The sequence below is a fragment of the Acipenser ruthenus genome, chromosome 2 (assembly GCF_902713425.1).
Source record: "Acipenser ruthenus chromosome 2, fAciRut3.2 maternal haplotype, whole genome shotgun sequence".
Classification (NCBI taxonomy): domain Eukaryota; kingdom Metazoa; phylum Chordata; class Actinopteri; order Acipenseriformes; family Acipenseridae; genus Acipenser; species Acipenser ruthenus.
The window spans coordinates 55118565-55257475 of record NC_081190.1 but is presented as its reverse complement, the minus strand read 5'-3'; the positions used below and the strand labels follow the sequence as shown (position 1 = coordinate 55257475).

The 138911-nt window shown below is 39.5% G+C and overlaps 1 protein-coding gene and 1 long non-coding RNA gene across 2 annotated transcripts; one reads left to right on the top strand and one right to left on the bottom strand.

Annotated features, from left to right (window-relative positions):
- Window positions 1–21631: 21631 nt before the first annotated feature.
- Window positions 21632–134524, bottom strand: LOC117409044 (tyrosine-protein kinase JAK2-like). Its single transcript, XM_034014573.3, has 24 exons — window positions 134015–134524; window positions 84793–85036; window positions 76664–76787; window positions 75736–75853; window positions 72226–72371; window positions 66155–66473; window positions 64717–64836; window positions 63093–63250; window positions 50672–50783; window positions 50017–50203; window positions 44392–44516; window positions 43020–43154; window positions 42153–42240; window positions 40597–40724; window positions 39069–39207; window positions 38303–38454; window positions 38043–38193; window positions 37617–37750; window positions 29500–29689; window positions 28682–28806; window positions 28385–28557; window positions 26981–27098; window positions 25745–25858; window positions 21632–22293 (listed from the first exon to the last, which is right to left on the bottom strand). The coding sequence occupies exons 2-24, from the start codon at window positions 85010–85012 to the stop codon at window positions 22189–22191; spliced, it is 3381 nt and encodes a 1126-aa protein (XP_033870464.3). The 5' UTR covers window positions 85013–85036; window positions 134015–134524; the 3' UTR covers window positions 21632–22188.
- Window positions 123369–126892, top strand: LOC131699681 (uncharacterized). Its single transcript, XR_009308258.1, has 3 exons — window positions 123369–123428; window positions 123565–123702; window positions 124790–126892. It is a non-coding gene; the product is annotated as an uncharacterized LOC131699681 (long non-coding RNA).
- Window positions 134525–138911: the final 4387 nt, after the last annotated feature.

Below are 138911 nucleotides of genomic sequence, written 5' to 3'. Positions count from 1 at the left end.
AGCGAAACTGCTGCTGGTGGCAATAACAAATCCCTGGGCGGTGACAAACAGGCATCCCCGGGCGATGATGAACAGGCACTACATGGCAACTTATTGGTCATGTTATGCTTGTCTTCCAATGCTAAGGCCAAACATCGCAGCACCTGGTCATGGCGCCAAGTAAACCATCCTTGGCTAAGATCCACCTTACATCCTGTCAAAATGTGCCTTAATGTTGCAGGTGATGAACACAAAGGACATGAGGGATCCTACCCAGAGGTTTAGGTTCTGTGGTGATGGGAGAACATCATATGTTGACCTGATGAGGAAACTGATCCTGCTCTGTTCCACTGTCCATAAGTCATGCAAGCCGATCTTGCGTTGTTCCACACTCTCCCATCTCATCCATTCTCCCTGCTTGGCCTGGGAAATGCACCTTTATGCACCTCATCCTCTCCTCCTGCTTTTGCACCTTGTTGACTATCAGCTTCCTCCGTTAAGCTGGGGCTGCCTTGTGCCATGTAGGAGGAGCTGAACTGAGACCAAGACCCCCTCTTCCATGCTGAACTTGCCCCATGATATCACCAATTCGAAGGGCAGACTTTGCATCTTCCACGGCTTTCTTTGCCACCCACTTTCTTCCAGTTTTCAACACAGGTGCTGCCTCCCTTACGCATTTGTCGTGTGACTCTACTAATGTCAGTTCCAGTTGGACCTTGGTGCACTTAAATTCCTCAGTTAGAGTGGAGACTGGTAGCTGCAGTATTACTTTACCATAAAGTCCCACTTTGCTGAGGCAGCGTGGAACTCCTAACCATTTCCTGACATCAGCTTCTCTACTGTTGTCAAAGAAATCTTGTACACAGTCAGTGGTCACAGCACCCTTGGCAGTAGACCAAACTGAAAGCACCAGAGTTTTAGTTTGCCCAGTAAAGCACTGCTGTCTATGATCTTCAACCACTGCTTCTTGTCTAACTTCTCCCACACAAACTGTGTCCTTTAGATCCCCGGTGTACCATCTCCCAAGACTTTTCAGTGGCTTCTCAGACACTGTTGATATTGTGTCACCATTAATGTAGAACCTTTTATCTACGACTTTACCTTTAATTATAGAGATGCTCCTTGATTTAGTGGGCTTGAATTGCATTCGTGCCCATTCAATGTTATTGGTGTGAACCGGCTGCACTCTCCCTGGTTCGTTGCCCCTTTAAAAGCAGACCCAACACACAGGAATGGAGGTTTTAAAAGCACTGCCGTGCTATTTTTAATAAACAAACACCTAGCTCTACTCGAGCAATAACTAAAACACAGGAACCTAAACTATCTTGCAGGACGACTAAGCTGTTTACCTGCCAAATAAACAAAACACACAAACAAAACAAACCACACAGATCAGAAAGGTTTAACACTACCTTTTTCTTTTTACGCTTGAACACACTATTAAGCGGGCTTCTATACACATCAGCAGCCCAGAACAGACTGGCTGCTTTCTTTAAATACCCTGCACCTGGCTCTAATTTACAATGATCACCAGGTGCAGGGGATAATTACTAATAAAACAATTAACCAATATAATTAGATAATTAAACTGAATGTGCATACACACATGTTTCATGCAGGGAGGATATTAACCCCCTGCCTGCTGTGTTACATTGGTTAATTTGCCCAATAACCGGTTAGTGCAGGCTACTGTTGTAGTCATAGTTGTAATGCCATCCATGTATGGTGGTAGCTGCATTCCAGGTGGTAGTCGCTTGGCAGTCGGTGGTAGTCAAATTCCAGAAGCCAAGCACTCTCCTCCCACTACCCATTTTGATGCCCTAATAATGACTTCCATTGCCATGGTAAAAGGCAGTGGAGAAATGGTGCATCCTGCCATTATTCCAACTTCTAGGCATTGCCATGTAGTGCTAAATTCTGAAGTTGAAAAACTAAATTGCAATTCTCCAAAGTAGGCTTTCACTAAATTTGTTATTGTCATCTGTACACTGAAAAAATCAAATGCTGACCAAAGAAGTTCATGTGGCACTGAACCATATGCATTAGCCAAATCCAGGAATGTCACATGGAGCTCCTTCCTCTCCTTTTTAGCTGATTGAATTTGTTGCCAGATCACACTGATGTGTTCTAAGCATCCTGGGAAACCTGGAATGCCCGCTTTTTGTACTGGTGTCAATGAAGCAGTTCTTTAATAGGTAAATTCACAATCTCTGAGCAATAATGCTGAAGAAAATCTTGCCTTCTACGTTTAATAGGAAAATAGGGCGAAACTGACTGATGCTTGTAGAATTTTTTTCTTTTGGTATAAAGACTCCACCTGCTCGACGCCATGCTCTTGGTACAACCTGTTTTTCCCATGTCACAATTTCCACAGGATTCGTAGAACTCCTGAAGCACTCTTGTACACTCTGTACGGAACTCCATTAGGCCCTGGAGATGATGAAGCCCTTGCTTTTTTCACAGCTTGCTCTACTTCTTTTCACTTAGGTGCACAGTCCATTTGGTATTCTGGTGGATTGATAGGTGGGATGTCTGAAGGAATTGACATAGGCTCCTGCCTTTTTGAATCTGTATGTGTTTCCTCCAAATATCTCTCCAGCTCAAACTTAGATGCTTTTAGTGTGCCATTTTTCACATTGGTGAACAACTAGTTTACAAATTTGAATGGGTCTTTATAAAAGTTAGTTCTTCCACGTTCCTTCTTTTTGTAGCATTTCTGTAGGTGCTCAGCTCTGCGCAATGTTGCAAGCTTATCTTTTATGACCCTTTGTAAGAGATTGAGTCTCTCCTTCTGACTTTGTTCTGCTCTTCTCCATTGCTTCCTCAGCTGTCTCCTTTCTCTAACTAAGTGTTTAATCTCCTGCTGCAGTCTAGACTTTCCAGGAATAGTTTGTACTTTTCCCTTCCTATTTTCAACTCCAAAACCTCTCGCTTCCATATGCGTAGATGATGTTCCCAAATTTATCCAGCTTCTTTTCAACTGTTCCACTTAACCTTTTCAACGCAAAACAGAGATTACTGTGTCCCATGCAGTTTTCTCACAAGCTCTTGGCCTTTTAACTCCAGGCTTGTGCCCATTGAGGTTCTTTTCTCTCTTATGCTGGTTTGTCTGACAGGGTTCACAAGGATCATTAGGTTCCTCATTAGCTGTATCCATGCAAGTCCTCCTCATTTCATTCGACTGACTTGACTGACTTCGTAAGAAGTACTGATCAATGTCCCTTCTCCCTCAAGCATTTCATTCTCCCATGATGAATCTTCAAACCCCTGACCGTTGTCGCCTTGCTCCAGCCGCAGACACAAACCAGTGTTCCATGTCTTTGCTAACTGCAGATCTTGAACTAGTCTTTTGTGAAGTGCTCTCCATTCTCATATCCGTTTCCGTTCCTATGTCATTAACCATGTTGTCCAACGTTGAGTCATCTTCCGCCCCCGCTCTCGCAGACTCTAGGGGTATTTTTCTCTTTAATTTCTTAGAAGCTTTGGGCGGGTGTCTCCAGAATCTTGTAAACATAGGCTCTCCAAGCTGTAACAAGGTCTTTCCCTTGTTGCCAGCTGCACTAATCACAGCCGTCACTGGACGTATCCAGATCTTTATGATTTCCATTACATGAGAGCAGATGTTAAAACTTCATGCTGATTTGAACTTGGCTTTCGCTAAGATAAGCACCAACTAAGACGTAGCTTTACAGTAAACTAATGTGATCCACCCTTGGTGTTTCGTCGACTAGCCCACAACCCCTCAAGAGGGCTCGACAATGATTCTGGCATCCCAGCATCATGCTCCTCCATCCCCCACTCAACTCAACCCAGCTTACTTATTTAAGCTGTATTTAAGTAACATTATAAAGGTGGTGTTGTTTTAATTTACTGTTTGTGATTAGTACCATGTGAGTGTGGTTAAATTGAATAGAGGTTGATTTGCAATTTGATTAGTTTCCACACAGATTTTATCCATCTAGTTAGTATAATAGGCAGCTAGCCTATTTGTGCGCGGGCACGAAGCGCCAGCCAACCGAAGAGCCTCTCTACCAAAGAGCCGGGAGTCTAGTTGTGGGAGTCAACTGAAGAGCCTCTCTACCAAAGAGCAGGGAGTCTAGCTGTCCAACGAGGAGAGACCTGCGAGGAGATGCTGTTGGAGAAATTCTGTACCTAGCCTCGCTCTGGAAGACGCCAACTACTAGACAGGTATGTACCCTCCCCCCACCGCTCCTGCCCCCACTACTACTGTACCTATCTGTCTCATCTGTCCTGCTCTCACATCCCTGTTATTCTGACCTCTCACTCCTGTCCTTTGTCCTCTCTCCGCCACTGCTCCCCTAACTTAATCTCTCTGCTTTTCCCCCCCTCCTACTCTCTCCTCTCCCGCACTCTCTCTGGTGCCCTCTCGAACTGTCACTGATTTCATCTCTGCCTTTGCCTCCCAACTCTCTGTCTCAATTTCCTTGCTCTCACTGAAACCTGGCTCTCTCCTGATAACATTGTAACTCCTGCTGCCCTGTCCACTCTCTATGTCCTGTCCAATACTCTGCGTCTCACTGGACAGGGAGGTGGGACTGGTCTTCTCCTCTCTCCCTCCTTACTCTTTTCTTTCCCCTCTGACCTCTCCTCACTCTCTGTTAACACCTTTGAATTTCACGCTGTCCAACTAACCTTTCCCTGTCAACACCTGCTAATTGTACTGTACCGTCTCCCTGGACCTCTAACTCACTTTCTCAATGAACTCGACTATCTCCTCTCTTCCCTCCCCTCTCTGTCTACCCCAATTGTCCTGTTAGGTGATTTCAATATCCATCTCTCCAACCCCACCCACTCTGCCGGATTTCTTCCTCTCCTTCAACTTCTCTCTTTCTCCATCCCCTCCTACCCACAAAGCTGGCAGTCAACTGGACCTCACCATCTCCAGGGCCTGCTGCCCTTCCACCCTCTCTGGCACCCCTCTGGACCTCTCTGATCACTATTTCATCTCTTTTTCTCTGTCTTTCCCCTCTCCCTACTCCACCTACCCCCACTGTCACCCCCCGCCATAACCTCTTCTCTCTCCCCATATGTCCTTGCTCATCTTCCCCCTCCTCTGATCTCTCTATCTCCATTCCTCTGGAATCTACCACTCTCTATCCCTCCTCCTCAGCCAAGAACCTTGGAGTAAGGAGGCTGTGTGGTCCAGTGGTTAAAGAAAAGGGCTTGTAACCAGGAGGTACCCGGTTCAAATCCCAGCTCACTCACTGACTCATTGTTTGACTTTGAGCAAGTCACTTAACCTCCTTGTGCTCCGTCTTTCGGGTGAGACGTAATTGTAAGTGACTCTGCAGCTGATGCATAGTTCACACACCCTAGTCTCTGTAAGTCGCCTTGGATAAAGGCGTCTGCTAAATAAACAAATAATAATAATAGTAACCCTGGACCACTGCCTCTCCTACTGCCAGCACATCCCCACTCTAGCATGCACCTGCCGATTCTTCCTGAGCAACATACGAAGAATCTGACCCTTCCTCACCAACTACTCCACGCAACTCCTTGTCCAGGCCTTGGTACTCTCCCAATTAGACCATTGCAACTCCCTCCTGGCCGGCCTCCCTGCGTCTGCCGCCCGTCCACTCCAGCTCATCCAGAACTCCGCTGCTCACCTGGTGTTCTCTCTGCCTCACTTCTCCGACACTACTCCACTTACGCCACTGGCTCCCAATCACCACTAGCATCCAATTCAAGACTCTTGTACTCGCCTACCGATGCCTTGACCAGACTACACCCAGCTACCTCCAGACCCTCATCTCTTATGTAATGTCATATTATTAGGAAGCCTATCAGGAACATCATGAAAAAAATCTTTGGTTAGTAGCCTCTTCGTCGTGGTGGTTTTTGCTCAGTTTCCTGAAAAAAAGTTACTTAGCCTCTCTGGGTATTGCAGAAGCAAAGCAGCCCCATACAAATCTGATGTTATTACCTGTCTCAGTGCGGACATCGTTGAAAATACTGTTGGGTAAGTAGGCCCACGTTTCCTGTTATTAATACTGTGCAAAGCAAAGACCGATTGAAGACATGTCTGATGAGAGAAGTTTGTAGCTGAATGAACGGTTTTGATCTCCAAATTGATTCTGAATGTTTTTTTATAGGTACTTTACTGTGTTAATATACCTGCATTTAACTAATACAGTGAGTGTGTTGTATTTGTGTAGTTGAACTTTGACTTAAAATTTAAGGTAGTAGTATATTAGGTTAGGTCTGCATCAGTTTTCCAACAGCAGTAAAACAGTTTATGTAACCATAGAGACGTGTAGTGTGATTTTTATGACAGCTTAGTTTATTAGTGTTTTGTACATTCTCAAGTCAGAGCCCTTCATCGGTTTTACTCCAAAAATGGTGCAATGATTGTTTCAAAATACAGCAGCTTAGATGTAGTTACCTAATTAAATAGTGAAACTCTTATTGGAATTAATGCTAGTAGCTCCATCATTATTGACCAATCAATACACTACTTAATGGCAGTAGGAGCAGCGGAAAGTTTTTGTACGAAAGGCTTTTCAAATTGGAAAAAGACACCTGAAATATGTAATGATCACCAAAAAAGCAGGTCCATGTTTTAGTAATGGTGAATGTGTTGTGCCCCCACACATCTTGAACCCAAATCCTGCCTATGATTAACAGAATAGCAGTATCTATAGAGATGACATATAGAAATAGATTGGCATTTACAAATACTACATCAAGTACAGCAACGTTTTTATACCAAAATGAATTTGCAGCATTTTTTGTGAAAAGAAAAACTGTTAAAATAAAATGTTACAAGATAAATAACAAACAACTTAGGCACACTTTGGTTCCTTAAATGAACCTGGTTCCAGGCTGCTGTTTTCTTTACATTCACAAAAAGGTGCATATCATGTGTAAGTCATTTGAAGAATCTCACAAATAATATAACACTTTAAAACACCCCTTGTTTGAATGAGGAAAAGGTCCACAGTCAAATCCTAACCTATAAATCATGGATTACACGCCATTTTAGAATAGCTGAAAAGTTAATTGACAAAGGAAAAATGTAACCCTACACGAATTTTTTTTCCAATCAAATAAATAAGTGATGAAACTTTAATATCTTCTTTACATCACACAGCATTTCCATTACCTGGAAGCAAAACTTTATTGTCACAATGGTAACGACTTATCTACAACTTTCTCTTTCTCTCACATAAGAAATAACAGATCCATGATTTACATGTCACGGTTTTGAAGTTTTATAAATGTTTAGGGTTTTAGGTATATACTACTACATATCTGTAAGTGTGATATCTTCACTGACAATTTCCATCTTACAAATTTCTTTATTGTAAGAAGGTTTTTTAAATGAGTAAAAGTGTTTAACTCCTATTAATCCTTCAGAGCCTGTGCAGTTCACAAAGTGCATTTCCTCCTCACCCTTGATTTCATGGTTTAATGATAATCCCTTTGTGTGGTGCTCTACTAAATTACTTGTAATTAGTAAGCCATGCATTGAGGCAAAAAAACCACAACCCCACACTGAAACTCAGTAGTGATAAGCAGTGTATGTAATATTGTTTGATATTATTATCCTTAAATGGATCTCAGCGGTATATCGAGGTTCCAATTATTATTATAATAATAACATTTATTATATAAACCATTTCTCGATATTGCTTTCAGAAAAAGCCACCAGATTTACACATTTTAATACTACTCTTATAACTACTTAATCTAAAGTTCATAGATCGTCTTTGTTACATAGAGTGAATAATTTACTAGGAATTTTCAAATTATTCAAAACAATGAAGTTTATTAAGGATGAAATCACACAACAATACATTCAGAAAATCAAATAAAACAATTACTTTGGCAATATTACACTTAAACAAGATTATGATAAAACCAAGGCATTAGGCAATAATGTATCCTCAATAAAATGTTTGTTAATTCAGCTTTAGTATATACTGACACTATAACAAAACATGCACAAATAACACCAAGCCCACAATAATCTAGCTATCCCATAATTATATTTGGTAGTTTGATCTCGAGACAGTCAGAGGTCTTGATTAACAGTGTTGTTTCCTTCAGTGCCAAAGCAATCTTAGAAGATTAACCCTGGGCAAATGTGACTTGTGGAATCATGGTTTTATACTGTTTTAACCCAAGATAATGCATTAGTTTCCCATAGCACATCCTTATTTGTTATAACAGCTAAGGAAAAACTTTTAAAAGTACATAACTCCTGCTAACTGTTTTACAGTTTATTCTCAGACGAAATTGCCTTTCTTTAGATACTAAGCATGTCAGGGTACGTTCTTGGTTGGGGTTGTATATATTTTGTCGAGGATATGAGAGTAAACTAACTCATATCTTGTGCTTGTAGTGATTTTGAATTGAGATGATGTGAAATCTTTTGCCTTAGCAAGGATGGTGGTGGTGTGATTGATTCATACTCGATGTGGTTCTTAAGCAAATGTCTAATTTCTTAAAACTTTGTCTACATCTACAAAAGAGAGGGGAGGGTATCCTCTGGACCTTCTATAAGAGGTGTGGATATCTGTCAAAAGGGTGTAGGACGTCCTGATTCAGGTCCCTTGATCACCCTATATAGATTAGAGCCCGACCCTGCTCACAAGCATAGGCATTGAGGATGCAGAAGAATTTGAAACGCAAGATAAACCTCTGTATAGTGTGTGACACTGGAGGATGGTAGTGAAAATGTTGGTGAAATCCTGTGATAGTTTCTATATTATATGGGACATCCCAAGCTGCAGTGAGTCATCCTGACCTCCGGACCCTGGTGCTGCTGCTCTGTGAACCAGACAACCAGACTCATATCAAACCATTGTTTAAAAGCTAGTTGAACCACTTTAAATCATAGAGAGTTAAAGTTTGCAAAGCGTATGTTGATATGTACCAATGATTTGGAACCAATGATCTCTAAACCCTGCTGAATATACAGTGTCAATTCTGTTTAATAAAGTCTCTGTCAATCAAAGTCATGTGAATCTTGATGTTATGTTTAGGAGAATAAATATTGTAGGAGTAAGACATAATTAATAAACTTAGTAAATTAAACCCTAATCCTTACACCAGTTTAATTATTTCAGACCGAGGATGGTTGGTACTGCCTGATCTGAGTAATGTGAACCCATCTGATCAGATCAGGCAGTACCATCTTTTGGTTTTGATTCCATACGCTACAGGGTGAGCTTCATACTGATTGCATAGGGTCTGGCCTAGCTCAGCAGGAATTTCTTTGCTTTATGTTGGTTAGAAGCTTTCCTGTTGTAGTAGATCTTGGTTTCCAGGTTTCTCTGGGCAAAGACAAAGACTTATTGTAGGTGGGACTTTAGGTTAGACACATATTCCTCAGGTGTGATCGCAGGTGGAAGGGAAGGTCTTGGTATTGTATACAGCAAGTGTAGTGGTAGCACCATTTGCCTGCCAGTTATCTTTTCAAAAGGTGTCACAACAGTGGAACTAGCTGACATGGCTTGTATGGGGAAGCTGTAAATGTCCCAGTGTCTCAAGGTGTTCTTCCCAGGTGTCACTCCATATCAAGATGTCATCTAAACAGATGGAAATCTTCCTTGTTGCTGCATCTGGAAATACTTTGAAAGATGTTGAATTTTGATCATGAATTGGAGCAGTCAAATGGGCACCTATTCCATGTGAACTAGCAATTGAAGAACAATTTGTACTGGTTTCTTGGATCCACTTTCAGAGTACATAAGCCATTAGATACATTGAGGGCTGTGAAATACTTGTTTAACCTTGGCAAGGGTTTCATCGAAATAGGTCATGGGCCATCTAGATAATCAAATGTGTTTGTTTAGCTGCCTGTAATAAATGGTTATCCTCAACTTTCCTGTAATTTAAGGGGCCCCGTCTGTTGAGTGAGTGGGAGCTAGTGGTGCTACAGTGAGTCGCTAGGACCTGCTGTATTAACAGTGCCTGATTTCCCCCTGAACTACCTAATGTTAGGGCTATTTTTATTGGGAGTGGGATACGGAGAGCCAATGGGGTGTCTTTTAAATATATATATTTGTATAAATAAACAGCCAGTTTGCCAAATGTACCTAAATCTTGTCTGGTGTATTTGTAAGCATTGAGGGGATTGCTCTGCTGCCAAATTAAGAGTACCTGAGTGTGGGGAACCTCAAATAACTTAATGTTTATCTTTTTTTTCAGGAGTAGCTTTCCCGGTGGCATAGTCAACTTCAATATTCCCACCAGGTGTATTTGAGCAGTCGCACCTGTGCCCTAGTTACACTCCTCCACTTTGATTACGGTGGGGGGGGGAGGGGCAAATTATATATTAGACCCCTCCACTTTTTTTGCTTAGTGTATACACACTATTATTCTATGTTTCATTATGGTTTTGGATTGAAACAGTTTAAAATGAAATAGAAAAATGGAAAGCCATTCAGAGAATGCCAGAAGGTCCACATCGATAAAAACAACCCCACAATAATTGCACCCGACAAGAACACTGGTTTGATCTATGGGCCGCAGTGTATCAGACCTTTATTTTTTTTTTAAATAAGCACATTAATGCGCCTGCAGGGCCATGAACAGGCTTCAGTTTAACATCAACCCTAAATAAAATGTTGTTACTGTTATTAAGTGGTAGTAATAATACTGAAGAAGTGTTATTTCAAAATAACAGAAGCCTGTTTTTACTTTAGTGAAGTAGGCTACAATTTTCTTTCATTAGAAATGCGTCGTTGTTCTTTATTGAAATGAATGTGCAGCTTTCATAATGAAGTTTGTTGTGCACAGCTCATTCAATCAAACCAAGTACAGTGTAGGAATTTGTTTTGTAGCATGTAAGATCTTTTTTCAAGTCAAATAAGCTTTTTTTGTGTATAAAAAACAAGACGAAAGTCGCAATCCTTTTGCAGCCAGTGTCATCTTATTTTAAAGTCACATATCTGAAATCGTAAGGTAATTTAAATATACTGTGACAGGGAGGACCCTGTTGCTGGTTCTTGAGTGCATGTGTGCCTTTATGGAAGCAGTTGGGATGCCCAACAGGAGACCTGTTGTTAAGCAACTAATTAAGCAGGTAGACTCGCCCAGTGAGTTGATTGGGATGTCCTGATTGGCTGGGGGCCGTGCCCGGGGAGCCTACGTCCAGCTCAAAAAGTGTCTGCGCCACAGCTCGAGGCGACTGCTACTCCATAGCTACACAGGCGCTGAGTGAAAGCTTGCTGTGTTGACATCGAGGAGGAGAGCATCTGCTCCATGGAGAGCACTACTACACAAAACCCTTCCACTCCAAGACGGTGCTCTGAAAGCATTGCCCAGCCGCGGCCGTTTGAAGAGGCCGGAGTCGCCGTGAGGATGTCGGGACTCCGGGAGCCCAGCAGTAGTTCAGTTTAGGGGATGTTGGTCCCAAACAGTATAGAGAGGGTTTGTGTAGTGTAGTAGGTTCCTGGACTAGTGCTCGCCACTTTTATTTTGTAGCTTTGTTTTGTTTTATTTTCTTCATTAAATGTGACGCTAGGATTACCCTTGTTGGTACCCAAGCGTCGAGGCCTGTGTTGATATTAAATCTGCGCGCCTGTGCAGCGTGTCAACAACTACTGCTCTGTGTCTCCCTCAGTATTATTCAGTGATGACCCACGTATGTAACATCGCCCTGTTACACTTACATTACCCTCCCTATCGTTCAGCCCTTGTTAAAGTGTGGCAATGTGCCCCACCCCTGTGTGCATTTCTGTGTTATATGTTGCTTGTGGTGTGCAAATGTTGGTGTATTGTAGTTGGTACACAGGATATAATGTGGGTAATGAGTATGAGTGTTTAAAATGTATAATTGTATTTAGGCAGAGGGATTGCACTTCACTTAACATGCATTTAAAGTATTTAATATGTGAGCATGTGGTTGCACAGAATTAGTTCACGTGCTGGGATTCAAGTGAATAATTAATTAGTAATTGAATCCCGGCACAACAGTATATATAGATGCACAAAGCACTCACTCGGGGTTGTGTGTTCGTGAGTGGAGAACGGGTGTGGAGAGGAAGTAAAATACTATTTAAATCTAAAGAAAATAATTGCTACAATGTGCTGGAAGCACCAGCACTGTACTTGTTTGTCTGTTCAACCACTGTTTGTTTAGTGTTAGTCTGTTTTTGTTTGTCTGTTTATTTTGGCTAAAGTGCCATGTCCTGTGTTTTGTTCAAACCTTTTTATTTATAATAAACCGGCGCAAGCAAGCACCTTCATCATTTCATTTCACCATCCTGTTTCCTTTCCTGGTTCTGACATCACCACTCAGCCAGACTGTCACATAAAGGTATAAAATAATGTACCTGATCCGATCCAAGTGCAAAACCTGCCAGTGGTGGAGGAATAGTCGATGCACTGAGACCCAGGCACTCTGAGGGGCCCTAAAGGGGTACGAAAGTTTTGGGGAAAATAAAAAAAGTATAATTATGTAATTAATTTATTTGCAGGGCCCTCCATCTACCAAGTTATATTTTGTTTTCCAAACTTTCTGCTTGTGTTCCATCTTGTGTTTCCCTTCTGCAGTTCTGCGGGTCTCACAGCAGGCTTGAGACTAAAATTATTAAAAAATGTCATAAGTAAGTGACTGCGTGAGCCAAATGGTAGGAATCCTTTTTGCCATTTCCTGTCCTTGGAAGATACATCGGGTTTAGCTTGTAAGCTTGTAATTAAAAATAGTGTAGTGTGTTGGATAAACATAAAAGTGGCGCACAAAACGTAAGCAGAAGAAGGACAAATTGTTGTTGGCTGTAAAGCTTCCTAAAATCAGTGGCTTCTTTCAAAGTGTAAGAGAGCCTGACAAAACAAGTCATGGATCAACCCCTAATAATTTCACAGAGCAAGATAGTGGACCTAGTACAAGCACTGCCAAGATTGCCGGTACTGAAATCAATTTTGCTGATAAACCTGAATCACACCTAGAACTTGAAACAGACAGAAACGTGGCACTCAAGTGCGGACATAGTGTGGGGCCAACACAACGATCCCTCACTAGTGCACACTTGGGGACAGGTCCAGTCTATTGAAGGTAAAGATGTTGAAGGCGCTGGGGCACTAGTATTTCCACACTTCATTATCAAGGGGCAATTACTGTATAGGTTAAACCTTGCCACGGGCACAGGACAGCCTGTAACACAATTATTAGTTCCCCCATCTTGTCGGCCTGAGGTCATGAGGCTGGCGCATGATATCCCTTTTGCGGTGCACCTCGGAGCTGACATAACAAGGGAATTAATATTGGCTCCATTTTATTGGGTAGGACTTCATACTGATGTGTCGAAATATGTAGCCACATGCCCAGACTGCCAGCTATTAGCACCGGGTTGAGTGCGGCCTGTCTCTTTGGTCCCACTGCCAATTATTTCCACACCCTTTGAATGCATTGCAATGGACATACTGGGCCCTTTGCTACCTTCTGATTCCGGGTATATGCATATATTAGTGGTGGTAGATTATGCAACGCGATACCCGGAAGCAGTTCCATTGAGGTCCATTAGTGCAGCTGCGATAGTCAAATATTTATTGCAGATTATGGCTAGAGTAGGGATCCCCAAGGAAATCCTGACGGATCACAGAACTAACTTTCTGTCTAACACGTTACAGCAAGTTTATAAAACACTAAAAATACATCCCATCAGGACATCTGTTTATCATCCACAGACAGATGGTTTAGTGGAACGTTTCAATCAGACCAATCAGATCTTTGTGAACCAAGAGCAAAAACATTGGGCATCGCTTCTTCCCTACCTCCTTTTTGCAGTGAGAGAGGTGCAGCAGTTTGACAGGATTCTCCCCCATCAAGCTCTTGTACGGCCGACAGCCTCGCGGCTTCCTCGATCTGCTGAGAGAGGGGTGGGAGGAGCACAAAGGCTCGGCCAAAAATGTAGTGCAGCATGTGCTCCTACTCAGAGATCGCCTAGATTTGGTCAGTCGTTTGGCCCATCTCAAATCGGCTCAGCACCTGCAACAACAGCATTACAACAAAAATGCACAAATTCAAACCTTTCGACCAGGAGACAAAGTAATGCTGCTGCTTCCCTCCTCAGAATAGAAACTATGTGCTAAATAGCAGGGGCCATTATTATTATTATTATTTGTTTATTTAGCAGACACCTTTATCCAAAGCGACTTACAGAGACTAGGGTGTTTGAACTATACATCAGCTGCAGAGTCACTTACAATTACTTCTCACCCGAAAGACGGAGCACAAGAAGGTTAAGTGACTTGCTCAGGGTCACACAATGAGTCAGTGGCTGAGGTGGGATTTGAACCGGGGACCTCCTAGTTACAAGCCCTTTTCTTTAACCACTGGACCACACAGCCTCCCATATTTAGTGATTTGGGCTATAGGAAAGGTGAATTATGAAATTAGACAGCCCGATTGCCGTAATGAAAGAGAAATTTATCATGTAAATTTATTAATGCCCTGGCAGAAAAGGGAGGCCTTATTTAGAGCCCCAGGCAAAATAGAGGATGATTTAGTCTCCTGTCCAGAGACCCCTAGCACTAAAGACATTTCGATGGGGCAACAGTTACTTCCGGATCAGCAACGACAGCTGCATAAGCTTATTGAGGAGTTCAGGGATGTTTTTTTCTGACCTGTCCGGTAGAACTAACCTTGCTGAATATGACATTATCTCTCCCTCAGGTGTCACAGTGCGGGAGAGACCTTCCAGGAGTGAGTGGTCTGATTGTGATAGTGATCAAAAAGTACGGCACCAACCGCTTCTGCATTGATTTCCGTAAGGTAAACGCTATTGCCAAGTTCGATGCCTACCCCATGCCTTGGGTCGATGACCTTCTAGATAGACCGGGAACGGCAAAGTTTATTTCCACTCTGGACCTGACAAAGGGATACTGGCAGATCCCCTTAACCCACAGTTCCAGAGAGAAAACCGCATTTTCAACCCCTGAAGGGCTGTTTCATTTTAAAACCGTTTGGGCTACATGGTGCGCCCGCTGTTTTCAAAGACATGGGCCAGGTCTTACACCCACATCATGAATATGCGGCAGCGTATATTGACGATGTGGTTATTTACAGCTCCACCTGGTGAGAGCATTTGGCTAGGGTTACGGCCGTCCTTCAGTCTCTAAATGTGCGTTTGCCAAAACAGAAACACAATATTTGGGATTTTTAATGGGGAATGGAAGGGTGAAACCTGTTGTCACCAAAATCCAGGCTTTGGTAGACGAAGCAATCCCCAATACCAAGGTTACTACTGGGGTTAGCCGGTTATTACCGAAGATTTATCCCCGAGTATCCAAGGTGACTTACAGAGACCAGGGTGTGTGAACTATGCATCAGCTGCAGAGTCACTTACAATTACATCTCACCCGAAAGACGGAGCACAAGGAGGTTAAGTGACTTGCTCAGGGTCACACAATGAGTCAGTGGCTGAGGTGGGATTTGAACCAGGGACCTTCTAGTTACAAGCCCTTTTCTTTAACCACTGGACCACACAGCCTCCTGTACAAATGTATTGTGATTTGTTCTTTTTTTTGCTATGTACTGTACAGTGCTTTGCGATACTTTTGTATAGAAAGCGCTATATAAAGAGAATATATATATATATATATATATATATATATATATATATATATATATATATATATATATATATATATATATATATATATATACTTAAGCAAAATTAGAAGTACAGATAGGACTACCAAAAGCAATCATATTGATGCATCCTGATGTTTTTAGAGACTTTAAACATTGTATCAAAACTGCTTCAGTCTAAGGACATGGACCTTTTTCTAGCTGCTAGAATGTTAAATAGTGCAACCGAGACCTTTACAAGCTTTAGGAAGCAGTTTGGAGTGTCCTCGGAAAGCTAGATTGCAAGTAGCCAAGGTCAGAGTAACGTCAGTAATTCTTATTAAAATGTGTGTCCAGCAGCTCACCTGCTCTCGGTATTCAGCTTCTAATTGCAGCCTCAGGTCCATGGTCTCGTCATTTCTCCATGCGCCGTAAATAACACAGGCAGCTAAATCTGACTGCGTCATTTCATGTTCTGTAATTTCTCGTGAAATGCCTTGCCAATCTTTTATTCCAGCTGCCCATGCTTGTTGGCGAGAAGCGTGTTTTCGATCTCCAAACAGCCAACATGGTTCACAATACGTACTATAAAGAATAACACAACCACTTCCCTCCATTTTATTATTATTATTTTTTTCTTAGCAGACGCCCTTATCCAGGGCGACTTACAATTGTTACAAGATATCACATTATTTTTACATACAATTACATTATTATTTTTTACACATTATTTTTACTACAATTACCCATTTATACAGTTGGGTTTTTACTGGAGCAATCTAGGTAAAGTACCTTGCTCAAGGGTACAACAGCAGTGTCCCCTACCAGGGATTGAACCCACGATCCTCCGTTCAAGAGTCCAGAGCCCTAACCACTACTCCACACTGCTGCCATTCTTAGTTACTTTGTAGTAATAGTCACTCGAAAAGCTGTTTCTTATATCTGTGTCTCATATATCGCGGGAAAGGTCCTTTAGGCTTGCAGGAACCATTTTTTAATAATTAATTTTTTTACATTGGTATCGTGATCGATGTCTACTGGAAAGTTTGCTCTATCAGTAGGAAACGGGTCATGTGGATGACAATGACTGGTTTCAGCTTCAGGTTTATCTTGTTCATTTTCAATCAAAGCTTCATTATTTGCTGTACTTGCCTCATCATTAGTTGCAGGATACACTGGTGTTTTGACTAGAGCAGGATAACGACGACTGGTCTTGGTGTAACTCTGGCTGTGATGATGACGATGACGATACAGGATCACGGATAGCAGGCCTAAATAGAGATGTTATTTTCGGCAACTTGCTTTTAAGTATTTCCTTTGTCTTTATTTTGGCACTTTCTTGCACCACTAGAACAATTCCTTCCTCATAATTAGGTCCCTCACAACCTGAATTGAAAAATGTATGCGGTGATGTGAACAAAATGGCTGCTGCTCTTCTCCCAGTTGGTACTGCACAAACCTGGAGGCACCAACGTGCAGGTGCTGCAGCAGGACTGGGCTGGTAGGTCCTCAGTGCAGGCCTGACAGTTGTATTGCTGGCAAAAATGAACAATTATTGGCCACAAAATTTAAACCATTTATGATTGACAGATTGTTTGCCTTCCAATCGGAAGCCTCCTGGAGACTTGGGGGCTCCACCCCCCATAGCGGGAGCTGCGGTGGGGCTTATGTTACGCCACTGGCCTTGACACATACATACAATGATTGGCGCAACTTCATAACAAACCCACCTTTGAAAGGAAGGACTAGAGATTGTTTTCCCTAAAGGAAGGAATCCACCCATCCTAGTGTGAATCAGGACTAGTGAGTGAGTTGAATCCAGTTGAATCCATCACACCCATTCTCAGTCTTCCTACCACAACTCCCACTGAAATGTTGTGCTTTTGAGTTAAGCCTGTGGTGGAAATGCTATTTATTTATTTTTTTCATGGATACTACAGCCCTGAAAAACCAACTCGGAGTATAGAAATAGATGTTGGTACAAACTTGTGAATGTTAAATAGAGGACTACCTAAGGACAGCTGTCTCTTACTGCATGACTTGAGTAATATTTGCTGTGAAAAGCAATCAATATTGTAGAGCATGCACCTTTTCTTGACTTTGTAAGCATCCCGTATTATCTCCCTGATTTTTTTAAGTCTGTGAACAGACAAATGTCATTTATTCAAAGCAGTAACAACATTCAGAAACATCTGGGCTTTCTTTGCTTGCTCCTATTTAAAAGGACACCGATACCACAGTAAATCGCATGGCAACTCAAGGCAAGTCAAAGCCAAACTCTTCTGCGGTTATCCTGTTCATTAACAAGATGATTTCTGCTTAAGATGTATTTAATACCCTCCTCCCTCTCTTGGCGTGTATTAATACATGTACTGTATTTTGCAATTATACATTAACATAATGTAAAAAAAAGTTTTCATAATTACAAATTGTGACAAAGCTGCTTTATTTACAGTACATTAAAACAAAAAGTATATTCAATCTGTTTGTGAATAATATATTTAAAGTCAGTAAGCCGGATTAGCGGTCTGACAAAACAGTAGCTAGGATTTATTTTTGTTTTGTTGTGTTTTAAAAGAAGCCATGTTCCCACTAGAAAAGGGGCACTGCCGGGACAAATAATACTATTTAATACCATCTATTTAAACCCATCCTTTGTGGACGAGAGTGCTTTATCCACTAAAGACAGCGTTAGGAACTCAGAACTGTGTTCAAAGTTATACTGTAAATAAAGAAGCTTTGTCATTGAACCATGCCATTCTGGGAAATGTAGTTTTTCATTCCTTATTTAAACAGCAAGAACTAAATTTCTTTTTTTTTCACCCATATTTCAGGGTACAAATTATTTTTTTGTTAAACTGACAGAAATTGTGTATTTTGGTGTTTGTCATATTAATTAGTTCACTAAATTCTTGTATGTAACATGTTTTCTTGAATGATCTTATCTAAGGTCTGAGCCTGTATAGTCAATTCTCATTAAAACAAACTCAGACTTATTTCTTGATGTATTTCTTGATACTATTCATTTTGTGAGACTGTGTGAATAATATGGGGTTAAAATGTCATCTCAAATCCTGATGCAGAATGTGGCTGGAAAGAGAGTTTGAGCAGAGACGACTGAGTTTTTGGACTGGTGATTATAGACGGAAAACTATTGAAAAAGGTCAGAGTGTTTTTCTTTAGGTTCTGTTTATTATTACCTTGTTTGTTTTGTACATTTTTTTAACTGAGTGTTCACCATTTTGTTATAAAGCAGCGGTTCTCAATCTGTGGTCCGCCGCTCCCTTCAGGTGGTCCATGGAAAGGTTACATAATTACAGAAAGGAAGTGTCAGCATAGTTTATAGATCCCATTTGCAAACCCCAAATTTGAGACCTTAAAAACTCAGCTACAAAAGCAGGAAGAAAATGCATACATGGAGAATATCTCCAAGTTAACAAAAGGTCTAAACTATCTCATATATAGTTTTGGAGTGTCTAAAATGTATTCTTACAAGGGTGTTTTTGTGTATTGCACTCAAGTGCACTCAACACAGGCGCTTGTAAAGTAAGGGATAACACATGACAGGGTGTGCGTTGTGTTGCATTAACATACAGCTGTCGTTGGGTTGGAGGCACAAAGCAAAGCTGTATGTTAATGCAACACAAGCCCTGGAGTGTGTTATCCCACTTATAAAACTGATGCAATAAAAAAGAACAATTGTATTATATATCCTTCTGCTTTGGAGGAAAAAAAAAGTCTCTCAAACAAGACTCTATTTGTTGTAAACATTAAACTGGAGGTTTTCAACATTTCCATTTATTGTAATGAAGCCTCCGTGCTGGTCTCAATTATGTATTTTTGATGATAATGAAAAGATACAGAAAAGGAGGCAAACACAAAGTTCACTATCCACGCATTACTACCGCTGACCTGGAGAAGCCAATACAAAAATACATCTTGGCATTTTGAAATGCTTGGTCACTAACAGGCTATCATTGCAGTTTATGTCAGCACTGTTTACGTTTATTGAGACCAGCACGGAGGCTAACATACAAAGCAGAAATTGAGTACTCTTGACCAGCCGAATTACGCACTGAAGCATAGAATTCTCCTAACAGACATTTACATTTTCATGACAAACTGTTTTCAATTCGATGTGCAGGGCCCTAGGCGGTAATGCATATCATGTATTAACTTTTTCTAAAATGACCAGGCCCCAATAGGCCTACTGAAAAATACTGTAATGCCCGACTATAAGTGGGTTTTGACAGGTCGGAGGCGAGAATAACTAGGCGAAAAATAAATAAAAAAAATCCCTCTTTGACACTTCACACTGTGTGCAATGTCACTTTTTATATATGTTTTTTTATATATATACAAATTAATCCCTGGGCATTATCAAATCCTTTTTTTCATTATGTAAGAACATACATTACAAAGACATTTTTCAACTTTAGCGGCAGCAAAGTCCTTTATCAAATCTGTATTCTAAATTCTTGGCAGCTTTGCTCTCATTTCACAGTATGGCCAAATTTGACAAACTTTTTTAAGTCATCGTTGAGCGCAAACTTGCCTTGATCAATTCCACCCCCCCCCCCCCCCCTCTTCAGTTAGTTTTTAGTGTTTTGTGCTACAGTAAATATTTTTAACAAAATGTACCCCATACCTAATCACTCCCATATTTGTAATATTTTGTAAAAAATAATTCTCTCTCATCCATGACGACTCATAGCAGCCTGTAATATTATTTCATTTTTTTCTTGCAAGAAAAATTATTCATAAACAAACGTGTACTTAAATGTACTTAAAGGAGGGTATTTTAGGTGTGGGTAGATGTAGTTTAATTGTCATTATTATTATTATTATTATTATTATTATTATTATTATTATATGATTGTATGATTCCAGAAACAGGGTATTTTACTGGGTAAAAAATAAATCTAATGCACAAAATGATGAATGGTATTAGAAACAATCGTGCTGTATATATATATATATATATTTCTTAGTAGACGCCCTTATCCAGGGCAACTTACAATTGTTACAAGATATCACATTATTTTTACACATTCTTTTTACATACAATTACCCATTTATACAGTTGGGTTTTTACTGAAGCAATCCAGGTAAAGTACCTTGCTCAAGGGTACAACAGCAGTGCCCAACCACCTGGGATTGAACCCACAACCCTCTGAGTCCAGAGCCCTAACCACTACTCCACACTGCTGCTCCTATATATATATATATATATATCTTTATAACAAAAACGTTTGAGAACCACTGTTTAGAGGTAAAAGGACTAGCCCTCCTCGTTAGATAAGAACATTATGTACCAGCCTTTCACGGTGAGGATTTTGTTTGTTTATTATTCTGTGTGAAAAGTATATTTTGTTACTTTTTGGAGCAGCACTGAGTGTGCCAAAATAAATGTGAGAGTGCTTTATTCTACCTCGGGTGTCATCTGTCTGCCCCACACACTGGTCCCTACTCCTACCAACTTTCCATCTACTAGGGGTGCACTTCCACAATATATAGAGATATATACACACACAGTGGTGTAGTCAACGGCATACGCAAGTAAACAGCGTTTATCCACTTTTAATTTGGGCAGCATAGCGTTTACCCACTCATATAAGGGATAGTTTACTCACTTCTACTCTCCTGCGATATGAAAATCCTGGGTTAAAGACAAGATATTTTAACGGTGAGTGTCTGTGTTGTGCTGCTGTGCACAAGCCTGACAGCTGAGAGCTCTACCAGAACTGTGGCGTGAGCAAGGGGGCGTGGCCACTGGACTGCGTGTTGTTTGTGTGTGTGAGTGTTCTGTGATTGGTTGTTTAGGTTCTGTTAATGTTGTGTTGTTAGGCACACTGGACCTGCAGGGCGGTGCTAGTAGCCTTCATCCTAGCCTGTGAAAGGACGCTCACAGAACTGTTCAGTGAAGCACACCGTCGACTCTGTGACTGTTCACGTGAACAGCACCTGAAAGAGTAAAGGACTGTATGGGTGGCTCTGGTTGGCTGAGAGTCAATAACAATGTCCATGTATCTGTTCATGTTTATCTGTTCAACTGCACCAAACAGGGGAGTTTGTGTTACATATAAATAACATTCTAGAGTCCACAAGAGCAGTAATATATATTTTAATCCAACAGCACCTGCATTACAATGAAAAAAAAAAATACAAAATTAGAGATTTATATTTTACAAGACAAAGAAATATATTCAAACCATGTTCTCAATTTACATTCACTGCTGAAGGATTTGCTCAAATATAATCTGCAGTGCACTGAGTTTACAATTTAGATTTGTTAAAGTATTTTTCAAACAGTTTTTTTTGTTGTTGATTGTATATATTATCTGTAAAAAAAAAAACAACAAAAAAACAGCCACTAATTTTCCTTTCAATTATTTGCCTTGTTAAAATGAGGAGGTAAAACCATCCTTGATGCCAATATACAACATAAAACACAATACAATTAAAAAACAAAAAAAATACTCTAAGGACAACAACAAAGGTCTCTGTAAAGTTTCTGTGGAAGTAAAGTGTTTTAGGCCAGCCAAAGAACAGCCAAATACTGCAGTCTGGGCTCTTCATGGCTAGCTTTGCCAGTTCCGTGCCACTGAGGCTGGCGAATGTATCTTTCACAGATGTTGCTTTGAAGGAAGTACACTTGGCTCCACTCATCCCTTGCTGTCCCTGAAAGCATCTACTCTCTGGGCTAGATCCTTAAAGGTTGGTCTCAGGCTTTTGTTGTTGTTCCAGCATTCCAGCATTGTTGAGTAGATCTGAATTACATATAAAAAAAGGTTAGAAATGGAATAACCCAGGCACTAATACTCAAATAATGCCTCATAAATACAGATTACACAATTTTAGGATTCTGGCCATGAGATTAAGTTCTGTGGTTAATTTTTTAAGACAATACAAATGTAATATTTTCATGACGACATTTATATCACAATCCTAAAACGTGCTGGAACATTTTAGGAAATGCACATCAAAGAAAATACCACACCTTTAGTACCTCTAGAGCAGAGAAAGCATTATCCCCCAGTTTCCACTTCTTACCTCAAAACTTTCGTGATCTTGAAAGCTAGTGTTTTACATACATATCCTGCTGATCCTATTAAAAGGGCATCTCTAAAAACGTTGTTCTTCTAATATTATTTTCACAAATTATACTTTCAACCAATTCAGTCAATTATTTTAAATTTAAATAATGTATATTTTACAAGATTCAAGACCTAGCAATTGACTAAATACAAGTCAAAACCCCAAATATTTTCATTCAGTGCCAATGCAGGATTATTGGGTTTTGATATTTGTTCTACATTTTACCTCAAAAAATTTGTTTCTGCGATGGTAACCAGACACACAACGTGATAGCACGTTGCCATTGGATACCACTGTGGTAGCGTAATCAACATTTCTTCTTTAGAAGCAGCAGCTCCTTAGACTGAATTAAATCTGTATAACATTTGTGTTTCTATTTGACACGTTTTATATAATGTTGATCATTATGCATATAGTTGAGCATTGTGTTAATGGACCCTCCTCTACTAGACCTTCCTTCCTTACGAAAATGTCCTTTCGAATCCTATAGTGGTAGAATCCTATGTAGTACTCAGTTCTATAGGACTGTATCAAACTGAAAATTTCTGCTCAAAAAAATTATAAACCCATTTCTTTAATCACTATAAGTATTGAAAAGCAGCCACCTAGTACAGGGAAAAGGAAAATCATGTTCAATACTTGTGGAGTTGTCAAGTACAAAAATGTATATTAACATTATTTTTTTATTATTATTTATTCTCTTTCGAAATATCTCTCTGATATTTCAACTGACAACTGATTTGTTATTTTATATATATATATATATATATATATATATATATATATATATATATATATATATTTAGCTCAAAGAGCCAGCTGCACACAGTGCCTTGCAAAAGTATTCAGACCCCTGACCAATTCTCTCATATTACTGAATTACAAATGGTACACTGAAATTTCATTCTGTTTGATATTTTCTTTTAAAACACTGAAACTCAAAATCAATTATTGTAAGGTGACATTGGTTTTATGTTGGGAAATATTTTTAAGAAAAATAAAAAACTGAAATATCTTGCTTGCATAAGTATTCAACCCCCACACATTAATATTTGGTAGAGCCACCTTTCGCTGCAATAACAGCTTTAAGTCTTTTGGGGTAAGTATGTACCAGCTTTGCACACAGTGTTGGAGTGATTTTGGCCCATTCTTCTTGGCAGATTTGCTCCAGGTTGTTCAGGTTGGTTGGACAATGCTTGTGGACCGCAATTTTCAAATAGTGCCACAGATTCTCAATGGGATTGAGATCAGGACTTTGACTGGGCCACTGTAGGACACCTTAGGTCACCTTTTTGTTCTTGAGCCACTCCAATGTTGCTTTGGCCTTGTGCTTGGGATCATTGTCCTGCTGAAAGGTGAATTTCCTCCCAAGCTTCAGTTTTTTAGCGGGCTGAAGCAGGTTCTCTTTCAGTATTTCCCTGTATTTTGCTCCATCCATTCTTCCTTCAATTTTAACAAGATGCCCAGTCCCTGCTGATGAGAAGCATCCGCACAGCATGATGCTGCCACCACCATACTTCACTGTAGGGATGGTGTGTCTTGAGACATGGGCAGTGTTAAGTTTGCGCCACACATAGCGTTTTGAGTTTTGGCCAAAAAGCTCTATCTTGGTCTCATCTGACCACAAAACCTTTTCCCACATCGCAGCTGGGTCACTCTCATGCTTTCTGGCAAACTCCAGACGTGCTTTCAGATGGTACTTTTTGAGTAACGGCTTCTTTCTTGCCACCCTCCCATACAGGCCAGTGTTATGCAGAGCTCTTGATATGGTTGACTGGTGCACCATTACTCCACTCTCAGCCACTAAACTCTGTAGGTAATTGTGTTCTCGTTAGGGCAATTTCTTTCATCGGTGTAAACTGGGAGCTTCCACAGCACAGAGGTTGAATACTTATGCAAGCAAGATATTTCAGTTTTTTATTTTTCTTAAAAATATTTCCCAACATAAAACCAATGTCACCTTACAATAATTGATTTTGAGTTTCAGTGTTTTAAGATAAAATATCAAACAGAACGAAATTTCAATGTACCATTTGTAATTCAGTAATATGAGAGAATTGGTCAGGGGTCTGAATACTTTTGCAAGGCACTATATATATATATATATATATATAGACACACTAGAACATAAATACACTGTTTGCTAAAAGAAGAGTTGCCTGCATATAACTTAAAAAGTATACATTAAGCCTTAAACATTAAAAAGACAAACTAGCAGTCAAAATTAATCTGGAAATAATTTATTGTCCCACAAAACCTAAAATAAATACAGTAAATGAATTCCTATAATTACAAAACCGTACAATATCTTTCTTAATATGATGCTAGATTTGACATTAGTCTGTCTTATGTTTATTAAATATGTAAAGCAAACCAAAAATATGTTATATATTTAAATACAATTTAAATGGAGAACACTTGGAAAACAACCAAAAAGTAAACAAACTTAAGTTACAAGGCATTGTTAATAAATAGTTCAATTATGTAGTAAACGGAGTATTTTAAACAATTGTAACTCCTCAATTTTGTCGTTTGAGGCATTTCTTATTCGGCTTCATGGTATAAAAAACGTTTATAAGGCCCCGTTGAACTCCCCTCCATTTTCAAAAAAATCTGTCAACTACTTACAATGCTTATTATTATTATTATTATTATTATTATTATTATTATTATTATTATTATTATTATTATTATTATTATTAATAATTTATTTATTTATTTCTTAACAGACGACCTTATCCAGGGAGACTTGCAATTGTTACAAGATATCACATTATTTTTACATACAATTACCCATTTATACAGTTGGATTTTTACTGGAGCAATCTTGGTCAAGTACCGTGCTCAAGGGTACAGCAGCAGTGTCCCCCACCTGGGATTGAACCCACGACCCTCCAGTCAAGAGTCCAGAGCCCTAGCCACTACTAATACTCCACACTGCTGCTGATCTTGTGTTTTTAACAGTATTTAATGCAATATATATATATATATATATATATATATATATATATATATATATATATATATATATAATAACATGTATTGTATCTATATGCATCCATTTCTAACACAATGTATCTTACACATACTGTATACATTTTCTTTACATAGATATCAACTCACCAATTCCGGGCATCCTTCTGGTTTGGGAAGCCGTCTGTTTGACTTGAGAATCTCAATTAAATGGTACACAATCATTTGTCCCTGCTTGTCCATTCCAATCATCCGCATGAACTCCTTCAGAATTGGAAAGAAATATGTCAGCAATATATCAATATATATATATATATATATATATATATATATATATATATATATATATATATATATATATATATAGATATAGATACACACTAAAATAAAACCTAACATTTGATTACCAGATTGATTAAATCTCAATTAAAAGAACTGGCACATTACAGGTGTTACGAACAAAATCAAAATAGCCCCTTTCCAGTTAGAACGCCACTGAACACATGCTGTTCTTCGGTAAAGTGGTTTATATAGTCCTGAAGAGGGGGAAGAATTCCACATACAGGAGTGTAAACAGACCCAGGTAATTATAGACCTATTAGTTTAACTTCTGTAACATGCAAAATGATGGAAGCAATGTTGAGAGGTAAGCCTGAAGACTATTGCTACAGCAGCAATATTATTGAGGATCGCCAGCTTGGGTTCAGAAGAGGAAGGTCATGCTTAACAAACCTACTTGACTTTTTTGAGGATGTTACAGCTAATGTAGATGATGGCAACGCTTATGATATAATTGATCTTGATTTTCAAAAAGCCTTTGACAAAGTTCCACATGAGAGACTTAGAAATAAATCAAAATCAGCAGGAATAGAGGAGAGGACATGTAATTGCATACAGAACTGATTAAACAGAAAGCAGAGAGGAACTGTGAGAAGTGTAAAATCAAATCAGTGGGATGTACAAGACCATGGCAAAAATCAATTTCATACTGTAAGTATAATATGAATGGGATGGAAATAGGGACTTTGACTTCGAAAAGGATCTCGGGGTTACAGTGCAGAAAAGAACAAGAGGGCATAAATGGAAGCTTAGTAAATGTAAGTTTACAACAGAAGGTAGGAAGCACTTTTTTACACAAGAGAGTTAAACATGCATGGTGTAGCCTACCAGGTGAAGTAGTAGGATCTAAAACACTGGGAGCATTTAAAAAACCTAGATTCTGTGCTTTTAAATTAGTTCCCTCAATTAGGGGTGAATGGTGTGATAACAAGGGCCGAGCCTTGATGGGCCGAATGGCCTTCTCTCGTTCTCAAACTTTTCTTATGTTCTTATACATGTACATTATTTTATATAGTGCATGAAACAGAAGGGCAGGTATATACTAACCGCCGGTGGACTTTTGTGTTTGTCACTGAATGTAAACAGCTCGTATAAGACCACTCCGAAGCTCCAGACGTCTGATGCCACAGAGAACTTGCTTTCAGTCAGAGACTCAGGAGCATACCTGCATTGTTTAAAACACACAAATACAATCAAATCTTCAAGACAGAGGATTTTTTCATTAGTGAGACGATCAGAAAATATAGATCTACTTTAAGAGTCATTTCCCAGGACAATGACACTGTCTGGAGTGAACACAGCAGAGGCGAAACTATTCTAGAAAAACACACATTTCAGAAAGTGCTTTATTTGGAATAACTGGACATGAAACTACAACACTTTTCACAAGTATTAAATTCGCTATAAAACACCAAAATTTAATTAAAGAAATAAGCACTTGCCACCATAATGAATTTCTAAATAATATATAGCCTACTATTAAGTTTACTGCAGCTAGTAGCAATTCAAAAGTGGAATTCTAGATGTAAGAATTTGTCTCTCAAAAGGGAGGATGGAGACTAACCTGTTTCGTAAACCTACTGATCGTAATAATACACAGAGAGCTGATAGTTTCCATCCTTGAAAAAAGGTTTGCCATACTCCCAATTTGTAAGAATAAAAACAATTGTATCAGACCCTCTAGAATGTGAAAAAGCAAATGAAAATAATGTTTGCTCGTTTTTGTACTTGTGTGTATAACAGAGGTGAGGTCATACAAAGTATGAAAGAGCACTTGCATTAAACAGAGAAGATCTTTTCAAAGAAACTACAAAACTGAATAAAAATTGAAATAGCATGCATTACAACCTATAATACTGTATTGTATTTTAATATTGTTTGCAAACATCATGATGACTATTTGAATTGTTAATTTTGAATGATTGAATCACTGATGAAGTAATTCAGGTCCCGTGGTTATGTATTTTGTGGTGAGGGCTGTGTCGATTCCCTAAATAATAAATAATAAAGAATGGAAATTTGATCTACAATCTATTACTATGATGTTGCACCTCTGCTTGCATCAATCGTGGACAATATTGGGATATTTGGGAAACTAATCCCAGAGGCAACACCCAAAAATGGAAATACTGGATATTATATCAAAAACGTCGGTGTGTGATATCAGCTACATGCTTTGGACCTTGCATGAATCAGAAGGGAATCACATACCATACAAGTGAGCTGGGGGTTGAATTCAACATATGGATATTGATTTAGACAGAGACCCAGACTAGCTAAATGAAAGTTATGCATCTTATATACATGGAGGGCAGTTTGTATTTTACAAAGTACTAGGACAGAGTCTTCAAGAGTTTAAGATACAAAACGTATCGTGTCATTCAGTTTTAACCAACATGTCCCATGACACAAAGGGTCCATGGGGCTTTTTAGTGCTAACTGGCTGCTTACCAGAATATTGGGCTTTCTCCTGGTTCATTTACTTTGTAATACTCCGAGTCTTTTGGCAACATTTTCGTGAGACCAAAGTCTCCAATTTTTACCCTGTGTTCAGTTTCAACAAGAATGTTTCTTGTTGCCAGGTCTCTATGGATGTATCTGTTTGTCGCCAGGTACTCCATTCCCTGAAAATAAGGTAAAAGAGGCAGAATGTGAGACCGAGTCATTTGTAATTTCTGATGATATCCTGCAAGCAATGTCAACTTGTCATACTAAATAAGTCAGGTTTCAAAAACGAAAAGAACATACCTTGCATATTTGAAAAGCATAAAGAAGCAATTTCATGTGATCCATTCTCTCTTTGTTTTTGTTAAGGTAATCCCGCAAGCTTCCATAGGGCAGGTACTCCATAATCAGCCGCAGGTTTCTTCGTCCTTTTTTGGGGGAAAGAGAGAAATGAAAATGCAGATATAAGTGTCTGTTAGACATTTAGATGCAGTGTCACAAGCAGCTGAACTTTCATTTCAAAGTGTGATCTCTGCTTAATCCATTTAGTCATATCTGACAAATACATATGCAAATGCTGTATCTTGTGTCAATGACCCACACTTTACAGACCTATTTTGGAATAGCCATTCAATTGAACACAAAGGGGGCATAGCCACAAAGATAACTGTTTTACATTCAAAAGGCATTCATGTCTGTATTCAACCCAGATTAGAAACTAATGCCAAAGTGGTTTTTATTTAATTCACATCAGGGAAGCAAGTTATTTTGAATAGTTTGTAAAGCTGTTGTAAAATGTACAGTATTTGAAAAAGAAAAAGATCGGCATCACTGATATGGCCAGTGGTTAAAACAGTATTGCAGTGAAACAGCCCAGTGCTTTGTTTCTGAGGAGCGTGATTCAAGTGACTTCATTTCACAGTGTGTCAGACACACAGTATATTATATTTAGTTCACTTTATTTATATACATCTGGTAACATTGAAGCCATTTACTAAAAAACACCATTAATAAATACATATTTCTAAGAAATAGGTCACAGGAGTGCAAAACGCCACCACCATTTTTCCTAAAAACAGAAAAAGGAAGACTGGAGTAAATGCTTCATCTCCACAGCGTACCTGCACTGTAGCACACCCCCTTGTATTTGACAATGTTGTCGTGATGTAGAGACTTGAGGATCCTGATCTCCTGCTCAAAGTCTCGCAGGTGCTCGGCTGTGCTGTGCTGCAGCTTCTTGACGGCTACCACCTCCCCAGTGTTGTCCTGGAGAGGATCGTAGCGACACATCTCCACACTGCCAAAATTGCCCTGCAGAGAGAGGGAGCCATGCATCCAAGTTAATATGTAGTACATGTATAACCAGTGGATTACTTATTTACAAGGGAGTCCTGTCAATAGAACAGTTATAAACAAACACAAGGACATTACAATGGCAGCGAAAACATTTCAGAGATTTGATTTAATATCTGTAGTTTCATACAGTATATTATGGTTCTGTTATGTGGAGAACAAAGTTTCCTCCTGAAGCTGTGGTGTTCTGCATCAGGGGTCCTCAAGCTGTGGGGTGTGCCCCACAAAGGGGGCGTAACACCTTATCAGGAGGGTGCGGGACAAATCGTATCAAATTAGTCTAACAATAAAATCAATCCATAGCACTAAGTTACAGATTCATGATGCACCTTCCTCATCCTGTTCTACTGGTAATCTAATACATTTATTTTATGAAGGACGCTTATTGCTAATCTAATCTACCCATAACCCTCGCCCCCTTTTTCTTGGTCAATTTAGAGAAAGACCTTGCATGAATAAAAAAAATGTAAATAAATAAAAAAAAAAACTGGTGGCAGTATTCTAATGGTAGCAGGTTTATAAAGTGAGTGAATTACAGTTATTATGTATACAAGGTTAATTGAATTAAATGACTCGATTGTTGCTATGGATCGTTTTGTTATCTGCACTAGTGGAAAGAAGGGCATTAAAGGAGACACAGTTTGTGAAGTGGAGCAGGCAGGCATAAGTACAGCAAAGCTACAGAAAAAACTTGTTTTTTTCATTAGAAGAAAAACTTGTTTTTCTTCTAATGTTACAGGGAATTTAGTTCCTATACATGGTAAAATGGATTCCATAGCATAACAAAAGATATTAACCAATCATCTGAAACCCTCTGCTACAAAACTTGGTTTAAAGCACAAAAGGACATTCCAACACAACAACGATCCAAAGCACAGATCAAAATCTACTTCAGAATGGTTAAAGAATAAAGTCAAGGTTCTGGAATGGCCTAGTCAAAGTCCCGATCAAAATTAAATTGAGAATCTTTGGTATGAGTTGAAGAAGGCTGTGCACAAGAGAAGTCCTCAGAATTTGAATGAACTGAAACAGTTCTGCATTGAAAAATGGTCAAAAATCACTAATGATCAAAAGCTCATTGACAAAACAATTGCTGAAATAAATAATTTCTTGTAACTTTTTGTCCTTATTCACAAAAGTAAAACTTTTGCTACAAAAGACTTTTCCTATAATTCTTTGTTTGAGAAATTTCTAGAAATTATAAATTTCGATTGGTGTATGTAAACTTTTGACTACAACTGTATATATATATATATATATATATATATATATATATATATATATATATATATATATATATATATATAATTTAAGTCTAAAATTTGCTGTAGGCAAGAATCTGAAACATTCTTCAACAACATTCTCTGGTCCAATGAGAGTACAATACAACTGTATGCTTGAAGAAAAAAAGGGAAAGCCTTCAATGAAGAAAACCTTGTATCCACAGTTAAACGGTTATGTGTTTCGGTCATGTGGGGTGGTACAGCAGTTCAGGGACTGGAGACATTCATGTGATTGAAGATCAAATGAATGCAGCCATGTATCAAAACATTCTACAAAGTACAATAATACCATCTGCTTATAAACAGTTTATCTTCTAACACAACAACTACCCAAAGCATACTCTGGAATTCTTAAATAAAACGCTTCAACAGCAATTCCAATCCCAACCTCTGACTGACTTTTCGGGTTGGTTGTACCAACAAGATCAAAAAATAGGATCGGATCTGGGTTCACTGCAGCTGGATCATGCAAAGGTGTTGTACTAAGCAGAATCAGGCTCCACTGATCCGTAATCGTGATCCGATCCTGGAGCTGCACATGCCGTAACTAGGGAAACTAACCAATAGGCGCATTTACACTGCCATTTCTGATCTGGATAAAATGTATTGGTACTTTTGATCATGATCAGTGGTGTTGCCCTTAGACAGCCATTTGAGCAGGATAAGCTTTCACGCAGCCTGAGGGCTTCGCAAGTGCACTTAGAGCTTAAGATTTTAAGTTATTTAAGTAAGTTATGTATAGTTCATTGGGGGAAAAAATGTATGGGAGGGGCAAAGTTCTGTAGGTAGTTATTCAAACTGTTGCTATTGTGTTGGCGGGATAATAAAAAAAAAGCTTCAGGAAAAATAAAAGACATCAAAGTACATGTTTTAAAAAGACGCAAGCAAAAAAATTACACCCATATAAACTTTGACTGAAAGAAAAGTATCTATTGAGTTTTGACTGTGAGAAGCTATGGTCGGATTAAATTGAAATGTTAATCGCAAATTACACACAATTAAGACAAAATACAACCCATTTCTTGTTTTTTTCCCCTGCAGATCACTCTTGTGATAATATCTTTTGTTAGTAATAATAACAACAACGCTTCTTATTTTTATAATACGACCCCAGAAGAGTGCCGGTACGAGCTTTATATAAGTGTTATTGTAATGGATAATTTATTTACTTTTAAGTACTATTTAAGTGAAATAAATATATTGCTAGATTCGTATGTATACATATATGCTGGAGAGAATGTTTCCTTCTGGCACCCGCCTTCAAAACAAAGGACGTCACTGCACCACAGTGCATGCTGGAACTTGAGCCAGTTGAGCGTTTACATTGACAGGATTAAATGCTACCGATGCATTTGACCCTGATCTGTGCCATCTCCCTGAGTGCTACATTTGATCCTGATCTGTGCCATCTCCCCGAGAGGTACATTTGACCCTGATCTGTACCATCTCCCCGAGAGGTACATTTGACCCTGATCTGTGCCATCTCCCCGAGAGGTACATTTGACCCTGATCTGTGCCATCTCCCCGAGAGGTACATTTGATCCTGATCTGTGCCATCTCCCCGAGAGGTACATTTGACCCTGATCTGTGCCATCTCCCCGAGAGGTACATTTGACCCTGATCTGTGCCATCTCCCCGAGAGGTACATTTGATCCTGATCTGTGCCATCTCCCCGAGAGGTACATTTGACCCTGATCTGTACCATCTCCCCGAGAGGTACATTTGACCCTGATCTGTGCCATCTCCCCGAGAGGTACATTTGATCCTGATCTGTGCCATCTCCCCGAGAGGTACATTTGACCCTGATCTGTACCATCTCCCCGAGAGGTACATTTGACCCTGATCTGTACCATCTCCCCGAGAGGTACATTTGACCCTGATCTGTGCCATCTCCCCGAGAGGTACATTTGATCCTGATCTGTGCCATCTCCCCGAGAGGTACATTTGATCCTGATCTGTACCATCTCCCCGAGAGGTACATTTGACCCTGATCTGTACCATCTCCCCGAGAGGTACATTTGACCCTGATCTGTGCCATCTCCCCGAGAGGTACATTTGATCCTGATCTGTGCCATCTCCCCGAGAGGTACATTTGACCCTGATCTGTGCCATCTCCCCGAGAGGTACATTTGACCCTGATCTGTGCCATCTCCCCGAGAGGTACATTTGATCCTGATCTGTGCCATCTCCCCGAGAGGTACATTTGACCCTGATCTGTACCATCTCCCCGAGAGGTACATTTGACCCTGATCTGTGCCATCTCCCCGAGAGGTACATTTGATCCTGATCTGTGCCATCTCCCCGAGAGGTACATTTGACCCTGATCTGTACCATCTCCCCGAGAGGTACATTTGACCCTGATCTGTACCATCTCCCCGAGAGGTACATTTGACCCTGATCTGTGCCATCTCCCCGAGAGGTACATTTGATCCTGATCTGTGCCATCTCCCCGAGAGGTACATTTGATCCTGATCTGTACCATCTCCCCGAGAGGTACATTTGACCCTGATCTGTGCCATCTCCCCGAGAGGTACATTTGATCCTGATCTGTGCCATCTCCCCGAGAGGTACATTTGACCCTGATCTGTGCCATCTCCCCGAGAGGTACATTTGATCCTGATCTGTGCCATCTCCCCGAGAGGTACATTTGATCCTGATCTGTGCCATCTCCCCGAGAGGTACATTTGATCCTGATCTGTACCATCTCACTGAGAGGTACATTTGATCCTGATCTGTACCATCTCCCCGAGAGGTACATTTGATCCGATCGCCAAGCATTTACACTGCCATTTCTGAGCAGGCTCAAATGCTACCGATGCATTTGATCCGGATCAGAAATGGCAGTGTAAATGCGCATAACGAGAAGCAAACATACAGTGCCTTGCGAAAGTATTCGGCCCCCTTGAACTTTGCGACCTTTTGCCACATTTCAGGCTTCAAACATAAAGATATGAAACTGTAATTTTTTGTGAAGAATCAACAACAAGTGGGACACAATCATGAAGTGGAACGAAATTTATTGGATATTTCAAACTATTTTAACAAATAAAAAACTGAAAAATTGGGCGTGCAAAATTATTCAGCCCCCTTAAGTTAATACTTTGTAGCGCCACCTTTTGCTGCGATTACAGCTGTAAGTCGCTTGGGGTATGTCTCTATCAGTTTTGCACATCGAGAGACTGAAATTTTTGCCCATTCCTCCTTGCAAAACAGCTCGAGCTCAGTGAGGTTGGATGGAGAGCATTTGTGAACAGCAGTTTTCAGTTCTTTCCACAGATTCTCGATTGGATTCAGGTCTGGACTTTGACTTGGCCATTCTAACACCTGGATATGTTTATTTGTGAACCATTCCATTGTAGATTTTGCTTTATGTTTTGGATCATTGTCTTGTTGGAAGACAAATCTCCATCCCAGTCTCAGGTCTTTTGCAGACTCCATCAGGTTTTCTTCCAGAATGGTCCTGTATTTGGCTCCATCCATCTTCCCATCATTTTTAACCATCTTCCCTGTCCCTGCTGAAGAAAAGCAGGCCCAAACCATGATGCTGCCACCACCATGTTTGACAGTGGGGATGGTGTGTTCAGGGTGATGAGCTGTGTTGCTTTTACGCCAAACATAACGTTTTGCATTGTTGCCAAAAAGTTCGATTTTGGTTTCATCTGACCAGAGCACCTTCTTCCACATGTTTGGTGTGTCTCCCAGGTGGCTTGTGGCAAACTGTAAACGACACTTTTTATGGATATCTTTAAGAAATGGCTTTCTTCTTGCCACTCTTCCATAAAGGCCAGATTTGTGCAGTATACGACTGATTGTTGTCCTATGGACAGAGTCTCCCACCTCAGCTGTAGATCTCTGCAGTTCATCCAGAGTGATCATGGGCCTCTTGGCTGCATCTCTGATCAGTCTTCTCCTTGTATGAGCTGAAAGTTTAGAGGGACGGCCAGGTCTTGGTAGATTTGCAGTGGTCTGATACTCCTTCCATTTCAATATTATCGCCTGCACAGTGCTCCTTGGGATGTTTAAAGCTTGGGAAATCTTTTTGTATCCAAATCCGGCTTTAAACTTCTCCACAACAGTATCTCGGACCTGCCTGGTGTGTTCCTTGTTCTTCATGATGCTCTCTGCGCTTTAAACGGACCTCTGAGACTATCACAGTGCAGGTGCATTTATACGGAGACTTGATTACACACAGGTGGATTCTATTTATCATCATTAGTCATTTAGGTCAACATTGGATCATTCAGAGATCCTCACTGAACTTCTGGAGAGAGTTTGCTGCACTGAAAGTAAAGGGGCTGAATAATTTTGCACGCCCAATTTTTCAGTTTTTTATTTGTTAAAAAAGTTTGAAATATCCAATAAATTTCGTTCCACTTCATGATTGTGTCCCACTTGTTGTTGATTCTTCACAAAAAATTACAGTTTCATATCTTTATGTTTGAAGCCTGAAATGTGGCAAAAGGTCGCAAAGTTCAAGGGGGCCGAATACTTTCGCAAGGCACTGTATGTGGTGTGTAGTTTAATGACCCCGGCTGTCAAATCTGTATACAGCATGACATCACAGTAATGTTATGAAGAAATGGCAAACGAATGGACAGAAATAAATCAGAATTCCGTTCATTAAAAAATCTAAATCCAGGTTACTGTATCCAAAACACTTTATTTTATGTCAACAACAAGAAAATGCTTTCATTTTTGAACTCACCGTAGCTCTGTGTTATTTACGAATGTCATTATACTGAGGTTTCTAACGGTCTACGTGCAGTTTAACTTTTCCTATTAAACTGAAAAAGTAAACTTAAAACAGTACAGCAAAACAACTTTTGTGTTAGCTTGTGCAAATAAATATATACATCAATACAAAATAAATACTTTACCGAGCATGCTTTACACAATTTTTATTATACCAAATTAATCACAAATATTGCTTATTTTAAATTATTTTTGGGTGTTTAAATACATCGCACAGACTCTTGGGTCTCTATTTGTATTTAATTACTGAAAGTTTATCAATTTTCCAAAAACTTTAGGCCATGTTTTACTTATTATTGCTACAGGCTTAAATACATGTTCCTAAACACAGAAATAATGCTAGAAATTATACATTTAAGACACAACTCATTCTCCGCCTGGCCTGAGACACGTGTTAATGATGCCGGTAAGGGTCCATTAACGGCACAATACAGATTTATGAATCAGACGAATAATATGTTAATGAGAAAATTGGTCTCTAAGGGCACGTTATTCTAACGTCGCAATGAGTGATGTTTTTTGACAGTAAAAGGCGTTTATGCATCACCTGATGAAATACTGTCATGTTAAACACTATTACTGGCATGATATGTTTTATGCATATAGACCATAGTGTTTTTTTTTAGATGCAGTAACCTGGATTTACATTGTTTAACGAATGCAATGCTGCCCTATCTCTGTCCATCCATTTGCCATTTTTTCATAACATTACTGTGATCTCAGGCTTATACAAATTTGACAGCCAGGGTCTTTAAACTACGCACCACGTATGATTGCTTCTCATTGTTTAGTTTCCCTAATTACAGCGCATGCAGCTCCAGGATCGGATCAAGATTACAGATCAGTGGAGCCAGATCCAGATCCGTGTAGTACAACACCATCTCATGATCCGGCTCCAGTGATCCCAGATCCGATCCCATTTTTTGATCTCGTTAGTACAACAAGCCCCTGGGTTTCCCTCGAACCTGAATATCCTGAACTCTCGACTGCTGCAACGAAAGTGCTTCTGCTGTTCGATTCCACGTACTTGTGCAAATCCAGTGTCTCAGCCTCAGTATATTTGAAGAATAAGTACCGTGCAAAACTAAATGTGGAGGACGATATAAGACCAATCACTGTCAGTCTCGTGGGCAAACACCACACACTAAAGTATTATTTAACTATTTGATTCTTTTGATTGCCGTTTAGGTACCAAACGCCATCCGTTTTGAATTATTTTGAGATATGTACATGCGTCAGATGCGCATGCATTCATTACTTATGCTATTTATGTATTTTTAAAATGTGAACTTTCGGTATTATAAATGATGCAAAATTTGACATGACACTGTACTTAATACTTTTAGAGGTGTTGTGAGTCAGCATTTACACGCTGATCAGCTGAAGATTAAATTACTTGGCTGGAAAGTCTGTGCGTAGTGAAGTACAGAAATATTTCAGTTTTGAGGTGGCAGGTGATGGAATAGTAAAACAATATAACAAGACCTTGTTTATCTCCATGGACACTGTGAAGCAAAGCACCACTAAGTTAAATTAAGTTATTGCTTTTCACATGTAAATATCTGTTAACTTCTACATATGTTTGATATTGCAATTGTGTTATTATGTTTTTCTGTGTTTTGGAAGACTTCGATATACATGCACGATATCGATATACAATTTTCATATCGTTGCCCACCCCTAGTATTTATACATCACTTATATGGCGGTGGTTCATCACAACCTAACCTTTTACAAAGGAGGGGCTCAGAAGTTTGAAAAGGTTTGAGAACCCCAGTCTACATCAAGAACTCTTTGTCTTCATGCACTGCATATTTTTTGGAAATTGAAAAAAAAACTGAATGCCTTACCTTGCCAAGCTGCTGCAAGAATATCAAATGCCTCTCTTCAAACTGTGCAGGGGCCTGGTTCTCAAAAATGCCAGTGAATCCAATACCAAGAGCTCGATTTGGCAACATGTCGCTCTCAGCAAGCAACTCATAATCTAGAAGCACAAAATAAAATTAAAACTGTCAAGTCATCGTTACATTTCAGAACATTGCATTCAGGTACTCTATGTGAACCCGTGAATGTCCTTTAGGGTCATATCTCAAACAATATCCACATTTTTCGGTTACTCTTTTGGACATTGCATGACTGGTTTGAAAATACTATTATTTAGGAATATACTGTGGCTATTTGTGCCAAGATGAGCTAAGCGGTGGTTGCCATGGAGACCAAAACTGCAAGCAGAACTGGATGAGCCTGAGGTGACAAAACTAGCAGGAGGGACTCACCAGGGGTGAAGAGGCTGTTGAGGTCCCTGATGATAGCACGAAAAGAGGGCCTGAACTCTGCCTTGTAATTCATGCAGCTGTTAATCAGATTGGCAAGTTCTGTCCATCTTGGCGCTGGTAATTTGTGCTCATCTTCATAAAACTGAATTTTCTAAAGGTAAGAATGAGGAATACAAGTGTTGGTTAAACAGGCTTTTGGTGCAGGTGCAATCATGATGTAAAACCTTGTAAGAAAACACACATATATGCACTGTACTTACTTTAGAGGAATCAAGCGTACTGAGGGGTTTGTCACCACCACTGCAAATCTCCCAGATCGTGGTGCCAAAACTCCACTTATCTGTAGCTTGGCTCAGGTTCTTGGGATCCTCGATACATTCAGGTGGTACCCAGGGAATTCTCTCAACAAGAACTGGAAAAGCACACAGTGAACTTTACAACTATCCAACCTGTAGGGCAGCAGTGGCGTGCTAAACATAAAATACAATTTACACTTACATAGCACCTTTCATGTACGGCAATGTCATTACAGCAGTTTTAGGTCTAAACAGTCTACTCAAGCCACGCATCGCTTCTTCAACCATTGGATAAAACAATGTTCCCTCATGATATTAGAGTGCAAGTGCAGTGCACTGCCTAATTTCCTTCAAACCAATGTTATGCTATAAAGTGTTGCCTTATTGGAATTAACTATTTTTTTCTAAGAAGTAAAATCTATTGAAAGATCAGCAAACACTGTGAAGGTAAAAAACAACTTTCTTGTTCAAAATGTGTTGAACCTTACAACCCACACCTCATGTAAGCAAGTGTATAACAAGAAACCTACTACCTCATTATCAACCGAATTCTGTGGAAAGAACAGTAAGCACAGGCCTCTTATCTTGAAAGATCCAAAAATGAAATCAAATCTTGGGAGGATAATTGTCATCTATATTGTCTAGTTCCTTCTTTCAAGTTAACAGCAAATCTCAGCAGGTAAACTAAAAGTTATTCTGAAAAGAGTGATTTGATGGTTTGGATACTTACTCTCTTTCGACAAGACTGTAATACTCACGCCAGGGTCAGTGAGCTTTATAAAAGGAGGGCTGCCACTCTTTCTGTCCTTTTCCCTGATAAGCAAGATGTTTTTGGCACAAACATTTCCATGGACAAGGTTTTTATCTTCCTATACAAGGGAAACAGAGAGAAAGTATGTATGTATCACACAGTAAAACGCATCTATTTAATCCATGGTTCCTCTTTGGTGTTACAAATGTCTTAACACATTGTGAGTAAAGCTTGATTCCATGACAAAACGGGAGTGGGGTACAATATTTAAAAAGTTATGCTTTGCCCTCAAAACAGAAATTACAAAACCACAAAATCGTTATTACACCAGCACTAAAGGATGTCACAATTAAGTATATTTGCCTTTGCACCACTGGCTTAACACGTAACACGCTTTTTACATGACACCCTGTGTGCATATGTATTATTTTGTATTTGTATTTGTTGTATTATTATTATTATTATTTAAAATGTATTATTTAAAATGCTGTTTTATTGTTATTGTTTGACATTGTGAGAATGCCTGTTCAACAGCGAGTGATTATTGACAAACTGTTGATCGAGGGATAAACTAGGTAATTGATAGCCAGTTGATCCCTTGGCCCAATATAAAAGACCATCAGCTTTGGCTGAACAGGGTGTGTTTTCAGGGAGAAAGAACAGGAGACAGAGCTGAGAATCAAAACTAAACTAAAACAACTGCTAATCGTGCTGATTCAGTACGACACTTGTTTTAGTTATAGTGTTTAGTTTTGTCTGTCTATTTTGGCCAATGTGCCGTTTTCTTTTGGAAAGTGTTTTGTTTTATTTAAATGTTTATAATTAAACTCGTGCATCAGTGCTTTCATTTACCCCAGTGCTGTCTGTGTGTTCTACTCCTTCCTGGCCTGACGTCACAACACAAGCCAGCCTGTTCACACACCCTTATTCTCTTTTCCGGGGGCTCCCGAGTGGCGCATCCAGTAAAGGCGCTCTGCGCGGAGTGCAGGATGTGCTATATAGCCTGGAGATCGCAGGTTCGAATCCAGGCTATGTCACAGCTGACCGTGACTGGGAGTTCCTAGGGGGCGGCGCACAATTGGCTGAGCGCTGCCCGGGTAGGGAGGGCTTAGGTCGGCAGGGGAATCCACGGCTCACCGCGCATCAGCGACCCCTGTGGCTGTTAGGGCGCCTGTGGCTCTGCAGCGGAGCCGTCAGATCTGTGTTGTCCTCCGGCACTATAGGTCTGGTGGCATTGCTGTGGATCTGCAGTGCGAAAAATGACGGCTTGGCAGGAGCACGTTTCGGAGGATGCGTATTCCAGCCTCCGTTTCCTGAGTCTGCGGGGGGGTTGCGAGCGGTGAGCCGGGGATACAGATAATAATTGGGCATGCTAAATTGGGGTGAAAATCGGGGTAAAATAATTGGCGACGACTAAATTTAAAAATAAATAAATAAATAAATAAATAAATAAATAAATTCTCTGTTCCATTCAAACCTGTTTAAGACAAGCTATAAGCTTACTTACCAAGAAATGCATAGCCCAAGCTAGCTGCTTTGCCACCTCCAGTTTCCACATGATATTCACACAACTCTTGTTCTTTTTTAGGTATGTGTCCAGAGACCCAAACTTCACATATTCCTGAACCATAATATCTAAAGAGAAGTTTTAAAAAGTTGATCATATCTATAGATACTGTAAAAACATGTATTTCCAAAAACGATACAGCCAAGCACAGCTTATTAATAAAAGTCTCTCTCAATCAACACTACTGTGTTATACAGGTACTTACATAGCACACAGGACCCAACAACAGCAAGTAACAATAATGTTATCCAAGTCACTGGGTGTTCTATACCATTTTAAATTTTAAGACTGGGCAATAAAACATTTCATGCCTGTTTATTACGTAAGGGCAATGAAGTTTGTAATACACTAACTGCAACCCCGGGCAAGTTACTTGACCTCTGTGTGTGCCTCATCCCGCTACAATAAAACATCTAGATTTTGTATCCAGGTTGGGATATCCTATGGGATTTGATGGAATTCCTCCAAAAGGGCAGCCTCGGCTGGTTTGATCAATATGTGGAGTTCAGTAAATAAAAGAGAAGTCAAGTGTGTGATCTGGTTTTTACAAGGAACACTGCTTCAGAATTTTAGCATTTAAAAAAAAAAAAAAAAAAGTACCATCCTTATCTATATAGTTTTGTAGCTTACATTGGGTTCTTTAAGACTACTGAGATAATGAAATGGCAAACATGTTTTTAATCCTGGTAAGCTTGCTTATGAAATTCAATGAAATATATATAGTAGTAGCAAATGATAGCAAGTGGAGGGAATTTATAGGTGTAGTGTCCTATATGACTTAAAATTAATACTGTCTATACATGTATTGGAAGACTGTGGTTTATGTTGAAGAAAAAAAAATCTCTGTAGGTGTTTCTTGTAAAAATGTGATTAGTTTAAAAAATGACCCCCGCCACCCTCTCTTCATTCAGGCCTGGGCCAGCTGTGACAAACTGTACTAAAAGTTCACATGTTTACACCACTAAAATACTTTCACTTTTTGAACTGAGTTTGAGGTGAAAGGCATGAGTGCTGAGTGAATTAACCAACCGTGCAAGGTCTGGTTTCAGGAATCATGTTACAGTATAAAATTCAAGTATGAAGTAAAAAAAAATTTTCTTATTGACAACTGAAATAACAAACACATTCCACATACAGTATATTCATAAGAATTCAATGGCCAGAAATGAATTATACTTCAAATTCTTAAGTAACTATATTCAAAGTTCCCTCCCCCTACAGTAAAGTTAAATAATAGTTAACGAGTAAGGTCTTTATTAAATAATAAACACTTAACTATCCCAGTTAAAATTATGCTGCTAGATTTAACAGCCAGTAGTCTAAGGTGAACTATTTCATCACATTGTAAAAGATATTCCTTAATAGAATCAGCTTTTTGAATAAAGCACTGGGCAGAGCGCCACAGTTCGATTGATCTGTTTTGGCGGGGGTGGAAGGAAGATTATTAGTTAAAATGGCTGGCTCTGATGAAGCATGACTTGCTGGGATGCACTTACTCTCTTCTCCACACACACAGACTCCATAGTTCAATACCAGGTGCTTGTAGGAGAGCTGGCTCATCATGCTAGCGGCTTCAAAGAAGGACTGCGGAGGAGAGAAGAAAGATATCAGGGTCACTGCACTTTAACTCTTCGCCTCCTTACATCAACGCCACTCGATACCAGCCCCTGATGACGCGCCCAATAAATCAATCTGCACGAATGACTTCACAAGGCTTTAGAAGTCATGTTGTCCCTGTCAGATGATCAGACCCCTGTTGTTGCGTGCACAAGATAACTTGAGGAGGTTCTCTAACTTGACACAGTAGAAATTCAGGATCTATAAAAATCAGTGCTTAAAAGGCGAGGGAGAGCTCCCCCTCACAGCTCTGAGCACACATCAATCCTGACCTGAACATCACTTGGCATTCAGTCCTGATACGCACGAGTGGTGACTTCAAATTGTGCCAAATTGTGTGGCGATTTTGTAATGTGAGGTAAGGAAACAAATTAATAGAAAGAAAAAAATGAACCATTATTTTTATTAATCCTACATCAGGGTCGCTGTACATTTAATATGTCACAATTCTGTGCAGCCATCACCTTTCCCCAAAGTCTGCCTAGCAAGCCTGAGAGATGCAGTGTCACATATCATAACATTGCTAATTGTTACGGTGAAGGAAAAAAGAAAAGAAAAATCGAAGTACAGTAATATGCATATTCAAGGCTAAAAAAATAACCCATTACACACGTAGGTGACCATGGCCTACATTTGTGGTATGTTGAAAATGTTTATGCAAGTTTGTGTGATAGTGATGGAAACTATTGTGAGAATAGTCAAGCTATCTCCTATGTGATGTGTCAGAAGGATACTTCTTTACTCACCTCAGAGTAATTCCTGTGTGCTTTATCCAGAACCTTCACAACAACCTCAGTCTCATGCAGCTCACCATAGTCTCCTAGCTCTTTCCTTATTCCTCTAAAAATCTTTGTAAAGGTTCCTTGACCAAGGCTTTCATGCTGAAATGTTAAAATAAATAAATAAATAAATAAATAAACAACAGATTCATATTACACAACAACGTATACATTTAACCATGGAAATAAGGGAATTTTCTCTTGAAAACTGGAAGTAGGCAGAGCGGCGGCTAGTTCATGCAGCAGGTTCATTTACTCTGGTTAGAGATCATAAGTGAATTAAGTTGGGTGGTATTGATCTGGTTTCAGTGGAAATTAGTTCATGTCACAAAATCACTACACATATTTTTAACACCGTTCTTTATCTGTAAGCAGTGCCACATTTCATGAGCAATTTTAATATTATGACTGTCATTTCTATCAGAGGAATCCTGTGTGGATTAAAGTTTTAATGATAAAGAGCAAACTCATGAAATGAATCACAATAATGCAAAAGTAAGACCTGAGCAAGCTCATAGCAAACTAGCACAGATCTCACTTGTTTGAACATGTTTAAGAAAATCAGCATGGGTTAAGTCCTGGCTTCCATTGAACACGCATTTACTCTGTTAACATTAACAAAAGCATATTAACTTAAGTTTAAACAGTTGCCTATGAATCAATGTCAACATTTAAAACCAGGCAGGACAACCCTTTTAGAAAGAGAATCCCCACATACCACAATACACACTTTTTTAGTAGTAGTGGTAGTTATTGACACAACTTTAGCTCAGCACATTAACAAACATATGTTTTGCTATGAAGGAATCCGAAGAGACACATTTAACCACGTGTGTTCTACTTCTCGTCCTTGCTTTTATATATATAAGGACTAGAAGTAGAACACTCCAGTTAACTCTGTAGTATCATTCTAAAATCTTGCAAAGTCATGGTAAACACCCTTTTTACTGCAATGCACGTTTAATTCACAGTATGGTTCTTATGAGTGATATCTGAAATAACAGCCTAGCCTCTCCTTAATTACCATAAAATGGTTGTTGTTGATGTTGTAAACCCATGTCAAAACAAAATAGGACAGGGTCAAGTGGATTTTTTCAGGACTAATAGCTTATAGTGTGCTTCCTCTAGCTAATGTCATATGAGGATGTTATTTTTTGCAATATTGCAACTCACAGTAATATGAGGCCCCAATACTATTGCATTGGAAGGTTAATTGGTGTTTCATAATGTTCAATAAAATGGCTTTTTTGAATTTAGAAGTACCACTACATCCTCATATTAAGGTGTTCTCTATCTAATAAAGCTAAAAAATCAATTTCAAACTATTGACTGTGCTTACAATTTCTAGGTCTTCTTTCTTGATCTTGTGGAACACCATTTGACTGATGCTATGTCTGTGCAGCGTTGGAGACATTGGCATTTCAGAGCCTTTGTTGCTTCGAAAGACCACCAGATTTGATTTGTCTAAAAGGAGAGAAGCGAGAGAAAGGGTACAGAGTTAATTGTAGTGCCTAATTTTTACAACTGAATCTCTATAAATCAACCAGTACATTCTATTGTCTGTACCTGACAGACTTTGTCCAGCAACAATTTGTTAGAAAGGCTTCATAAGCGTTTTTTTTTTAACCACCCTGTCCACTCACCAGCTACTTGCATGTATGTGGTGGGCACACTGGAATACATTAGGTTATTTACTGTAACCCTGGTTCCCTGAAAGAGAAGACGACCACCAATGACATTACGTATGGGATATGCCTGCCCATTGGGTAGGTATCGCTGAGTTCTCTATACCAGAGCTGCCGATAGGCCCCTTCCTGGGATGATGCTCTCGGTCCCGCCTACCGAGGGAATAAAACTGTCATCCCAAGGAAGCCATTTCTCTTTTCCCATCGAACCCGTGAGGGCGACCGATGCGACCTTGCAGTTGGTGGTCGTCTTCTCTTTCAGAGAACCAGGGTTACGGTAAGTAACCTAACGTTCCCATTCAAGTCGAAGACGACCACCAATGACGTTACGTAGGGGATAATGTATACCAGAGCCGTCGCAAGGGAGAAGGAACGGCAGCATATGAGGGACGCACTAGCACTGTCTAACCCAGAGGTTAGCGGTGTGAATTTACACCCTCAAGGACCCTCTTGCCTAATGAAGGCAGGGCAGGGTCTACCACATTAAAGTGGTAGCCGCAGTACAAATATCATACATCGAGGCCCTCTGAAGAGGGCCCAAGATGTAGCCAACCCTCTAGTGGAGTGTGCGACTACCCTACCAGGTGGGGGCAAGCCAGCACCATTATACGCAGTCAAGACTGTATCCACAATCCAATGTGACAGACGCTGCTTATAAAGGGGCTGCCCTAGGGTCCATGTCCTGTGACAGACGAAGAGCTGGTCAGATTGATGCAGAGCTCTTGTCCAATGCACGTAGCATCTCAATGCCCGCACTGGGCAGAGGAAATTCAATCTCTTATCCTCCATTGAAGCAAACGGAGGTGGATGGAAGGACTCCAGTTCCACAGACTGGTTAATGTGAAAAGCTGTAATCACCTTGGGGAGGAAAGCAGGGTTGGTGCGCAGAGACACCCTGCTGCCATCCTCCCAAATACGCATGCAGGAGCTGTGCACACACAACGCCTGCAGCTCACTGACCCGCTTAGCGGAGGTGATAGCCAAGACGAAGGCTGTCTTCATAAACAGGTACTTCAGCTCTATGGAGTGTATGGGCTCAAACGGGGCCTTCGTGAGAGCCACCAGTACAATAAGGCGGCTCCATTCGGGGAGAACAGCCCTCCCGGGAGGGCGTAATCGCCGTGCGCTTTTAAGAAACCAGGTAGCCAAAAAATGCGCACCCAGAGATACCAAGTCTATGGGGGCATGGCAAACAGAGATAGCTGCTAAATACAACTTCAAAGTGGAAGGTGACCTACCAGTATCAAGCAGTTCTTGCAGAAACTGTAAGATGACTGACATAGGGCAAGATATGGGGTCATGGCTTCATGACTTATAGGTGTACAAGGACAGTGGAGTCTGCCCTTGCGCTCTGCAACGTACCCACAACCGCATCTGATAGCCCTAGGGCTAACCAGCAGTCCCTTTCAGGGGCTAGACCCATAGCCAGAACCTGCCCAGTTCCGGGTGCCAAACAGAGCCTTTCGCCTGACTGAGGAGATCCATGCACAGTGGGATCTCCCAGGGCTGGCCATGTAACAGCTGGCACAGGGTCGAAAACCAGATACTCCTGGGTCACTTGGGAGTCACTAGGAGAACTGACGCTTCCTCTAACCGGACCTTTTCGAGAAAGGCCAGGAGCAGCGGTATATCCGGGCCAATCATGGGCTGCTCTCAGCTCCCACGCATTTATGTGCAGGGATGTCCAGCGATCTGACCAGGGTCCGCAAACTCCTCTGCCTGCCCAGACCGCCCCCCAACCAGAGTTGGAGGCATCTGTCATCACCAATTGATGGTTGTGTATCATTGCTATCCTTACGCCTTCACTCAGGTGAGAGGCTTGCCTCCACCAGGGTAGAGCTTCCCAGCACAGATGAGACATGGTCAGCCGACGGTGTCTGTCGCACTTGGGGTGCAGCCAAAGGCACTGAGCCACACTTGGATCGGGCGCTTGTGGAGTAACCCTAGTTAGGTGGGTGATGAAGCCACGGCCATCAGACCCAATAGTTTTTAACACAACACCAATTGTACTGTTGAACAGGGCCAGACAGTTGTGAATGGCAGCGACTCTGTCATCCGACAGGTAGGCTTGCATCGTAAGGGAATCCAGCCGGTGACTCAAGTAGACAATACTTTACACCGGTATTAACTGGCTCTGGCATCGTTGAGGGTGAGACCCTGCATCAACAGATGCTTCAGCACAAATCGCTGTGTGGGCCACTGCTCCTTCCTGCAACTGGGACAGATCGACCAGTCATCCAGGTAGTTCATCACCCTGATCACTTGCAGTGCTAGGATGGCATTCATGCACTTTGAAAAAACGTGCGGGGGGTTAAGGAGAGGCCGAATCACAGCGTGGAAAACTCAAAGACGCTCCCCTGTAAGGCGAAGCGGCGATAAATCCTGTGTGCTGGAGGAATAGTAACGTGGAATCCGCATTCTTTCGGTCCAGTGTGATAAACCATTCGCCCGGCCGGACAGCCTGGAGAGTACAGTGGACGCCAGTGTCTCGTTCTCTACCTGACAAGACGCCTTGTGTTCTCGGTGAGAGCGCTGCAGCAATTCCTCAACCGCTGGTCCAAAGGAATGGTCAAGGGAGGTAGAGCTGCTTCTGAAGGAAGGGAGCCACCTTCCCATGAGGCCGCGATTTAAATCACATCATGGTCCTCAGCAATGCTGACATCGGTTCTGTAACATCCAGGGCAACCACCGGTGCAGGCAGGGTCAGCTCCGGGGCTGGCGTTATCGGCTGAGCTGGGGCCAGAGCAAGGGCTTGAGCCTGCTGCCTGGCCTGGGGCTCCTAACGCCGCATACGGCTCAGTCATGCTAGCAGGGGAGATTGTGCAGGACGTGCAAGCATGGACTTTAGCCATGCTTGATGTCTGCACAGGCCCAAGGGCGTTGTTTAAACACCGGAGTGAATTGGGACACTGAGTGCAGGTGTTAATGACATGCTGTGGCGCTAAGCACCGAGGCATGGAGCATCTAAGCACCGAGGGCGCTGAAGCACTGAGAGGCGCCTAGCCTTAACCGCGTATAGTCAACACAACCCGGGGTAGCGCATATCATACACCGGGGTGGATACACAGGCTTGAGTGGCTGAGGTAGGCAATCAGGAGAGCAGTATAGGGGAGCTCACGGTACTGCACCACGGTGCAGAGCGGCGATAACCTGGTTCTGGACCGCGTGCAGTCACTCAATGTGGCAGCGCATAGCACATGCCAGAGTGGAGTACAGGCTCAAGGAGCTGCGGCGTGTTAGGCAGGAATAATAGTGTACTGCTTTTTTTTTTTTTCTAACTGCTTCACATTCACCATGCCAGGTGGGTGACCAAGCGCACCAAATAGACGGGCTGAAACAAGCCTGCTGATTCAACTCAAAAGCGGGACACAGCAGAGCTGGGTCTGAGTGGAGGAATCACACTGCTACTACTTTTTCTTTTTAAACTGCAAGGCAGTAAAGAAAAAACACACACAGTATACACACACACACACACACAACAGCAAGTTGTGAGGGTAAAATAGCAGTCACCACGGCAATGTGTGTAACTTTTTTTTTTTTTTTTTTACCAGCGCGCCATGTAGGCGGGCTGAAACAAGCCGGCAGATGCCACTCAACAGCGGGGCACAGCAGAGCTGGGTCTCGGTGGAAGAATCATGCTTATTATTTATTTAGAAACAAATACACATACAGTATACACACACACACACACCACAGCAAGCTGTGTGGGTAAAAATAACTGTCACCACGACAACGCGGGTAACTGATTTTGTTTTGTTTTTACCAGCCCACTGAGTATGCGGGCTGAAACAAGCCGGCGTATGCAACTCAACAGTGGGGCGCAGCAGAGCTGGGTCCCGGTGGATATCACACTGCTACGTTGTGAGGGTAAAATAGCAGTCACCATGGCAGCGCATGTACTGCTTTTCTTTTTTTTTTTTTTTTTTTTTTAAACCGGGTGGTCCCGGTGGAGGAATCGCGCAAGGCAGTGAAATAAACCCCAACAGCAAAGCTGTGAGGGTAATACAACAGACACCACGGCAACGCGGGTGAACTGGAATTTTTAAGCGCACCGAGAGGGCGGGCCGAGACAATCCAGCAGAGTCAACTCCACAGCGGGGCCTGGCAGAGCCGGGGTCCGGTGGAGGATCACACGTCTCTTTTTCTTTCTTTTTTTTTTTAAACTGCAATAGCTGTGTACTCTCAGAAAGAAATAGACAACCACTCGCGGGTGACTGCACAGGCAGTCGCTCACACACGACAGACAGATACAAAGAGCGGCCTACCATGCAAGCGAGGAGGCTGCTAAAAGACAGAAAGACAAAAGGCTCTGTCGTTGATTCCAGAAAAGCGGCGAGCCAGCTTTCAGCACGAATGCAAGGTAAATACAATCAACTCAATTCGACTCGAGAAGCTCTTTTCTATCAACACGCTCAGCTATACATAGAGGTCTTACCGTACCATCTTGAGAAGGAAAAAGAGAAATGGCTTCCTTGGGATGACAGTTTTATTCCCTCGGTAGGCGGGACCGAGTGCATCATCCCAGGAAGGGGCCTATCAGCAGCTCTGGTATAGAGTGCTCAGCAATACCTACCCAATGGGCAGGCATAGCCCATATGTAATGTCATTGGTGGTCGTCTTTGAATTGAAAGGGAACACCCAATCAGGAACCAGACAGGTTAAAAGAGCTGGTTCAGCAAACCTAGATGTGGACCTGGTCTTCAGAGACACTACTATTATTATTATTATTATTATTATTATTATTATTATTATTCATTTTTAGCAGATGCCCTTATCCAACTTCCTACATGTGACTTGTAATACATGCATCAAGCTGCACAGCAAAATCAATGCAAAGCAGCTCAGAATACTGCACCCTCTCTATTGAGTCACATTTGGGATGTTGTCTCAAAGGGACAAGAGCTCTTTAATATCTGAACAAACAGTAGGGGTGGCAGACGAGGGGAATGTCATGCAAGACAGATTTACCGGGGCCAATTCAAGAGAGTTACAATTAATGCCCCATCTTTACTGGGTTAGAAATGTCATCCAACCTGTGCTCAAACCTGTAGGGCTTTAAGTCATTGCCTGCATTTAGTGACTGCTGAATGGTTAATGGATTACTTTACATAATACATAGGACATTTAGCAAGAAGCATTTAAGCAGGTTTTAAATGTAATGCATTAACTACAGAAATGTCTAAATAAATAATTTAACAGGGTTTCTTTCAGAATAAGCAATTGTCTTAATGGCATTCATTTTGAATCCACTTTTAATACAAACATAAAAAGTTTTAAACCTTTGGCCTTGGGCGGACAGCACTTGAGAAACTGGAAGATAAAGCCATCACAACGGACCGTTTCCTTCTGATAGCAGTTAAGCAGCTCCTTGAGGCTTCCAAAGGTCTTCTTGGCACCGTTCAGATTGTACTCGCCGGTCTCAGTCTTCGTGATCAAGCAGTGCTTGTACTCGGTCCCACTGTCATCCTTAGAAACACAGAAAGCAACCATCAGCCACTGTATTAGTTTATTCTAGTTCGAGGAGGGTTTTAGTGTCACGCTGAACTGCAACAAAGTTTTGTAAATGATACTACTACCCCCCCCCCCCCCCCCATATACCGTGAATGGCAGAGGAAATTGCCTTTTTTTTCAATTCCTGTATACAGTATTACCTGTGTGAAAATTATTAAAACAGGAATTTCCATTTATGCCAGCCCCTAAACAATGCATGTCAATATTGAATATTAATATCAACGTGTATTATGTTACAATGAACACAATTAATTTATAATTCTGTTGAATTTGTTTAAGCTTTCCATCGCGTATAACAGCCTGTAGGGTATTTCTGCAAGGACATGTTGCCTGCCTTTTCCTGAATTTGTGGTGCTGTCCTATCCAGATTGCTACAAACGGGAAATGAGAATATTTCTGAGTATATTTTTGTAGTATACTGACCCCTAATGCAAAGGAGAGGAAGTACTTGTTAAAGTCCTTTGGGCTGCACCGGAGAATGTAAAGTCCTTTCTGGTTGCTGGCTCTTTTCAATTTGCTGGTGGCATGCTCCACCCTGTGGTGAGAAAGAGACATTCTGCAGTTGACATTCTGCTTAACCACAGAAACCCTCCCAATTAGAAAATACAGTATAAGAGAACTTCAAACAACATAGAGTTGTAGAAACACAAACAGCAACATGAAACAGTTAACCTCCAAATCTTACATCCACAGTATGTGCATTTCAAAATGAAAGCATGAAATGCAGACAAGTTCCTCCATATACCGGTATTCCCAGAATCTGATTGAAATGTCTCTTACAAACTTGCCTATAAAAATACCGACAGGAACCTCCCCATCCAGATTTTGATCATTGCAATAACTAAAAAAATGTATTAACAAAATTTAAACACAACTAGATAAGCAGTTCTCTAGCTATGTATGGGCTGCCCCACAATGTCCTTGTCAACCAAGCAGGGACTTACATAGGTAAGGTACAATAGGTACAGTAGACTGCTAATCCAAACTAGTTGGGACCAGACCCTGTTGAGATTTGTGATTTGTCTGGAATACTGATCACATTCTTTGACATTTTGTACACTCATTATATAATTATGATATTAAAGTTTGGTTTCTACAGATTGCTATCAGCATGCATTTCATTGATGTACCATGGTCCAGATTACAGACCAGTTTTGACTACCGTAGTACAGAAATATGAAAACCTGTCTTATTACCATGTAACTATCTGTGTAGGTTTGTCCTCAAATGCAATTGTGCATTATGCAATAGAAAGGATCATGCTATTCATTTCAATCTCTACAGGTAACCCCCAATCCCCCCTCCCTCCCCCCTTCCCTTTGATTTACACTAAGCCCTAAAAACTATTTGAGCCAAAGATCTGTGCTGGTGTCTTTTTATTGGAAATTAAATGAGGAATCGAAAAATGATATTAACAACAAGTAAATAAAATGACCCCTTACATTTCTGACCTTTGACCTTTGGAAAAAACCTTAATAATAAACATCTAAAAAAAAATTAATGGAAAGGTCAAAGTATCTGCTTTGCATATTATTATTATTATTATTATTATTATTATTATTATTATTATTATTATTATTATTATTAATTTCTTAGCAGGCGCCCTTATCCAGGGCAACTTACAATTGTTACAAGATATCACATTATTTCTACATAGGTCTCAATTGTTCAAAACAAATGTATTTTTATTTTAAAACTAATATCTCAGTTCCCATAACTTATTCTCATGTCACTTCAGCAGTGTTTACTAGGCCATATATTGTTGGTTAAAGACAGGAAAGAAGCAGGTGAAGGGTTGAGGACAATTTAAACTTCTTGGTGAAATGATCAAGCAAGTAAAATACAATCTGAAAGCATGGCTTGCAAACAGATATTTCTTTAACCAAGAGAGTAGTACCAGGTGTCATGCTATTAAAGGAAATGATGCCTACAGAGGACCCACACCCTTTTTAACATTGCATGTAAATCAAATACTCTACAGCTATGGCCAAAAATCTTGCATCATATAGAATTGTAGGATTGAGACTTAATTAAAATTAATAATAATAATAATAATAATAATAATAATAATAATAATAATAATAATTTAGATCTTTTATTTAACATCATGTAATCAAAGAAACTACAAAATGATATCGCAAAAGTCTACCGGAAGCCATAGTAGTACGGTATTTCATGTTGGATTTCAAAATGTCACACTTTTTAATTTTTGTTAGTTATTCGTTAAGTACATGGAAAACTACAAAGTGGTATGTAATTCAATATGTTAACGTAACATTATTCAGCAGGTTTCATTCGACTTTATGAAGCAAAATTAGTTCATTCTATAAGGTGATGCTAAACTTATCAAAAATAATTATGTTTGAATCGCCTATGTTTTGTTTTGTGATACTCCCCCCAAAAAATAAATAAATAAATAAATAAATAAATAAATAAATGAATGGCTGGAGGAGCTCCGGACAGAGCAGTTAATTCAACTTAAATAACACATATCATATGTCATTGGATTCCTCTTGCTATCTTCTAAGAAAATAAAACAACATTTATTCCAGAATCAGGGCTTTTCTGTAATATTAAAAAAAGAATAACAACTTGCCGGACGAGGCCAGACGGAGTGGTTAATTCACCTTAAATAACACGTATCATATGATGTATGTTATTTAAGTTGAATTAACTGCTCTGTCCAGGCCGGTCCGCAGGGTATCTGATACTATTACTTAAATTACATATGTGGGGGCACAGACACAGCAATGCTTCATTACCTTATACCACGTTTCCATGAACCACATAACGTGCTCGAGTTGCCCCCCCACACCTCCATTTCCATGTTTTTAAATTACTCAAGTTGGCTCCCAATTTGGGCAGAAGCCCGAAATATCTGGCCAGATTTCAGTCCTGTATAAATGGCTGGTATTAAATTCGATGGATTTACTACATTGGGGGATTTTGAATTGCCATTTTTTTTTTTTTTTTTAGCACATTTAGCACATTCACAAAGAAAAATGCAACGCAGTTTTGCATTTATGCTTTTAATTCCAAAAACATTCAAATAAATGTTTACTTAATGAAACAGTATCTCATTCACAGTAACTTGGAGCACAACAAAGAAGGCTTTCTGATCAGTTACAATATTTATCATTCTTATATGGCCCTTAATTTTAAGGTACTGGTTAACTTTTACGATATGCATTTGCTGTCTCACTTTTAAAACTTTGCTATGTAAGCATAAGCATTAGCCTATGTAAAATGTAAGCATAAGCATTAGCCTATGCAAAATGTAAGCATAAGCATTAGCCTATGCAAAATGTAAGCATAAGCATTAGCCTATGTAAAATGTAAGCATAAGCATTAGCCTATGCAAAATGGGCAGAGAAGTTTTCAGGTTGTCAGGAGACGCTTTCTCATTATCATTGATTGGTACTGAAAACCTGCAGAGACAAGGCAGGAAATGTCATACAATTAACAAGTTTGTAACAGGTTCCTTTCCGTTTTAAGTTATACCTGTTGGCTTAAAACATGTTCAAAAGAAAATTTTGTAAATAAAACTATTCGGAGAAGCTTAAAGGGGTCGACCCCATCCCCAGCCCCCAGCCCCCAGCCCCCCAGTAATTTGAGCCCTGATATTTGCCTCTCTTGCTGAAGAAAAACATATGTTTTTATCAATGTGTTGTTTTTTTATCTAATAGCTGTGATAAAGTAAAATACTTATAAAATACCTTATATAGCTATCACACGTATGCAACACATAACATTAATCTTTGTCTATTTTATTTCTTTGCAGGTTAAAATATACTTCTTCGATACATTTAACACATAAATACAAATAAGGGATCACCAAATTAAAAAGAGATGTACCCTGCCTCTAAGGCAGCTTATTTAGATATTTTTTAAAGAAGAAAGGTAAAATGAAACGAGGATGTGATTCTTTTTTTGTAATTCTATTTGTATCGTATACAATACTCAACTATATATTTTTTATATACAGTACTGTGCAAAAGTTTTAGGCAGGTGTGAAAAAATGCTGTAAAGTAAGAATGCTTTCAAAAATAGACATGTTAATAGATTATATTTATCAATTAACTAAATGCAAAGTGAGTGAACAGAAGAAAAATCTAAATCAAATCCATATTTGGTGTGACCACCCTTTGCCTTCAAAACAGCATCAGTTCTTCTAGGTACACTTGCACAAAGTCGGGGATTTTGTAGGAATATAGTCAGGTGTATGATTAAACAATTATACCAAACAGGTGCTAATGATCATCAATTCAATATGTAGGTTGAAACACAATCATTAACTGAAACAGAAACAGCTGTGTAGGAGGAATAAAACTGGGTGAGGAACAGCCAAACTCAGCTAACAAGGTGAGGTTGCTGAAGACAGTTTACTGTCAAAAGTCATACACCATGGCAAGACTGAGCACAGCAACAAGACACAAGGTAGTTATACTGCATCAGCAAGGTCTCTCCCAGGCAGAAATTTCAAGGCAGACAGAGGTTTCCAGATGTGCTGTCCAAGCTCTTTTGAAGAAGCACAAGAAACGGGCAACGTTGAGGACCGTAGACGCAGTGGTCGGCCAAGGAAACTTACTGCAGCAGATGAAAGACACATCATGCTTACTTCCCTTCGCAATCAGAAGATGTCCAGCAGTGCCATCAGCTCAGAATTGGCAGAAAACAGTGGGACCCTGGTACACCCATCTACTGTCCGGAGAAGTCTGGTCAGAAGTGGCCTTCATGGAAGACTTGCGGCCAAAAAGCCATACCTCCGACATGGAAACAAGGCCAAGCGACTCAACTATGCACGAAAACACAGGAACTGGGGTGCAGAAAAATGGCAGTAGGTGCTCTGGACTGACGAGTCAAAATTTGAAATATTTGGCTGTAGCAGAAGGCAGTTTGTTCGCCGAAGGGCTGGAGAGCGGTACACGAATGAGTGTCTGCAGGCAACAGTGAAGCATGGTGGAGGTTCCTTGCAAGTTTGGGGCTGCATTTCTGCAAATGGAGTTGGGGATTTGGTCAGAATTAATGGTCTCCTCAATGCTGAGAAGTACAGGCAGATACTTATCCATCATGCAATACCATCAGGGAGGCATCTGATTGGCCCCAAATTTATTCTGCAGCATGACAACGACCCCAAACATACAGCGAAAGTCATTGAGAACTATCTTCAGCGTAAAGAAGAACAAGGAGTCCTGGAAGTGATGGTATGGCCCCCACAGAGCCCTGATCTCAACATCATCGAGTCTGTCTGGGATTACATGAAGAGAGAGAAGCAACTGAGGCTGCCTAAATCCACAGAAGAACTGTGGTTAGTTCTCCAAGATGTTTGGGCCAACCTACCTGCCGAGTTCCTTCAAAAACTGTGTGCAAGTGTACCTAGAAGAATTGATGCCGTTTTGAAGGCAAAGGGTGGTCACACCAAATATTGATTTGATGTAGATTTTTCTTCTGTTCACTCACTTTGCATTTTGTTAATTGATAAATATAAACTATTAACATGTCTATTTTTGAAAGCATTCTTACTTTACAGCATTTTTTCACACCTGCCTAAAACTTTTGCACAGTACTGTATATATAGTTTCATGTCTCCAGCTGCCCTATTGTATTTCATTAAATAACATCAAATGCATACTGTGGAAGGGTGGTGGGTAATTCACTGACACACACGGGAGACAGAAGTTTTATTTGAAAACACCGCACTGGTGCCGAGTTTTATTATTTCAGATGTTTTTCTTTTAGCCTGCAGAGGGCGCTGTTGTCCGTGGCCTGAGTACCGGCAACGGTAAACAGGACCACGGGAATACCAATACTGGTAAACAGTGAAATGCTGGTGCACTCACAGGTGCTCAAAATAATAATGAAAACAAAAGGCCAAATGAAAAGGGAAAATAAAACACAGTAATAAAACTACAAAATAAAGGTGCTGCTTACACAGTGCCCCCACTGCCGCTAAGCCAGTCAGCTCGTGATCTCCGTCCTATGCTGCACTATACACGGGTAAGGCCAAGGTTCCCCTATCACTACACACGTCCCCTTGGGTACGTAACCAGAGATTTTAATAATTTGTTTATTTATTGCTGGCTGTCTTCCTCAGCCATGCTTGCCTGTTTTGGTCGCTCATTCCAACCACTGGTCTTCCAATCACGGCTATCAGAATGCATATCCTAGCGCAGTTCTTATCGGCTGAGCAATCCCCCAAGGCCTGCCTCTCGGCCACTCAGAGAGAGAGAAAGCCTAAACACCCTCTTCCCCACCTCTCCGTGTCACTGCCATGACTGACAGGCGGATCTATGAGGCTGCTGCCCCCTTCCTGCAGTACCACGCATGCACCAGATAGTCAGCACAGATCTCCCCCGTTACACATGCTTAAAGAAATACAGAATGTTCAGAAACTTTTAAAATATTTTTACAACATGAATTTCACAAATGTGAAAATAACTAGGTGTAACAGGGGAGATCTGTGCTGACTCTTCTGACGTGTTCATAGTGCTGCAGGGAGAGGGCAGCAGCTCGTCAATATCTGCCTGTCAGTCATGGCAGTGACACGGAGAGGGGAAAGAGTGGGTGTGCGGACTTTCCTTCTCTCTGAGTGGCTGGGAGGCGGGTCTTGGGGGAATTGCTGACCCTATAAGTTTCATTCTGCTGTTCCCTCAGGTCTGCCCACGGAGACGTAAAACGGCGTGCGGAAGCGCTGGAGGAAAATCAGCCCGGACGAAAAATCCCGGCGAGACAAATAAATAAGAAACCAAAAGAAAGAAAGATTTAGCAGTAGCGGGGGAAAAGAAAACTCTTGGGCAGCCCCGATAAAGTGGATAGCAGGCTGAGGGAGCCGCTAGAGTAGGACGGAGACCCGGGCCGTACGAGTAGCGACGGTTGGGGAGAAGCTGCCGAGTGCAGCACTTTTTATTTTGTAGTTTTGTTTACTGTGTTTTGTTTTCTCTGTTTCTTTTGCCTTTTGATTAGTATTTTTTTGTTCTAACCTCTGTACCCTGTACCGCTCCGGTATAGTTGTGGCTCTGTCGCTACCATAGCTGGTACGGCAGGCCACAGACAACAGCGCCCTCTGCGGGCTGAACCCAAAATAAGTTTCTAATAAAACTGGGCACCTGTGCGGTGTTTTCAGCCTCATTTCTGTCTCCTGTGTCAGTGAATTACCCACCACCCTTCCACACTAGGTCATAAATTATTTTGTATTATTCACTAATATACGTTTCTTAGAGAGTACCTGTGGTAAACTGAAAGTGAATATAGACTTATTTCAATAGAAAATATATTTCCAAAAGCTTTTGTCATATTTTACAGCCCCTCCTATTGTTGTGCTGGGCTATTTTGATGCACAAAGTGTTCAAACCACGACAAGCTTCAGTGCACTGCACTGTAAACATGGCACAGTGACGTGACATGACAGCGTTGATTTCTGCAATTATCACCTATAGCTACACATGAAGCAAAGTCATTTGCATGCAGATATACAAATATCATGGATGAAGAGAATAATTCCAACACAATACAATGGTACCTGTATGAGCTGCTACTGTTAGACTACCGTAGTCTAACCCCTTCAGGCAGCGAGAGGGATGATTCAGACGAGGACAGACGCCAGTTCGTTTGGAACAGTCAGTGGATAAACCCACCCGCAGTTCTCTGTGATTGGTTGCAAATATTAACGTTGTACAGTCTCTTTTTAAACTACTGGTCATTCAACCTTCCCTTTAGTCACATCAAGTGCCATTGTACTGTAATAACTTAGATATGGTAGTAAAACAGCAGCCTGCATGAAAATACAATATTATGTTACCGTGACAATGCTCTGGGAAAATAACGGGACGAAATGAGCGTCACAAGAAAGGTTCTGGGGACACTGGTACCAATGTTCCAAAAGTGGGACTGTCCCATCCAAAATGGGACGTCTGGTCACCTTAACTGTGTACAAGCACTGTATGCAAATTGTAAGTATTACTATAATACTGTCTGCAGCGAATTCACGTCTTGACATTTAACTCGCAAGTATTTCTGTGGAAAATTGTTTGTATTTCCTGCCCAACTCGCGTGATAACTCGGAAAAGCATGGAAACGGCACATTGTTCACCAACTCGAATTGTCCATCAACTCGAGTTCTGGGAGAATTCAGACCAATTCAAGCGCAATCGAGTCGACTCGAGTTGGCTGTCCATGGAGACAAGGCATTACATTACTCGAATTGTTTCGTATCTGCTGGCTTGGTTTATTTTAGATTTTCATGATACGTGGAGCACCAAGAAATGGAGCTTGGGAAAGTGATAATTAGTATTGTTTTGGTCCGGAACCAAAAAAATGTATTTACAAACAATAGGAAAACTGCTATAATTATATTTATTTTTTTATATGGAGGCTATAGAGAAGTAATTTTGTGGTTTAGGATTTAAGTCAGCCAGACCCCTTTCTTCTTCTTCTCTTTTGCCTTCTGCCTTTCTCTATTATCAAGGAGTGCATCCATGATTAGAAAAAAATAATTGTGCTGAAACGCAGCTTTTCATAAAAAGGATTTCAGCTCATAACATTTACTTTCCATTAGTGCTACTAAGCACTTGATTTAAGGTGCACCTTATGGTTACCACGGTTTACCATGTGCATACCATTCCCCTCATTAGTGCTATCTTTCCACATTATTTTAATACATTACAATGCATTAGGCAGATGCTATTCAACCCAACACCTTATTTTTAAGGTCTGTGTGTGTTAACGTGCGCCTCATGCTTTAAGGTGTACCTTATCTACTTTGATGAATAAAGCTTTAAATAGCGCACACCTTCTCCTAGAAGGCGGCACACCGTAAAGCATAAGAGCCTTTAGTGAATGAGGCCCATAGTATGTAATGATTAATGGAAGTGGAATTATTTTGTTGGCTACAATCACTTTAATGGTCAATCCTAACTTGAACCTTTGTCCTGGATTTTCAGCATTGACCACAATCTCTTTTTTTAGCTGTGCATTCCTCCCAATCCAAACTCTTCCTCCAACAGATGAAAAAACGGCCCCAAAAAATGTATTACTTCAGCAATGGCTATGCTGGCCTTACAAACACCGGTACAATTTCATCAATCTTGCCACCATAAACTTCAAATTGTGATGAAATCAGGAGAACAGCCAAGAGAAAGGAATGAGCAAGTCTTATTAACTGGCCAGATTTTAACCCCAGAGGATATGTTTTCATTCAGCAAGATCCCTTACACAGCATAACCTTTATCTTTGTCTCTGAAAAAGAGATCATGTTCACTGCTAAAAACCCAGAACACAGGTTCAAGTCAACATTTGAGCACTAGAACTCAAAGACGGCTTTACCGCCTGTAAGGCCTGCCTCGTGTTGTTAAATGACCCGAGCCAAAGAGGAGGGCATGTAACATAACGAGAAGAGCCTTACCAGACGGTAAAGCCCTCTTATGAGGGTTTTATTGCTATTACAAAATGAAAGTTAAAAGAAAAAAAAACAACGTTTAACGTTTTCCTGTTTGTTTGTTTTTTTATTTTATTGTATGCAGCACTAGTTTTTGTTGCGAATGAATACAAATGTTTTCCTCATTATTCCATGAGTAATGCGGTTTGCTCAGAATTCCATCTGAGGTCTGGTAGCCTTCACTCGGGCTTCATTATCCCAGCAGTGGATGCTTCATGGGTACCTCAATACTAAAAAAAAGCTTTCACTTACATTGAACTGTTATTTAGTTCAGGTACCTCATACAGAAAAGTGAACATGGTTTGTGAACTGTTGTAAAATATGTCAAAGAATAAAAATACAACTAACTTTTTTTTATTTATTTATTAGGATTTGAGTGCATGTTTGTGTATTTTTGTAACTTGCAGTACTTAAATTACTGTTAAGTCCTAAAATTTATTAGCAAAATAAATAAAAAAAAAAAGTTTCAGTGGTTTGTTTAGGAGCTTGTTCATTCTGGTTTATAAAGACAACAAAAGGGCCTTTACCAGAGATTTAAGCCTTTGTATTGACCAATCAGGGTAAGGAAATCTCCGATCCATTTTCTAATATCCACTTACCAGAAACAGCTTCATCCCTCTTCCCTCTCTATTAGTTCACCACAAACTGTTGTGAGAACCTCCTGGGATGGCACAGATGAAAGCCGAGGAAAAGGACACTGTTGCATATAGAGTAGGAGAGGAGGTTTCATTTCTTGCATCTAAGCAGACACAATTTGGATTGGAATAACTGAAAATGTCTCTGAAAAATTTGGAGAAATCGGGGCAGTATCTCTCAGACATTTGCTCGAGATATTTATTATTCAGAATTTTCTGTAATTGTGTGCGTGGGGGTCATTTGACGTTTTTCACAGCAAACAAATATATTATTACCTTCCTGTAAAAAATGTTTCATAAATTTATTAAGGTTTTTCCCAAAAGTCCAAGATGATGGGGGAAAAAAAAAATAAAATAAATTATTTATTTGTTTCTTAAATGTGTTTTAATATCATTTTGGATTCATCATACAATTTCCAATAAAAAAGACACATAATACAAGTATCTGGTTCAAATATTTTTGAGTAAAGGATTGATTAAAAGATGGGGGGGAGGGGGGGGGGAGGGGGGGTGTGTCCAAAAACAACCGATGTTTGACCCTTCTATAACTTCTGACCCCTTGACCCGATCAAGCTGAAAATGTCAACGATGTTTCTTTTTGCCTTGAACAACCCTGAGCACGACCTAACCCTAACTCTAACCCTGTGTGATGTCATGTTAGGACATCACCACAGATTTCTTTAAACCTAAGTTTTTAATTTCAAATTACCTCATTAACCATTGTATAAATCGCAATATAACACTTCAGGGTTTAAAAGTTATTTTAAAACATACTATTTTACCATTGTCAATGTCAACAATAATTAACAAAACACATTTTTATTGTATTCGAAACAACGGTTTCTGGACAACACTGTTCCATCTGGGGATGCCAATTTGAAGAGTTGTGGTTTTATTTATTTATTGTTATATCAATTATCCTAAGCTTTGTATTATTAATAGTTATTTGATATGAATTATTAAATATCAATGACAAGTCTTAAACAATGGTATATGTTTATAATCAAAATTACATTTGATCAAATAACAACAATAATAATATCCATGGTTACTGATAGTACAAAACAAAACACTTATTTGCAAATATTTCTCTAGATGGAAATATTAGTCAGCTAGTTTTCACAGTTACACGATAATTGGTCAATATAACCTGAACTGGGAGAACCCCTCACCGGCAATATGAGATAATTCTCTTCATTTACATATGAAATCATTCTCTTCATCCCTCTGTGGGGGCCCTGCATTCACTCATTTCCTCAGAAGGTTAAATGCCACAGAATGTTCCCATGATAACAACATTTTAACTTACTTAATGTATAAATCACCGCCTTCTAAACAGAACCTCTGATCACATTATTATCTCTTTTTATGACACACTCTTCAACAGCCAAGTCTGTACATTACATTAATATTTTCCTACATTTTTCCCTCACTCTTTTACACAGAACCAATTTTAAATTAGTGCTGGGACAAATATCTGAATATTCAAATGAATGTTTTTTGACATGTATTCGGATACAAAAATCAGATGTTCGTATTCGCTAGAAATGACAAAAATACCTTGCACTTATTTACCACCTCACCAGAAGTTGTGTGACAGTTTCAAAAATGGCAAATGAAAAAGAGCTCTGTGTGGTATGTGAGATTAATATATTTTAAAAAAAAAACCCCAAAAAACACAACACCTCATGGGACAGAAAACAGGCAAGCACATCATTCTGAAATGCCTCGCTTAAACAGAGCCCAACTTGCTGGAAATGTTGTGTAGTGATTTTTATATTATATATATTTTGTTGCTACTTTCTGTTATGTGGAATGTAATAAATGAGAACCAAAATGTGTTTTTTTCCCCTTCATTTTACTACACCATTTCAACTTTTGTTTTATTTGAAGTGTTTGCAGTTAAATTTCAGTTTTCGTTTGCTTGTTCAGCTACAAAAAGTAAACCTCATGTTATTACTTTATGAAAACTTGTCTATGGCCACTGTTTACTGCGAAGAAATGGCAATGGCAAGGAATGAAAAAAAAAAGTTAAAAATAAATAAAATGCGTTGTCAACTTCATGTACTATTTATTTCGGGAATAAACAAAACAACGTCTAACTTGAACTATTTTGCATCCTTTGCTTTATAGTTAATTCACTGGGATAAAGGCCTACACAATTTATTCTTTACTCCTGGGATATTTTTCTATTTTAACATGTTACATACTGTATGGTCTTGCTGTAAAATAAAGGCAGACAAACAGGGGCCACGCCACCCTGTCTCTGCCTGCATTCTGAGCAATATAAAAAATAATATCCAAACTAATATTTAAATTACGAGTGAACATGCAAATGTGAAAATCCTGTGTTCGTCCCAGCACTAACTTTAATGTTCCTTTTAACCCTTCAAAAGGGTGTCTACGTGGCAATATCCCACAACGACACACACCCTGTCGTGCTATATTGCTTAAACAGATCACAGCTCTTTATCACCCACATAAAATCATTTTGCATACTTTCTGTAAAAAGAACAGAAAGTATGCAAAATGATTTTATGTGGGTGTTAATGTTTATTTCATCTATTATTCTATTGCCACTGCTACAAGCTGGCCATTGATATATACAAAATAAATGCACTTCACTTGTATGATTGCTTGCTCGTTAAAATAATTTGCATATAATTGAGGAGGGGGTATCTATGCAGGGATATCAATATACTTGTGGTGCAAAACAGTCAACCAAAATTCCAAACAAAACACTACAAACTAGCAGGTATGACATGGAGGCACTTACAAAATGGGGCCGTGGCAGTAGCTCTGGATCGCCTCGAGTAATCGGGGTGGTGCCACCTCTTTACAGAGGTAGTGATGTGCATCTGCTGTCAGGCGGTAATACCCATCGATCAGTGACACGAAGGACAGCGCTTCTTGTAGCGAGGAAAATTCCACCTCCTGTGCATAGATAATGAAAAGTAGAGGGGAAAAACCTGCTGCATGCAAACCACATGCTTTGTTTTTCAAGTTTAGAAACTGTACCGAGGGCAAAACTGCAGTTTAGACAGACTTTTTTTGGTTAACAGCTGGTTACATATCCTTGACTGCCCAGCTAGAGAGATTGAGATGCAGAACCTTCTTCTCCAACAACCCTGGACGGATTCACTAACAGAGGCTGTAATCACGGAGGAATGTACCTTTTCAAAACTTTTTTAAAACAAAATTAGTGCCTCCCTGCCCATGGTGGCCCTACACCCCAGCTAGTGTGAAAATCTCCACTTTAAATTGGATATGATACAGAAATATTGTTTGTGGCATCATGGCCAGTGGTTTTACTGATATGCAATAGCTATAATTTCACTTTTAGGGCCAGGTGGTGCAGTGGGTTCCCTTTCCTTAAAGCGTTAAATCAGGGTTCTATCATATTTGGATTAAGACATCCATACAAGTGGGACTGTGTGTACTGTTGGTGTACAGTATGTGAGTGCCAGGTACTGTGAATGTTCTGCACTGTAACATCTAAAAATAGGCTGGCTAATCCACTTCGTGAGCATCATCCTTGTTTGGATGGTGCAACACATTAATGCACTAGCATCACCTCTTGAGGCTTCAAATCTGGTTTACGAGTGAAATGAACAATAAAATAACATCACCACAAAACTGGATGTAGGCTGAACTGCTTCACCTGTACTGCAGATAAATAGAAAAGGAGCTTGGTCCTCAGTTTTGTCCATTGAGAAACTTTCATGAGGACATAAATACATAAACCACATGCTGTCTGTGTGTACAATTATACAATGCAAATACCATATGTGTCATTTATCTATTGATAGGAGTTAGTGCTAAAAGGGTTATTATAGGGGCATTACATCTTGACTGGTGGGCTACAGAAGGATACAGCTGTGTGAGCTATAAAGCTCAGCAGTGTAGCTTCTTCTCTAAGGGTTTTGTTGATAAACAGATGGCTTCTTCAGTTGTCAGTGTTAGCAATATGGCAGCTTTCAGATGCGTTAACCTAACCACATGCTGAACAAATCAACAAAACAGATTACCATCAATATGCAATTGGCTAACCTTTGTATAGGAAAGGAAGGCTTGTACTAAAAAAAGTAGGTGGATTAGTTTTCTTCAGTTATGTAGGAAGGTTACATACATTAGTAACTAGAAGTATTGATGCCCTCCATTATTGTATATGCAATGTTTTTCACGAAGACGTGATGAACCCAGAGGAGGTATACCAAATTTGAATAAAGATAAACCAAACAAGTGTCAGTACTCTAAATGTAATTCATTGTTTTAGTTATTATTTAACTACTAATAGTACATTTAGCTTCTGATTGATTGATAGATTATCTGAAACCACAGGTTGATGGGTTCCACTGTGCATAATTAATTCAGATGAACCAAATGGATGTATTACTTACTAGACTGTTGCCATCTTGCTTGCTTATGGTGACTATTCGACTTTCTGTGGAAAAATCTTTGTCTGCCTGTTTGATGCCGACATCGATAACATCTGGAAAATCACAGTACGTCTGCAAGTCCTGCCAGAGAAAAATAGGCATTGAGACCTTGGGAATGTGTTGATCCATATGTTGGACTTTTAATTTGGTGGGCAAAAGGAGCCACATTTGTATTGCCTTCCACTGTAATAAAACAGCATTGCCAGTGTGCCACTATGTTTTCTGACACAAAAGTCAAGGCAGTTTACAAGACTTATCAGGTATGAGTCATCATGGCACAATGGTTCAAAATGTCTGGTTTTCTGTATTTTGGGATCTCTAGGTAATTCACCAAACTAAAGTTATGAGTCTACCAAATGACAAAATGTTTTAAAAAACAGATTGCATACTACTAAAGATTTTTGCTTACATATTCCAAGAACAGCCCACAATTAAGGATTTGATTTTGGGGGACAACCCCTTCTTCCCCAAGTAACTGCTATTACCAGGTGTTGTGTAAATCTGAGATAAGTGTGGACCACTGGTTGATTCACAATGAAAATGGAAGTGATTTTGTTGTTATGACTTCTCATTGTAGTTGCTCGTTAGCATTTAGTGAGGGAGCAAAGTGGTATGCTATGTACTGAAAGCTGTAAACGTCACAAATTGGAGTCACATTAACTTCAGTCAGAACATACTGAGTTAAAGCTACCACAATTGCACTTACTGTAATAAACTGAACTGTAAAGTGATGTCAAACTTAATTTTCATGTCTCAACTCACGACTACTACGTAACTAAACACATATCTAACAAACAGTAAGATTTCATAACGTTGTAAAGCTCTACTGACATATTAAAGTTCCACTTATTTTCACACTGCAGACCACAAATGCAGAATGCAAACTGACAAGAGCTAACAGAGAAATTATTTTTATCACAAGTCTGTGGCTGGATCACTCGCTTCAGAAGAAAGACTTGCGCAACATCCTGCAGAGAATCAAAACAGGTGCATCTATGTCACCTCCATGGTTAGAAGAATAATATTTTATCCAGGTACAAAACTTTTCCATACTATTCTAAGATTGCTTAGAAACTAAAATGCTGAGTCCTTCTCCAGTTTTAGTAACAGGACCTGTCAGGAACTTTATTTATTTAATTTCTTATTTACATTTTCTACCTACATAATATCTATATTGTGCATGTTCTGTGTCACTATTTATTAGTTGCTTCTGCTTAGATCATTACTTTCCACTAACCTGTGTAACACTGACATGCTTCCCCTACTCACTTAAAATAAACCAGCCTTGAGGGCTTTTCAGAACCAACTTTAGCTGAAATAGTATCCTTTTAAGGAATACGAAAGCTCACATTGATAGTGATGCGTAGTGTAGGCAGCAAATCTACATAAGACACACTACCTGGTCTGACAAGGAGTTGCTGTCTTTGTGCTTCCCTCTGGACCACTGGATGCCGCTGCTGCCAGTGATGACGATGGTGAACGTCTTCTCCCCAGCGGGCCCAATGCTGGGGTCTCTCACCTCAAAGCACTCGCAATAGAAGGCTGATTGCAGCATCTCCAGGTTGATGAGGTACTTCAGTTTGAGGTCGCGGACGGTGGCCTTGCATTGGCTGAACTGCTGGATGAACTTGCGGAAACGGTAGCGGATTCGCTTGCGCGTCACAAAGTGGCAGTCTTGGATCTTCGCCCGCACACTCTTGGGCAAGAAGGACTTGTAGCTGCAGAGGCGGCAGAGACGCAGGCATTATTTTATACCGTGCTCCCTGGTTATAAGCAGCCCTTTATACTGTGGTCATGGCTCTCATTTGCCTCATATTTTCATTCCACAAACACTTCTAGGTATAAGGTGCAACACAAGTAGAAGCACTGTGTTTTAAACAAGAAATCATGGAGGGCAAAGTAACCACTTTGTTTTTTATTTGCCTAAACCCTATAATATTTTTTAATTGAATGGGCCAGCTAACCACATTCTCTCCAATTACATTTGTGGGATATGTTTACCTTCATTAACATATAAGTTTCTTAACGGTTTTGCTGGTCAAGATAATTTTCCTGTTTTACAGATAATAGGATCCAATCTGAAGGGTACTTACTGTAGCTTTCTATCAGTGACAATAAACTTGCAATACGGTACCCAATTTGGAAGGTTGACACAAGCCATCAACCATGGTATGGACACTGGAACTGCTATTTGTGAGCAGTTGTGCAACTGTAGAGCAAGGTTCTACATTCAAGTGATCAGCTGAAGAAACCTAAGTGTCCCGTTGCTGTCTTCCATGTTGTTTGTATCCTCCTTCAATTTAGCATGAAATGCACTTTGCTTTTGCCGCCATAGCCATGTTCTTACCCAACATCTTTACATTCAAAATATATACTAAACACAAATATACTACACATTATTCTTTCATCAGTATCATCATCCTGAACCATGACCACAGTTGAGCAGATGACCAGAAAACACAAAACAAACAGGAAAACCAGCAACATGCTGACAACTGTCCTCCACCCACAGTGAGAAGGCGGATATAAAGACACTGTGGTTCCTGGCAATAAGTTGACAATAGCAGGTTACCAGGGCTAAATTATTAGTCTGGTGTTAAAGTAGCTGTAGCTAACAAAATAATCCCATTACTTGTATCAATTGTGCACTTCCATTAGCTGCACTGGTCTCAAATGATCTGTTTTGAAAGACATATATTTTATAACATATGTATTTTCATTTTAAAACATGATGTCTGGTATTACTTCAGGTTGAAGGAAGCCTCAGGCTGTTTGCACTTGCACTTCCTGCCATGCCCCCCCACTTTTTGACAAAAGAAACATGCACACAGTGGATAAAAGACGCTTGTATACAGGCCCGGCCTCAGGCCTACACAGCCTATGCGACCGCATAGGGCCCCGCGCCTCAAAGGGCCCTGCATACTGCTTCCCTTGGTCTTCAATTTGGAAGCTCGATCGCACCGCACCACTGTCAAAGTTTTGTATGTACATAAGGCTACTGTCGCGTTAAAGAATTCGCCCTCTGGGCCCCGCCCCACACAAACATACAAACGTTGGTAAACATTAGGCATCGTTATTGTGTAAGTGAATTCAGTGTGGTTCAGTAGCAGAGAAGAGGAGGCTGCATGTCTGTACCCATTGCGTGCATTTCTGAAATATACTGTGTCTGTATTACAATTAGGGCTGTATTTTTTTCATGGTAAAAAATTGCTTATTTCACAACATTTGACTGTCTAAAAATATATATTTCAAAATATTTTACGATTAAACAATGTTTATTAAAGCAGAACAAAATAGCGTTGTCCATTCAAGATTATTATTATTATTATTATTATTATTATTATTATTATTATTATTATTATTAATAATTTCTTAGCAGATTATACAACAAATGTTCCTAAATATTTAAATGCTTACATGAAAAACAGTAAATTGTAGAATATTTTGTTTTATGTCCATCTTGTAAATAAAACAGGACTAAAAAAAAGTTGATCTTATCTTCAAATTGTAAATGTTACAACATTTAAATTATTTCTTTATAATTGATATTTAAGTTTTGGTTTAGTTTTCTTGATTATTTGAGCCTGGCATGGGGAAGTTGCAGAGCACAGTCCTTAACAGCATCTGTGATCAGCTCTATTTCATTTTTTGCTTGTACTGCTTGACTTCTAAACATTTACTTTTTTCAGTAAGAAATCATGAATACATGAACACTTTTGTATTGAACCCTCCAAAATGTCAGTGGCAGACAGACAGTCTTCAATGTGCAGAGCCTTTACTTTTGCTGTGTTATTGTTTTTTTAGCGCAAAAAATGTATTACTTACTAAGGGAGACAGGACGGTAGTAATGGAGGGATGGTGGATCAAGGGAGTGTTTTTTTAAGATTGGAGTGATACAGGCCTTTTTTAAAAGAGAAAGAGTCAGAGAGAGGTGTTGAGAAGCGAGCAAATGAAAGGGAATACAGCAGGGGCAGCAGCCTGGAAAAGGTGCTTGGGGAGGGGGTCCAGAGCACACGTGGTGGGTTTGTGGCCCTGGAGCAAGGGGCAAAGATCAGAGTCTGAGAGGGGCGAGGAGGAGGAGGGTAGATTAGTAGGGGTTGCAGAGGGTGAGCAGAGGACAGAGGGTGGGTGGGGAAGGAGGCGAGGTTTTGAAGAGTTTGTGGATGTCAATGATTTTGGAGAAGGAGGCAACGTCGTCAGCTGAGATAGAGGAAGGTGGAAGGGGGGAGGGCCAAGAACGGAGGATAAGGTAGAGAAAAGTTTACAGGGATTGTTAGTAGAAGACTGAGTAATAGAGTGGAAATAGCAGCATTTGGCAGAGGTGAGTGTAGAGGAGAAGGAAGAGAGTAGCGAGTGATAGGGATGCAAGGCAGCAGGGAGTTTGGTTTTCTTCCCGTTTCTTTTCAGCAGAGCGCAGTTCAGTACAAGCTGAGTGGAGCATGGTGGAGAGCATGGTGGAGAGCCTGGGTTGGGGTGGGGAGGGGTTTACAGGTCGAGAGGTGAGGGGGCAAAGGGAGTCGAGCCTGGAGATGCGGGAGAAGAGGGTAGAGGTAGCCGAGTCTACAGAGAGTTGGGAGAAGGGGTCAATAAGAGGGAAGGTGCGAGAGAGCAGCAGAGGAGAAGACAGAGGGGGAGAGAAAACTGAGATTTCGATGGAAGGTGACACAGGGGGTCGGCGGAATAAGAAACGATGGGAGTAACAGAGACACAGAGATAAAATAGTGATCAGAGATATCGAGAGGAGTGACTGAAAGGACGGGGGGGAAGCAGTCCCTGGTGAAGACGATGTTCAGTTGACAGGGGGTGAGTGGCGGGTGACGGCGAGAGACAGAAAGAGAAGACGTAAAGAAGGAAATCCAGTAGAGTGGTTGGGGTTGGAGAGACAGATGTTGAGAGTAATGTTACCTATTGCATTATATGGAAAAAAGTTTGGCAACGAGGTATGGCTATTTTCTTCTGATGTAGAAACAGCCATTAACTGAACTTCATGCAAGTACAAGGTCATTCTCTTGGATCAAGTAACCTATTGCATCTTACGTTGATATATCAACACCTGTTAAACCATCTTTCTGTTCCAGTTCTTTTTTAACATTTTAAAAATATCTTCTTGTATTATTTTCTACAATAGGCAGGCTTAAAATGTTATTCATCCTGCAAAGCTATATGAAAATGAGTCTGGGGGGTGGGGTGGGAGGGTGTGTTCAACCGCCCCCCCCACCCTCATCTGACCTTGGCCCCCCCACTTTTAGAAAGGCTATGGCACCATTGGTGATGGGGACCAACCAAGACGTAGCTTCGCTGTAATTTATCAACCATCAGTGCTTTTTCTCTGCCTGGTAACACGGATTCCCTATAGACCCGGTGCTGAAGTATAATGCTGGCATACACAACAGCAGCAATGCTGGCTCCATGGATCAACCAAAGTGCAGCCACCCTAACGCCTCAGCATGGCAAACGTCTGGAATGGGCTGGGTGGGGCATATTGCAGGGGTCCTAAAGTGGGCACCTCCCATCTTCTGTGTTTCGTCAACTATCCCACAACACCTCGGGAAGGCTCGACAGTGATGCCGGTGTCACAGCACCACTCCCCTCCATCCCCCACCCAACCCAGCATAGTTTACTTACCTTAGCCCTCCATTCCTTTTCATTGATGTTAACTTCCTCCACCACCTCTCTTTTGAGGTCCCCAATCGGCCTCTTTCCTCCTCAACCAGAGCCAGTTGCTACTTCTCTCTGCCTCCTCGGATAGAGCCTTCACTATACACCGCAATTCCTGTCCACTGAATACCCAATAACCTACCTCTACTGGATGAACCCGGACTCTCCATGCCCGCTGTTCAATCTCAGCGGCTAACACAGCATACTGGAGTTTCTTCCTCTCATATACCTCTTTCACGGAATTCTCCCATGGCACTGTTAGCTCCACCAGGAGAACAAGGTGTGCTGAGACTGACCACAGGACAATATCAGGTTGAAGGGTAGTTATAGCAATCTCGGGTGATGAAAATAAGGCGCTGGCCAACATCTGCCCGCATGTTAGTAAGCAGCTGAGTGATTATTGACAGGAAAGAAGCTAGAGAGTGGTGGGGATAAATTCACTCTCCAGGTGAAATGACCCAAGAAAGTCTTTCTTTAACCTAGTGTAGTACCAGATACCATGTTTTAAAATGAAAATATTCAATGTATGAGATTTTATTCACATGTATACCTCCACGTGATTTAAGATGAGCTGATGCAGCCTTCTGTGCCTCCCACAAATACACACAAAAAGGAAGGGAGAGAGAGCTTTTAGTCACTGTGCTCCCAGAAAGTGCTACATCAGTTATTGATTTTAAATCAATTTTTAAACTGTGTTTTAAAATTTGTATACTTTATTATATTATTGTTGATCATGCTTTCTTGTTTTATTCATTTTTTTTTATTTGTTATTCTATTTTTAATCTCTACAAATATATTTTGCTTTGATTTTCTTTTGCCTTGTACTGTGCGTTGAGATCCTTTTTGTATGAAAAGTGCTATATAAATAACATTTGATTGACTGGTTGACTGATTGCATGGCTACAATTACAGTAGTCTCCGGCTAAGAGAACACCCCTTGGGATGCAAGCGAAGTGTTCTTATAGCCAAAGTGTTCTCTAAAATGGCGTTAGCCACCAGACACAATATGAAACATAAATATTTATTACTTGTCATGATGCATGTGCATCAACATATGAAATGAACTGAATAAGTAAAAGCAAAACAATAGACTAGTGTATGTTAATAAACTATAATAATAAAAGTAACAGACAAACTAACATTAATAAAACTAAAGCAAAACACGATCAAAAAGCTTAAATCGCTATGTACTATGAAATTAGATGGCAGGTGTGTTTCGTTCTATCAGAATGGCAGAGGCAAAAATAATGGGCGTTACTTAGGGTTAACTTAACGTTAATAAACTAACTGTCAAACTAAATTAACACAGCACCCCTAAAACATGTTAAAAAATGCAGCAGCAATCTACAAGACATGCACATTATTTAACAGAATAGTGAAGCAACTCACCAGAAAGGGAAACACCAAATTGCTCGACGACTTGTGTCTGATTCAGGTTTTTTTGAGAGCTCAAAACAATTGCCAGTGAAGTTACTTTGTACAGCTTTTCTTGAATGCAACCACCAGGATAACCCCTAGTAACTCCTTAGTAGCCAGAGCACTTCCCCTCCCCCATCTTAATTAACCATGATGGCTGATGTCAACTACAATGCAGCTTTCATTCTGCCCAATTCATTGCTGCGATCATGGGCTTGCATTCGGTTTTCTTCTGCTTAGCCTCTTTTTGGCCTGTTGAACAGTCTTACTATTACTCTGGATGTGATAGCTCTGACTGGTTGTTCTTTGCAAGTGAAACAACAGTATGGATTTAAAAACTGAAGAACCATTAACCTAACCAGTACTGAATCCATACACATTATTCTTTAGACCTACCTGACAGTATTGAAGATAGCCAATGGGGACTGGTCCTTCTCCTTGGCTATTCTCAACATGTCCAGCACAGCCATTCCAAGGCACTCTTCCTGGGTCTCATGGGTAATCGGTATCTTGACCCACCCATTCACAAAGTCATCTCGCCACTGGGGAGACAAAGGAAAATCAGAAATGGGATTGATGGGAAAAAAACATAGAAAGCTACCTGTACTTGAAGTAGCTGTATTTGAAGTATTTTTTTACAGTAACAACTTGGAATTGGTGTCCTTTTTTCAGAACACTGGGGAACAATATAAAGTACTTCAGAAACAATTTTTTTAACACTATATTTGAGACAAAATGACAGAGTATTCATATAGCACCAAGGAACAATTAATTAAAAACCAAAAAACATCTTTATTTGTTTAAAAATAACCCTTTTGCAAAAATAAAACAAACAAACAAATGTATCTAAAAACTAAAACCAGAAAAAAAGGTTGAGTTTGTTTAAAGTGGTCATTGCTAAATTAAACTAATTACAGGGGTGTGCAATTCATATCGCCTTACACCCAGGACAACAAGATTTGTGGGAGGGACAACAAGATTTGCCGTTATACTTTGCCCGTTGGGCAAATAGTTTTTATTTATTTATTTTTCCTATGTTCATTCTGTTCATTTAAGTCCCACCCCTATCACCTGATTGGCTAGCTGTGGAAAAAGCTGATCCTCTATTGGTTACAAAGAAACAGGTATTACAGTATTTACGTTTTTTGCAAATTAGGAAATAAGTGATACTGCTTGCTTAATACATGAACCTGACATTTAAATGAAGCAATCTAGTACATTTATTAGCAGATTAGAAAAAAAATGGTGTTGTATAATTTATAAAATTTATTTATAAAATTAATGTGCATGTCCAATAAACCATATTAGTTATTTATTGGACATGCACAATCCATCGATTTGTGAAACTATAAAAACATGAAGATTGACAATTAGGCGTTCCCGAGTGGCGCATCTGTAAAGGCACTCCACCCAGAACTGTGTGGTCCTCCGACGCTGTAGTTCTGTAATGGCTTCACGGCTGGCTTGCAGTGGGGAAAAAAGTGGATTGGCTGACGGCACACGTTTCAGAGGACGCGAGTGCTCGTCTTCGTCTCTCCCGTTAGTGCGGGGGTTGCAGTGGTCAGTTGGGTTGAATAATTGGGCATTCCAAATTGGGAGAAAATCGGGGGTAAAATAATTGCTGATTCCAAAATTATAAATAAAATAATAATAAATAAATAAATAAATAAATAAATAAATAAATAAATAAAAAAAAATGGACAAATATGTTTATAATGATAGAAATGAAATACTTATATATATGAGACTATCTGTACAATAATGTATTATTATTTTAAAATAAAAGTATTAATTCATTTATGTATTTATTTTACAGTGAGAGTAGTGCAGGGAAATAATGTTGCCCTCCCAATTAGTTCAGCAGTTACAAAACTGAAAGAACGTCAAGAAAAATCAGAATTCCACAAAACAGCAGTAATAGTTGGCAAGGATTTCGTATCTGTGATGCAACAAACTAAAACACCTGTACGTCAGGAGTTAAATTCAGCTTATAGAGAAAGAGTGGAAAAAAAGGCAGAAGCTATTTTTATATTAAAATAACTCCTAGTTCTGCTTATTATAGTTGTACTCTTAGGGGTAGATGTACCAAGATGGGCCAGTTGCAGCGCAAACATACCGCAATTTGGATTTTCGTTGTGACAATTCGCAAAAGTATACATTTTGTCGTATGTACTAAGAGAAAATATGTTAATGAAAAGAGCCGTAATGTACTAATTTAAATATTTGTTGCATCTTCTTAACGAGATCTCTAGCATACATTGTGAGAGTCATACAACATTGTTCAATTAAATAGAGGGAGTTGAGTTGTGGTTTGCTGCAGCAGAGGGTGCCTGAAGGATAACGTCTATACATGCAAGGGTGCAAAAATCAAAATAACATTGTTTTTGTTAAATGTAAACATCATCTGTACAATATATTGTGTTCCATCTTCATTTTACTTATTTTAATACTGTTATATATATATATATATATATATATATATATATATATATATATATATATATATATATATATATATATATATATATAAATTTAATCAGATATATAAGTTTAATCAGATTCTATAGTGGGGCCCCCACCTTCACCCCCAAAAAGCTTTTCATAAATCATAGAGTAGCCCCTCGCTAAACCGGACAGGTTTGTCCGACATAAGGAGGTGTCGGGTTTAAAAACAATACAATAAAATTGCACACACATACATTAATAGTTATTGATGTATTTTAAATATAAATCATTGTGCTGAAATAACACTAATGTGTTTTGGGTAGGCTACACATTACATTATGTAAAAATATAAATCTGTACAGTAGACCTATACAGTATACAGTACCGTAGTAAAATCAAATGAATACCTGCTGAACTTTCTTTTTACTTTAGCCTACTGGTAACACAAAATAAATCATGCTGCTGCATTGTACACATTGATGTACAATGTGAATAAAAGATTATTTTAAAATAAAACTAAATGATTTTAGGTTTTTTTATTTTATTTTAATTATTATTATTTTTAACGTGACCTACTTAGTAACCTAGACAATTAACACACAATAGATCATGGTCATATACCACACCCCACTGCCCTCACTCAAATTCCGCCAGTGGTTTGTCCCGGTTTGTGATACAGATTGTATTATGCACATATTTAAAGGTTATCTGCACTACAAACACCCTTTACCAGTAGGATTTTGAAAAGAGAAGCAAATTGTTCTTACTCCTGGCAGTGAGCAAGGACTCATTAGGGGCTGTATGTAAATGTACACAAATATTAAACACAAGGGGCATAACAAGATGTTGTAGCCTTTAATAGATCAGTCAATCAGGTGTCAGTGCCTTAAAAATAAAAATGTGGCTCTCAATTTAAAAGCAAAATTCAAGTGTCAATATTGTTTAAATACATATCCCCAGATAAGAGGAACAAAGGAGGTGCCGTGCCTACCAAATACCCTTTTAAAATCGTCTTCTGTGTCTTTGTGAGCCCAGGCTTTAAATGCTGCAACAGAAATTTCTAGAAGACCAGCCAACATCATTTTAAGTTCAGATCCAGGTGAAGACTGTATTCAAAATATCAGACTTGCTAATTTAGCTTGTACAAGGATTCATTTTTGTAATGGTTTTGGTTTTTTAGAGGACCAAGGTTCACTGTTATAAAATAGGAATGTGTCACTGGGTTGATCTCCCAATGTTCACATATCATGCCTTCATCCTTGATTGCATCTTTCTCAAGATACATGAAATCAACCAGCTTTACCTGATATAAGGCACAAGCCGAAAACTGTTGCCTACTTTACTTGGATTCTTCTTTTTTTTCCCCCACAACAGCAATATAAATTAGAATCCATTGAAGTCAACCTTAAAATGTGTTTTTTATAGAGATATATAATGGTATAAATGTAGGCCACATCATACCTGGGCAAAAAGGTAACACATTACAGAGTCATCGAAGACAGGAGACTCTGCACCACGGGAGACACCGTAACGATAAGCCCTGCAGCCTCCACTGCTGTACCAGTTGGGGAAATAATACCTGTTGGCAAAGGAAATTATATTATTACTTCAAAAAACAGACATGGGGCCAAATCAATAAAAAATAGGTTCTGCTTTTAAATGTCTATATATTTTTGTACGTCTTCCAAGTCTTGGCAGAAGAACTGATGTCTCATCTGAGTTGTTGCACATTCATATTCAATTCCACTGAACCCAACCGAAGAAAAGAAGTTATAATTATTTATTTCAGCATTTTTATTGCAAAACTCCAAAAATGCTAATTCAAAAAGTATACTGTTTAAAACATGGTTTCAAAAGTTCTTAAATTGATGCAATTGTGTCACAATTGTCTGCAGCTTTCACACATCTCATTATAATATTTGAGAACCCTGATTTGCACTATCTACACCCCCTATTTGCGAATTTATGCAGGAACGCCCATAATTACATATTCATCTACGCTTGAACCGCAAACAGAAACTGCTGCCGCAAAGCATTCCCTAAAAAGTCACAAATAGCATTGCTCCTGTCTGGTACATTTCACCCAAGACTTCCTGAATACTACATTTACGTATTTTCAGGCGCATTGACTTGGAACAGAGATTAAACATGGTTTGAACGATAACATATTGACAAATCAGGTAAAAGGAAATATCCAATCCATTTTCTAATTAGAATTAAGATATTGTCAGTCCCCGTTAGGACTGCAGGCAGACAACTTAATTGCTCCAACTCCCTTTGTTGGAGGAAGTTACATAAGGAAGTTACCTTTTCCAACATGAAGGATTCTTGCTACAGGGGGAAAAAAAGTTTACACCTTTTTTTGTTTTTCCACATTTCCTGAACCCACCTGATTCGAAAGAGCACAACCTCACCGGATGAATTGTTCAAATGGAAGATGTGATTCGGTGGGTACCAAGTCCGGTCACTCTCTCGCATGACACCAAACATATTCAGATAAACTGGGGTGATACCTGGGGATGGAAGAGAGAGGAAAAGTTGCTGACCAGTGTACTTTATACAGACATTACAGCAAAACGATCATATCACTGCAGGACTTATCATTAACAGTGTTATTTCTTTAGTCAATTGTCCACTTTTCTAATGTGAAGAAGAAGAAAAAAAACCCAGCCTAACCGACTGTTTGGTAGATATGAAGGGAAACATTTGAAAAAATCCTTTAAATAACTGCAAGGTTTTTATTTTTTGTTTGTTTGTTTATTACACTGTCCTGGAGGTTAACAGTATGTGAATATCCTCCAATGATTACCATGTAATTCTTTCAAAAAGCTGGTACTGTAAATCTACAGGGAATAGGGATACAATGGGTATGACTTTCCAGAACCGAAACTTTAATAAAATTTCAAACCGAACGATTTCGACAAAAGATGGAACCAAACCGGAACCAAAACCAACATTTTTGTAACATGAAAGAGTTGGCAGTCTCAGCACTAAGCCGGCGGCATGTAGGTGGTTCACATTAACATATCTTAATAATTTTAATATAGTAACATAAATCATATAGTAACAATACTTACTTGATTGATTATAACAGCCCTCAGTAGGGATAATGTGTCTTCATGTTTCCCCTCATCAAACACATCATGCAAAAATTGCAGTACTACTGCCATGGGACAAGGCATGAGGCAAACACCATGTCTGAGAGATGCTCCACTTATACCCGTACCGGGAATGTGTAGATGCTGTTCTGGCATATTGTAGGGTGTCAATGACCCTATTGGACAGACCCAGACGACTCAAACGCAGCCGTTTAGGGGCCAGATCCAGAGCTGCAGGCTCGATGGGTTGGGATGCCATAAGGTCCCCTGCACCTGACTGAGCAGGTCGAGGCGCTTGGGCAGTCTCCACGGTTGGTCGCTCAGGAGCTGCATCCAGGTTTAAAACCAGAGTCTCCTGGGCCAATAAGGGGCTACTAGGAGCACCTTGGCCGGTTCTGTCTGAATTTCTCCAGACACAGCGTGAGCAAGGCTAGCAGTGGTAAGACATATAACAGTTGCCTCGGCCTCTGGTGTGCCAAGGCATCTACCACCAGCTGGTCCCCGCCTCCTATTATGGAGGACCAGAGGGGACAGTGGGTTGATTCCTGGGAGGCAAAGAGATCTATCTCTGCTCTCCCAAACTTCTCCCACATGAGGCTCACCACCCTGTGCAGATGTACTACCCGCATGTGAGAGGAGGTTCTCGTGTGCCCAGAGCAAAAGCAAAGAGGCCACCCTGGTGGTTGATGTAAGCCACCACTGTTGTGTTGTCTGTACGGACAAGCACGTCTCCCTCGAACCTTCTGCAAAAAATGCTGCAAGGCTAGGTAAACTGCCTGCAGCTCTAAAACATTTATGTGGAGACCGTGCCAAGGGGGGTTCCACACACCTTGCACACCCCTGCCATTCCACACAGCACCCCAGCCCAGGCTAGATGTGTCCATGGTGACAACCTCCCTTCTGGTGACACCACCCAGCGCTACGCCAAGGCATAGATGGGCTGGCTGTTTCCACCAAGAGAGTGCCTTTAGACCAGTGTTTCTAAACTGCGACCACTAGCGTGATTTTGTGCGGCCACAGCAGCTCCCGAGTAGCCTACCTGTGGAAGTTTTCTGCAAAAAAAGTTTTAGTAAGTTTTAGGTTACTGTTAGTTTTTTATTTGTTTCTTTGCTGCTATATTTCTGTGTGAGCCAGTAATTCTGGGCTTGTTTGCATATTTCTATGCCCTTGTAGGGAATTTTACTATGTTAAAGCATTATTAAATTTAGCTCTGAATTGTGCAGCAAGTGATTGACTGTTTTTTTTTTTTTGTCTGCTGACCTGTTTTATATCTCCAGTTTATTGTTAGAAGGGCCTTGGAATTAAGATACATTAGAGAGAGACTGTTGTAATTTAGCTTTATTACAGAAATGATTGAAAACTATTTAGATGTGCGTATGTCTACATATTCTTAACTTTCCAAACGATTAACAAAGTATATTTAGGAAAAATTTGCAGTGCGACCACCAGTAAGTGTTAGTGGCCGTTTGGCCGCACTTTGAGGCCACAAAAGAAAACTGTTTGAGAACCACTGCTTTAGACAGTGATGAGATCGGTCAACAGGCAGTCGTGGTTCAATGCAGGCTGAAAAACCCTGCTGTTGAACCAGGCCTGCAGAGGGTGCCTGCACAAGAGACCCAAAGGAAGACTCTGGGAAGCTGCTGCCATCAAGCCCAGAAGTTTCTGGAACGTCACTATCGTGAGCACTCGGGTTGAGCTGAAAGAGCTCGAAACAGGCAACCATTCTCTGCAATCTGTCGTCCGACAGAACGGACAGTATGGATCTGGAGTCCAAGCACACTCGTAGATAGGAAGCTGCATTGCAAGTAGAAATAAATACGGTGAAGGATTACTATTGTTGTTTTAATTGCTTTAATAAAAAAACTCCCAAAGCCAAATTTTTTTTAAGAGTATTAAAGACAAAAGGTGTTCAGCTGTATCAAAAGCATTGTAAAAATCAAGAAAGAATATAACTAAGATATCTAATACTAATCTAATATTATTTGTAATATGCCTATTTTTCATAAAACCCGATTGTGTTTCATCTATTATTGTATTAAGAGCTATTTTTATTCTTCTTGCAAATATCAAAGCTAAAATGTTATAATCGTTGAGAAGACTTATGGGCCTTCAGTTATCAAGTAAAAGAACATCTTTTTTGGGTTTAGGTATTAAGATAATTAATCCCTGATTCAAGGTATGCGTCAGAGATTCTACATTTATACTTTCTGAATATACCTTATATAAAAAATAGACAACTGCTTCACAGACATTTAATAAAATTTGGCGGTAATACCATTGGTGATACCTGGTGATTTATTATTTTTAAGGTTACCAATTGAGTCTATAATTTCTTGCATAAGGATGTCCATCACAAAAACTTTTTTCATCTGCATTAATGTTTTAACATTTCCTATTAAGTCAAAAAATATTTTAGTAGAATCTTCACAGATATTAGATTTATATAAGTTGTGATAGAAATTTGCACATTGAGTGGCTATTTCCTTGGGTTATTTCTGATATTGCCATTCACAATAAGTTGAGTAATGGAGTTGATCTGGAAGTGGTGTATTTCCAATCTAAAAAAGTAAGAATGTGTTTCTCCTTCTTATATCCATTTTTTTCTTGATCTAATAAAAGCCCCTTTAGTCCTGACTTTATATAACTCATCTAATTTATTCTGTAGTTCATTAATTTCAAGTCTTTCTTCATCTGAAGCGTGCTCAGTATTTTTTTTTTTGAAAGAGTAATAATTTTAGCATTTACCTTTTCCTCCTCCTTTTGTCTCATTTTAGTCTGCTTACTACCAAGTTTCATAGCAAATTTTCAAATTTCAAATTTTAGGAGCGCCCAATTCTTCCCAAAAATATTTTCATTTAAGGCTTTAATCCAATAAGCGTCAATTAATGTACTTATCTTTTTTAACTTTTTCATTTTCTAATAAAGAAATATTTAGCTTCCAATATGAAGTTTTGCTATTTTTGGTTATTGGAATTGTTGATAAATCTAACTGTATATATATTGTTTTGTGATCAGTTAAGGGGTTTGGAAGAATTTCTACCTTAACATTATTTTAATTGATAAATCTTGATACTAACCAAAAATCAATGCGAGACTGTCGTGAACAAGCTTTGTTACTCCAGGTACAAGTTTTATCATTAGGGAATTTTTTTCCTCCAAATATCAACTACATCAAATTTTTCAGTGAATAATATTAGGAGATCTTTTTGGTGGCCATCTATCCAAAGTATCATCTTGGGTTATATTAAAATCCCCTCCGAGCACAATTTTAGAGTTTGGATTTTTTTTTTTTGCCAAAGTAAGATTTTATCTTCTAAAGATAAATTTTCAGTATGAGAATAATAACTACAAATATTAATTGATATTATAATGTGATCATTGAGTTTATTAATGAGAAAAATGTAGTGACCAGTAAGATCGCTTTCTGATTGAAGAATGTATAAATAATGGATAAAGATGACATTTTAAGCTAGTAGAATTTAAATGTTACTATCAAGAACAATAGTTTAAACTTATTAAGGAATATTACTAATTGTCAGCTGAGAACATCTGACCACTTAGTAAATTCAAAATATATGCATATACAGTTGTCCCGTGTTATACCGCCCCCCTTTATAACGCCAGCCTCGCATACCGCCAGCTATTCTCTCTGAACAGGACAGCAGTGTGGAGTAGTGGTTAGGGCTCTGGACTCTTGATCGGAGGGTCGTGGGTTCAATCCCAGGTGGGGGACACTGCTGCTGTACCCTTGAGCAAGGTACTTTACCTAGATTGCTCCACTAAAAACCCAACTGTATAAATGGGTAATTGTATGTAAAAATAATGTAATATCTTGTAACAATTGTAAGTCGCCCTGGATAAGGGCATTTGCTAAGAAATAAATAATAATAACAAATGTCACCAATATAAAAACAGTGCTATTTGTACCCGTTATATAACCACCCCGCTGTCAGCCACCCACCAACTTCCCAAGCCAAGCAAACCTAAATATAAGCATTGTAGCACCAGCAAAATAATCATGGCCAATTAAAACAACAAAGTTATTCAGTTAACCTTTGACACGCTTTCCTAATTCGTTGTTAACTGAACGTTCATACCAATGTCATCAACACTCCCGCTCCCAAAGCAAAACAGAAAGTACAAAATGGCGAGTCGACCCTACATTTAACACAAGAGTAAAAGAAACAAATCATAGCTATAAATTAGAAACAAAAAAAAGAAATTGTAGTTGCTAGCTTATAATCGAACAATACTTCTGTAAATATATTTACTGTTAGTTCTGACACTCCCCCCCCCCCCCCCCCCCAAACCTGAGCTGAGATTCTTCAATTTGTGGGAGAAGATCATACTTCAACCCCATCTACAAATGCTCGAGCCCCTACAAAATATGTGCGTTTTCTTTCTTTGAGTGCTTTTTCAATGGTGGGCCAGAGCTGACGTCGGGTTTCTCTGTCTGCCCGTGACAAATCTTCTGCAAATCAGTGTCACTTTTCCTTTAGAAACGATGACTTTTTAGCAGCTTTCCAGATCGCATCCCTGTAGTGCCGCAGTGAGAAATGTAAAATAATCCTTCTGGGACAGGTGTTCCCCCGATTGATTTTTCCCTAGTTTATGAACAGTGTCAATGACATCGGGTATTTTCATTTTGACATCCGGAAGGAGAGTTTGACAAATCTGAATAACTTCCAAACTTATGCTTTCGTTTTCCTTTTCTGGTACACCATACTGTTTTAAGTCCCAATGCCTTTTGTATCTTTCAATTTCTGATATTTTGCTTTCGCATGCATCTAGCCTTCCTTCTGTTTTGTTTAATGCGAAGTTCAACTTGCTTAACTTTGCTTTTCATTTCCTTGACTTCAGCACATACAAAGTCCAGTGTTTTTTTTAGGCTTTAAATTTATTGCGTTTTCTCCAATCAGCTTTTCAAGACCATCCTCTCTATCACTGATCACTTGTTTCAGGGAAGCAATAATATTTGTTTCCATTTTAAGATTTGGGTCTGGCTGAGTGTCAATCTTACCTCATTTAGGAGCAGGACTCTTGCTGGGGGTACTAGGGAAGATAGCACATCCAAAAAATTCTCCAACTTCATCCACTTCACTGTCAAAACTTCCAGAGGAACATGTGTAGTTGTGATTAGTTACAGCAACGGTAACATTAGCTCCTTCTTCTACCAGTATCGGATTTTCAGCGTCCTTATTTTGTCTTGGTACATGACAGCCTGTTGTATTTTATTTTTTTCATTCCTTTTGCCTTCTTTAGACATTTATACATTCAGAAGTTAGGAATTTAAGAATGAAAAAGATTTCCGTGGCGTGTTTTTCTTCGGCCAGTAAATATGCATTTCAGTTATAGTGTCGTTTTATAGTGTGTTTATAGTGTGTATTTATTTATATTCTGGTCAAACAGAGCTCAGCAGAGTGACATCCTTCTAAGCCTTCTGGCCTCCCTCCCTCCCTCATTGGTCAAGGTAAGATTGAATGTTTGTATTAAGTTGTGTATTAGAAAACACTCTCTTTTTAATATCTAAGTAAAATTATATATATCTTTTTTTAACTGGGTTAATTAGTTGATTTGTTGGGGTATTCAAAGTTGTTCTAAATCGCTAGCATTTTCAAAATTGTACTTTATACTCAATATTTTGAACAATGCATTTTTAAAATGCTTTGTTATTGTAGGGGGGTGCATATTTCCACGTAAATGTTGTAACATCAATAAATGAACCCTGCATAATAGTATGGGGATGCATTTTCTGAAGGGGATGCAAAATTCGATTTACAACATCATCAGAAAATGCACTTACAATATATTGTGATCATCACAAAATAATAAACCAACGCAGATTGGTTACACTGTCCATAAATAAAGCAAACATTCATACATTGGTAAGATTAATAAATAATGCTGGGACTAATATCCAAATTAACATTTTGTTACAGGCATTTGAAGGCAAAAAAAACATGTCGGTGTCCGTCAGAAATTACACAATTGAGATTCGTATCACAACGTGTTTTGCATTGAACCAATTTACCACCTTGCCAGAATTTCCATTAGCAAGAGGAAAAATATGTCTGTGTGGGATGGATATATATATATATATATATATATATATATATATATATATATATATATATATATATATATATATATATATATATATAGCCACTCTTGGAGCCCTATTTATTTCTGACTGTCAAAAAATTGCGCACATAACACTAGCTACCATACTTGTGAAATTGCCAGTGCTGCTTCAGATTTGGCAAGTCTGTTTTTGTCTGGAGGATGGCTTGTGGAGACGTCAGACCAGGAAGAGACAGACTCAGTACTACAAGGTAAGCGCTGCTGCGCGTTTTAATAATAAACAAAAAGGTTGAACAAAAAAAAACACTTTTGTATAACAAAACGGCATGATGGCCGAAACAAACAGACACACTCAAAACAAGGAATCCAAACAAGCATTGTGCTGAATTATCTTGTTAGGATTCCTTGTTTTGTGTGTGTGTGTTTGTTTCGGCCATCGTGCCTAAACAAACAGACACACACGTTTTCTTTCTAGTTCTCATTAACTCATGTTTCTCATTCTTTCGCCCTGAACACCCAACCACGAGTGAGTGACTGATTGTTCCCTAACGACTTTAAACACCCGTGCCCAAATACATATATACATTTTAAATAATAACACACACTGCCACACTGCCATATGATACAGATCAGGCACAATGCTTCATGTTGCCAACACTGTCCCAACTTGCAAAGGAAATGCCTCCTATTTTGATCAATGTTTTGTTTTTCTTTTTTTATGTTGCAATCCTAGTTTTTGTTATGTGGAATGTAATAAAAGAGAAATAAAATGATGCGTAAATGTTTTTTTTTTCATTGTTCAATGTCCTCTTTTCCATCAAGTTAAAATGTAATGTTACTACTTTATGAAAATGTGTCTAAGGCCACTTTGTTAATTGCACAGACACAACAATGGCAGGGACTATAAAAAAAATGTGTTGTCTACTTTATACTGTTTTTACCTGAAATGCAGACAAGATATATATACATTGTATATATACTACTGTATGGCATTCTTTATTTTGTAGTTAATTCATTAGGGTAAAGTAAGGCCTTCACAACCTAATCTTACTTCTAGGATATTTTTCAACTTCAATATTTTAATACTTGTCTGAATCTGATATCTGATATCCGAACATGAAAATACCATGTTTGTCGCTGCATTATAAGTTTCCAATAACAAAAAAAGTCAGTAGGTGGATTATATTCTACCTGTGTTTCCTACCTCAAGGTCTTTTTCAATCTGCGTTTTTGAGTTAGATTTGCTGTCATTTTTTTTTTTATTTCCTGCATATATAATGAAGTTTTTTGTGTAAACATGATCTCTTTAGAGAGATTTCAAACCACACATTAGACTCACCACATGCTTTGGCTGCCTCTATGCAGATCTCTTCAGCCACATACTCTCCCATCTTAAAGACGACTGTCTCTCCCTCGGCCTCGGCCTGGCTGTGGTAAAGGTAAAGCAACAGTCCTGGCTGGACCTGCTTAGGGACATGTGGGCTCCTGTCGACATCGCCATTCTGGTGGGGAGTAGGGCACGTCAGTGTCTCCATGTCAGTCACTGTGATGCAGGCCATGGCTCTTTAGAGGACCACATCCACCTGCCAGGGACAAATCAGAACAACAACTAGTCAGAACAGAGAGGTTTAGAAGATATGGATTGGAATGGATCCACAAGACTAACACCAAACGGCTGCTGCGTCACTTACTGGTGAAAAATAGGTTAATCAAATCAATTGTCTACTGGAAGTCCCCTATTTAGAAACTTTAAAGCAACATCGGAGAATTCAAAAACATATTCAGAGTAGAACGTACATAAGCAGTACATGTCTTAGATACTGTACAGCACAACAGGCTTTTGTACAGCTGTCGGTTTGGGGCTCCGTTTAGGTAGCACAGGAACTACAAATGGCAAAGCACTGCTGATAACAGACAAGCCATGTACGTCTTCTCACCAACACAACTATCATCTGTCTACTTAAGCACAAAGGCCCCTTTAACTTCCTGCCACAACTTTCTATCAGCCATCAGTATTGCAGTACATTTTCTGTATCTTATCTTTCCATCTTGTTTTCTGCTTTCCTATAATTCTTAACATCCCTCTCACACGCCATCCTTTTAACATTCTGTGATCAAAATACACCCATCTGCTGGTTGGTAGAAAAAGCCCAAATCAAGACACATTACAACAGGGAAGTTTAAAGAGTGACCCATAACTTCAAAACTCTTAATCAGAAATCTAAAGGTAAATCTTATCTTTGAAGTTTAAAGAGTAATTTGGTACCGCTAGCAAATATCACAGATATCTTAATGAAGTGTGTCATTTTACTTTTTTTAGAATATTTTGTGTTTTAATCATCATATCCTCAGAAGTTTAAAGCCCTGCTGTGTCCTCAGAAACACCCCCCTGCCACACAGTGCCCCCAGTGGATGTAAGAAATACCACATTTGTAGTATTAACCCCTTCTCTGCTGAGGCCCTTGAAATGCTCTGTGCTTCAAGAATGTTGTGATTTTGGGAGTCAGGTGTTTTACACCAACAGTACCATATGCTTCCTTTCAGATACCCTAAGCAAACTATATATTTGTTTATTTTGTCACATTCTGAAGTTTTCATCGATGCCAAGTTTTTGTGGATTTTGGTCATGTGACAAAAGTGTAGTGGCTGGCTATGACGGGCTCCACATGGCACAAATAAGAGAAAAAAAGACGATACATGTTCACAATACTAATGCAATGTGCTAACAACAAACAAAACTGAGTGTGTTCTCCCAAATTATACAACAGGATTAGCTTTTAATGGTTAAACTAACATTTTACAGAAAATTCAAACTTTTGAAATAAAGAAATTCCAATGGCACCATCATATAGTAAACTGCTACACTGAAGAAGACATTGACCCTTCTGTAATGTCCTGTCCTTGTAATCATCCCACTTCTTCCACAATTTCAATTGTAAGTCCTGAAGTAAACTTTTTTTAAAATGCCTTGGCTCTACTTCAGGTTAATAACACTAGGGGGCCTATGTTCTAAGCGTTGTGCATGCACAAATATCAAGTCGTGCATGCGCGAAATGGTAAAAGCAACTGTACGTCAAAGCAACTGTACGTCTCGGCAGCAAGATTCTCCAGTAAATATGCAGATATCATTGGCCTCTGAGGTGCTCCTGATTACATATGCAGAGCAGATGCACCTGCGCATAATGGTATGTACTAAAGTGTAGGGCTGCAACGAAGGGTACATTTTGACCTTCGAAGGTTCGGAGCACATTACCGAAGGAAGGTTCGAACCGTCAATGGTACTAATTTGCATAATTTACTGGTGACGTCACCATAGCTACTAGTTTACATTTGATTGAAAATCCATTATTTTACAGGTAAGCCATACACATGGAATAAAACATTCAGATGTAGTTTAAAATACGTCATATAAAACAGTAATCATGTTTTTATCATTTTAAAAAATAAATATACGTTTATGTACACGTAATTGATGCTGTTTGCGCTATACTGTATACAGTAACATGAACTTACACTTGTCAAGTGACCCCAGAGATTGGTTGTGCCTCCATGATATATCAAGAGTCGCTTGCACAGTTCGCATTCAGCTTTTTTTTTGGTCGTCTGGGCATTTAACAAAAAAACCCAAACAGCAGAGGGGTTTCAAGGTATTTCTTTCAATACAGTTTATGCTATACAATGCTTTGAAGAAATTAAAGGTTTGCCTCTGGATAACACGAGATAACAGAGAAAAAAAAAAAAAGTGCGTGAATGTTGCCTGACAAACCTTTGAATTCCTGGCTAGCGAACGAACCTTCGAACACAGCCCTACCAAAGTGAGCATCTAATCGCGCCATTACTTGCACGTGCCACTTAAGACTATAAAAAGGTGTGCTTGTGTGAGTGTGTTCTCCAGACAGAGATAAGTCATGAAAATCCATGACATGCAGTATTTCTGTCATGGGCAGATGTGGCGGTAACATAAAAATGCTGTATGCCATGGCTTTTAATGAGATATCTTGTTTATACCAATAATGCAAACTGTACATCAATAATATACTATATATACAGATTTAATTGTGTTAAACACATGGCTTTGGGGGGGAAAAATGTGACGTCTCTGACTCAATGCCTGCATTTGTGTGGCTTAATTAGTTTATGAAGGGCCAAATTAAAATTTAATTGTATATTTTATTGAATGTGGTCAGTGTTTTCGCTGTCTTTCGTCTCTCACTCGAATTACAAATGATTTTTGAGTGATAAAGAAAAAATCAGCCCAGTAGCCACTAGTGACGACTGCTTCTGTCTACTGTAATATTAAAACTACTGTACCAGTGCCACAAACAATAATATACCAATGGGATTACTACAGCCACGGTTATGGCTCACACAAACTTCACTGTCGACAACCTGATTATTTTTTTCAGGATCTACGGCATTCAGGTCATGTTGCTAGGTAAACACAAAACCACAGTTCTAATTAAAAGTTTTAATTAGTTACCTCAATACCCTTAGTCATTTTGAATGTTAAACGCAAGCTTTCAGACTCTTGACTGACCTCCTCTCGACCCAAACGTGTGTATGTGGGGAAAAAATAATATTGTGGTTAAAGTTATCAAGCTTCGGAATATGAACACGTCACAGGTATACTGCTTCAACGATAGCTGTCCATCTATGAATTTCCTTATTCCCACCCTCCCGAGCCATTGATTGTTAAAATTCAGACTGAACCCGTCCCTGGGATCCGTAGCATTGGTCAGAAAGCCGAGTACCATTTCTCAGTAGTTTACACTATTACTACCGTACTGGAATTTACAGTAGTAGTATTATATCTATATTTTGATGTATTTTGACATTGTACGTAATTTGACTTGAACTAATTATTTTGAAGTTTTGAAAAAAAGAATAGAGTTTCTATTAGCAGTTTAACTGTAAAATTATCAATGGAATAAAACATTGCAAATAAGGGTTATTTAAAAAATAAACGTGTATTATTCTTTATTTATCAGTGTTGAACAAGAAGAAACAAAAAGTATTTTAAAAACACAAAAAAAGATGTTTTCCAAAAATGTAAGTCTTAAAAAGGGGAGAGCGACCTATATGCTAGTGCGACCTATACAACGAATTTTACGGTAGTTAAAACACAACCATACAATATGATAGAGAGAGAGATAAAGCAGATCATACTACTATAACAGAGGTTGCGTTGATGCAAAATAAATCCATTGGACGGAAAAATATTTTGTCTTGCGTTTACGGGACACGCAGAATGGGAAAGGGACGCAGACATGCATATTCGTGGTAATCTATTACACTGCAGCAAAATGACCGTAAAATACTGCTTGTTTAAAAAAAAAAAAAAAAAAAAATAATATGTTCTGCAATATAACAGCCTTGATTAAGGTACACACCAGTCCTGTAGGTGGCAGGAATAAGCCTCATATTTGGCTTAAGCAGCAATATTAAGGATATTTACTTTTAGGCCCTGTCCACACTACATAACCAATCAAGAACCGTACTCAACAACGTTTTAATTAATCCAGCTCAAAGCATCCACACTGAAGTACCGTTTCATGTTTAGCTGGGCATAATGCGTACACACAGTATTACTATTAAAATAGTTCGGTTACAGTTCCTAGCAGCACAATGAACAGTGGGAATTCATACAATAGTATCCCACCATGCACTGTGTTTTATTTTAAAATAATGTGTTATGCCCCTGTCACAAAGGCGGCTGGAGTGGGTGGCGTCAGACCAGAAAGGAATACACAGACAGACGGTGGTGATGAGAAGCTGAGTGCAAATGGTAGCACTCAGCGTTTATTAACAAAATAAAAGGTTTAAACAGAACACAAAAACGGGACACGGCACTTGAGGCCAAAATAAATAGATGAACAAAAACGGACTAAAACAGTAAACAGACAGACAAACGGTGAGTGAAGCAAAACAAATGTTTCTTTCTTTCTTTCTTTCTTTCTTTCTTTCTTTCTCCTCTCCCGTTCTCCACTCTCGAACACCCAACCCCGAGTGAGTCAAACGTGCATCTATATATACTGTTGTGCTGGGATTCAATTACTAATTAATTATTCAATTGAATCCCAGCACGTGAATTAATTCTGTGCAACCCTGTGCTCACATACTATACTTTAAATGCACGTGAAGTGATGTGCAATCCCGTGCCTAAATATAATTATACAATTTAAATCACACGTGAAACACAGACCCGTTTATATCCCGTGTACCAATGACTATACACCAACATTTAAACACGCAACACGTAACATACAACATATAACACACAAATGCACACAGGGGCGGGGCACATTGCCACATATAACCCCGCTTGTGCGCAGCACACATGGCCTCAACGGCCACCTCCCCCCTTAAAAACCCAGCAGTCCAGGACAAAGTCTCGGGCTGGGAAGGGAGGCTTCAGTGGGCCCATGGCTGGCAATGCTTTCAGCACCCCTGCCGGTAGTGGCACGGCTGACAGCATGCTGGTCCACTCCTGCAGCGAAATTGCTGCGGGGGATGCTGGTCTCCTGACCTCTCCCCCTTTCTTCGTAGCCGGTAGCTCCCCTTGGTGGGGCTCCAACCACAGTACTTCCGGCAGCGAAACTGCTGCAGTGGGAGCAGGTCTCATGACCTCCCCCACCTTCTTCGTGGCCGGCAGCTCCCCTTGGTGGGGTTCCGGCCAAGGTACTTCCTGCTGCGATGCGAAGCAACAGGCAGCCCCAGGCGATGCGGAGCGGCTGGCAACCCCAGGCGATGCGGAGCGGCTGGCAACCCCAGGCGATGCAGAGCGGCTGGCAGCCCCAGGCGATGCCAGACAGGCATCCTTGGGCGAAGTGTGGCAGGCATTCTTGGGCGAACGAGGCAGGCATCCTTGGGCGAAGCGAGGCAGGCATCCTTGGGCGAAGCGAGGCAGGCATCCTTGGGCGAAGCGAGGCAGGCATCCTTGGGCGAAACGAGGCAGGGAGTCAGGACCAGCTGGGGTGCGGGTGTTGGCCCTCTTCTCGGCCTCTGCGGCCGGGCGGTTCTTCCCCGTGCTTCCCTCAGCAGCCTATGCAAGGGCTGCTGAGGACCGCCAGCATCTAGACCTGGTCCTTTTGGTGAAGGGAGAGGCAGCTCCTGCTCCTCTCCCCCTGATGGTGATGGAGGCAGAGGCAGCTCCTGCTGCTCTGCTCCTGGCGGTGAAGGTGGCGGAGGTAGAGGCAGCTCCTGCTGCTCTGCTCCTGCCGGTGAAGATGGCGGAGGCAGAGGCAGCTCCGGCTGCTCTGCTCCTGCCGGTGAAGGTGGGAGCAGCGTGTAGTCTCCTGGCGATGGAGGTGGGAGCAGCGCGTAGTCTCCTGGCGACGGAGGTGGGAGCAGCGTGTAGTCTCCCTCTTTTGCAGGGGACTGGTGCGGCTCTGCCTCTCTTGCAGGGGACTGGTGCGGCTCTGCCTCTCTTGCAGGGGACTGGTGCGGCTCTGCCTCTCTTGCAGGGGACTGGTGCGGCTCTGCCTCTGAAGGGGAAACCAGCAGGCATTCTTCCTCTGCTGGTGGAGATGGGGACAGCAGGCATTTTCCCTGTGCTGGTGGAGATGGGGACAGCAGGCATTCTCCCTCTGCTGGTGGACATGGGGACAGCAGGCATTCTTCCTCTGCTGGTGGAGGTGGAACCAGCAGGCATTCTCCCTCTGCTGGCAGCTTGGGTCCTAGGGCTGTGGAAGCCCTGACTTCCCTCTCTTCGGGCTGTGGACGCACCGACTCCTCCCTTTTGGGCTGTGGACGCACCGACTCCTCCCTTTTGGGCTGTGGATGCACCGACTCCTCCCTTTTGGGCTGTGGATGCACCGACTCCCCCCTCTTGGGCTGTGGACGTTCGGGCTCCCCCCACTCAGGCGTAGGACGTTCGGGCTCCCCCCACTCAGGCGTAGGACGTTCGGGCTCCTCCCACTCAGGCGTAGGACGTTCGGGCTCCTCCCGCTTGGGCTGTGGACGCTCTGGCTCCTCCCGCTTGGGCTGTGGACGCTCTGGCTCCTCCCGCTTGGGCTGTGGACGCTCTGGCTCCTCCCGCTTGGGCTGTGGAGGCAAAACCAGCAGGCATTCTTCCTCTGCTGGTGGAGACGGGGACAGTAGGCATTCTTCCTCTGCTGGTGGTGATGGGGACAGCAGGTACTCCACTGCTGGTGGACCTGCTACCTGGGCTGCTGTTGTGGTTATAGCTGCCTCCAGGTAGCTGAGGACAAACTCCACACCTTCCTCCCAGGTGCTTAGGGTGTGTTCCCTCTCATAGGCCTCCCATCGCTCCCTGTCCATCAGCCACAGGATCCGGATGGCTATGGGCATAGACTGGGCCTCCCGCCCAGCATTGTCCAGGATCCAGTCCCGTAGCTTGATGGCGTCTTCTGCCATTGCCCTTTTTTTTTTTTTTTTCCCCTCCAAAAACCCCCCTCCTGGTCTGACGCTTGGAGGCGCTGTTATCCCACGCAGGACACCACGTGTCACAAAGACGGCTGGAGTGGGTGGCGTCAGACCAGAAAGGAATACACAGACAGACGGTGGTGATGAGAAGCTGAGTGCAAATAGTAGCACTCAGCGTTTATTAACAAAATAAAAGGTTTAAACAGAACACAAAAACAGGACACGGCACTTGAGGCCAAAATAAATAGACGAACAAAAACTGACTAAAACAGTAAACAGACAAATGGTAAGTGAAGCAAAACAAATGTTTCTTTCTTTCTTTCTTTCTTTCTCCTCTCCCGTTCTCCACTCTCGAACACCCAACCCCGAGTGAGTCAAACGTGCATCTATATATACTGTTGTGCTGGGATTCAATTACTAATTAATTATTCACTTTAATCCCAGCACGTGAATTAATTCTGTGCAACCCCGTGCTCACATACTATACTTTAAATGCACGTGAAGTGATGTGCAATCCCGTGCCTAAATATAATTATACAATTTAAATCACACGTGAAACACAGACCCGTTTATATCCCGTGTACCAATGACTATACACCAACATTTACACACGCAACACGTAACATACAACATATAACACACAAATGTACACAGGGGCGGGGCACATTGCCACAGCCCCATATTAACAGAGGTCCATATTGCTAAGAAATAAATATCACAGTGGTACCAATCCATACAAATAATAATAAAAACCATTTTGATTTAGGCTAAAACACATTGAGGTTCATCATTATAAGAATTTAAAGCAATGTGTAAAAAAAAACAACTTTGACTCTTATTTGAGTCATTTACAAGAAAGCAATGCAATACGGGGAGACTCCCTCATTATGACCAGCTCAATACAAACTCACCATTGTGGCTGCTCTCTGACAGTACCTTTAAGACCATTTTACTTTGTGCCTTTGGTGGTCAGAATAGAGATTCCAATATACTGTATTAGCAAAAAAGAAACAAACATGCACAATTAAAAAAAAAACATCAACAACAACCAAAACAAGAACCTTCACATCCGCAGAATGAGCAGGAGAACAAGTTTCCTTGAACAATGGGCAGACAGCAATAAGGTGGACATGCCACTATTTCTTGTGGGTGGTCTACAACTTGCATTGGTCACTTGTTGATGTTGTTAGTCAAGGCTTTTTCCCTAACATTTAAACATAGTTCTTATTTGCATAGCAGAAGAGAAGCCACAATGATGAGGCACAGGAAGGAAAGGGCACAATTTGAATTACGCCCACTTCAGAACCACTCAGGCTTTCTTCTTGCTACAAGACTGCTACAAAAGCTGTGCTACTATACATAGCGCCTAAGAGTATGCAAATGTTAATTGACTCAAAAGTCAAAAGTCTTACAGCTGCAAAAAAAAAAAAAAAAACACACCATGAAAGACCCCAATGTCTTGATGCTTATCAAGTCAGGCAGTCCCATTTACACATGGTTGATTGTAGCCTAGGACAATGGTATGTAAAATGGCTCAGTATTCTGACTTTGTGGAAGTCAAATGCTTGGCTTTATAATCTAGTGAAAGATTTATGTGAATGATTCAGGGATGGAAATAAGACTCCTATTGCGTAGCAGTTTCACCCATTCCAGGTTTTAATACAACCTTGATTAGCCACAGTGTACGGCTAACAATCTCAGATGTGTTGTCTTAAACTCATAGTGAAACCAGGCATTGATTGAACTGCTACACAATGGGATTCTTATCTCCATCCCTGCCGATTTAAAACACAACCTTTAAAAAATGTCCATGTAATTATCACAGTTTAAGAAACAGTAAGTTTGAGTACCCTTCAAATATGCCAATAGCAAGGGGAAGGTAATGGACATTTGTTTTGTACAGAGATCACAACTGATAAATGTGCTTCTCTGCCATAACTGCAGCAACAAACTTGAGTTACAGTATATCACGCAAAAAACAGACATACCCGCAATACAGTACACATGCCTCAAAAAATTAGCTGAGCTGTTCTCTGGATACAGTATACATAACTTTAGGTATGACATACTATAATGAACACGTACTTCAACAGGAAAATGCATACCCTGTAAATGCTTATTTTTTGTTTTGCTTATCTTTGTTGAGGTCACATTTCACCTTGCCTTGGATGTAAAATCATTATATATCTCCCTTGCATCCAAACACCCCAGTTTCCTTTACTATTCTTAACAAACTTTGAACTGACTTAATTTCCTGGTGCACCAAAAAGGGTCCCTAGAAGAAACTGTGTCTTTATTAGAGCACAATGCATTCAGTCCAGACCAGCGATGTGCAGAGCTCTGTAAGAATGTATCCAAGACATACAAGCACTGATCACTGTTGTAGAATAATTTGTTTCAAGTTTTATTTTAAATAGCACTTTGATATAGTCATTTTTTCCATACATAGTGTAATTTCAGGGTCCATATTATGGAGATTATTAGCTAGACATGCAAGTAGGTTTTTTTTTATTCTTACAGAGCACCGTGCCTGTGTTACTGTGAAATGCTGAAATAAAGTTGCTAAAAGTAAATCAGACTGCATCCAGTTGTTTGATTTCTTCAACTCGTCATTCAAACCGGAGACAAGTTGCTATTGTGGTTACTGTATTGACGCTGACAGCAAAGACTATTCTGTTTTTTTGTTGTTTTTTTTACTTTGATTTTTTTTCAACAAGCAGAAAAATAATCAAATACACAAATACTGTATTTATGTATTTTCAGGCGGATTGATTTGGAACAGTGATTAAACATAGTTTGAAAGACAACATTCGCGGTCCTTTATCAGAGATTTAAGCCCAGGTTAAAGGAAATCGCAGATCTATTTTCTAATAGATTGTAGTGTTTTTTGTTCCACTCACACAAGATAAAAAAAAAGTATTTCAATTTAATTCTAAACAACTACATTGCACACACAAATCATAAAGAGTATAAAGACGGAGTAATCATGTGCTACACTTTTCAAGACATTTTGCATTATTTTAGCACTGTGTCTGGGCAGTTTTGACTTGGCCTGGAAACATTTTAATGTATTAAAAAATATGAAAATGTATATAATGATAATTATTTTTAATATGTATACTGTGGAGACGGAGTAATTGCATGGGATAGTTTTCAAGACGTTTGGCATTGGTTTAGTTTTTGTACTGGTTTAAATATTTGTATAAATGTATCACATTTAAATCCAAATCAATTTTAAATGTCAATGAGGTTAAGAGTGAATTTGTGCAAAATGAAGCCAGCTACTGTGTTCACCACCATGTTCTGTAGTGTCATCGGCAGAGACAGCTGGATGGACAATTAGGCAAAATTGTGAAAGAGAAAGCCTGACATGACATTGCCAGTACAGACATATTTCAATCAAAAAGCAATGGTATAGTTCGTGCTAGCACTTGTTACTGTATTTACTGCAATATAGGCAAAGGTATAAAAAATGTAATATTGTACTGTATAATGGCAACTTACTGCAGAAGCATATATATCCAATAGTAAAAACTTATTTTTCTAGAGTGCAGCTCTACAAAAACATTTGTAATTGTGTATGGTAACTGTGTTGGTGTCTTCTAGCTCCAAGATTGATATTCATTTTAAAACAACATGACACTAAAATAAAACTGTCTATGTGGAGTAGGGGTGGGACAATTCATCAGGTATCGATGCATTGCGATACTTTACAACACAATACACCTTCGTGTATCGTGATACAAGCTTGAAATGATTAGCTAACATGCCACATTTATTAAACTGTAAATCATGAAAGAAAAGGTCTTGGTTGTTAGAACGTAAAGTCCACCTGATCCTATACATATCCCATTGTGCAATGAGTCGGCCAGATGTTTCAGGAATTTTAGATGGAGTAGAGGAAACAATGGCGAGTTCTTCGTTTTAATTTAATATCATTTAAATTTAGGGTTACAATCATTAATGAAAACCGATACGGACAAAAACGTGAAACAAATGACTTAACAATAACAAAAAGTTAAACGAAATTTACATAAAAACATAATCATAATCATAATAATAATAATAATAATAATAATAATAATAACAATAGGCCCAAATAATTATTTTTCGTTTTACCAGTTTTAATGTATTGCTCTCCTTATAAAACAAAAACATATAAAACATCAAAATATGTCTGACAGACACTACAGTATTAAAGAGTAAAATCAGCTGACAGCTAATACCGCTGACTCCCGCAGATACTGAGACTAGCAACCCTAGTACTGTCCATATGTACTGTGCATTTTCATTACACTAAAATATTGTGTTACAGGGTATCATTGCCACATTGATGACAAATCATTCTTTAAAATAGACCTCATATGCCAAACTGGTCTGTTTGACTTATCTATTTACAGCATACACAATATGTGTGGTCGGTTATTCTAAAGGTGTGTCAGTTGGGTTTACAATATCTGTAAACATCAAAAAATATTTTGGGGCTACAGTAGGTAGTGCAGTGGATTAATAAACCTTCAATAACACACTGTTTGTACATTTAAATACATTTGCCATCTACCAGGGTTCATGCATTAGAATGCCAATATTTAAACAGCTGTTTCCTTGCTTTAATTTCACATTATTCACATTGCTTAATTAACTAGCATCATCTGGGTCACCAGAGATAAACACACTGTAACCCACAAGGAAAAAGAAACAAAGTAAGATTGCCAGCTTGTCAGAATTGCTGCTATTTTGGTGAAAAACAAAGAGGACATAATTGTCCTTTGGCAATTGTGCTTCTGTTTTTGCCAGTTCCCGTTTTTCTTTAAGGGCATTAAAAAGGGCAACGTGAGACAACTTTCATATACAGTACAGCAGACACTCGCTAAACCTGACATGTCGGAAGAGAGACCGGTTGTCCGAAATAACAAGGTGTCCGTTTTAAAAACAAATAAAAACTAAAATCACACACATACACATTTATAGTGCTCAATTTATTTTAAATGTATAAATCATTGTACTGAAATAACATTGTTTTCTCTGTACATATTATATCTTGTAAAAACTCTGTAAATCTGTACAGTAAAATTCAATGAATACCTAGCATAATGGTTCTCAAACAATTTTGAAAAATAAAGAAAATAGACTTGCACTTCAAAATGTTTTCATTTATTTTATAATAAAACCAGTGTTTCTCATTTAAAAAATACAGCAGCCCCTCTCAACTCTACTGGATCTTAATTCCCAGGAGAGTCAAATAATAGACTGCAGACAAAAATGAGGTGTTTTGCTAGATATTTTTAATTTTGTATTATTTTTGACATAATTCTTGCCGTCACTGAAACTTGCAAATTTGTGGGACACTAACTGGTAAATTAATCCACCTAATGTCAAGCAACCAATCAAAGAACCGTTCATTCAATTCTTCCTCTATCATTTTGGATACTGCTTCACTCTGGTGGACACCGTGCACTGAAGCTGTTCTGGAATTGCTCAATTCACTAATTGTCGTGCAAAGAATCTAAAAAAAAAAATAGGATTCAATCCCCTGCAATTCCGCCACTCTTCCTGTGCTGGTCGCGGTTGTCTTCTGTGGACAGCACTGGCAATTTGGTCCCACAGATGTTCTATTGTACTCGGGAGAAAAAGCTGGCCACGGCAAGACCTCAACATTGTTTCCTCGAAGTCGTGCAACTGTAATCCTAGCACTGCGTGGTCTTGCATTGTCCTGCTGGAAAATTAACACTCCCGGCTTGGCTTGCTGGAACGGAAAAACTGTTGCCTCAAGGACTTCATCAGTGTATCGCTGAGCAGTAAAGATGCCCTCAATCTGCACCAAAGGAGTTCTTGTGTTAAAGGAGATTCCTCCCCACATCATCACACTTCCACTGCCCCACCGGTTAGGTTGAACAACGCAACAGTCTGCATAACGCTCACCACGACGTCTCCACACACATTATCTTCCGTCAGGTCTGTCAAGGGCAAAACGGCATTCATCAGTGAATAAAACACTCCACCACTCTCTCTGCCGCCACCTCAGATGTTCTCTGGCCCACAGAAGACGCTGATTAGTTTCTCAGCTGTCAACATGTTACCCCTGAACGGCCTCTGAGCGTGCAAATCATTTTCATGCAGACGACGAGCTGAAGTCATTCTTCTGATGCACGGGTTATTTCTTGCTGGAATTTCTCGTGCTGTAGCCACTACAGTGTTTCTTAGCAATATGGACCTCTGTTAATATGGGGCATGTTTGGGGCGAAACATGTATGCAGTTGGTGTACTATGACTTTTAAAACGCTGTGAATGTAGAAGCCTTTTGGTGTCTTTTGCGCAATTTGAATGGTTCTTGTAATGCTAAAATTTGCATATCCTAATTCGAATTTAAGACACAGCACAAATTTGGAAATGCGTTCAAGTTGGGTAGCCTATTGTAGATTTACTACCAGTATTTAAAAAAAACATTTTGACTTTTTTGTATCATATATTAAACATTTTTATATAATTACCCTAAAGTACTGGGGCCCATTTCATACAAGTCCTGCGATTGCGATGTGGTTGCAAAGACGCAGAGGTCATCGCTGCGTGCGTTTCATAAAGCACTTCACAGGTGCCGTCGCTTGCGATCACTCTTCAGAGATCTGCGCTCAAAAACATCAGTAACTCAGTAATCCGCTTTAAAGCCTGGTAACCAAATTACACAATGGCAGGGGTGCAAAAGAAAAACAATTTTTCAAAAGAAGAAATTGATGCAATTATGGAAACGGCTGGCCAACACAAATCTGTTCTATTTGGCAAGTTGTCTGGAAGTTTTACTAACAAAGGACAAAATAAAAGTGGCACATAATCACGGATACAGTAAATGCTCTAGGGGTGCAACGGAGAACTGTACCTGAAATAAAAAAAAATGATAGATCTAGCAAGTAGAACAACATTAAAATAAGGGAAAGGAAGGGAGATTTAAAAGACCTCAAATGAGGAGGAAAAAACATATCTAAAAATGATCTCCATTACACGAGAGTAGATGTTAAAACTTCATGCTGATTTGAACTCGGCTCTCGCCAAGAGAAGCACCAACTAAGACGTAGCTTTACAGTAAACTAATGTGATCTACATGTGTCTCCATCCATTTGCGTTTTCTTCCATATGATGATGTAGATATCCTTCTGTCTGGTGTAATTGGTGAAGAAGCTGTTGCTGGTATTGAGAGAGGATCAGAATAAGCAAAAAAAAGAAAAACAGATAGTGAAGCTCTCCCTGTTGCCTTTAACCCAATGTAAGTAACACGTCTTTTGTTATATATTAAAACAAATGTTTAGCTCTCTTACAGAATGGTTTGGGTTGTTTTGTATTTGTGTAATGTTATCTCAGTTTTTGTTTTGTTTCCCTTAGTGGCCAAATGAGCCAGGCTGCACTTACAGTGCTTCAACACAACCTACGAAGTTTGTGGAAACCCATTTTAAGAAAGCTGCACAATATTAATAGTCGTGCAAGGCCAACTTGGAACCCAGACAGAAATATTTAACTATACCTTCCCATATTTTAATATAAAGTTATTTGCATTTGGAATGAGAATTTATCTGGCTAAAATAAAACTACATGGACCAACAGATCGAAGTAACATGACTGCTTTTACAAAACATTAGGAATGACTTTTATTGTGGACTGGAAATATCCGTAGTTTATTCTCTTTAACCCTTTGCTGCCGACGTGCTCTAATTTCGAAACTATGACGTCGATTACAAAACGCATCATATCTCAACCGTCCAACCAGCAATCTTGTTTTTTTTTTTTTCATTGAGTTATAGCCACGACTACGGTGAATGCCTCCATGTAGTTGGTTTAGGGCTGGGGTCGGTGGGACAAGGATGATTAACTTGCGTCCACCATTACAGCCGAGTTCAATGGGGTACTCACACATTTGAAACATCTGTATCTCCCTTCTACACGCCCTAAAGTGCTGATCTATAACTGATCCTAAAGCTAAGAATTGGGAATAATTAATTGCTTTTTTACTTTTTTAGGTTTTATTTTTTTCAAAAAAACTTTATATATGCTTTTTAAAAAAATACTTCCGGAATGTTGTATGTGTGTGTGTGTGTGTGTGTGTTTGATTGCGTGCAGGGCAGGAGATAGTGATTGAGACAAAAAAACGAAGTTACTGTACAGACATCTGAGATCCCCCTTTTATTTTATTGTTTTTTACTGTTATTTTATTTTATGTCCTGTTTTGAAAATGTTTTTCCGATGGAGGCTGAACTAATGTTGCATGCCTCTGATGCCTAAATAACTTAGGTGTAACTTAAATATTTTAATTATTATTAGTGTGCTTTCCCTGTTTTCTTCGTTTCCCTGTGTGTAAAAGGATGGCTAATTATTTACGAAACCCTGTATAGGTCTGCAACTATACAAGCAATTTCCATTCTAATTTCTGATTTGAAATCCTTGTAAAATTGTGCAGCTCCTATATTTTTTTTTTCTAGTACATCTGTATGTTTTATTATTATACAATTTGTTATATTTTTTGGAAGGCGTGGCTTATATGTGAAAAAATATAACACATCTCACAACCAAACATATTATATCATTGGAAAGGGCTACTTAATGCCTTTCTGTTGATATATTGGGTTTTAATTTCTGATTTACGGTTACCAAACTGCAAGCGCTAACATAAAGTTGTCATATATTCACGCCCAAATATGGTCATTCCCTGTAGGCGGCATAGAGTTAAAAAGCTTTCAGCCAATTTTGATTTTCCTACCTATTGCATTATCTGGTTCACCTCAACTGTCCAATATTTTTAATTGCAATGGAAATATATACCACATTGATAAAGTAATTGCTATTGAGGGAGTATTCATACAGTGACACTTTCACACACAGCTCAAATTACACTTCTAAAATGTAACTTTGACAACAACAGTTTTAGCCTTTGCAAGTGAAATCATACTATAGCCATGCCAGCTGGTTCAGCATTCCCGTGCCAGCCTACATAGGGAGTAAGTTCAGTGCCATCTGTCTGCTTTTATTTTCATCTCCATTTGAGCCAGAGGTCACTGGGACAAATCCATGTTTACTGACTGAACACTCAGGCTTGTCAGCTTATGTCACATGCTGTAAACCAGAGGGAAAATGATTCATGAAATGAATATTTACTGTTTTTTGGTTAAAATATTGTTAGTCAGCTGGCCAATTTGTACAGCTGCTATGCAAAAAGTATATATATATTGTAACAGCCCGGCACTCACTCGGGTTCGTTGCCCCTTTAAAAGTACGACCCAGGACACAAGAAATGGAGTTTTAAGCGCTGACGCGCTAATTTTTAATAAACACACCAAAAATAAAACAAACACAAAATAAACACCTAGCTCCTCTTGGAGCGCTTACTACACAAGTTTTTCCCTCACTAACTTGCAGGACGGCTAAGCCGTTTACCCGCTAACACAAACCAAAACCACACAGGTTTAACACAGCACTTACAATTACGACTGCTCAGAAGCAGAGCACCTCTCTTCTGCTTCCTTCTACTCAGCAGCCACGTACAGCCAAGCTGCACGTCTTAAATACCCCGCGCCTGGCATTAATTTACAATAAAGCTCAGTTGCGGGTGATAATTAATCAATAAACAATTAAACAAAATAATAAAACAATTAAACAAAATGTGCATTCCGCACATGTTTCTCTCGCAGGGAGGTTTTAACCCCCTCCCTGCTGTTTCTCATAACCCGCTATTTCACAATATACAGTGCCTTGCGAAAGTATTCGGCCCCCTTGAACTTTGCGACCTTTTGCCACATTTCAGGCTTCAAACATAAGGATATGAAACTGTAATTTTTTGTGAAGAATCAACAACAAGTGGGACACAATCATGAAGTGGAACGAAATTTATTGGATATTTCAAACTTTTTTAACAAATAAAAAACTGAAAAATTGGGCGTGCAAAATTATTCAGCCCCCTTAAGTTAATACTTTGTAGCGCCACCTTTTGCTGCGATTACAGCTGTAAGTCGCTTGGGGTATGTCTCTATCAGTTTTGCACATCGAGAGACTGAAATTTTTGCCCATTCCTCCTTGCAAAACAGCTCGAGCTCAGTGAGGTTGGATGGAGAGCATTTGTGAACAGCAGTTTTCAGTTCTTTCCACAGATTCTCGATTGGATTCAGGTCTGGACTTTGACTTGGCCATTCTAACACCTGGATATGTTTATTTGTGAACCATTCCATTGTAGATTTTGCTTTATGTTTTGGATCATTGTCTTGTTGGAAGACAAATCTCCGTCCCAGTCTCAGGTCTTTTGCAGACTCCATCAGGTTTTCTTCCAGAATGGTCCTGTATTTGGCTCCATCCATCTTCCCATCAATTTTAACCATCTTCCCTGTCCCTGCTGAAGAAAAGCAGGCCCAAACCATGATGCTGCCACCACCATGTTTGACAGTGGGGATGGTGTGTTCAGGGTGATGAGCTGTGTTGCTTTTACGCCAAACATAACGTTTTGCATTGTTGCCAAAAAGTTCGATTTTGGTTTCATCTGACCAGAGCACCTTCTTCCACATGTTTGGTGTGTCTCCCAGGTGGCTTGTGGCAAACTGTAAACGACACTTTTTATGGATATCTTTAAGAAATGGCTTTCTTCCTGCCACTCTTCCATAAAGGCCAGATTTGTGCAGTATACGACTGATTGTTGTCCTATGGACAGAGTCTCCCACCTCAGCTGTAGATCTCTGCAGTTCATCCAGAGTGATCATGGGCCTCTTGGCTGCATCTCTGATCAGTCTTCTCCTTGTATGAGCTGAAAGTTTAGAGGGACGGCCAGGTCTTGGTAGATTTGCAGTGGTCTGATACTCCTTCCATTTCAATATTATCGCTTGCACAGTGCTCCTTGGGATGTTTAAAGCTTGGGAAATCTTTTTGTATCCAAATCCGGCTTTAAACTTCTCCACAACAGTATCTCGGACCTGCCTGGTCTGTTCCTTGTTCTTCATGATGCTCTCTGCGCTTTAAACGGACCTCTGAGACTATCACAGTGCAGGTGCATTTATACGGAGACTTGATTACACACAGGTGGATTCTATTTATCATCATTAGTCATTTAGGTCAACATTGGATCATTCAGAGATCCTCACTGAACTTCTGGAGAGAGTTTGCTGCACTGAAAGTAAAGGGGCTGAATAATTTTGCACGCCCAATTTTTCAGTTTTTTATTTGTTAAAAAAGTTTGAAATATCCAATAAATTTCGTTCCACTTCATGATTGTGTCCCACTTGTTGTTGATTCTTCACAAAAAATTACAGTTTCATATCTTTATGTTTGAAGCCTGAAATGTGGCAAAAGGTCGCAAAGTTCAAGGGGGCCGAATACTTTCGCAAGGCACTGTATATATATATATATATATATATATATATATATATATATATATATATACACTCACTCATCAAGAGAAGCAAATGTTTAAATACTTAAAATAGGCCTTTTTTTTTTTTTTTTTTACTTCCCTGGGCTATTTATACCTCCCTGATGCTGCATACAGTAGGAAGGTGGCTTTTTAGTGTAGTGATAGTGTGCATAATTAAGATCATGGCTGGAACATAAGATCATGGCTGGAAAAGATCATGGCTGGAACAAAGACCTGGACTGGAAGTGCCAAGGTTGCCTTCTCTTCACACCACTGAAAGAGCTCAAGACTGGTTCACTATATTAAGCAATTCTTAACCATACAACTTCATGCTGTGTAAAATGGTAGTTGTGTTTGTGATTTGTTCACTTAAAAGTGTACATAATAATTTTCATTCCAACAAGCCCAGCAGACATTTTAAATCCCTTTAATATAACAATCTGATAACAATCGGCTTGGGCACAGCCTCCAGTAAAAACAGCTGTTAGAACACACGGATGCTGAATGGATCCACGTGAACTGGAAAATGACAAACCACCTGATCCCAGCCCAACCAAAGAAATGCATCCTCTGCATTTACATTAAAACATATATGTCATCCAGTTATCTTAAAAAATAAAAAAAAAAACAGTCCATCACCAAATCCACATTAGTTATTTACTTCTTCTGTTATACACCGGGGATCATGCCTGCGTAATTTTACGCATAAAACATATCACAACACATAGGCGTGTAATATTACAGAATATCGCTGTTAACAGAGAAGGACGGGGAAAAATGTCAGATCACGCTGAGTATCAAGGGAGCATTGATCGATTTTGCCAGAAAATGCCACGACAAAGGTCCCACTTTGCAAATATATAAGCAAAGGAGAGAGTAAAAGATTTTCCTGGACAGACTTTTGAAGACATTGATGCAGTGCCAGCAACTCGCTGTATAATCTTGTCCTGTCCGATCGGAGGCGTTCTCTTTCGGAAGACAAACTGAAAAAGCTGGTGTTCCTTTATTTCAATCTTGGAATTTAGAAAGACTTCATGTTAAAAAAAAAATCCATTAGTTTCTACTTAATGATGCTTTAGTTTTCTTTTTTTTTTTTTTTTTTTACTTACATGCTAGTACTGTAAAACAAGAACATTTCACAAGCAAGAAATGTTTGCTAATTTCGCGTTTTATTTCAAATCCGTAAAAGTAATGTGCCGTGAAATATATTATTCATACATGTGCCGTACATTAAAAGAAAAAGAAGCGCAAACATTTATTGCAGCAAAAATGGACCTTGAAGGCCATTAGCGAAATGAAGTTGCTGCAAAAAAATCCTGTTTTACAGTATTTTGATATCCGGTATGAGAGAAGAACCCAAATGCAACTGCACAATAATTTGTGTTACTTTGCACATAGGTAGCCTACTTATACCGGATAATTCCCTGGGGTGTATTCTGTAAGCCAATTATATACTAACATTGATAGGGCATAACCAATTATGCCATTTAGATATCAGTTCATTAGAAATATTTTAAAAAGAACAAGTACCGAGGTTACTCGTCCACTCGTTTTGCTACAACTGTTTAAATAACGTACCTGTAATTTCTCTTTTCGTTGTTAACATCCTGACAATTTTACACTTATAATTTCAACGTGTTTCAAAGCTCTTTTCAAAATGTTCGCTCTAGTGCACTGATAGCGTAAGGATTATTGCCCACATTGTCAAACAAGTAACATGATGTGGTATGACAAATCGCTCTTCCTGCAGTGATTTACAGCAGTGGTGCGCAAACTTACTCAGCATACAATTTGTGGTGTTTTTTTACACTTCGCATCCCATACATGGAAGCCGCATTTCCACTCTGTTCACTGCAGTTTCACTGACACTCGCCACTTCAAACATCATTTCTCTGGTTCTACAAACCTTACAGTGATCGTCAACGGTTCGTTTGAAATGTAATAACTTGGACTAATTAGCATTTATGTCACTGACTCTCCAGGGGGGGCGCGCCTCACACTTTGCGTACCCTTGATTTAGAGGACAGATCTCATACCTCAGTACACTAGAGCGGACATATTAAAAAGAGCTTTGAAATACAATAGACTTTAAAGTTGTAAGTGTACAAAGTTGTCAGGATTTTAATAAATGAAAAGAAAAATTACCGGTACTTTATTTTGTTATTTGTAACGCATAGATTAAATTGTATTGTTAACCCTGTCTGAACAGGATGGGCTACTTACTGGTTAGAAAACATAAATTACGTTTGTAGCCTGTTTGCCATGCTTCAGTGTGCTTGCTGTACTTCAGGACGAGGGCGATATCTTGGAACATGATCCTCCCAGAAGAGTGAGAAGACCCAGCAGATTTGAACTGTGACTTGCTCTGACGATGCGATTAGTAGCAAATATCGATTTAACAGGAGCATAATTATGAACCTTTTTGGAGAACTAACATTTACTGAAGAGTCGTGTCATGTACTGCAGATTCTTTAGGAGAAAACAACATGCCAGGACACCATGTTAAGCTGCAACTGGAACTCACCACTTCCTTTTATTAAAGTACACTCACTTAAGCATTGTACAATGCTAACACAATCCACCAGAGGGGGTTTCCTTTATAGAAGTCTATTATACTATCTTCATACACTACACCAGGGGTCCCCAATTATTTTTCACCGTGGGCCAGTTTCAAAGAATGACATGAAGCAGCGCGCCAGACAAGAATTTACAACGATGACTAGAGTTCTCCCGAATGAAATGCACTGAGCATGGACTGGTGAATTATACAATGGACTGACATGATTGCCTTGTTTACAGCAGCAAGCCGGCTAACTAAACCCTTTAGAGAGCCGAGCATAGACGAAGCCCCGTCGGTAACAACTGAGTTAATTTTGATCCAAACTGTTCTTTTCAAAATACTTGGCTAGTTCTTCAAAAACTACTTCACCAGTAGTGTGCCCATACAAAGGAATCAGACATAACAGCGCCTCTCGAAAAGACTTGCCATCAAAAAAGTGCACAAAAACGGAAAGCTGGGCAACGTCGGTTTTGTCACAGGATTCATCAATTGCAAGTGACATGAAAATTGGCCTTCTTCAGATCACAAAGTAGAGACGAAAAACAGTCTTCCCCAAGCACCTCGACCCTTCTAACGGAGCTGTTATCAGACAATGGAATTTGTTTAACCAGCTCTATGGTAGATTATTTTGTTTGTTCGTCATGATTTAGCACTTCTTCCAGCACAGTTATAGCACATGATTTTAAAAACAGTTTCAGTGAAAGGCTTTTTGCTTTTTGCAAGACGCCATGCAACATGAAGGGACGCTGCTGTTGCGTTTTCCTGTGTGGATGCCATTTTATGGATCGCAAGGACAAAATTGTAAGAAATTAAGCTTTCTATTTTATTTTTGCATGTGTTTGCCTTCGGATTTAAGTTCAGCTTTTAAGTTAAAGCTGCCCTGCTTTGTTTCAAAATGTCGACGAATATTTGCAGCTTTGCAGACTGCTACTGTTTGTTTGCGCAACAAGCATGTTGGTTTTGCATTATCATGGTCGGGCAGAACAAAGCAAAAATGATCTGTCCACTCAGAAGCCACTGTAGAAATGTAGGCTACTCCTTTACTGTACTTACATCTGTTGTTCTTGGAACTCTTCAAATGAGAAATGCATTAACTGGAGGTGACTGAAAGAAGTGTGTTCAGTTTTTCTCGAGAGACTTGAATAACTTTTTTCTAATGAAGTGTAAATGTGGTTGCTAGGAGAGCCAGGGGTGTAGTGCTGGTGGGTCGCGGGGAAGTGCCGCCCCCTCACTTCTCTTCAGCAGGGAGAGCACCGCTTCCATACTTCACCCTAACTGTTTTGCTCCTATATGGGGAGATATACATGTGTTTAACCCATACAAATAAGCAAAGAATAAAATAACCGTAAGAAACCCTTGAGATATAAATAATGAAAAAAGTTTGAATATAGCATGCCTGGTCTGGAACAACAGGCGTGAATAAGAAGGGAACCTGTATTAACGCTTTACAATTAGATGTAATAATTGGGACAGTTCTTATTTTAGACCCATATATAAGAAATAATATAGATAAAATAAGCTAAACATTTATTTAAAATATAAAACTCAATCACAACAAACAAATAAATAAAGGGTACCTGTGGCCTTATTTTGCAAACTGATGCACTTCTGTTTCAAAATCTCAGTCTCATTCGCTCTTAAGCGCCTGCAATAGGACAGTGAGACGAGTTGATTCTGGACCAAACCATTCAATATATGAGAAGGGTGTGCAGCAGTGTGGAGTAGTGGTTAGGGCTCTGGACTCTTGACCGGAGGGTTGTGGGTTCAATCCCCAGTGGGGGACACTGCTGTTGTACCCTTGAGCAAGGTACTTTACCTAGATTGTTCCAGTAAAAACCCAACTGTATAAATGGGTAATTGTATGTAAAAATAAAGTTTAAATCTGTATAATGTGAAATAATGTATAATGTGATATCTTGTAACAATTGTAAGTCGCCCTGGATAAGGGCGTCTGCTAAGAAATAAATAATAATAATAATAAAAGGGGGAATGAGGGAGTGTTGCACATAGAATTAATAATAATAATGACGGCGTTTTAATCATGTGTGTATTAGTGTACGAAACTGGTTGTGAAAATATGTACAGTGTTTGTTTATTTATTTATCTTTAATATAAATAGCTGTAAGTCTAGTTGCTTTACAATAATACCTCAATACCTGATTGTCTGAATTTGTAATCAATTGGTACACTTGTTAGCCTTTTCAAATACCGTAACTACTAGTGATAAACTGCGGTTCTGTTGAGTTTATGGGGAAACAGGGACTGCAGGAGGCGTGGTAGGGTTGAGAGAGCGGGGGAGGGGGGTAGATAATAGCAACCCCTCACTTATAAATATAACACTACACCACTGAGGAGAGCTATATGTGTTACCCATGAGAATGTAAAAACATCAAGTTAAACTTTTATTTTATGGTTTGTTTTATCATTTCTTCTTAACCCTTTGCAGTCCTATGTCAGACCAGGTCCGACATTACAATTTTCCCTTTCCAGTCGTAAAACACAGGTCTCTAGTCATTTTTAAACAGCGTGTATAAAATAAACTGCAAGTGTGAAAATAAATTGGACCTGACACGCCTGAGACGTGCTGAATAAATCGACCAGAAAGGGTTAATTTGTAATTCATTTTTTTAATTATTTTTATTTTTTTTTTTAAAACCACCAGAGTACGGTGGCCCTGTAAGTTATCAAAACGAAGTGCATTTTTTTTTTATCATGTTTACACGAACTCGGTCCTAGAAGACCAGTTCAGTATGATCGTGTTAACACGATCCCGGTCCTTAACGGGTTCATTCTGAAATTCAGAAACAGAACAGATAACTCAAATATGTCTGGCTATGTTTTTTTCTTCTGTAATTTAACTATACTCTTAATTGTACTGTAACTATTGATATGTATTTTTTTTGTATACAACTGTAAGTCACCCTGGGTAAGGGCGTCAGCTAAGAAATAAATAATAATAATACAGATCAATGCTCTTTACATGTCCGGTCTGGAAGGAGGCTTCCCGTTTCTCACAGGATTCCTCTGAACATTAGTTTCAGGGTGGTTGGTAAGAGAACCACTGTTGTTGGTCACTGGCAATGTCTTTTGTAAGACACCAGGGAGTTAAGCAGACTGCTGCTGTCTCTGTTGAGACTGGAACAGATCTCACTCTGTGGAGATGGTGGGCTTTCCCAGGAGGGTGCTACGTCTTCATCACCTTGAGCAGCGTGTTCAGTAGGCTTGTATCCGGACAGCATTTGGTCAACATGGCTTTGACATCTCCTCGAAATTTCTCTAGCACTCACTCTTCCAGTAGTCCACTTTGAATCTGGACCCTTTCTTTTCCTGAATTCTCTCATACACATACTTGTCAACGTTGAGTTTTCAAAATAAACTTTTGTAAACTGAAATCTTAGTGGTCTGAATTGAAGTGAACACCTACTTAAGACAAAGGCAACTATTCCACTTTATTACTTGGTAGAATGTTAAACTGTGATACGGTCCTCCTTATAATTGCTTTTAAAAAGGAAAAATATCAAAACAGGAAAACAACCATGACATGCTTCACAATGAAATTCTCTCTTGGCCCCTGTGGTTCTTATTGTACTGTCGTTGTAGGTGGCTGATTTGGCAGCAGCCAATACCTTGTGAACAGGACCACTGTAGTTGATTTTGAATGACAGCAAAGCATACACAGTTGACGTTGGTACTTTGTTGGTACTGCACGTTGACCTCGTCATCAAAAGACTAGCTATACTTTACAACAAGAAAAAAAACTCTAAATTCTATCATAAAAAAATCATTAAAGAAGTCAAAATACACAACAACGTGGTGTTGCAACATTATTCATTACACTGCACATATGTGGCAGATCAATAATACCACTGTCAGTAACATTTCATTGTCAACTATCTTCTATTTTAAAAGAATACTATTTCTGTATATAAAACACGTTATCAATATGAATTTCTAAAGCAATGTTGATGCTGAAATTGTAACCGAAACACCTTTCACTATTTCTGTGACTTTTAGACTTTCCTGCAATACTTTGCAGTTTGTGTGTCTGGGAACAGCTCTGCTACAGATTTGCTGAACTTGTCACAACATGTAAAGGTCTCTGCTTATGTAACTTTCTTGATCCCCGTTTTTTCTTTGACAACGAAAAGTGTTATTAATTGAAGCGCTGGTTTTCGTAGCGTCACACCCTGGCTTTTTGGTGTTTTTGTGATCTCTCGTGCTTACCACAAACATCAGTCTTTCTCCCATGTCCCACCGTTAAAATCAGTCCTGCATAGTTTACAGAAACTTGAACTTAAAATTTGCATCGATATTTTTGTTAAATATTCTGTCCCGGGAGAAGTGTCCAAAAAACAGGAGAGTCACAGCAAATAAGAGAGAGTTGACAAATCTGGCAACATGTGGGGACGGATATCGCTATATTTTTTGAAACCCCGCTACTTACTCTTTAAGTGTTAGGCCTAATCCAAAATGTGAGGTTCTTGTGTAGACTGGATTTTTCACCAATTCAACAATTTACGGTTGTTTGTCTTAGGGTGTACTGGACTTGCTCCGCATGAAATATAAATGTACCTTAACCATTTCCTGCTGACGCGCTGTAATTTCGTAACTTTTGTTACGATGACAAAACACATCATATCTAAGCCGTCCAACCAGCAAACTTGTTTTTTTAAAGTGTGGGTCATAGCCATGACTACGGGGCTTGTCATGATACCATTGGTTTAGGGCTAGGGTGGGCGGGACATATAATATTTTGATTACAATAATATATATATAAAAAAACTCTCTTATAGTTAGTTTCACGTATACATTTTTATTTTAGATTTGTGAGAGAAGGTAAAACTAAACAGGTCTATCACGTGTGGTACCAAAAGTTAGGTGTTTGTGAATGCAGCTACAATATGCTCTACGTTTTTATATGAAACTTGGAAAGAGGTTGAAATTGGCAATTTTTTAAAATATTATTTGTTATTTTACATTTGCCATTTTGAAGATTGATTTTTGTAAAATACTATGCATTATAATACCTTATATAGTTCTGCAACAGTACAAGATATTTCAATTACGATTTAAAATTGTGAAGGTACAATATGTTCTAAGATTTTTTATATAACACTTGGAAAGAGGTTGAAATTGGCAATTTTTAAAAATATTATTTATTATTTTTCATATTTCGATAATTTTTTGGGAGGTGTAGCTCATATGAAAAAAATCACCCCACAACAAAATAAATGACATCACTGGAAATATCTACTTCATGCCTTTCTGTAGGTGTATTGGGTTTTAATTTCTGATTTAAGGTTCCAAAACAACAAGTGCTTAAACAGAAAGTGTTCATACTTATGACCAAATATGGTCATTCCCCGTAGGCCGCATAGGGTTCAAATGACTTGTGCTGCCTCTCTCAGTAGATGGAATCCTATGAAAAATATGAAAAGCCAAGAAGTATCTGCAATCCTACATCCAGATTTTTTTTTTTTTTTACCGCTTTGGAAATCCACAAACCAATTAAGTTACAAATTATGATCCTCTTGTGAGCCATAGAGAGAAAAAGATTATCACATTTAGATTTGTGTACAATATAGGATGCAGTAAGCCAGACAAAAATGTCTATTTTCACTATGATGAGTAATTACATTTAGAAAATCTAGCGGCTGTTTCAGATTTTGAGCATGTTTATGTACACTTGAGGGGGAGGTGGGTCTTGATAAAGAGCAAGCTGTGTACGCTTAATGTATTTGATGATAATTTTGGACAACCCCTTAAATGAACCACTTATGTCAGATGTTGAGTATGTCAACAGGCCACCGAATTAAGTAGTAAGAAGAGGAAGCCTACTGCAGGCGAAAAAAATATAGTGCAGTCTCTTACATTACCATAAAAATCGTTTTATAGGTCGCACTGGCATAAAAGTCACGCCTCTGTTTTTGAGACTTAGGAAACCGCCTTTTTGTGTTTAAAATACTTTTTTTACAACTGATTTTTTCCTACATTCTCAACACCGATAAATACAAAAAGATACACAGGTTTAGTTTAAAAATAACCCTTGTTTGCAACATTTTATTCCATTAATAGTTTTACAGTGTTGTTTTTAGTTAAACTGCTTGAAACTATTAAGTTTTTCAAAATTTCTAAATAATTGCTTTAAGTAAATTTAAATGCAATGTCGAAATACATCAAAATATAGATATAACACTACTACAGTACTGTAAATTCCAGTAGTAACAGTGTAAACCACTGACAACTGGTACTTGAATGGATTTAAAAAGTAATAATTAACAGAGCATAAAATCAAGCTATACATCCCACATCACATCTGTATTAACCTATTTTATTTTAGTTTACCAAGTACCCAAACAAGTTCAAGAACATATCATCTTTGCTTTACTGAACATTTTTTCCAAAACCATACTGAGACAATAGTTCCAGCGGCATTGGCTTTTACAAAATGTGTTGTATTAATTCAAATTTAAAAAGAAAAAGTATTAAACAGTGATGCTTCATCAATTAAAAAAAAACTAATAACCAGTAAACAAAACATCTTAGTTTTCCGTATGGTGCAGTACAGTTTTACAGTATTACATTTCCAGCTGTACAAATACATTCATTTTTAATTTTGTTAATCAGAACTATATCCACACATACTTTACAAGTGTACCACTGCGTTGCACTGAAATTCAGAACAAGTTACAGTATGTATTAAAGTTAAAGTACTGTACTCCATTCAAACAAAATGTTTTCTACGTCGGGCCATAAACACTTTCTTCCTCTATCAGCTTGTTTCCCTTTCACCATATTTAAGTTTGTTTTTGTCTTGTCTCCAGTCACATACTATTTTTTCAGCACTGCGATTGCCATGCATTTCGGCAAATTCAACAGCTTGTAATTTCAAACCTGTTGTGTAGCATTTTCGTTTTTTGTCTGACTGTCCTACTTTATCCAGTCTCAAAGACAGACACCTGCATTATTATAGCGTGGCAGTTAAAACGAACGAAAGACTTGATAAGTGTACTTGGCATTCTAACCAATAGCTGTTTGCTACTGTAGAGGACAGTGCAGTCAAATCAGGTTATTGCTGGATGTAATATACACTGTTTAAACTTGTTTGAGAAACTTTCAAGTTATGCTTTTTTTCGACCCCCCCCCCCCCCCATGGTGAGTCCGCAGTGCAGGGTGACGGCTGACCTCACACGCTTCAGAGGACAGTGTGTGTTCGTCTTCGCCCTCCCGAGTCAGCGCAGGGGTGGTAGCGGTGAGCTGAGTCTAAAAATAATTGGCCATTCCAAATTGGGAGAAAATAATAAAAAAAAATTGGCAACGACTAAATTATTAAAAAAAAAAAAAAAAAAAAAAAAAGTTCTATTTTAAAGAATGGCTCAATGGACCACGTTCTGTTCTTTTTGTGACTAATAGCCACCCTGCCCCTGCCAATATGACTTTATACAAATGTTTATTGCAGGCGGCAGATACACATCTGTTCTTTGAGTCTATTTTTTTTTTGTGCACATATTACTGTAATGTTCGTTAGAATACTAGTATTGGCTCTGGCACAAACCATGTACAGTATGTACCATACTGCTTGTTTCTCAGCTTGTTATCATACAGTAGTATGGCTATCCTGTGTTTTCCCTTATCACAGGCATTGGGCTGTCTGAGGGGCCCATATCATCCTTGCCAGCAAGCATGCTGAGGTACACAATTCAAAAGAGCTGTAGCTCAGATCTCCTTATCTATGTGAACACACACAAGTGATGCTCATCCAGGCAAATGCAGAAAAAACATGCAGTGGGCTAAATGATATCACATGGCAAGCTTGTTTGTGCTTGACCAAAGCATACTGCCACTCCCCAAAACTCTTTACATGGATCTGCAGCAACAGTCAACAGGGCTTTCTCGAACAAAGGGCTAGATTCTGTTTACTTCAAATCACAATTTTTAAGGATAAAGTTACCAAACCTAAAAAGAAGAGATATTTAATTTGTGTGCAGTAGCAAGGTTGTTTAACTGTACTATTATTATTTATTTATTTATTTTAATTTTAGCAATTCAGTCCTGCAGCTACTAGAGGTGCACTCTTTCATTTCTAAAACAAATGGAAAAATGTGCAAACTTGGCATGGTATTTCTGAGAGAAGGGTAAGTTAAAAGCAGTGAATTCGAATATCTTATTATTCGAAATTCCACCCCTAGTAGCTACACGATGTCAGTTTAGACATAAGTAAAGTAGTACTCAATAATTCAACAATTATCCAATGACTTCTCCACCATTTATATCCCTGAAAATAAGTAAACAGTAGTGATTTCAAGAAGTTTTTTTTTTTGGTTTGTTTGTTTTTACTTTTTTCAAAATAATTCACAATTGCAAGTAAACTAGTTATAGGCTTTTTTTTTACCTTACTGCAAGAGGGGTGTTCTGTTTCTGTGTGGGTATCCGCTGATAGACGAGAGAAACACTAGTTGAAATGCCACTCAGGCGTCCAGGTTTTATTGCAGTTGTGCAGGAGGACATACATCCAAGTGTACATGAAAATAATGAATGCAATAAATGCAACAACAAAGCACAGTGGGATAAAACACAGCTACAAATAAAAGTTTGCCAAACAATGGCTCAGCGCTGTACCCACCATAAGGGAGACCCAGGAAACTTCTCCCTAACACACACAAATACATTTGTGCAGTGTTTGCTTCAGGACTTACTGGGTCAGGGTCAATTTGTGACCCCCTCCCAAACTTTTACGGGGCCATTTTCTTCAGTGAGGGGGGTCAATATGTTTGATGATTCAGAACCAGCCACCTTTTCTTATTTTATGCCAACAGAATTTACTGATCTTTTGTTTCTGAAGAAATGTTCATTTAGTATATATAGCCAGTTAGAATGTCTTTTGAAATTATATTGGTAAAAAAAATTACAAAAAAAAACTGGTAGAAACAAGGTGTCTCTACAATACTCATGTCAGCTGTTGTGCAGAAGATCCTCCTTTCCTTTTTGTTTCTGAACTTTTCCAGGGCCTTCCCATACTCAGATTCCTTCCATGGAGGTCCCTCAGCCCTTATGACAAGGAGGGTATTCAGTCTGACACTTGGCAGTCTGTTTCTGAGGGCTGTCCAACACGTATTGAGCCCTGAAGCCCCTCTCCACATCTGCTGTATGAATGGGTAAAACCAATGCCATCGCAGCAAACTTCAATATATTGGCAAATTTATCACTGGTGATGCAGGTGTATCACTGAGTAGAGGTTTTTCAAAGTACCCGTTGGGTAATGTTCATTTCTTACCAATTTCTTCAGTCTGAGCCATTCTCCTTTTGTTTCCAGCGCATTGATGTGTGCCTTTTGCTCCCCTTTACCTTCCCCATACTTCTGCATTAGCAGCTCAATCTTGTCACCTCCAAAGGTATCCAACTCATCTGCTGGAATAAACTGGACCTCCCCTAAACCAAGCACTGCAAAGGCAGCAACTAGATCTGTTGCAGATGTATGGAGTCTTCTGTCTAGCTGCTCCAGGATGTTCTGAATGTGTTGGAGTGTCAAAGATGTTTACCCCTTTGTACTGTTGCATGGATTTCCCTGCTTCTCTGAGAAACTTGGACAAGTGGGGCCCATCTTCCCTCAGTAAGCAGTCTAACTGACTTCTGGCTGCTTCTAAAGCTGGATTCACAACGACCAAATCCAAATCCGTCTTCTGGAAAATCATATTTAATTGTGTCAGAATGGGAATAACATCCATGAGCATGGACATCACAGCTAAAAACTCAAATGAGGCGATATTTTTCAAAATTATTATTATTATTATTACTTATTCCTTAGCAGACGCCCTTATCCAGGGCGACTTACAATTGTTACAAGATATCACATTATTATTTTTTTTTTTACATACAATTACCCATTTATACAGTTGGGTTTTTAGTGGAGCAATCTAGGTAAATTACCTTGCTTAAGGGTACAGCAGCAGTGTCCCCTACCAGGGATTGAACCCACGACGTCCGGTCAAAAGTCAAGATCCCTAACCACTACTCCACACTACTGCCTTTTGGGTCTTTCTGCTGCTCTAACATCACAGCATGAGGTTCCCAGCATCTATACACTGCTGCTAAAGCTGCACAGAATGAAAACCACCGAACATCATGTACCTCCTTGATTTTCAGAAGAGGGGCATCTAAGACTTCCTGCAGTTTGGCCACACGAACAGCAGAATGCTTCATGTAGTAATACAAGGATGTGATCATTTCCTGGAACTTTTGCATGTAGGTGACATTGTTTGCTGCCTGACTTTTGGCCAGTGCCAGTCAATAAACAATGCAGTGTGTGTTTTGCAGGTAGGGATAATCTTGCTTTATTTTTGTGGCCACTCCATTTTTTGCTCCCCTCATCACCTAATGATTTACAGTAAATAGGAGGCTGTGTGGTCCAGTGGTTAAAGAAAAGGGCTTGTAACCAGGAGCTCCCCGGTTCAAATCCCACCTCAGCCAGCCACTGACTCATTGTGTGACCCCGAGCAAGTCACTTAACCTCCTTGTGCTCCGTCTTTCGGGTGAGACGTAATTGTAAGTGACTCTGCAGCTGATGCATAGTTCACACACCCTAATCTCTGTAAGTCGCCTTGGATAAAGGCGTCTGCTAAATAAACAAATAATAATAAATAAACCACATTACCAACAACTCCCGAAACAGTTTAATGCAGTAGTGTTTAAATGCCATTGTCCTGTCATCTCAATACTATAAAACTTTACCCAAATAACATTATAAACACCGTTGTAAAATATTAAGGCTTTTTTGTTTGTTTGTTTTAAACAATACAAGTTACCACGCAGTCAACTCAGCAATTTCTCCATTGTTAGTATGTGAAATATCATTAGAAAAAAAATTGCTAAATCTAAAATAAAAAAAAAACAAAAAAAACACCATAGCCTAAAAAAATACATTTACATTACATTATATTGATGTACATTACTCATCTAAATTTACAGTCATGCATGTTTTTGTAGAACATATCAAAGTAAAAGTGCTTATTTGAACGGTTATTTGAAGATATCTTCAAATGATTTACAAATCTCTTTAAATGAACAGGAAGTTATTTAGAGATATCTTTAAAACCCTCATTTTAAGTTATCTCTAAATGACAGTTTGGCGTGCCATGCTAGCACAATCCATATGGTTTCCATAGTATTTAAAGACATCTTTAAATCAATTTGAGATATCTTTATTTCATTTTTAGATATCTCAAATTGATTTACAGATATCTTTAAATTAATTTGAGATATCTTAAAAACTACACAATTAAAAGATATCTCGAATTCAAGTTGAGATATCTGGAAATGTTTTACAGATATATCTAAATATTTCAAGATATCTTAAAATGCAATTTAAGATCATTTGGCTTGCCATTCTGCCCTTAAACTCAAATTAAACACATTTTCTTCGCAAACAAAACAAAAACATTATTTTACAGGTGCAGGACCTCAGCCCTGCCACACTTATATTTTAAAAATATTACCTCTTTTGCTTAATTAGACTTTTTTAAAAGATCTTAAACAGTTGCAGATGTCAAGTTAGCAACACCATTTTATAAGTAACTTGAACTCTGCAACTATTTTAGTGCTGAAAACTATTTAAAAGGCCTAATTAAGCAAATTATCAGTTAAATGAAGGGTCTAGTTAAGTAATTGAGAGCTCAGTTGGAATGAAAACCAGCACACTGTTGTAGGCTGCAAGTGTAAAATATTACAATATGTTACAATAAAATACATTATTTCAGTCATGATTTTTTAAATTAAAAAATAAATAAATAAAACTCATGCATCAAAAATCTTTACTGCCTTGAGAAAGTTGTGAGCCGGTTTCAATTGATCAGCGTTGTGGTAACTGGCTTATCATAAAATTTAGGGAAAGTTTGAAATCACTGTTTGTTTATTCTGGTCTCTGCATGACAGTGCTTGGTACAGGTATGTATTTATTAAGTCGGCAACTTTATTATATGTGTAACAAATGCTAATGTTAGGGCTTTCAAACCACTATTAGATCACTTTTCATATGCTCTTTAAAATGCAGATTAGAGTGTACTTCACAAGGTCTTGCTCATCACACAGTAGCACAACAGCCCTCTCACAAACTTCAATACAAGAGGTCAGGGGCATTGTAATATAGGCAAGTCAATAAAATCCCAACAGTAACGATGTATCGAATAACCATGTGGCCAGCTTTCATCAAAATACACTTTATATACAGAACTGTGCTGAATCAAACTTACGACAAAATCAAAACACATCTCATCACTGCTAATACATGGTAACCACCGGAAGGAAATATTTTTATTTTAGCTTAGACAGAGAAAAGGGCTTTGCCCATGACCTTTAATGTTTACAAAAGTTAAGTTCTGAGCTGACAGACAACACAACAGCAGTGTCCTCTTACAAAACTATATCTGGATAAAGAACCACTTATTCCTTGTAGACCTTCTATATCTGTCATGACCAGTTTCTATTTCATAGAACAAACCACAATATGAACCTAGTTTGTACTTGAGTTAGTGTATTGGATAATCTATTGTGAGACTATAAAAACGATGGTTTGGTTTTCCTTTCAATTCTCCCACCATCATTTTATTTTTACCTTACCTTACTTGGTTTGTGAGATATATTAGCTTGTGCAGTAGGGAAATTTAATTTAGATCTTTGTTGTGGTTCTAAGAGACAGAGCTAGTCAAAAATGGTTTTCAAATTTTAAACAAAAGTTTGTGTTACATTAGGACCAGAACAATGTCCCTAGTTCTGACTGTACAGTATATTGTCATGTGTGGGGCTGCAGTGTGAAGTAGTGGTTAGGGCTCTGGACTCTTGACCAGAGGGCTGTGGGTTCAATCCCAGGTGGGGGACACTGCTGCTGTACCCTTGAACAAGGTACTTTACCTAGATTGATCCCGTAAAAACCCAACTGTATAAATGGGTAATTGTATGTAAAACTAATGTAATTGTATGTAAAAATAATGTGATATCTTGTACAATTGTAAGTCGCCCTGGCTAAATGTGTCTGCTAAGAAATAAATAATAATAATGTGTGGCATCCAAAGTTGTAATATTGCTGTATTCCCTTATAAACCCACTTTACAGGAATACCTCTACTTAAGTTGTTTTTTCTCACCAACTTTAGCCAAATTGAAACACTGTCTTTGTTGTTGTAATTGATATGAAATTCTCAATACTGCAAAAAAAAACAAACATATGCTTTGTGCTTTATAGTCTATTTGCATATAGCAGTTGTCTTGTAAGTGAAAAAAACATGTTAAAATGTAACTATTGCATCATGGTGCAGATACTATAACATTCCTGGTATTGAGACACTTCACACGTTACAATAATACACAGGAGCTTCATTTAATATCTCATTAAAGACTTACAGAGAAAAGTTTTATTTTATTTGGTACCCTGTAGTGTTTGAAAAGCTATAATTTAGAAGCTATAAGCACAGTATAAAAAAATGTATTTATTGCAACAGTAGTCATTGCATAATAGAAAATATTTGTGACTAAGAACATGGAAAGCCAAAGACAGTGTTACGCATTTCAATCCTAAATTTTAAATTGCCAAGGGAAACAAAGTCATTCAGGCCATATGATGTGAAAAAGCCAAACAGCAAGAAATAGTATTATGGAACATTACAAATACTTTTAGTTGAGTTATTGACATCCAGTGCGTGTCTTCTCAGAAACTGTTATTTTTTTAATTTTTTTTTTTACTGCAGGTCGAAATCTCATTCCACTGAACAGAAAAATATTGTACATCGGAGCCCGATCTTGTCAGGTTTCAGAGGCAAAGCAAGGCTGGGTCTGGTTCCATCTTCAATCTACAATCTACAACTAAACATGGGTCAAAAGGTGCTTAAATGTATTTAAGTGGTTAAAGAAAAGGGCTTGTAACCAGGAGGTCCCCGGTTCAAATCCCACCTCAGCCACTGACTCACTGTGTGACCCTGAGCAAGTCACTTAACCTCCTTGTGCTCCGTCTTTTGGGTGAGACGTAATTGTAAGTGACTCTGCAGCTGATGCATAGTTCACACACCCTAGTCTCTGTAAGCCGCCTTGGATAAAGGTGTCTGCTAAATAAACAAATAATAATAAATATGTTTTCAAGTGCACAGAAATCCTTGTTTATAATTGTATTATTATTATTACTATTATTATTATTATTACTATTATTAACAATAGTAGTATAGTTGAACTGATATTTTCAACAAAATTATTTTATTGTTATACATTTATATATACAACTTACTGCAAACTCAAATGTGTCTTTACAAATTCCTTCATTGAACCTTTTTATTAACTTCAAGTATTTTAAGGTGCAACTATTATTATTATTATTATTATTATTATTATTATTATTATTATTATTATTAATTAGCAGACGTCCTTACCTAGTGCGACTTATAGTCGTTATGATGTTGTTGTTGAGCATACATAATCACTATATTATTATTCTTCTTCTTATTATTATTATTCTTATTATTATTATCCCAAGGAGAAAACAAGGTTCGAAAACTACATTAACATTATGGCCTAATCACATGAAAATAATTCGATCTCTCATTTTTTTTATTTTTTTTTATTTGGTGTTGGTTACAATTTATGGATTACATGGCCCAGTTTCTGCTAGTGAAATCAGCGGTCCCTTCCAGTGTGCCGTGGCTGCAGAGATGCAGTTCACTTTTTGCTGTCATATTTTAATCAAAACTTTACATAGCCACTTAGAGTTGCATTATCTTCAGTGAATACAACTATGGTCATTTTTCCAAACAGTACATTAGAGGTAGCCTGCACTTTCCTGAATCGGAACTTTCAACAGCGGCAACTCCGGCTGACCATTCTATTTTGTGTCTCCATACTTGAATATTTCTAATATCTCTTTCATACATGTGGATTTATTATTAATTGACTTACTGCCCACATTGCAACCAATATATGTAGAATATCTCTTTCATACATGTATAGGCCTAATCAATCTACATACCACGTCGCACCCAAAAATGAGTCACATACTGGAGTGCTCAGAAAAGCGTTTCACCCACGTGGATTCACTTACACTTATACAGTACATTATTAATGCCTTACTTATTTCACAGATGTGAAAAAACGTGGCACGGACCATGAAATTCATTCTTCACCATGAAAACTGTCTATATTGTGTACTTTTACCCTGCACTTAAATCCAATGAAGTTATGTGTATAGGTCCAGGTTCCTGATGTGATTTATAAGCTTGTTTCAATTTCAAAAAGAAAACTGGACAGAATTTATTGATTGACAAAATACATTCGTTTTTTTACAGTTTTATATCTAGATATACCTGTTTACACACTACTTTCTTTTGAAATGTTTATTTTATTATAGTTTTTCATTTTTTGAAGTAGTGCTTTATAGTGGTAAGTTAGAAAATAAACCCTTTTATGTTTAATTGTTAATTTAAATACAGCGTTTTGGCTGTGCAGATGTTTGATATGATGTGCTTGAATAAAACACTTGAGTTGTATCCAATAGTTTGTCTTACATTTTAATATCATGTTGTTTAAAATGTAACCGTCATGATGACTGCCTGCGGTGGTTTTAGGTATGAGTATAACCGCGGCGGTTCTAGTGTTAAAGGACATCTGATGCAGACGCATTTATATTCTTTCCAGTTGTTAAAAACTCAAAGTCCTTTATATTTCTTTTTTAATAAGTGTTCTAATTTGAATTCAAGTTGTGCCTTTTTGTTTAACTATTATGTACAACAGTGTTTTTAGTTATTGGATCGTCTGTTAAAAAACTAATGTTTCTTCTTTTTTGAAAAACTTCAATACATCAATTATCGTTGATAAATGCCTATACGATAATCGAATATGAAATTAGGGTGCCGATTGCACCACTAGTTTTTACTCACGATTTTCCCTTGTTTAGTTTTGTGTGCTACTCTGCTGCACTTAGTAACTAGGCAACCAACCCCTGCCGCTGAAATAAAAACCGCAAGATTTGAAATACTTTCATGATAAAAACCACTGTCTGCAGCTACTCAGTTCAACGTGGCAGAGGGAAATGAAAAAATTACTTTTATTTACTGTGACAAAGAAGACACAGAGGAGACATTCATTATATGCATTCAGTTCTACAATTAACTGGAATGTGTTTGTTATTTGTTTTATAAAAACTGCATAGAAGGACACATTGTTTTCAGTTGTTATTTTTTGTTCATTTGCCTGTATTTGAACACATGCGGTTTCTAGATTAAACGTTATATATAAAAATGAAAAAAAAAAAAACTGTACTCAAGTTCATCTGTTTTCACTCTGCCTACTTAACAATCCTGCTGCTGTGTGGTGGTGACTAACAGAAACAATGGCTTAAATTCAGGTGTTAAAGTAAGGGGACAGTTTTAAACAAATCTGTTTTTGCAAATGCCAAAAGTTTTAGCAGGATCTCATCTGTATGCGACTTCTTTTTTTTCCCCCATTGACACTAAAATCCCGGGATTCATAAAAAGCCTTGGGATGGCAACCGCTAGTTCCAAACCTTGTCCGTTTTTTAAGGGAACACAAAAAAGATACAATGTCAAAAATACATAGCTGGAAGGAATGTGTTTTAAAATAAGTAGGCTTCCATTTAGATGTACTGTAGTTGGTTTGGTTGGTACAGTACTATATTTTCAACAGTTTCCAAAATTAAAACATTATCCAAAGTCAGTAGGCCTATTCAAAATTGCAGAATATAGTGCTCGATAAGGCCATAATGTCACAGTTCACTTCAAATGAAAATGCACAAAAGCAACTAAAGATCACAGATTTAAAACAAAAAAATGCATCACAGTATCTAAAACTGTTTAATGATTAACTGTTTTACATTACAGTGGCTGGTCTCGTTCACTTTGTTGTGGCTGCATTTTCATCAGGTGAAACTGGAGGAAGCGCTGTGTAACTGCACAACAAAGCAGGGCTGCGTTCAAAGGTTCGAAGGCTTGTTTGCTAGCCAGGAATTCGAAGGAACACTAATCCGTCACGTATCCGCCCGTCACATATCCTCCCTAACCGTTATCCAACATCAACCTCTTCAGCAATGTTAGTTTATTATTGAACAGAGAAGATTAGTTCAGAGTTTGTAGATCTTACCACAGTTTTCATACACTGTGAGAAATTAAATAAACTTTACCCCTTAAAATTAACTGTCCAGAAATTCAAGATATTATGAAGTACACCACTGCACAATATGTGTAGTTGTTGGTGTGTCTATGTATCAGTGCATTTACATGGCCAGTAATATTCCACTAGTATTTGGAATACTGAATAATCCAAATTATATATTCCTCCATCAGTTGGTGCATTTACATGAGCATAAGAATTACGATATTTTTCGGAAAACTAATTCCGATATCAAAAGTCATGTAAACACAGTTTTCGGAAAATGTATCGGAATATTCAGAAAGTCAGTTTTCGGAAAACAGCACCTAGAAATTTCCGATTAAATTCCGAAAACTAACAAAATGTGTATCACGTAAACGCATTTTTCAGAAAACATACTGAAATAGCGTACTGCGCATGTGCACACTTTGACCCTTTTCTCCTGCACGTGGTTTTAGAACGCAGAGAAAAGAAGGCAGAGATGAGAAAGAAGAATATTTTTGGATGGAGGCTGAAACAAAGTGCTTGTACACATACTTTGTACTAGTATAATATTATGTTATGTATTGTCATGGTGCATTTAAAATATGGGAACGGGAATGTATTTATGGCTTTTAATGTGTATTATTATTTTAATGTTAATGCTTTGTATTTCAGAAAATAGTCCTGAATCGTCAGACAACCTTGAAGACTTGAATTCAAGCCTTGAAAACACTGCTGATGGAATGAAAGATACAGCGGAGAGGAGAGATCAAGCTGAGGTGGCAAGTATAGCTGAAGGAAGCAATTCTGCATGTAAAGATACAGTGTTCATTACATTTCCTACCAAACAGAAATAGGTCAACGATTGTTAATATAACGATACTTGCAATAATGCAATTAATTGATTCTAAAAATCAGTAACTTTATTATTCAGGCTGATTTAAAAACGTAGTGTGGCCATAAGCCCAGTGATACTTGTCATATGCTACATGGTAGTAAGTAAAGAAAATGCAAGGAGTTACTACTTTAAGTGGGAGGTGCTACCAATTTGCTTCAGTTCCTATAGTAAGGAATTTAAGAATGTTAGTCATGTATTGGTTTTTGTATATTCATATACCTGTTTTGTTTCCCAAATAACTTTCCAGTTACTTCCTACTAACTTACTTCCCTTTTTGAAAACTGATAATAATAATAATAATAATAATAATAATAATAAATAAATTTGACATTAGAGCAGCAATTGTTTCACATTGATTTATTAAGACTGTACAAATACAATATGCACTATTGTTTAATTGTCTGAGATAAATATATTAAAAAGATACATTATTAAAAGTATGTATTGGGGCTCCCGAGTGGCGCATCCAGTAAAGGCGTTCCACGTGGAGTGCAGGATGTGCCCTATAGTCTGGACATCGCGAGTTCGAGTCCAGGCTATTCCTTTGCCAACCGAGGACGGGAGCTTCCAGGGGGCGGCGCTCAATTGGCCAAGCGTCGCCCGGGGGGGAGGGTTAGGTCGGCCAGGGTGACCTCGGCTCACCACGCACCAGCGACCACTGTAGTCTGCCCGGGCGCCTGTGGGCTTGCCTGTAAGCTGCCCAAGAGCTGCGTTGTCCTCCGACACTGTAGCTCTTGGGTGGCTGCATGGTGAGTCCGCAGTGTGACTCTGAAAAGGGGTCGGCTGATGGCACACGCTTCGGAGGAAAGCGTGTGTTCGTCTTCACCGCTCCCGAGTCAGCGCAGGGGTGGTAGCGGTGAGCTGAGCCTAAAAAATAATTGGCCATTCCAAATTGGGAGAAAATAATAATTAATTTGACTGTAAATATTATAAAACAGTTTGGGGAAAAAACTAAAAAAATACAATCAAAGCTATTTACCTTGTATTATTTCTTCTTTTTAGCTAAAACTGTTCTTAAGAATCCACGCAAGAGTGGGAGGAAGATGGATTCTCTTCTTTGTAACTAGACAAAGGAGCATCATTCTTTTGTTTTAGAACTACAGAAGCAGAATCATGAATGGGGAAAAAAAAGGAATGCAACATTTAACTGAAGAAAATTACATGTGCCAGGAATTGCTAGTTACATTTCTTGGTGGTCTGGAAAGAATTATGAGTCAAACTGCTTCTGGTTACAGCCACTCCCAGCCATCTCATTCACACTTCCATTTGCAGTGGAAGTGTTTGATTTTTTTGAACAATATTTCATAGTAAGGCATCAGAAACCAATAGGTAAACAAATGTATTTTTTTTTTTTTAGCATTGTTTAATCATTTTTGATGTTTAAAACAAAATATAAACCCAGAGAAGGAAACATCTGCATTGTACCACATTAACATGACTTCCTACAATGCTAAGTTTTGTTTTTGGTTTCTATTTGTTATTATAACACTGTCAAACTGAAAGATGTTACACAGTATTGTGATAATGTTCATTTCAAATTAAAATTAGTATATGATGTGCTCAACCCAAAGACTTGAAAGAAAAGAAGGAAAACCTCAATAGTTACTTTGCATGTTAATGTTAATTTCAGACATAGTATAGAACTTAAAGGTCAGTTTAAATGTGATTTATTTTTTATTTTTTGCAATTTCTACAAATGCTTTTGTAGCCTTTATCATATTTACATGTCTTAACTCTGCATGTTAGGCCTTTTGTCCTGTTATTTTACAACTTAAACTTGTTTCACTTACATTTCAAGATGTTTCAGTAAGCAAAATATTATCTTGTCAGGACTGGCTATAATGTAAGAGTGCAATTCAATCAGTATTATTCACAGTTTAAACCAGATTACCGTTTTTGTTTTGCAACTGTTGTAATTGGAAAATCTATAAACGGAACTTAAACATGTATGTATGTGCGTGCATACGTATGTACACGTGCACACACACACTCTTGAACAGACCCTGAAAGCACTACTACTACTACACTGGGATTGAATCAAAACTTTGACCCACCTGTTAATCACAAATTACAAACTTCGTACTAATGGTGGTGTTTTCACTTGTCAAAGGGTCCTTGGATCTACCCCAGAGGGAACACGTCTTTAGCACTGGGTTTGCAATTTGTGATAAGCAGGTGGGTCAAAGTTTGGATTTAGTCTGGCCCCTTCTTTAACACATCGTATAAATTTATAACCTGGTGTATTGTGTACGAAGAGGGAAGTTTTCAGCTAAGTAGACAGTAAGGTGTTCTCTGATTTCTGCAGCTCTACTAGCTGTTGTGATGTTGTGGCGACAAACTGGTTGTGGTAGCCTCACTTCTGCCTGAATTTCTTCCAGCCACTGTCCTGGTATCTGCTCTTTACTTTTCTCGCACAAATTACGGAGACCACAACAGGTGGCTATGACATAGCGAGTAAAAGTGAAGTGAAAATTGCTCCTCTTACATAGACACCGCCATCTTGCCTTCAGCCTCCCAAATGCTATCTCTACCACTATCCTAGCAGAGCTCATGTAAACATTAAATGGCTCCTGTACAGGTGTCATTTGGGGAGAACTGATGTATCCCTTCATTAGCCACTCAAGTAATGGGTAGGCTGGGTCTCCGAGGATGAACATTGGAATTTCATGTTCACCTTTCATTCTGGGGTGCTGTTTGAATAAGAAAAAAAACATTGCAAACTATTTTAGTTTTTTATAATTATTAGTAAAACTGTAAATATGTTAATACTGCAAAAGTCATTTTTATACAACTAGTCAAATTATAAAAAATAATGAATACAGTAAACACAGAACCAATTTCATTAAATTTTCAAACATTATTTGTTTATAATTGTGTTCTATTAAGATGATTGAACAAATAAATGTTTACTAAAATACACTGTGTGTTTTATGTATAACTATCTTGAATCAACAACTTCTAACCTAATTAGTGTCTTACCGAGGGTAATCGAGGTCTGCATCATGTGCACAACCTGGCATGGAGCAATTTATGTTCCGGAAACTGCAGGAAAAAAGCAAAATCAAATGACTCCACACACCTGTGTTTCTTTTTGTTTGTCTCATGCAAAACTGGCAATTAAACGCCATTGAGCATTAATCTGCAGTACAGGCTTTGAGCAAAGGCGTTGTTTTTAACACATTACTGAGTGTGATTAAGAGCAAAATATGTTGTGTGTTAATTTTAACACAAGCACTGTGTTGGAATTTTAGGATTCTGCTAAAAAAAAGTATATATATATATAGAATGGGGATGTGGGTACCGTCTATAGGGCTACTGTACTGTAACGCAAAGCCAATGTGTTTATTGTGCAATGAATGTGAGTCTATAGTTAAGGAATACAATATGAAAAGGCATTTTGAAACCAAACAAGGAGCTTTTGGAAATACGTATCCAGAGGGCACAGTAGTTAGAAGCTCAAAAGTAGAAGCGCTGATCTCTTCTTAAGTTATACTATTAATATGTCACATACATTTTAAAATGTTTGTAATGATACTCTGTTAAATTCTCACACTGTTCTATTATTAAAGCACTATTCAAAAGTCTTGTTCAATATATGAACATTACGTTATATAATATTTATTATTGCTTAAAAATGTGCAGAGTATAATACTCTGGCCTGTCTACTCCTAACTTTTTTCCAATCTGGCTCCCTTCAATTTAAAAAACTAGTTGAAGAGCCCTGCTCTAACTCAGGCAACTCTGTCTGTCCAGGGTATACGAGAAACACATGCAAGCAGTTTTACAGCAAGTACAGAATAAACCAGTCTGCGTTGTTGTAGATGAAACTACAGATGGGAGAGAAGTGTGTCTTGAACATTGTATTTAATTTGTAATTTTATGAAAATTGTATATTTTTGTAATAATGCCCCTCGTTTTCGACGAGTCTGTATATTGTAATGCCAGCAATAAGCTGTTCTTTCAAAACACCTTTATTTGTTGACTCACCTACAGTACATTGTTACTGGTGGAGTGCTTTAAGAAAGATTTTTCCTGAAAACTACAGTATCTCAGGGATTTAAATAAAAAAATGAATTCAATAGATTTTTAATGTAAAAATGTTATTTATGTTCAAATTATGTTGTTAATTCTTAATAAACTGGTAAAAACAAAAAAAAAATAACGGAATTGGTCATTTTGAAAAACGGAATTTGCCATTCCCAAGAATGTACAATCAGGAGCCCTACGTCTATGCAGCCGAGGAGCTGTGGCATCCCACTCATTTGCTCAAAATGGGAAGCTATATCTATTGCCTCTTTGTTTGTGGGGAGTCGAATAAGCCTGGGGAGAAATTCTGCGACGAACCTCTTGCAGAATTCATACACAAATTTTTTGACCGTACTTTTGTGCACACCAAACTGGTTGGCTACTCTGTATTCAGAATTACTTCCTAATGTATACAACACAATTGCCACTCTCATATTTAATGGTATAGGCTTTCTTACGTAATTGTGTGATGGACTCATGAAAGAAGATACAGTATCACAGAGATTCTGAAAGAATAATCTGGTCAGCCTAAAATTCTCTCTCCGATCGGTGTCATCAAAATGAGTCATTACAGTCCTTTCCCACCAGTCCTTACTCCGATCCTTCATCCACAGCCTTTTCTGAGAACGTTCACAGACACCCCCAAATGCCGAACCTCATGGTATTTCTATAACGGTACTTAGGTAGTCCCATGGACAAGTACACTGGGCTCTGCGTTTTCTGCAGAATTAACCAAGATAGACCGGAACTACATTTTTCGCAGCTTTTTTTTTTATAGGTATGTATTAAAAATACTGTTATATGCCGCATAAGCATAAAAAGCAACACATTTATGCTCTTGAATAACATAATACATAATGCAAAGGACTCTCTATTATTATTATTATTATTATTATTATTATTATTATTATTAATTGTGATACTACTAATAATAATAATAATAAAAATAATTTGTTAAAGTCTGAATGTATTTTTAATAGCTGATGAAACTGCAAATATTGTCCAGCTTTAAAATGAAGTGACACTTCAGAAAAATGTATGCAAAACAAACTGGTAATACACTGTACAACAGTGAGATATGTGGTTAAGGCTGATTCCTGATTGCATATGTTGGGGAATCTGAAGAGGTACTGGATAGAAATCACATGATTCATTGGACTGACTTCCGTTCTATTGCAGATGCGCTCTGTTCCAATTAGTACTTAGCTGGCATGCGCAAATACCCTGCGTTTTCTGAATACTTAAATCAATACAGTTGAATTAATCTGAATTCTTATTAGATTTTCATGTAAACACAGAAAAGTGACGTTTTAAGAAATTCAGTTTTCTGATTTAGTTTCCCGAAAATATTTTTTTTTAAAAAACGCTTTGTCATGTAAACGATTGTGCTACATGGTCAATAATATTCCACTAGTATTCAGAATACTAAACAATCCTAATATATATTCCGCCATGTAAACGGCAAATTCGGAATATGAAGAGATATTCCACCTCTGCATATTCGGAATATTGGAGGTGGCATATTCCACCACTAATAGTATGCGGAATACCAGTGGAATATAAAACCGTGTAAACAGCATATTCGGACAATATGAAGCGTAACCCACAACAGACACGTGCAATACAAATACTCACAGCAGCAAACATGACGGCACGTGCGAGAAAACGCAGCTACTTTTGTTGTGATGAGGAGACATCACTTTTATTCAGGATTTAAAATTGGTAAAACAGCTTAATGGCAAGAAACAGAGACGTGCAAGTGTTTAAAAGGATGGCGGAAAAAATCACAATATTGTAGCGTTTTCGCGCAGTGCACAGGATAGACAAAGACAACACGCCGTTTTCAAGTTCAAGGCTTTTATTTATGAACTTCTTTAAGAGCCCACTGCTCCAGCCACTTGCTCAGCACCCCCCCAATGAGCGTGCAACGACCAGTTTTATAGCTGAGCCCCGCCCCTTTATGTTAATCGGGTGCCAGAGCGAACAGCTACCCCATTGGTCCCCAGCCGCACACCAGGACCAATGGGCACACACAACAAACAGCCTATGACAGGGGCAGCTCGCACAGCCAGAGACAGAGCGAACCCGCAGCTACAGGTAATACAGACGGGGGGGAGAGGAACACAATACAGCGGCATTAACAGACAGTAGAAACAAGAGGGAATACAGTACACAAACACAATACACGGATCGTTACACTACCCCCACCTTAGCCTTTTTGCCCCCAAAAAGTTCACAAGGCTCCATACAGCTTATGACTGAGATCGGCCACCTCCACCCCTGAAACACAGACCCCCTCCCCGCATATCCGGTTTTCCATCCAGGGCCTTTGGTGGGTGAGCCGACGGGCCGTGCTGTGCGGAAGGCAATCTGCTATTCCCTGCTGAGCTGAGTGACTCTCTCGCAGGCGGCGACCCTGGCTCTCTCGCAGGCGGCGGCGGCCCTGGCTCTCTCGCAGGCGGCGGCCCTGGCTCTCTCGCAGGCGGCGACGGCGGCGGCCCTGGCTCTCTCGCAGGCGGCGGCGGCGGCGGCCCTGGCTCTCTCGCAGGCGGCGGCGGCGGCGGCCCTGGCTCTCTCGCAGGCGGCGGCGGCCCTGGCTCTCTCGCAGGCGGCGGCCCTGGATCTCTCGCAGGCGGCGGCGGCCCTGGATCTCTCGCAGGCGGCGGCGGCGGCGGCCCTGGCTCTCTCGCAGGCGGCGGCGGCCCTGGCTCTCTCGCAGGCGGCGACCCTGGATCTCTCGCAGGCGGCGGCGGCCCTGGCTCTCTCGCAGGCGGCGACCCTGGCTCTCTCGCAGGCGGCGGCGGCGGCCCTGGCTCTCTCGCAGGCGGCGACGGCGGCGGCCCTGGCTCTCTCGCAGGCGGTGACCCTGGCTCTCTCGCAGGCGGCGGCCCTGGCTCTCTCGCAGACGGCGGCGGCGGCCCTGGCTCTCTCGCAGGCGGCGACCCTGGATCTCTCGCAGGCGGCGGCGGCGGCCCTGGCTCTCTCGCAGGCGGCGGCGGCCCTGGCTCTCTCGCAGGCGGCGGCGGCGGCGGCCCTGGCTCTCTCTCACGCGGCGGCGGCGGCCCTGGCTCTCTCTCACGCGGCGGCGGCCCTGGCGCTCTCTCACGCGGCGGCGGCCCTGGCGCTCTCTCACGCGGCGGCGGCGGCCCTGGCTCTCTCGCAGGCGGCGACGGCGGCGGCCCTGGCTCTCTCGCAGGCGGCGGCGGCGGCCCTGGCTCTCTCGCAGGCGGCGACGGCGGCGGCCCTGGCTCTCTCGCAGGCGGCGGCGGCGGCCCTGGCTCTCTCGCAGGCGGCGGCGGCGGCCCTGGCTCTCTCGCAGGCGGCGACGGCGGCGGCCCTGGCTCTCTCGCAGGCGGCGGCGGCGGCGGCCCTGGCTCTCTCGCAGGCGGCGGCGGCGGCCCTGGCTCTCTCGCAGGCGGCGGCGGCCCTGGCTCTCTCGCAGGCGGCGACCCTGGATCTCTCGCAGGCGGCGACCCTGGCTCTCTCGCAGGCGGCGGCGGCCCTGGCTCTCTCGCAGGCGGCGACCCTGGATCTCTCGCAGGCGGCGACCCTGGGTCTCTCGCAGGCGGCGGCGGCGGCCCTGGCGCTCTCTCACGCGGCGGCGGCGGCCCTGGCGCCCTCTCACGCGGCGGCGGCCCTGGCGCCCTCTCACGCGGCGGCGGCGGCCCTGGCGCCCTCTCACGCGGCGGCGGCCCTGGCGCCCTCTCACGCGGCGGCGGCGGCCCTGGCGCTCTCTCACGCGGCGGCGGCCCTGGCGCCCTCTCACGCGGCGGCGGCGGCGGCCCTGGCGCTCTCTCACGCGGCAGCGGTAGGCCCCCCATCTCCCACGCGGGAGATGATCTAGACTCCTTCGCTAGCCTCCTCGAACGACCACCCCTCCTCCGCTTTTGTTTTCGGGCAGGCAGTAGGTCCCCTTCGTCCTGGAAGGGGCAGCACGTCACCTGGTGCCCGAACTCCCCGCAGGCAAGGCACCAACCTCGCTCCTCCAAGTCACCGAGGAGATCCCCCAGTCCGCCGTCCCACCGGTTCTGTGACGGCCTGGAGTCGTACCACAGCCATTGGTCCATCTTTGTCTTCTCCTGTTTCTGCTCAACGCTGGATCACTCGTTGTACTGATCCCGCTTCTGACACCAGTGTAGCGTTTTCGCGCAGTGCACAGGATAGACAAAGACAACACGCCGTTTTCAAGTTCAAGGCTTTTATTTATGAACTTCTTTAAGAGCCCACTGCTCCAGCCACTTGCTCAGCACCCCCCCAATGAGCGTGCAACGACCAGTTTTATAGCTGAGCCCCGCCCCTTTATGTTAATCGGGTGCCAGAGCGAACAGCTACCCCATTGGTCCCCAGCCGCACACCAGGACCAATGGGCACACACAACAAACAGCCTATGACAGGGGCAGCTCGCACAGCCAGAGACAGAGCGAACCCGCAGCTACAGGTAATACAGACGGGGGGGAGAGGAACACAATACAGCGGCATTAACAGACAGTAGAAACAAGAGGGAATACAGTACACAAACACAATACACGGATCGTTACAATATATTAGCCGTCCACATACATATTATCTATTTGTAAATTGCCACTCACCAGTATATATCGGGGCGCTGTATTGATACAGTATAAAATGCTCTTGCAATTTGAGTACAAAAGAAGAAAACAAATATCAATACATGCTAGATCTGCAAATACACATCTAAATTTAAAAACAGCATACATTAATTTATTTATATACATACAATTACAGCTCTCGATAACAGAAATTCAATCAAATGCTCTTTGAAAAAGCAACTATGCATGTGATGACTATATATATATATATATATATATATATATATATATACACACACACACACACACACACACACACACACACACACACACACACACACACACACTTTTTTTACTGTGGTTATTATTCTACTGTACATTTGTTTACTGTAGGCTCTGTTGATGTGCTTGGCTGAACAGGGGCAACTCATCTTCAATCTGTACCCTTGTTATATTAACAAAGACATGCGCGCATGACTGCCTGAACACATTGCACTGAATTAAAGACCCACAAGCATCTACACAATCTCAAAATATCAGATTCCAGATCTGAAAAAACAAAAAACACAGAAATATACGTCCACACCACCGGCTATGTACAATAAACAACAAGCTTTTCTACTACAATCAGCACTCTCTTGGTTTGCAGTGGGAAACAAGTTACGCATGCGTTAAATGGCATAAAAGGAATATTCCGATTACCATGTAAACGCAGAATATGAAAGGAATAAGATCATTCCACCAGCATTCGGAATATTTTAGTATTCCAAATACTTAATATTCTGAATAATTGTGTCATGTAAACGTACTGTGATTGTTTAGGGGCTTTTGCTTTATTATAGCGACTTTCAGATATGAAAAGTTGGCAACACTGCCCACAGGGGTCATTCTACATACTGATACCGAACCAGCAACATGTCAGCATTTGAACCGTACTCCCAGTAAACTGTGCAGTTCAACCTACCATGGTGTCCGTCTCATTCTCTTCAAGTACACAGCAAGACACCACATATATACCAGCTTCACTTTTTTGCATACGACCTCATATCACCTGCAAGATCAACACTGTTTTCATATCGGGTAGTATAAATGTGGTCCTACTCAAGTAAAACAGATCCCTCAAAATACAAATACAATCTATGCTGTGTGCAGTTCTGACTTGTACGCGACGTGGTTGTATTGTAATTAGGCCTCGAAAATAGGGATGTAGTGATTTCAAAGAAAACGAAACCACTCTACACTTTTCCAATCTATGCCGAGAGCCACAAATAACTAAATGTCTTGTTAAACTAATGTTTTTTCCTGGTTTTAAGGCCGACTTCATTCCAGGCTTAAAAAGACAGGTCTGTAAAAACCGTTCAAACCAACACGTTTTGTCATGAAAAATAAGTCACATTGGCACAGAGAAGCGACGGGCCCATCGCAACATCTTCCTTCTTCAGGGAAACGCAGTTTGCTGCTGTGTTGCATTTAACCATTTTAGACTTAAAACAAGTTTGCAATATTACGAGCTTCATGTTTTACACTTACAAAAAAAAGGTAAAAAAAAGCTAAAATAAAACACATTACAATCACATCATACACAAAAAACAGGATAATGTTGTTTACACTAAACAAGTTGACAAATTAAAAACAACAATGTCATACTCACTCAGTTTGTTGTTTTCAGTTCTGACTTGAATGAAATCTTCTCCGTCTTTTTTTTATATTCCTTTAAGATTCCAGTTATTTTTTAGTTTCCGCTGAAACTACGTCCTCACTCATCATGTTGTTTTAACGGGGTGGTAAGAAAATATGGTAGACTAGTGTACTTCATTGAATATGGCCACTGTAATTGTATTTATTTGGACGCGTTACTCCTCTTCCAGACAACCCCAGAACTTCACATCAAGTACTGAAATGTATTAAATTCACTCTTCAGTCAGCTTTAGGACACGAGTGCTAGAGGCCCAGTTTTTCCCCGATCAGTAGGTGAGAGCCACGTCTCGGGAGATCATATCAAATGTTTTATTTTTCGTCTTCCAATATTGCAGAGTATTCCTTGAATCTTCTGCTCGTTGCGTATCCACTCACTGCATACAGCACACGAAAGCAACTCTAGAGTCTCAGTGTGGGATGACAGGTTTCAAAAGGCGGAGTCAAACAGATCTGCCACACTATTCATATTCATTTCTTTTTTTTTTTTAATGTGAGCTGCTGGAACGAAAACGACCCTTCAGAACAAACAATACACATATAAATAAACACCTACCTACTATTGTTATAAGATCGTTTGTATTTTACATTTATATCAGTTTTAAAAACATACGAAACTGCAAATATAAACAGTGTTCTGCATAGTTCTGTATGCACAACTTCCAAGGTCAGAATGCCACTAACTTATACAGTCGATACTTCAGCTTTTGAAGAGGGAGAAGTGAAAAAAAAGGTACAATCTTTCAATCAAAAAGTGGATGTCACACGCCAAATGAGGATGCCTTGAAAGGGTAGTTATTGTACTGTTAAACAGAACATTGATTTTCAATAGTAATTTACAAACATCTAAAAAATGTACTGCTTTATTTTCTGAGGATAAAATAAATAAAACTTTGTAAGTTGAAACAAAATTCCAGCAACTGCTGCTGAGCTGGAGTCAGCTAACGGCCCATATGGAGAGAGAGAGAGAGAGAGAGAGAGAGAGAGAGAGAGAGAGAGAGAGAGAGAGAGAGAGAGAGAGAGAGAGAGAGAGAGAGAGAGAGAGAGAGAGAGAGAGAGAGAGAGAGAGAGAGAGAGAGACTAGTGTCTTACCTAGACATCGTATGAAGTTTGCATGCTTGTCATATATACATACTAGTACACTGGATCCAACCAAGTGTACAAATACTTATCGGAGCCACGATAAGGATAGGAATGAATAACATGGAACTACAAATAGCACATAAAAAAACACAATGAACAAATGTAAATTACTTTGTGAATTTTTAATGAGTATACAGTAAGCTTGCAGTGGTTAAAAGAGACTATGTATTTAGCATTATTTCATATTAACATTTGTTTTAAAATGCATCACAAACAACTGCAAACTGGTCACCTTTATCAAAAAGTTATGTATATTTTCAATCTATGTGCTGACATGTAAGAGGCAATACAGTCAAAAGTCTGCTTTATAGTGAAAAAAACACAAGCAGATTTTTTGAAATTCTGTTTTTGTTTTCGTCTAATCCTATTATTAAAAAAGCAACATAAGTTGTAGATGTATTAACAATATAAACTATTAAACGCCTTGTTTAGGAAACTCAAAATACAATTAACTGTTAATTCAAGTCAGATTTGCTCTCAGATTTTGAACATAAATCTATCTTATCGTTTACGGTTTATACTAAGACTGGAGTAAAAATAAATATGCATGTTATCAAATTTAATTTTCAAGTTACAATCACATTAGCAATCAGAAGCGTTTTACAACAGTTGTGTATGCACATTTTCCAAAAAGGAGAAAGTTAAGCAATTGAAGTCCAATTGACAAGGAAAGATACGTAATCAATACGTATTTTAAGTGATTGAAGATTAAATTGTCTGGTTTATATATGGAATTCAAAGTCATTTAAATGTATGGGATATCATTTTCTCCAGGTTCCCTTATTCTAGTTTTATGAAAGTTTTTCATAAACCCATTTAAACACATTTCTTTGAGTACTTTACTTCACTCAATAATAAGGAATCTAATGTTAATACTAACTAGAGTGTGCATAACAGGATAACAGTAAAAGCACATTGAAAAAATATGTCTACAGTATTTACAAACAATAAGCAATACGCCTTTATTGGTAGTCTGCAAGTTAACATTCTCTCGATTGTTGAAATGAGAACAATTGGTTATGCTAGGAGTTACAACAACAAAAAAGATTTTAAACAAACAGTGCTTCCTACTTTTTTTCAGTTTTATTTAAAGTATTTTATTTAGCATTACATTTCTGCATCGACCTGTCAGTAACTGTGATATTTATATGTAAAGGTTTGCCAACAGTATATAAACTCAATCAATCTTTTAATTCATTCCCTAACCCGAATGCTCTTGGAATTATCTGTTGCCTGTTAAAAGTAATTTATATTTTCTTTACTCTTACCTTCATTACAGCTATCTGTTGAAAACCTTTACGCCTTACACGTTTCCTTGACCATTTATGTATAAGTGTGCAATACTCTCATATATATATATATATATATATATATATATATATATATATATAAAATCTGCAGCAATGTGCAGTGTGGAGTAGTGGTTAGGGCTCTGGACTCTTGACCGGAGCGCGGGTGGGTTCAGTCCCAGGTGGGACACTGCTGCTGTACCCTTGAGCAAGGTACTTTACTTAGATTGCTCCAGTAAAAACCCAACTGTATAAATGGGTAATTGTATCTAAAAATAATGTATAAAAAATCATGTAATTGTATGTAAACATAATGTGATATCTGTAACAATTGTAAGTCACCCTGGATAAGGGTGTCTGCTAAGAAATAAATTATTATATATATATATATATATATATATATATATATATATATATATATATATATATATATAAGCAAATATAAAAAAGTTTCACAATAAAAAATGAGCATATAGCAGCTTAAGTCTGACTACAAACCTTTTTGTGGTTGATATGGTTGTTTAGAGTTTTCATTGTGTTCCTGTAAATATAATATTAATTATATTAAATGAATAATACAAATATTATCTATTAAATACCAAAATATTTATATTTTTTTCACTTAATGTAATGTGCTGTTTACCTTTTTTGTTTCTAAACAAAACAGCATATTTTTATAAATGTCACCCTACATTATGTTACCAGCTACATTTACATTGTGTTTTCATCTGCATGTTACTATAGCAATCACTTCTGTTTTTCTCCAGCGAGTTTTTGTACGACTAGGAATAATCTTCTGCTTTTTTGGTTCCTGTTCCACAATGTGAGACAAGATGTATTGTTTTCTTCTTATCAGATGATCCATGCAGTTTCAAATTATATTACAGTTAAATCATTGCTGTCAGTATTACAATATCAATGGAGTCTGTACCATTGGATCTGCAGCATGCAACTCATATAAGTCGTAATCACTCGTGCAAAAGGAGACCAAGCTACAATTTTATCCAGTGGGGGAGTCATTTTTGACATAGTTTAAATTACAGAATTAGGAACCTCAGTTCTAAATAAAATTTATCAGATAAATATATTTTGGGTGTTACCATGAGTCTAACCTATTTTCCAAAGTGAATATTTTGAGCACTGTTCTATTTAAACATATGGCTCACAAAAACACCCCTAGTTTTGCAGATTGCGCATAGATGTTAGGCAGCCCATGGCAGCTTTTATATTGTTTTTTACCCGGGCTAGCCTACGGATCACTTTTTTTATGGTGGTGTTCACTTTGTGAAGACCCTGTTGTCACAGCAAACTGTGCTATTTCTAAATGTAATCACAAACAGTTTTTTTTTTTTATGAGAAATCGTTATTTCTTATTGTACAAATTTCTTTAAAAGAAAAAAAGTAAAATTCGTATTTCAGCAACTTGATTATAAACACCCCCTTTTTTCATTTTTGAATGACAATAGCTGTGCTTAACTGATCTAATAAAACATTTAGTATAATATATATTTGAAGAAGGTTTAATCAGTTACAATATTAAAGTCCAACCAGGGGTATGTCTCTGTAACAGGGGAGATCTGTGCTGACTATCTGGCGTGTCCGTGGTTCTGCAGGAAGAGGGCAGCAGTCTCGTAAGATCCGCCTGTCAGTCATGGCGATGACACGGAGAGGTGGGGAAGAGGGTGTGTTGGCTTTCCCTCTCTTTGAGTGGCTGAGAGGCGGGCCTTGGGGGATTGCTCGGCCCATAAGAACTGCGCTCGGTTGTGCATTCAGGTGGCCGTGATTGGAGACACACAGAGATGCTGGCTGACAAGGCCAGTGGTTGGAGTGAGCGACCAAAACAGGCAAGCACGGCTGAGGAAGACAGCCAGCAACAAATAAACAATTTCATTAAAATCTATTGTTACGTACCCAAGGGGACGTGTGTAATTGTAGGGGAACCTTGGCCACCCCAGTGTATAGTGCATAACAGCGTAGGATGGAGATCCCAAGCTGAGCGGCTAGCGGCAGTGGGGGCACTGCATAAGCGGCACCTTTATTTTGTAGTTTTATTACTGTGTTTTATTTTCCCTTTTCATTTGGCCTTTTGTTTCCCAAATATCAGGCCACAAGTTTAGATCAGGAGCTGATGTCGCCGACATCTGAATTGTGGGTCATTTCCAACATCATCCATCAATTTTGCAACCGCCAAAACTGCTTTCAGAATGCTCTAGTCTTCAGACTCCAAACTGTTCATAAGCGTAATTTACATGGGGGGTACGGGGGGCATGTCCCCCTCACTTTTTCAGTGATGGGGAATGTCCCCCTCACATTGCAGTACTTTTATTTAAAATAATTTATTGGTATAATCACTAGTCAGTATAGAAGTCTATGGGAAGAAAAATGGGATCGTATCTGGGATCACTGGAGCCGGATCATGAG

Excerpts from the sequence above, each read along its gene's own strand:
- LOC117409044 (XM_034014573.3), bottom strand. The coding sequence starts at position 85,012 with ATGGCCTGCATCACAGTGACTGACATGGAGACACTGACGTGCCCTACT. Across the intron at positions 75,854-76,663 it reads GTTGTGCTCTTTCGAATCAG|GTATTATTTCCCCAACTGGT; the intron begins GTGGGTTCAGGA and ends CTTTGCCAACAG. Across the intron at positions 66,474-72,225 it reads GCTATCTTCAATACTGTCAG|CTACAAGTCCTTCTTGCCCA; the intron begins GTAGGTCTAAAG and ends CCGCCTCTGCAG.